At 35.8% G+C, this 144,179-nt stretch overlaps 6 protein-coding genes across 8 annotated transcripts; 3 read left to right on the top strand and 3 right to left on the bottom strand.

Moving 5' to 3' along the window:
* Nucleotides 1-15,200: 15,200 nt before the first annotated feature.
* LOC135684644 (alpha-1A adrenergic receptor) lies at nt 15,201-26,325 on the top strand. Of its 2 annotated transcripts, none has more exons than XM_065200279.2 (2): nt 15,201-15,729; nt 22,673-26,325. In XM_065200279.2, the coding sequence occupies exon 2, from the start codon at nt 22,701-22,703 to the stop codon at nt 23,886-23,888; it is 1,188 nt and encodes a 395-aa protein (XP_065056351.1). In that variant the 5' UTR covers nt 15,201-15,729; nt 22,673-22,700; the 3' UTR covers nt 23,889-26,325. The 2 variants fall into 2 exon arrangements, with proteins under 2 accessions (XP_065056351.1, XP_065056352.1); XM_065200280.2 differs by lacking the exon at nt 15,201-15,729 and adding an exon at nt 19,120-19,198.
* A 7,738-nt stretch (nt 26,326-34,063) lies between these two features.
* Nucleotides 34,064-39,316, bottom strand: LOC148957704 (D(1)-like dopamine receptor). The gene is made up of 2 exons (XM_089115037.1): nt 39,029-39,316; nt 34,064-36,349 (listed from the first exon to the last, which is right to left on the bottom strand). The coding sequence occupies exon 2, from the start codon at nt 36,263-36,265 to the stop codon at nt 35,300-35,302; it is 966 nt and encodes a 321-aa protein (XP_088971163.1). The 5' UTR covers nt 36,266-36,349; nt 39,029-39,316; the 3' UTR covers nt 34,064-35,299.
* Nucleotides 39,317-42,470: 3,154 nt separating this feature from the next.
* Nucleotides 42,471-72,043, bottom strand: LOC135684850 (uncharacterized). 2 transcript variants are annotated; one of them, XM_089114812.1, is made up of 12 exons: nt 71,888-72,043; nt 67,285-67,358; nt 66,281-66,337; nt 65,158-65,271; nt 63,549-63,642; nt 63,145-63,184; nt 62,519-62,610; nt 62,074-62,172; nt 60,988-61,037; nt 55,951-56,014; nt 55,372-55,549; nt 42,471-45,796 (listed from the first exon to the last, which is right to left on the bottom strand). In XM_089114812.1, the coding sequence occupies exons 2-12, from the start codon at nt 67,296-67,298 to the stop codon at nt 44,127-44,129; spliced, it is 2,472 nt and encodes an 823-aa protein (XP_088970938.1). In that variant the 5' UTR covers nt 67,299-67,358; nt 71,888-72,043; the 3' UTR covers nt 42,471-44,126. The 2 variants fall into 2 exon arrangements, with proteins under 2 accessions (XP_088970938.1, XP_088970939.1); XM_089114813.1 differs by lacking the exon at nt 66,281-66,337 and having other exon boundaries at nt 43,094-45,796.
* A 1,703-nt stretch (nt 72,044-73,746) lies between these two features.
* LOC135684852 (uncharacterized) lies at nt 73,747-83,168 on the bottom strand. The gene is made up of 5 exons (XM_065200537.1): nt 83,008-83,168; nt 78,968-79,120; nt 78,375-78,409; nt 76,316-76,373; nt 73,747-74,132 (listed from the first exon to the last, which is right to left on the bottom strand). The coding sequence occupies exons 1-5, from the start codon at nt 83,093-83,095 to the stop codon at nt 73,861-73,863; spliced, it is 606 nt and encodes a 201-aa protein (XP_065056609.1). The 5' UTR covers nt 83,096-83,168; the 3' UTR covers nt 73,747-73,860.
* Nucleotides 83,169-88,386: 5,218 nt separating this feature from the next.
* LOC148957703 (uncharacterized) lies at nt 88,387-96,508 on the top strand. The gene is made up of 10 exons (XM_089114814.1): nt 88,387-88,530; nt 89,768-89,829; nt 90,086-90,162; nt 91,376-91,470; nt 91,877-91,932; nt 92,434-92,604; nt 93,742-93,966; nt 94,561-94,713; nt 95,964-96,063; nt 96,319-96,508. Coding segments are annotated over exons 1-9 (906 nt in total). The 5' UTR covers nt 88,387-88,528; the 3' UTR covers nt 96,029-96,063; nt 96,319-96,508.
* Nucleotides 96,509-105,137: 8,629 nt separating this feature from the next.
* On the top strand, nt 105,138-130,917 carry LOC135684849 (propionyl-CoA carboxylase beta chain, mitochondrial). The gene is made up of 18 exons (XM_065200532.2): nt 105,138-105,382; nt 105,625-105,738; nt 106,323-106,391; nt 107,272-107,328; nt 108,531-108,644; nt 109,088-109,198; nt 109,403-109,444; nt 109,852-109,918; nt 111,322-111,367; nt 112,241-112,315; nt 116,336-116,417; nt 118,646-118,769; nt 119,534-119,641; nt 120,119-120,219; nt 120,667-120,765; nt 121,325-121,364; nt 122,333-122,392; nt 123,318-130,917. Exons 1-18 carry the CDS (start codon nt 105,170-105,172, stop codon nt 123,437-123,439), a joined length of 1,644 nt encoding a protein of 547 aa, XP_065056604.1. The 5' UTR covers nt 105,138-105,169; the 3' UTR covers nt 123,440-130,917.
* Nucleotides 130,918-144,179: the final 13,262 nt, after the last annotated feature.

Here is a 144,179-nt window from a genome sequence, read left to right as displayed (position 1 = left end):
ATATACATGTATCGATGTCACAAATTCAATGTATATCTATACACAGTCTGAATAACCCCAATACCTATTTGCACACCGCTCTTGTACTTACGTATGAGTACGCAAGTATTTTTATATACATATATTTATGTCACTATTACATTTTTATATGCCTAACCATTGTCCCTCCATTGGCACTACGAGCTCGTAGTATATTCTTATTGAATACATGATATATACCTCTATGGTGAGGCTACATGAATAAACTGGATACACATGAACGTGGATATCCCGTTCTTTTCTATACAACGCTACGATTCAATGATACACCTTTGCTGGCATCATCCCTGGGCGCAGGGGTGAGGGGGCACCCAGGTGTAAAGGAGCATACTGATCATAAGCCCCGAAATGCTCTACCTGGTGGATTGGCTGATGAACTAGCAAGGACTCAGAAATTATAAAAGACAACTTATATACATGTTTATATATGTTATATGTAGCAGTATAGTATATCTATACTGACACACGCCCCTATCTAGTTGGGTACACTAGGTACACTATTCTAACAATAAAATGGATCCCAGATCTCCTAACGACACAAGATTTTGTGAGAGGGCCCAGTGTGATCTGGTTGAGGTTGGTATTACACTGTTTTGTCTCAGTTTTTGACAAGCTGTGCTTGTCCTTTTTTATGGTTTCAACAAAAAATTGCATTAACACGTCATATCATCCCTGTTGTTTTCATAAATTTTTTGCTTAAAGATGTTATTCATACTAACGGTCATGCTAACGGTCATGGACCCTCGTTAGAAAATCCTTGGACTCTAAACTTCAATCATTCATTTAATTTCATTCCTTGAGTTTTTTTGCCCCTCTTTATCGCTGAGAGGGCTGATGTGGCTTAGTCTACAATAAATCCCATAATGTACTTAAAACAATACAGTGAATATTGCTCTTATCTTTCAGCATCTTGTGCCCCCTAAATCTTTCTACCCCCTCCCTCATCCCCAATATGCTCCAGGAGCCCTGCCTCTTGATGTTTCGCTTAGATATTAAAAGTTATAGAAATGAGTTTGACGTGAATATCAATAACGTTCATTCATAAACTTCATCCAGGATGAAGTTTATGACCAATTGGATTAGAAATCTCCTTACATCGATTTAGGGGGTAAGAAGTCACGTGACTATAAATTTCCATTTCTAAGTAAGAAAGTGATTAAAGACATGTCCTTATAGCATTTGGAAACAATTTGTTGAAGGTTCATTCGTTCAAAGTTCTTATCATCTATTACGATTAATAGTATTTGCTCCTCCGCAGAGGAACTGACACTGACCGCACGTGATTAACGCCCTCGTTAAACCCCTTCCGCTTTCCTAAAAAAATGGCACCTATGATTTTCGTAATCTAGATGGATATTCAAATACATTCATGCAAAAAAATCGATTTTGGCACGCGAATCGAGCGGGAGCAATAATTGTGACACAAGCGACCGGACTAATTGGTCCTTCGCGATTTCTTTCCCCCATTCTTCATCCTTTGACATTCTGAGACTCTGGCAGCAAGGGTAGCCTTGAGCCCTCATGAAAAAATTAGGTGGAGATTAAGGGGCTCAGCCCCCTTTCGGACTTGTTTAGTGGGCTGTCAATTAGTAAGGCTAATTTTTAATTCTCGGTTTGATTCGTTAAAACATAAAAACCATGGTATGAGATGTTCTTGTAGATTGATAGAGGATAATAATGTGCGTTTTGCGCTAATGACAACGAATAGGCATGGGATGAAATGTACCTACAAGGAAACAGAAAATGCAAATTATTAAGTTTTTTTCAGTATGAAATGAAAGTCAACAAGAGTCTGCGCCTATGAAAAATCGTGAATATTATCCCCCCTTTTAATTCTGAATGTTCTTTTATAACTTGCACTGCTTTGGTGCTGTCTAATTGGTTGTCAAAGTTTTTTAAGGAATCTAGGTCTACATAATCGACTTTGTTTTGGGGGAGAGGGGGTGTGGCGCCAGTCGTTTCTGCCGAAAACCGGATTATTCAACAGGGAAACTATTTCCTGTTTTCTCGTCGCTGCACTCTCTTTCTTAAATGGTATATCTTAGCCAGTCTTAACACAGTCTTAACATTGCTTTTAGGATTCGATTACATGGCTCTCATTTTATGGTTATAATAATTTATGCATCCGGCACATAACAGACATACCAATCAACCTAGTAGGCAAATGAATAAAAAATACATGAAAGATGTTTCTCATGTACTTTACCTTCAAACACAGCTTTCATTTCTAACTAAGCATCCATTTTGTTAATGCAAAATCTCCCTCCTAGAAATTTTGCAATATTATCACTAAATAGTACCCATAGTAATACTGCATATTTCCTTCAAATGGTACCCATAAAATGTACCCCTAAGTCCTAAACTATGACACATCCCAGCACCTTCAAACATGTCAAGGTATCCCCCCCCCCCTCTCCTCCCCAAGCCCGTTTTACATAAACATAAAGCATTCTACAAAGGCTCAATCAAAACAGATACCACAGCTCATACTCACTAAACCATTTTATGAAAAATAGGTTATCAAACTATTATGGGGTGCATCTAGAAGCGAACATCCTCAATGAGTATATCATTGGTTTGACAATTTTCAGCTATTTTTTTATTATTCTTTTACATAGCTTTGGAAATTATTCAATTTACTCTTTCTGTTTTACAGAGGATAGAAATGGTGGAGCAAAACCCAAGAAGAAAAGATATCGGCCCTTTGCCGCACAAAGGGAACGAGAAAGACTTATGGTGATGAATGCAGCGTTAAAAAAATTGAAGACGTGCTTGCCTTTCGAACAGCAAAAACAAAAACTGTCTAAGAAAGGGATACTCGAGATGGCTTCGCTTTACATAAAGTACCTCTCACACACTCTGGAGCGAACAGACTCTTTTTCAAGTGTACGAACGGTCAACCTAAACAGACATAATTACATAACTCAAGGTTCGAATTACTCCTAGCAACTATTGCTGGTGATACTAAACTGTTTTTCAAGGCAGGTCATTTTTAGGTCGTCTCAAAGTGCTGATTACACCGAGTACCTAGTGTACCCAGTGAGCCTACGCAGATGTAAGCAGATGAAGGAACAACAAAAATTTAAGTTTGTAGATGAAATCAACTTAAGTCATTGTTATTCCTTTGTCAGCTTTGAAATATTTTTTTAACTTTGGTAATTTTTGTTTACTCCTACTGTTCTTTTATTGTACATTTTAGAATGAATTTAAATGAATATTGTCACTATGGTTAGATAATGCAAAATATCCTTTACTTGAAAAGTTTTCATTTATTTCTGGGATATCTCACTAGAAATCTTTGGAAGAGCTTCCAACAAACATTTTGAAAATTGCAACCAGTCAAAATGCAACTTCGGATGGTATAACCTTTCTTGGATTGATATCCACTTTATCCAGTTTCATTAAGGGACTTTACCGCAACTAAATTCTAGGACGGCCAAACGACAGGCCAGAGGTCCTTTTCTCCCCAGCCCCCCCCCCCCCGGCCGCGACACCACATATCCAGTTTCCGTCAACATTTGCTCTATTAGAAAGCACCCCTATTACACCCAAACACCCCTGACATAACCCTATGCAAAAGTGCCTTCAGTATTTCTTGAATAGAGACATATCTACATAATAACACATACCTGGAACGAAAACAGTGCTTTGAAACAATCGCAAACCTCAAGAGAGTATTACCCCGACAAATCTCTTTTCCTTAGAGATTTTCAAACAAAAAGAAAAACAAGTAGTATCAATTTCTAGAAATAATGTCACACCTCTCGTGCGGGGTTTAATTATTACATAAAGTTGCACGATTTCGTTTATTAGACATAATTAGCTTATAAATGCATTTTGTTTTTCCTTCAAATTCCTGAATAAATTTCCGGTTACCTTGTTAAGACCAGCACGTTTGTAACAAGGCATTACTAACGCGAAAGCAACAAAAACATTATGACGGCCATATGTAGATAAGATCTTGCAATGTTAGGACCTGTTTATACAAATTTATGAAGAAGATGCCATTCAAGGAGTTATATCTGTAAGTACTTAAACTTTTCGTCTTTTTCATGCAAGCATTTTATGAACGATGTTTTATGATGGAGTTTGAGTAACTTGAAAAATCCCTTGTTCTGATGTATCCCCTTGCAATTTCTTTCGACGGCATAAACTACAACGACGCAGTTTGAGCGATACCGAGACCTCGTTCTTCGCTTTTTGCCATAAGAAATTTCAGCTCATGCCCAGCTCGTGTTTATCATTTGATTCTATTTAAGACTTTTTAGTTTTATTTGTTTATTCTTGTAAAGAATTTGGAGAGAGAGTTCTGACTTGAGGATCCAAAACAAAGCTCTTAAGTAGATGCTAGGCTGCAATCTCGAGGTAGACCGAAGAACGTTGTTGGGTAGTAGTCAATCTTCTCACGTATATCAACTTCACGATGTTTTTGTTATCAACATCGTTTTGAAAAGTTTTTGAGGTAACTTATGAAGGAAGTAAAAAAAACTATGAAAATAAGGTATTTCTACTGCAGATTTCAGATAAGTAAGCCCCTTTCTCGTATCCCAGGGGGTCACACAACTTTTATATACGGGGTTATGTGATAGTTAAGCCAGGAAGTATAAAAAATGTATATTGTTAAATTATATCAGATTACATGGAAAATTCTTAGTTATAATTATCCGATTGACCCCTGTATATAAAAGTTCAAGTAGCCCCCCTGGGTTTAGTACCCCCTAACTAATTGATGGGTGCTTGGACCCAAAATAACTTTTCGAAAGCTAGCTACATGATTGCGCCCAGAGTTCCCATTTGAGTGAAAACAGCCAGCAGTGGCCCACCTCCAGAACGTCTTTGTTAGGGTACAAAAGCTTTTGTTGCTCTTTTCTTTAAAATCAAATACAGCTTCGGGGGAACATCGCCCGCTTTTGAATAAAAACCATTCTTTGTGTAAAACGAGGTATTGCAGTTCTCTGATTCCATGTTAGGAACGTCATAAAACAGGCGACTGATAAATGCTCCAGAAATTTTCGAGCCAAGGCTAAGCAATTTTCTTATAATATTCTTAAAATTTGAATGATTCTGAGCCTAAAAATTATTCTAAATGATATTCTTATACAAGAAAAAGAGTGCACTAGACGCTTTATACCCCCAACTGACCAGCGTTCAGCTATTTTTAAAAGTTGAATTTGAGCTGCTTAATGATATATTGCCTCAAAGTTTTGAACAAATCATTAAAAAGTCATTTACTTGTGCCTACTGTTGAGTTCTCCATGAACCAATCTCTTTTTGCACGTCTCCATACAATATGTTTCACTCTTTACGATATTCATTACAGTTCATGTCTGTATAAATTGCTAGCTTATGATATTAACCCTAAAAATCATGCCTTTAGTTCACGAGAAGAGAGAATTATGTTTACCTCAACCAGTTGTATAGAAAGATACACCTAAAAATCCCACCAAATTTACTTAGAACTCCGAGTAATAGGCTTCGCATTTTGTATTTCTCATTTCTTTTCCCGAATACTTCTTTCTACACCCCTTTCTTCCTAGAATAATGTTGATAGGCAAATATCACACAAATCACATGAAAAACGTATTTTTTATCTCCAAGGTTGTTTAATAGAAAATCAACGTTCTTTCCATGTTTGAATTTGCTCTTGAAAGCTAACATTGTGTTACTTTTGAAAAAGATTTTGGAGTTGAGTCTAACAAGGAATAATAAAAAAACAGTGCACTGATGTATTTATAATTATTTCACTGAAAAAGATAAAAATAACATCAGCTCTTGTTCTTCTTGATATATTTTCAGCAATAATACAATTATGTAAAATAGTTCATAACTAGCCTTCATATTTAAGAAGATACCTCGCAAAAAAAGTCAATATCTTAGTATCGAGATAAGAATGCTGCAAATACTTTCTTGAAATTAAAAAGTTTTTGATAGAGTTCCGAATTCAATATTGAATGATTTTTCTTAATTTTATAAATGTTATGGCGACTTGAGCTTAAAATCTCACATCTTTTGCAACTCGCGAATAAGGCAAAAGCTTTGGTAAACACTTTAAAGAAAAGCAAATTGTGCAGGTGTTTATTGTATTGCGAAATACCCTTTTCTCAGGATTTCTCCGTATTAAGCGAACTAAAACAGTAAATACGACTTGAACATAACATTTTGCATTAATACTTTAATATGGTGCCATTTTTATAGTGTTTTCTTTTGTACGTATTAAACTCTTTTAGCTTCAAGAAAAATATTAAAAATATTAATGTTTGTCACCATCTTTTGATATGACATACCTCTAATGCTCTGTTTACATTGCATAAACTCACCCAGGTTTGCCTCTTGATTTGGGTAATTTTTAAAACTAGTCTTGGTTAGTTTGAAGCTAGCCCGGGTGAGTTTAAAACCAACCCGGGTTAGTTTGCAAAAATGTAATCTAAGCGTGAAACCGTTATTGTTTACCCAGTTTGGTCCTAGATCCGCGCTTACACTGCAAACCGGGCGGACCAAGATTAGTTTTTGTGAGTCTAAATATAGCTTTAGAAATTTCTCTACAACTTATCAAACTTGAGTGCAATAAATCAATGAGCTATTTTTGTTGAATGCAATCTACATAAAATGTCTATTATGAATAAGCAAGAAAATTGGCATCCTCATCCTCTGGCTAAATTTTAAATGCTTAATTAATTATCTTGGCTTTCAAAATTATCTTGGTGAGCGTTCTATAAAAGACAATTCAGTCTAATTTCTTTGTTCACCAAAAGTAATATTAGTACATTTTTTGGTGGCACAAAACGTAAAAATGGCTTTGAAAAAAGCGTCTGACACTCTTCAGAGTATATGTTCTGATGTTCTGAGTATATGTTTTTCAGAGTACACTCAAATGTTTGCTTTTTTCAAAGCCATGTTTCATTTTTTTCAAAATTAGTGTATTCAATTAAGAGATATTCAAGGGACATCAAGGACAGTAAGCATTTGGCCTTTGCCTAAACAGCTGCGAAATTAAGTGTTAAAAGCAACTTCTTGGTCAATTGTAGTTCATGGTCACAATCTGGCCCCCTTCGACTTGGAGCATGCTTGTCTATAAACACACGGAACAAGTGTAGGTTTGGAGTAGGCCTAGTTGAGCTTTTATGAATTTTCAAAGAAGCAATTTTTTATAAGCATATTAATCTGAAGAGGAGTTGAAAAAATAGGTTGCGATTGGAGGAAATACGATATATGCTCGTTTTAATAAACAATCATGTCGAAGGCCTGCAGGAGCTTTGACATCAGCACCAAAGCAGCTGAAAATAGAGAATCGGGATAGGATAATCCGTTTTACCTCGTGTCATACATGTCAAGGTTTTTTTTGTCTGTATTAACAAACCACATGTCGTCTTGTGTCAGGAAAGGCTCTTCTTTCTATATGAAATCTAGCAAAACGCTACACCTATCCGGATTTGCTGGCCTTGCCATAAGACTTTTAGCAGGGTAGCAGTAAACAGATCTCCTATTAATTTCAAGGTGAGTAATTTGTAGGTAAATAGAATTGAAACGAAGGAAAATTGATTTCCTTCCAATGCGAGCAATTTGCTTTTTAGAGCAATTTAGGAGAATAACCTGCAGCCCCCCTTCAGCATTTAAGGAGAGCCTGAAGGGGGAGCAAGAGCTCTGGCTCTCCTCATTTGGCTAGGCCTGTCACCAAAGGATGCATCGCGATAGATATGTAAGATGATAAAGTCATGAAAATCTATTGACAAAGCTTTTGATTTTGGTCCGAATGACCTGAAGAAGATATGCTTCTGAATTTGAAAAGAAGTTGCATACTGACCGAGATAGGGGTAGAAAAAATTGCAATGATTTGATAGCAGAGGGACCTTTTGTTTTTTTTGCTCAATAGCTGCCACCCTTCGATAAATTCAATTAATATATCATATATTATTGATTGTATTAATTGTAATTGTATTCCCCAATGATTCTCAATGATATACAATTTTCAATGTTATGTTGTCAAAACTAAAAAGCATATTTTCATCAAAATGTCACAAAACACTCTGTTTCTCAAATTAGAAAAATATTTTTTGCGCCAATTAACCCATTATGAACGCCATTACAATTAAAAATTTACTTTTTTGGTCACTTTTTAATTTCGCCAAAAACTCGAATTCGCAACTGATATATACTGTTCTGTAATGGCTTAGCTTTTCTTGATATTCAGAGTTTATAATCAGAAATTAAAGAGAACTTTTTAAAAACGATACAGACTAGCGTGGGTGTTTAGAACTATCTAAAAAGCAAAGGTTTCATCGACTACAATCAATGCTTCTCTAGCCACAAGCCTAGCTCTGTAATGCCGTGGTAAAATCACACGATAAACTCTGTAATCTGGATTTGTAGCTATCATCTTTAGACTTAACAGAAAGTCGCGTTAGCCTTGCTCAAGGTAGGTGTCTGAGAAGTTTTTGTTTTAGATGATCCTCCACAACTGCGAAACGTTAAGACATTTCTGCAAATTTTGCAGACATATGGTTGCAAGTTACTGCTGAGGGTTACTGACTTTGACAAAATTCATTCTATGTTATTATGCAAAGATTTTCGAGAATAAGTAAAAACGTTGCTTTTCAATCGGTAAATACAAAGCTGCGAGTGAGCCAAGCACTCTAAACTTGATCGAGATGATTTGTTTCAAATCGTTGATTCAATGCTTACCTTTTTAAAAGCAGCTGATATGAACACTATGGTAATATGAAAAAACATTAGCAAAATGGCTGCAGCAAGGAGTCTAGCAATATTTTTTGTTTTTGTTCAGGAAGCAACAGAGTTCCAATGTAATAACGTCAGAAACAGAATTATTCGAATGTGTTACAAATTGGCTGAGATATTGCCAAAGATTCTTTCCTATCAAACCTCTGAAATTTGGTCTTGGCTCATAACCTTTTTGGACCAAACCAGAATGTCCGTTGGCAAACATGAAATCTTCCATTGGCCATATCTCACCCAATTATGAAAATAGTCAACTATGTTGCGCTATAAGAAGTATCTGTTTTTTCAGATTTTGTAGTTGAAATTAAGAAAGTTTAAAAATAAATTGATGATGACGTCCTATTTTAGTATTCTATTTGTAGCTTCTTGATTGGGAGCCATTGCTTTCATTTTCTGATTTTCTCTTGCTGAAAAACGTTGTCATTAGGTATTCAAAATAATCCTGTCGATCACTATTAAGCTAAAGGAATTGGAAACAGGCATCCTCTGCATTGAATCTATCGCTTAAGTGAAACCGCTGCAGTTCCATGGGACATTGTTCCTCAATGAACCTTAATCAAACCTGGTTTCAAAATCAGTTAGAGTTGGCTTCATGTGATCAGTCTCAGGTCTACAACTACAATTGCAGCTGGAATATCATGCCTCAGCGTATTTTGGTACACCCTCTACTATCAACACACTCAATGCATTTAAGCTAGGGTATCTCTTATCTAAGACTGATTGAGCAATATTTTTTACAGCTTGCTATTAAATGTTGTAAGATTGAATAGCTTTGGTTTTATTGAAAAATGCTTTTTACTGTTGCCCAGTCTTGCTTTTAGCATGATGATCATGAGTTGGCGTACTCCAGGCTAGCTTTATAACCCGACTGCTTTAAGAAACTGGATGAGCTGTCATAAGACCGTTAGAAGACAGCTGAATGCGTATTAGAAGAAGTTTTCAATCTACGGATTGTAATATAAGAACAGATAACTGTATAATCGGCCATGAGATGAATAACCAGGTGTTAAACGATAGGAGACGAGTGTGAAACATCTTTCTCTTTAAGATTTCATCATGAAAGAATTGCATTTTGCATTACGCATCATTATACATTTCCAGTTGAATTCTAACCTTCTATAGTCTTTGCTCAAGGCAGATTTATAGGTATTAGAAATAAATCTGATGATTATATCATTTTTTTCATATCTCTAAAACAGCTGCATTGTAAAGCTGTGAATACTGTTGAGGTTTGTCTACTTAGACGAAGACACATATCAAGTATATACTGTGCGGAAAATAATTCTTACAGGGAGAAAAATAATTTTGTCAATATATCAGCAATATTGATCCTGATCAGAGACTTTTCAATGTTATAGTGAGAGATAAAAAAGAGTAAATAATATATCCACTAGATAAAGTTTCCAAAAATGCCATGGCTCACACCAATATTCTTATAATCCAGTTGTTGTAGCCGGTTGTAATATGAAATATATCTCGGTTTCTTCACTGTTTCGGTTTTTGCCAGAGATACGTGAATTGACAGTGGCAAAGTACCTCACACAAGATCTAGGTATTTAGACCCAGCTATGCAGCAGCAATATTTCTCAGTCCATTTGCTCTGCTTAGTTAAGCTTAAGAATTATCCGTTCGTAAATAAAACCTCCTTTTATACAAAGACAAACTAGTGCATAAGCAATGCCTTGAACAGAGACAACTATATACTTACTAAGTATTCTTGCTAGAATAACTCTCCCAATCATTTTGAACATCGTCATGCTTTTCAAATGGATTTCAATCAACAAGGAGTAAGCTTGAAAAAGGATAATATGTGTACATTTAAAAAGTCCTTTCGTAAAACCTATTCACGTCAAAAGTATGCATTGGAACTACCACAGCTCAACGAATAAACATGAAAACTTCAGCTAGAGTTATCAAACAGTCTTTTTTTACTAATTGAATTCGTTATGCCTCACGCAGAGTCCAGGAAAGTTCTCAATATTCCTCCGGCCAGGCATATCTTTCTATAAAGCCTTCCTCATTTTTAATGTGTTTTAAATTGGCGTGGTCTTGAAATTGGGGGTACTCAACTAGTATTAACTCCTTTTTCTGCAACTCTGTTTTTCCAAAACATTTCTAAAAATTGTAGTTTGTTTTCAATTGTAGATTTTTTTGGAACAGATATAAAGTAACATCTCTATGTCAATTAATAACAAATGCGCGACATAATTTGAATATATATCATAAAAAGTTTGCGCCTAAATTTTACAGCGCAAAGCAGTTCTGTAACAAATTTAATATTAACAAACAGGAGGTTTGTTAACATTAATTACTTTTTTCTTTTTACCTGACTGCATTTTGAAAGCACAAAGACAATAGAATTTTTAATTTTCCCAAAGTCTCAAAATATTAAGTCACCTTTCTCAATTTCCTTTTGTTTCTACAACCCTCCTCCTGCCAATGGCTGTGGAGCCGTGACGTTTTCCTGACACTGCTCTCAAGTCCAAAATTTAGAAGTACTTATAGGATTGTATTTTGTCAGGTTTTAAGCTGAAATATCAGAGTATTTTGAATATCTTTTACGAGAAACATGTTCTTAGATTACAGGCATTTGACAAATGATGTAGCCTTCATGCAAGATAAATGCGTTGGTTCAATGTAGCGTCGAGACTTTGTTGGTTCTCGTTATTTACGCTCGATTTGAAAAGCTCAAAAGCATGCCAATATGTTTGTTATTTTCACAACTCTCGTGACATCTCAATTAAACAATGATGAAATTGCAAAAGACATCAATACTTTCTGTAATGTCAAATTGAGTTAAGGATTGCTGATTCTTTAAAGTGACTTTGATGGAACTCTCTGACTTAAACAATTACATTTTGAATAAGTGGTTGAAAAGCGCAAAGCTCGTATAATGACGAATTTGGCTTTGTTAAATGATTTATCAGAAAAACACGTTGGACAGGAAAAATTGCATTGAATTTCCTACCAACAAGGCAGACGCAGCTGCTTTGAAATCAACCAAATGAAGATAAATTAGAAAAACACGATAACTGCAGCACAATTGAAGGCAGTAAGTTGGTTTGCAGAATTATTAAGTTTGCGTTGGGACAGAAGGAAAGAACTTAATCTGACGATTTGCATTATAACAGAAAATGCTTTAGTGAAACAGATTATGATATAAACATATATTGCAAAATGGAGAGCTCTTTAATCTTCTTACAGCGCTGAAAATCTTCCAGACTCGTGGCAAATAATCTGCGTTATCACTGTAATAATCGCTTTAGTGTGTGCTACCTGCCACGCCCACGAGTTGACAGTGGGCGAAATTCAACTTGTGACAGGCTTTCTTGGAAAATCAAGCCTTTTTATCAAAATCCTTGTTTTTGCAAGCAACTATTGCCATTTTTTAGCTGTCACGATAAGACTCTCTTGCCGTAGGTTGCTTGTAATGCATAAAAAATGTCGCTCTGATATGACGTTAAAAACTGGACACGCAAGAATACCTGTAGGCAGTTCATTTGACTTTTTGATCTAAAATACCTTGGCTTGAAGATGATGCCGAAAAATAATGAAATGTTTTGTCCTTCCAATGAATTGCAGTATCAATAATGTACATTTTTGATAAAATAAACTGTTTTTGGTGAGGAGACATCAAAAGACTGTCATTTTTTTCATGACCAGCAAGCATTAGTTTATTGAATTTAAATATGGATTGATAACTATTGTAATCAAGGTCAATCAGTATTTTTATATCAATATAAATATAGACTTATAAATATATTGTAATCAAAATCAATCAGTCTTAGTACATCATTACCAACATAAATTGATCACTTTTGTAATCAAGACCAAACAAAATTATGATCAAAATTCATCAAGTGTATCATTATGAACATGATCAACCGCTATTTTTATCAAGATCAGTCAATATCAGCTTGTGCTGGGCATGTTTTTGACATAGACAAGAAATGGTGCCTTTAAAGGAAATTTTTTCATTTGTTTATTTTGAGGATAATCTTAGCAAAATAGCAGAGGAAGCCGGCTCTTGAAAAATGGGGAGGACTGGGGACCGAAAGGAGCAAACAATAGCATTTTCTGTGATCAGGTCTTTTTAAAAATAAGATCACGCATTTCAACATAAGACAGTATAAGTGGCCACAAGTCAACACGGTTACAACAACTCTTCTAAACGCAATAAAATTTTGAATTGAGTTGGTCGAAGTGGATAGAAAGTTCATGGAAAGCTTTTGAAAAAACAGTGAAGAAAAGTTTTAAAAATATAGGAGCAATGATTTATTATCTCTCACCTTATCCTGCCCCTCCCCAATAATTTATCGTCGGGTTTGTACAAAGTAGAAAATCTTCCCCAATTCTCCCCGTAGCGCCACCTTTGAAAAAGAGGCCTGACCACTAATTTGCGTTGGCTTTTTGTTTCAAACAAGCTCCAGACTATTAGGTATATTAGAAATGCTCTTTTAACTCTCTTAAATTTACAAAGAAATTCTCTTTTCTAATATGATGATGAGAGCCATAGCAATTAAAAAGTGCTGTAGATTGAAATGGTGTGAATTGAAAGCTATATCATAGTAATTAAGCACGCTCTTTTTCCCATCAGGTTTTTTCATCGAAAAGGATATGATATTTCACGAAATTCTGTAACTTTGCAACAGATGTTCACTTAGAATCGGGCAGACGGGAAATAAGTCCGCCATGCAAAGCACAAACGAGATATGTACAAAAATGCGCAAGGTTGTCTAAGACATGCTTATTCACACAGAAGACACGGTTCTGAAGGAAGCGGATTAAGATCTTTGATGGAAAAATGGATGTTTGTGAAATCGCTAACATCTTCTTTTCTTATAAGAAAGTTTATTGTAATGATTCATAGTGAATCAGAAAGAGAAAAACTGGGTGAAATATGGGCTTATCTGTACACACAAATTGTGGCTCATCAAACTTTCTATTTATTAGTCTTTCTATCCATTAGCTTCCTATCCAGAATAGCTTTCCACATGAAAATGAAAAGCCACTACTGTGTAGACAGAAGAAGTTCATTTCCCCTAGGACCCCATTAATAACTTATCAGAAAGTAAGCAGCACTGACTGGGTAACCCATAAAGTCACGTGCTTGTGTTTCTGAATGGCTGATTTGTATCCACAACTGGCTAAATTTATATATATTTCCTAGGTTGGATTTCTTTACTCTGAAGAGTGTCAGACGATAAGCTTAAGCCCTTAGCATGTTTCAAAATGTTTGCTTTACTCAAAACCATTCTCAATTTTTGTCATGAATCGTGTAAAAATGTTTATGTGTCAGTACTGACTTCAAAATATCTGAAACCAAAAGGCCAGTTGTTTACTTAAAAGCTGATTGTAAAATGAATATGTTTTCTGATATATTAAAAACTGTTTCTCTGTACTGGACGAAAACAGATCTTTTCAAAACACATTGGAAAGTTATGCTAAAAGAATTATTAAATGATCATTATATTTTTGGCAATAGATTGCAGATAGATTTTTGTAAGCTTACTCTAGATCATGGGTAATATAATAATCCATTATTTGATTAACAATATACAGGCATAATTAAAAGAAACTATTTCTTATAAAAAGGCAGGAAATTTAAAGTACACAAATGATCAATGTAAGGAATGAATTGGTTTTCTGTAATGTTCAGTGCAAAGAATTTAAGAATATTATATAAACGTTATTTGTAATTTCCGGGTAATTAGCGATATAATTGAAAAATTCTATATCAATTCTTTGATAAAACCTTGAGAAAATAAAACAAACTTTCCACTGATTGCTTCAAACAAATTCTTGTATTTTCAATAAGATGACATCTTAAATGCCTTGTTTATTATTAAGGACTACATCGATTTTATTTTTGCTCTTCTTACAATTTAATGGCTTTTGCAAATCATTAATTAAAGATTTTTTTAAATTTTTTTTCGCGATTTAATAATTCATGGAGGCAGAAAATCTGTTTTTGGCTTTGTGAAATTATGCAAAAAACAGCGCTTCTGTTAGCAACAGAATAATGAATATATTTTCCAAATTAAATTTACCTTATTTAAGAAATCTGTTGAGCTGCATCTCATCTTTCTGTATGTGAAAGGACCATCCAGGTGTCTGCTGAAATTGTTGCAATAAAAAACAATAGAGCTTTTTACCTATGCAAGACTAATATTTATTTACCAGTGGAGTAAAAACCTTGTTCTTTCTCTAACTTTCTCAAAGATTTTTTTAACGTATTAAAATTGGAATTTTACCAGAGACTCAGAATTTCAATATTGCATCTTGATATTCTTACAGCCAGTAGAGATTGGCAAATTTTTATGGCAAGCTTTAGCCTTTAAACTACTGTTTAACTAAGGCACTGTAGTTCATTAATTAATGATTAAAGGGAATCTTAGAATAGAGCTGTTGATGCAGCAAACACATTTTGGGGACTACTTCATGGCATCTAATTGACCTATGTTTAAGATTTCTACAACCCTTTTCTTGCAGTAACTCATAAAATGATGCAAAATCAGATTTGAAGACAGGCTACAAGGACCACAGCTGATCTTTTCAAAGCATACAACTTCCTTCGTCTATGAATGGCAGAGTATTTTAAACAATTGGAGTTTATCAAGGCGTAATATTTTTGCTGAACCCATTGCAGAATAATTAACTTTAGCTGCAACGACCATTCGCAGTGCGAAATCTTGTGGCTCTCTATTAAGCAGGCATTGGTTTTCAGAGCTCTCTCATTAAAAATTAACAGGCTGGTAATACATTGAAGCTCAAGCTATGTTAAGCTCTAAAAGTTCAGTTTCTTGTGTGGGAGCGAAGACACATGACATGCACGAGACTTGACTTTCCTAAGGCATCAATATAGCTGATCATCAAGATATCTGCAATGCATTTGAACTAGCGTTGTACTGAAGCACCATTGACAGCAGAAAGTAGACCGTGAACTGAGCAATAAAGGTGAGACTTAATTGAATTTTCAGCCAGAGTTAATAAATTTATCATTGTGTGTTAAAGTGTGCCTAGTTTTTCTTCGGGTATGCTTTTAGACAGGATAAACATTTATCAAATTTATCAATTGAATAGCAAACAACTTTCTGCAAGACAAACGCAATTGACAAGCCTTATAGCAATACTGAAAGAAAAAAGGAGGCCTTATAGCAGCCAAACAAAGCGCATTTTAAAGGCATATTGCAACTTGAAAATACAGCGATGTTTACAAATTCCGATTTAACTTCATTATTGGTATCACATCTCAACGAAACTCAAATCGAATGCAAATTATAAATTATTATATGTAGAATTTTCAAGCAAAAGGGGTCGATTTGCGTGTAGGATTTTCATAAAAAAACGGCCGGCACAGCTTCAAAGAGTATATACATAGAAAAAAACTTGCATTGCATACGAAACGAATGTTATAAAAATTGCGTAGAAACTTCCTTACAGGGCAACTCGCAGATCGTACCACGAGTTTCCTATCGATGCTACTAAAATGTTTTATGCTTCATTTCGAAAACACTCAGCCCTCGTATCTTTTTACCACAGCACGAAAACCCCAGTCTTTTGAGTTCTGGTCGCCTCAGGTAGAGCGGAATTCGACGATCAATAGCAAAACCAGAACTGGCATTTAACAAGTATTCTCTGTTAAGTAAATCGATAAGACGCCTGTTTTTGATACTTGTTCAGGATTTACAAGAGCTTTTTTTGAAGTTGCATAGTGTAGAAGCTAATGAGTATATATCTTCAGCTTGGCAACAATTAACAAATCGAGGGGAGCCAATTTGAGGAGTTATGGAAGCAGGAGCTTATTCGAGGAGGGGGGGGGGGGTGCTTTTTGACAATTTGTAGTTCTAGGGTGTGGGCTAATTCGAAGTTGGGGGGGGGGGGGCTTTTACGAGGAGGGAGGGCCAATTCCAGGATTTACGTTACACGCTATTCGGTGTATAGAACAGGATGGTTCCAAGTTACTACTCCGAGTTTGGTGACGAATCGCATAATGGAACAAATCGTGATTGAGTTAGTATATGTATACCAGCATTGCTATTGATGTCAAAAACTTTTTAATTTGCCAGCCACAAAATCTTTTCGCTTTAGCCTTAAAACAGACTGCATTGAAGATTCCTTTGTTTCTTAGTGTCCACATAGTGTCAAACCAAATTGCAACGAGAGAATACAAATTTCAGATATTTCAGTCCTTCTTTAAAAATTCAGTACCATTGATGTGTCTGCAGCTGCATGTTTCGACAAGGATCCCTACTTTAAAGTAGCTAAGAATGAGACCAATCCTATCTTTGTAAAGAAAAGCAAGTCATTTTATTGTGTGTATATTCCAGCCAAGTTCATGATGGATTTTACCTCAGGATGCGCTGTTTCAAGCTCCCGTTATTAAAAGCATGAACGTAAAATTGTTCCCCAAGATACGATATATGTTCGGTTCTTTTATATGGTGATTTCAAAAAGCTTTTTATTGGTTTTACCCGTTTTTCATTTTCCAAATAATCACGACAAGGAAAATAGAAAAACGCGATCGAAATCTGAGTTCATGATTTCTCCTTTCTCATATGATCACCCTGAGTATTCAATAAGGACTGGCATTTGTAGAAAAGACCTATTTGTATCATTTTATAAATCAATTATCGAAAGCCAGAGGGGCTACTCTAAAACTTTGCTAAAAGCATGAATCCCCTTGCTCTGTTGCTTTTCAGCTATGGTTGTGAAAATATCGGCTATATTTCTTCCTTGTAAACCTTGTAGTGCCAATGGCGAATTATATTCTTGTTCTGAAATTGTGTGTGAAATTAAACGATGGTTGTTCCTTCAAGGAAATCTGGATCCAATGTGACAATTGTATTGAATTGATCAAGAAATTTAGATTTTCAAAAAAGAAATGACCGATATACATAATTATGTCTGTGATACTTGTTTTTCTTTCTTGTGACTTGACTGCATGAGTACAATGACTGAACAGATGTTGCTAACCTATACTTTGCGAAGATTCTCTGCATCTTTGATGAAAATGTTAATCCACAACAAACATGCAAAATGCGGTTGCTTTTTCCTAATCGCTCTTTTTTCTGCCTTCTCGAAATAAAAGCTGGAACTTAACATTTCTAAACAGATTGAGCTTCAGTAAATGCTCGCACATTGTGAAATACTATGCAAATTTGTATTACTGTACAACGTGAAAAATGCAGCAAACAGAGGAAGCATCTTTTAAAAACTCTTACACTTGCAACGTCCAGAAGCTTATTTTCTTAGTAAAAGGTTAGAAAGACTTTGCCAATATGGCATACTCCATTTCAATAACCTTAAGCTATTATCAACAACCGAATTGAAAAAGTATTCAAGGTTTAGATAATTACCTTAGTGTGTTTTTGGTAAAGAAAAGGAAGCTTCTCTATTTCAAATTGTTTTATTATGATTTAGTGAAAAGGTGAAAGACCTACTCCAGATTCCTCTAGGAACTGCTTAGAAATATATTGCTTTTTAATTGGGACACGTTGGACTAAAATAATAGTGAAATGCAGCTTGAAAATGGCAAAGAAAGGGCTATGATGGAAATATGCAGTCGGAAAAAAAAGCGACGGAATAGGGTTATATTCTCATAAAGGTTTACGGACATTGAACGATGTTGCGAAGAAGGCGAAGGAAAAGTAGAACCCGCACGAAAAGTCCACATAGAGAATATATAGAGTATGTTCCATTGAAAAGATATGAACAGCTTTATCAGCTGAATACCAAGGGAAGAAGTATGGTTGTCAGAAATTTCTTAATGAAAGTCGATCTAATGAAGGCGGTTTTTAAAGGATGAAATACTGTACTATGAAATATTGAATACACACGAAGGTTAAGAAACTACTCATAAGATCCCTTGATGGTTGATGTTGAGATGAAAGAATTTTCGAGAATGAAGTTTGACTGTAGTCTTGATTCAAATGTATTTTTATAGCTGTTGCCTTCAATTCCGAGAGTCTTTAGCAACGCAAAATTTCCCTAGGGGCTACACCCCCAGAACACTGACCCTCTCTTCCTTGAAAGGCCCTTCACTTACAACCAGGCTTCGTCATTGGCAAGACGACAATTCCCGATCACGAAGCTTCCAGTCCCTTTGCTATGAGACCGTTCTTCGTATCACTTTATATAAAGTTGTGACGTCACAACACGTTTTCTTTTGTTTAGGGCTCCACTTAGTGTTTTCTGACTGGCATTGCTCGTATAATTTTTGTTTGTTGCTTTGTATGAATTTTGCAAGGTAGATTGTCAATATTGACTTTGAGCTTCCCATTTGCACCATGGTAATAGTGATTTTGCCGAACTTTGCATGTATTTTCGAAATTTGCCCAGATGACTCAAATTTTCTGGTTTTAAAGCTGCATAGAGTTTGGAACGGAATAGGACACATAAGTGCGATCGAGAAATACAAGATTAGGTAAATTCATAGACACTTAAATTTGAGATTGAACATTTCGAAGTAATTTATCCATTTATATTGAATGGCAGTTAACAATTTTGTTTCCATTTTTAAGAAGAATTGATTTAAAATTCTGATTTTTTTAAATATATGCTTCTTAATATATGCTCAAAATTTGAGACGTTTGGTGTAGTGTGCTTCAAACACTTGTTTTTTATATTTCCTTTGAATTTATGATTTTATTATATACATTGATTTTAACGCTCGAGCTTCAAAACGACCAATGTATCGAAAAGCAGAAGTTTATAAGATTTCGGAACGATCCTGTTGGCTTCTAAAAATCAAATTATGCATCATAACCTTAATAATGGGTTTCTTGAGTATCAAGAGATATCTAAGCAAAATATATCAGAGTAATTAAAATCTAAAAGACCAGTATTTCCATTACCATATACTTTGCTGCTATTGCCTAAACTTCTCTAAGATTGCTTGTTACGATGCGGATAATTGAAATTAGAAAAAGTTGCGATTTAAATACCCAAATATTTAGCTTTCGCTATTTGCCCTTCATCTTCTAATATTTCAAAGATATTGAATTTATCACTTACGGACTGAACTGTTTTTTGACCAATAATTACAAGCTTTTTGATGCATAAAATTCGAAAATTTTTTCCATAAGGTATACATTGAATTTCTTGTTTCATAAGACAAGCAAAATTATCATATTATAGATATTCAATAATTCAATAATATTCAATAATTAAAATATTTTTTAAAATATTCATTTGGTTTCAAAAATTATAAAATATTTAGATATTGAAATTATGTCAAAATAATTAAAATAGTTATATATAAGTGTTTATAGCAATAATGATATTAAAGTCTCTCAAACTTCTGAATTAAACATGTTACCTAGAGCCATCTGTAATTTCAGGGAATTTCGCAATGAAGCTATATGAAAACTTTTTTGCCGTTCTTCTAATAAGCTAAAGCAGTTATCCATTCATGATTTCAAAAATTAATTGAATCTATTTTGGACCTGTGAAGTGAAACAGCTTCCAAGAATCAATATTTTGTGCAGCTGTCAGTGCTGGGACAGTAATTATCAAATGTGAGATATTTTTGCATTTTTGATAAAAAACAAAGCACTGTTGCAAAAGAGGTTGCTCACAATAAAAAACACCGTAACACATCGAGCAATGACGGAGAGAAAAAGTTAATTTAGCATGGACTATGCTGATTACTCAAAAATTTTTCATGCAAAAATTGACAACTAACATCTTTGCTTGATATCTATCTACATATTGCATCATTCTCTATGATACAAAGGCATCCATATCATTCCAAGACCAAGGTGAGGTTTTCGACGTAGCTGAGTTCTTAACTGCCAATTCAAAGTGCAGAAAACTCTTTCATTGGACAAAGGCTTTGATTTGGCACCTAAGTTTTGTTTGTTTTCATTGGCCTTCAATATGGTTATTGACTGCCGTTTTTCTTGGCTTTCTGTTCATTTTAATGGATGATACACCTGGAAAATTTACGTGAAAAGGAGCCGCCTAAAATTCCGTCCCCGTATTGTTTCTTTCAGCCATATATAGGATAGATGTTTCAGGCACTTCAGATAAAAATTTTCAGTTATTGTGCTTACTTTGGTTTATGGCAGTTGGTAAAAGTTATTCTTGAGCATCGCAGAGCTTGTCAAAACATGACTGTTTTCAACAATTACTGCTTTTAGCTATTTCTGAACTCTATAGAAGCCACATTTTCACATAAGACGGATTTAACAAGTCACATTCCCCTTTTTACTGTTACTTGTTTACTGGTGCAACTGCTGTAAATGGAACAAACCGTCAATTGCTGATTTTACTCTCATACTGAACAGTTATATGTAACACTCCATGGTGTGATATGAAAGTGTAGACTTTTTCGAAACACGAGAAACTTAGAACAGCAACCTATAACAGCCTTGATCTTTTTATCAAAGTTGGTATGACGTATCTGGACTGTTTGATCTATGTCATCTTGAGAATTGGCTTCCTTTTGACATATCACTTAATTTTTTCGGTTATGTTCTAAATCATTTTTTACATTGATATCGAGAACTGTTAGTGCATTAACAACCACAAAGAGGGTAGTTAACAACTCCAGGGATGTAACAAATAAATATAAAAACAATAATAATGTGTTTCGTTTCAAAAGATTAGAGCATTAAGCGTGATACTCAGAGTAGCAACTTAGAAACGTCCTCTTCTATACACCAAATAGCATGTACAGCTCTGCCTATACGACACTTTATGACAGACCGGTAAACAGTAAGTTTCAGTATTAGTGCATTAGTTTAACTAAGTTCATTAAAAGAACTTGCAAAACTATAGATATTATGCTCTTGACACCCTTCACGATGTAGCCGACCGTAACTTTGCGAAAAATCAAGAAACACATCTGTTAAATTTTTTTCCTTATTGCAAAGCTATGTTCTCGTGGCATGCAAAGCTATGAGAGAGGCACTGAACTGATTGCGTCCTTAATTGATAAAGATTAAAGGTAGATGCAAATAAACATTAGCGGTTGTAGGAAGGCAAGCAGGGTTTATGACTTGGTAAGATTTATGAAAGAATAACCGCGTTTGCTGATGTGATCTCCTCACCTTCAATTTGCAAGAAGGGAACAAAAAGGAAAGTTGCCGGTGTAAGAAAGCCGCCCTTCCTGGCAAAAATTTTGTCGGATAGTCGGAAAATCCAACGTTTGTCGGAAAATTTGAAATATTGGACAAAATGTAAGGTTTTCATCGATCCTGTCCAAAAGGTCGCATATGGCATGCTCAACCCTTCTTACTTATTTTCATTAGAGTATTCATCGGAATCTTCGCATTGCTGAAATTTGTAAAGGAAATTAACGCTCTGGTCTCAGTTATTTTATAAACTCCCATTTCCGACAGTTTAGGTTCAACTAAGTTCATTTTGAAATGAATTCGCTGGTGTTGAAGAAGACGCAAAAAGTTATTGTTTACGCCTTGACTTAGAAGAGCAAAATTTTGTCAAGCGAAGAATACGCAGAAAAAAAGATGCCAGGGGAAAATTGCATGGATGAATTAGAAGGAAATAGGGAATCCGTATATCATCGTGATAGTAGATACAGCTATCAGCTCAATGAATACAATATTTACGTCTCATAAGGCAATTTTGACCGATTTTGCCTTGCTCAACCCTGAATGTTTTCAAAAAACAATTGAAAGGCAGTTGTGTGCAGTGTCATTCAAAAAGGTTGCGAAGAATTACGGCCTGGATGACAAAAAATGAAGAGATGAGTACAGTATCAAGTGTTGCAGTATATGCAGCAAGGGTAGTCTTCAAGGTATTTTGAGAAAAAAATTGTCGGAAAAATCATAGTTTTATCGGAAAATTTTCAGTTTGCCCCCCAAAAAGTCCCACTGCGCCCCTTCGCAACAGACATTACTATATCCTTAATCATGAATGTTTTATTTCGTTTTAGACATGAAATGAAATTAAAACTGTAGGAAATGGCCATGTTTTTCAACCAAAGCTCAACCGTAACCAACATCACCACAGAGAAATTGAACACAACTCTGATGCCAGCTGTTTTGAAGACCTTGACGTCCTCATCAGCTCCATATGGCTACATTCTGTCACAATATTCGACGGGTATAAGATACACTTACATAACATTGCTTCTCATTACTGTAGTTATGATTATTGTAGGAAATATAACATTGATTGCTATTATCTGTTTTTACAAAAAGCTCCATACGGCCACGAATGTATTCATCGCAAACTTGGCGATAGGCGATGCAATAATCGCATTTACGGTTGTGCCGTTCGATGTCGATCAGCTAATTCGCGGGTATTTCGCGTTTGACAAGAGAATCTGCGAAGTATCAAACACTATATTTTTTCTCTCTTTACCGGCCTCAACTGTCAACCTCTCGATACTGACATTCGAGAGGTTTTGTGCGATACGGTTTCCGCTGCTGCACAGAACTGGTCGGTTGTTTACGACGAAGCGGAACATTGCGATAATCGTGTGCGCTTGGGTCTACACATCAGTGACGGCCTGCTTGCCGATAATGGGCTGGCGAAGCTTCCCAACAATTGTTTCAGGAGGGCAGTGCTTCTTCTTTTTCGAAATCGAATATGCAGTCTTCCAGTTAATAGCAAATTTCATCTTTCCATTGCTTTTTATTGTCATCATGAATATCTGGATCCTGCAAATCGCTCGGAGAGATTTTGGAAAGAAACTCACGTCGAGGAAACATTCAGCGTCTGGAGCCCGGGCGATGCTACGAAAAAATTCACATGGAAGTTCCAATTCAAAGCAAAAGTCAGTGGAATCGGCCATAAAAAGAAAAATTTCGCGAAGTGGCTCAACATCAACCCAAGATGCAAATACGAAAGCTGCCAAGATTATCGCTATGCTCGTTGGAGTCTTCGCTTTTTGCTGGATGCCTTACATAATCAACCTTGCAGCTAATATAGCTTGTAAAGGGTGTTCTCCCGAAGAGGTGACAACAGCCACAATGATTCTAGTATTCTTCAATTCAGCAATCAATCCAATTCTTTACGGTATCTATAAGCCGCAAATTCGTTCTGCCTTGAAAGAGGTGTACAACGCTTTATGCCAGTGCATGAACAGAAGACGAGGGTACGAAAACCACCATGTTGACAAAGAGGTCGAACTAACGTGTGTTTGAGGCAGACTGTTTGCCAAAGGGGGTTACTGATTCAGTAAGTTGATCAACGCCTTTTACTTTGAGAAGAACCAAGACATCTGAAAAGCTGCTCAAACATTGCCATCGTTACTATATTACCAATTCGGTAAAAGAAATATAATGCATAGATATAGCAGTAGAATAAGAGCTTAGAAATTCATCTCTTCTAGTTCGAGTAAATGTCTTTTTAGAATTAAGTATCATGGTTAGTTTCAGAGTTGATATAATGACCAAGGTGTGTCTCCATCAAGTTGTGGATAAATTGGTAGATTCTTTCAATATGATTTTCAAACACTTAACTTCAATTTGCTTCCTAAGTGTTGCTAACAATAGGACCAAAGCCATAGGGTCCATTTTAACCGTTTTCTAAGGATTATTAACAGCAACATTAGGGCTGTAGTGATAGGAAAATAATAGGGGGGGGGGGGGTGAAAATAGGTCTAGAGGTAAACACCCAGGAATATTTGTTTGCGGACTATTTGTTCAGGATGGTCTTAATATGCTTTTTTTGCATTGTATCACAAATGTTATTCAGTGTTATCTCACAAATGCAGAAGACGGTTATTCACAAACTTGACTATGAGGTTTCTCACAATGCTTACATGACGTGCCTGATTTCGGAAGCTTGAAATTCAGGTGATTCTATTTTATTTAAGCCTGAAATCTTATAAACGAAACGTCTGAATCTAAACCGGGATGACCTGATCTTATCTTAAAGCTGAACTCTGAAAACAAATTCATAACACTCAAAGATTTCTGAACCTTGAAATCAAATTTTGCATTTTGAGTTTAATTACATTAAACTTGACAAATAAGTTTGAAGTGAACTCCGAAGCCCTGACATTTATATTTCACATCTATATTTTTAATGTAAAATTTTATCAGGTGCATTTTTATTACTGTTTACTCTAGGTTAGGTTTTGTTTAGTTTACTTTCTTTATTTTCATTGGAAATACACCATTTGAAATCTTCACCAAATGATAATATTCGCTCTTTATGGAAAAATACCAGCAGTAGCACAAATATACAATATGATATATATAGGAACACCAAAGAAGCATTAAAGGCTGTCCAGCATGAGCATAAAGATCGTCTGCAAAACATCCTAACCTCCCAAGGATCTTTATTATCACATCTCTTTAACCAGAAACTTCCACAAATAAACAAACTTTGGTCCAAGGTGCAAATTAGCATGCCTCAGAATATTTTAAATTTCACCATAAGGTACCTGAACAATACTCTGACTGTTCTTTCTGTTTTCTGCCAGAAACCCTCCTTCACGTTGTTGCTGGCTGCAAAACATATCTGGATCAAGGCCGATACACCTGGTGACATAACTCTATCCTAAACTTTCTAGTTACGTCACTAAAAGCTGTCAATGAATCTACCATCTACGCTGATATACCTGGTTTTTTATTACCATCAATCATAACTGGAGAAAACCTTCGCCCTGATCTTCTCTTGAGGACTAACAACAATTACCTCTACATTTTAGAGCTAACTGTTGGCTTCGAATCCAATCTTAACACGAATGCCACAAGAAAACACAGTAAATGTGCTCTTCTTTTATCTGGTCTACAGCGGCAGTTCAAATGTGTCTCCTTTGTTAATCTTTCTATGAGCTTTCTTGGCATCTTCGGCAATTCCTGCAATTCATTCTTCAAAATGTGTGACTCTCTCTCCATCGATCAGCAACGAAAACGGTATCGCATTTTTAAACTTTCCAACATTGCCATCCTTACTACGTACTACATGTTTTGTTGCAAAGAAAAAGCCATGGACAAATCCGGAATTACATCCTATTTAACTTTGGTTGTTTTATTTTTTTTCTCAGTTTTTCCTTTTATCTTACGATTGTTATAGTTTTTTCTTGTAAAACCAGGCTAGCCAATTGCAAATTACCTTGTAATAGTGAGATTTGTAATTGTAGTTTAAGTTGAATTGAAAATGAAATATTTCCATTATTATTATTATTATTATTATTATTATATTTATTATTATTATTATTAATAATATTATTATTATATATCTGTACGTTTTAGAGCTAACCATAGGCTTTGAAAAAAATCTCAGCTGCAATGCTGTCAGAAAGTCAGAGAAATATGCCAACCTCATATCTGACTTAAAACATCGGTTTAAGTCTGTTTCATTTGTCAATCTTTCCATCAGTTCACTTGGCATTTTTGGCAACTCCTGCAGCTCATTCATCGACATGTGTGACTCTTTGTCCATTGATCATCAACAGAAACGCTACCTCATCTCCAAACTTACAAGCATCTCCATTCGCACCACATACTATATATTCTGATGTAGAAACAAATCTTGGACTAATCCAGAGCTACTCCCCTTTTAACATTTTTTTTCTTTTCTCATTACTACGATTGTAATAGTTTTATTTTGTAAAAACAGGCTAGCTAGTTACAAATTACCTTGTAATAGTGAGATTTGTAATTGTAGTTTTAACTGGAATTCAAAATGAAAAGTTTCCATTTATTATTATTCACAGAATTATGAATAGATATGGATGGGACTAATCATAAACATATAGAATAAATGCTTTATTGTCATCATTTTGATCTTTAATCATTGAAATTATCAACTGCCTCCTTACCAATCTCTAAGTCAAAGTGTAGAGAAAAGCTGTTGGATCAAACCAACGAGTTTCTTTTGATGTTTTGCTTGATAGCAGTATGTCCACAAAACGGACACACAGGGAGCCAATGTTACATTCTAAGACCAAGAGGTACCAATAGCAATGAAGTCGTTGAGGTTTCTTCTTCAAAGCTTTCACTCTTAAGATACATTTTTCCAAAAAACTTGCCTCTTCTTTGCTTGGAGGTGTCTACCTTATGAAGGTGTTCGCTATAAGGAATGTATCTGTTATGAGGATTTGTCTTTTCATTGAGCCTTAACTGTAGGCATCAAATCGTTTATGAATTACAATTTGTTCCATGCATTGTAACAAGGATGGTATCTCTAACGAGGAGTTGCCTGTCTATTTAGCCTTAACTTGCATTGTAACATGGATTTATCAGTTATGAGGAGTTGTCCGTTTATTGAGCCTCAACTGTAGACATCAAATCGTTTATCAATTACAATTTGTTCCATGAATTGTAACAAGCATTTTTCAATGTTATTTTATTCGACCAAAAATGTTTATCTGTCAAACTTGGATGTTGTTTGTTATCTTTATGCTTTCTAAATGCAGTTCATTGAACAATAGTTTCCGTATTGAAAGAATCCTTATAAGGAATTCTGTGACTTTGACATTCTACGTAGAAGATGCGATGTGCTTCTGCAATTTTTGAAATCAAGCTAGCCTAGAAAACAAAATCACGAAATTTCATGTTTTAGTTTTATATGATACCTGATACATGTCTGAGAGAAAAGCTGACTATTCTGGTCCTACTCTGTCGAGGATCCAGTGCCGTCTTGCCTATTTCGTTAATCGCAGCGAAAGCTTTTCAACTCTTTAAAAAAGAACCATGAAAATATATTTACTGTAAAAATTAAGTCTGCACCAATAATTTTCGAGGCTTGAAATGTCTGACTGGCCCGCCTTTTACGAGATCCAGCGCAAGCATAAAGGCAAATTACTTTTTACCATTTATCAATTTTTGAGCGAACGCCTATAGATAAATTGTTGCCAAATCCTAGTTGGCGAATGTGATTTACGCCGTGACAGAAAAGAAACTCCATTTCGCTTTTCGCTGAAGTGTGGAGGATTAGGGTGCACAATGCAAGCAACTGCTGTATGCTCCAAAGATTTAAAATCTTAAAATACACTGCAAAAGTTTCAGTAGCTGAACATTTATGTTGATTTCAATAATCACAGCGAATCATCTGTTTAAATATGGTATAAAAGCATTTTCAAAAACGAGAAATGGTAAGGCCAAATCAAATCGAGCCAGCTGAAATAAAACATCAGTTTGCTATCAATAGCCAACTCCAAGGTTAGGGACTACAGAAAAAATTGTAGTCTAAAAGATACTCTTTCACAATTCACTGGCTTTCCTAACAAAAGGCATTGGCTAGAGGCTGCTGGTATCTTTTGACACCGTGGGACGGGTTCTAGCCAAGTTTAGGGAAGGGGGCATGCCGCGAACACATGCAAAGTAGTACCATTGGCTAGACCAATTTCTACAAAAAGGTACCTTCGGCTAGACTAAAATTGAAAAAGGATGGCCTTGGCTAGATTCATTCCTAAGCCCTTTGTGTTAGCAGATAAAACAAATTTGCAAAAAAGTGTATCCTTGGCAAGTCTAGAAGTCTGAGAATGTATACAGTTGCTTGAGGCGCATCCCCTGGTATGCTTTTTACGTTCCGATACGAATCGGTGTGATTTGTTCGTAAATGGCCGAGGAGCGCGATTTGTGCTCTTAACATTCGTGAGCACTTGTCACATGTGATTGGCGGTGATGCGTAGCCCCTTCCTTTTTCGTTGTAGTTTGGCTTTCAGATCAGCTCTCCTTTTAGCTTCAAAAGATTCGGTCTCTCTTCTGATGGTGCTTCGCCATTCAGTGCGCTACCCTGGGTACCAGAGCCACAAAATTTCGAGCGTGTAAACATAATGCCAAGCAGACAAGCGGATTTTTGTGCGTCTAGCTGAGAAAATTAGACGGTTTCGGGGTCGATGTTTGTTGCCTAGGGTGTCTGCTTTAGCTGGTAAACAGGGGCGTCGCGACCGGGGGGATGTGGGGGGATGTCACACCCCCCCCCCTCCCTCAATAGTATCTCGATAGGAAATTTCAGGTAAAATCCGCCCAGTGGAAGAAACGCATTAGGTATTTCAGCGACGTTCATGTACTAGCATCGATAAAGGATCAAGCAAAGATAGTTGCTCCTTTGGCTAAATATGATACTTCTTGATATGAAGGAAGATAAAAAACTAATGATTTGAAGATTTGAAGATTTCTTGTTGGCACAAAAGCTAAAAATCCAGGCACTCTTCAGGTAAAATTGTGTCTTGTGTCCATTTCCCTTAAAAAGGCATGCTAAGATGGAAAGAGGGATCTAAATTGGCAACCAGTGCTGCTTGTTCTAGCTTTAGAAATAACTGACATCATGGAATTTTTCAAGACCACGGCGAAATTATAGCAGTTGTTTTTATCTGCTGTTCAATTTGTTTGCAAAAATAAAAGAATTCTCGGTAGGATTAGGAGGATTGCTTAAGTAAAATTTACTTAAAAGAGTGCATTTTCCAGGGAACTGGAAGCATCAAAATTCGAAAATTATTTTCTCCTTCCACGGCAACCATGGTGCCGCCTCAGGTAGTTGCCCCTCCAGGTATACAGATTTGGCAAAACCATTAGGAAAGTCGGTTATTATCATTTTAAAATGAATGTCGCCAATTATATGCCACACAGTTAGATTGGCAAAATGTAGTGCAGAGGTTTGTGACAGCAACTTCAGGTAATAATTTTTTAATCAGGTAAATTTGTAGTCCACAACACCCCCCCCCTAACAAGGCTTGCCTCGCGACGGCCCTGCTGGTGAACTTGCAATAACCGATCACAATTTACATTGATTCTTTGACTTTCTTTTTAAAGCAAATATGGTTTAATTTGTGTCTACACCTACACAAGTAAAACTTTTTGGCTGGTTTACTTTTTAGGTCAGCTGCAATTTGTTAAGCCTACTTGCAGCCTCTTTCGTCATGCAGGCTACAACTTGTTTGGCAGATTACATCCCATTCTCCTCTCAACTAAATTCATTTCTTTAAGGAACCATCAATGCCCTGATCAAACGATCCAACATTTCACCCAACATTTCGCCCAACATCATGTTGGGTGAAATGTTGGATCGTCTGACCACCATGTTGGGTCATCCAGCATCGTCACTTTTGATGTTGGGTGAAATTTGACTGAGGTAAAAAAAGTTGGCAGCCGACATCCAACAATTCTATTTTTTTGAAGTGTTAGGTGAAATGTTGGATCGTTTGAACACCTCAGCCAACATTGTTGGTTACGCGCACGCGCACGCGCAATGTTATATTGCACGTGGCAGCACTGGCCAAAATTCAATCATCGCATCGTTGTTGTTTTCTCGGGCTGGCTTCGTTCGTTTCAACAACCGCGTTTGCTTACAGTCAGTTGCACTTAAATTATGGACAATATAACGTAATATGACGAATTCTGTGCGAAAGAAGAGGCGTAAAGCGTCAACGAAGAGCCTATAGCACAGAGGAGCTACAATAAAGCGCAGGGGGGCGAACTTGATAAGGCCTGGATAAGGGATACGACGCTCATCCTAAGAGACCGCGACGACAGTGGAAATATCTGAAGAGAAAATAAATAGTGAAGGCAGCGATCGCCTTTCGTTTTTTCGGATCGAAATGTTGCGAAACTGTGCAGTTTTCAGCGCGACCCTTTACCCAGTCCCTATTCGATCTGCGCGTGACAATGTTGGACGAAATGTTAGACAAAATGTTGGATCGTTTGACCAGGGATTAACCATGGAATTAAAAAACCATAGAACTAATTACCGTCAACCTTAAGAAACTGCTCGAAAATCCTTGTTTTTAAGATGAGGTGGGAATTATTCTTTTGGACGATTGAGCATCTATTCCTTTAAATTTACATAGACAAATAGAAAGAAGAGCCCATTGAGACCCACTAGGTTGATTACTTCATGTTGGCTTATGTTTGTGTGTTTTTAAAGAGCTCTGTGGCATTTGGTATTTCTGAAAAATTGGCACTTAAGATACTTTTAGCACAAAGCTCAGCAAAAATGAAGAAGCTGAGTGCTAATCACGAGCTAAGTTTCTTACCAAAATATGAGTGCAGAACTCTTTCCTTAAAAGTCACAGTGAATTTATGAAGGAGTGACTGGATATTTGCTAATATCAGGGGATCTGCGGTGCACTATCAATGAACTAAGCCAGTAAGACATCTTCTAGCATACTTTCTAAAATCCTTTTCTTGCACTGATACTTTCATTTCCGTACTTACAGGACACCGCTGACTTTAAGGTCTTGTTCAATCCACCCACGCAATGCATTCTGCCTAAAGTACTCAATATAGCCATTTGATGCCTTTCCTGACGAAGTCAAAAAGGCAATATTCCTCTCGGCTTTAACAGAAACAAGCAATTTATCATTTTAACATGTGTTCTTGTTTACAAAGTATTTTTAAAAGTTTGCTGATCTTGAGCAATCAAGAAGTCAACAGATTGTTAAAAAGGGCCTCGTAAAATTGATAACGTCTTTTTCATTCGCCAACTGCATTGCCCTGCTCAACTCAGATTATCAAATAGTCGCTCAAAAGAAATGTTGCCATATATTGGACAACAAATATGAACTACAAGTATGAACTGTTCATAGAAACATACATGGAATTGAAAAGGGCTTTTGATGCCACTAATCATGAAATCTTGATACCTGGATTGACAAGCATGATGAAGTAGAAACTAAAGGTTTGATAATATAGTCCTGCTCAAGATAGAGGAAATCACCATAAATATAATGAAAAGTGAATTCCTCAAGGATCCTACCTGGGTCCAAAATTTACAAGGGGTTTCTCAATACTCCTCAGTTATTAACTGGAATAGCCTTAAACTCCGATTAGTATATTTCAGGGTAGCACTAACTCGTCTTAAATCCTTTGAGAAAGATCTCCTGGAAGATCAGTTTGTTTTTTCAACATTTGTGTGTTATTCATTAATTTTTTCATTTGGTTCCTTTTTATTCTGTAAGGAAAAGAATAAAATAATTATGTCGAAGATTTTATTGCGTTTTTTCTTTCCGCCAATAAGAAAGTATGGTAACCGGTGGGATTACAGTCATAAGTAAAAAACAGAAAACAGATTTTCCAATCGTAGACTTTATTTTCTTTACAAATGACAATCTTCTTGACCTCTTGATTATTGAAAATGTCAACTAGATCGGTACAAAAATGTTCTATACTAGAACATTAGCTTCACAATTCCTTTTTTCTATTAGTCCTATTGGGTCTTTTACTAAAATGGTTGCATTTTCTGGAAAAACGACAGTTGGGTTTTTCAGATAAAATTTTATTTTTCGAGTATTTTTCGAAGACTAAGGGCTTTTGAACAATACAAAGTTGTTGTTATATTTGTTAATGATATTTTAAGATGCTCCTGTCAGTTTAACCTATTTCATATTTGAAACATGTCAGATGGACAAAGCTGTTGACAAGAAAAAGCTACATAGTTAACGTTAAATTGTTCTACTTTTTTTAGTAATGACAGATGGGATAAATCTTTTCTACTTAGAAAGTTTCAATTAATATTGTGAGCAAAAATAGATTGTCGTTATCGATAGGGTACTTCATTTTGTCTATCCATCCCTGTAACAAAAAAGAAAATTTTTTATAGCGATCTAAAGTTTAAAGGCAATCTGTCTCGTTGTGGATTGGTTAACGAGAACAATAGCTGGAACAATAGTCTAAACACGATTCCAGCGCTCCGCCAAATTTTTTACAATGCGATAAATTGAAGGGGGACTGGAAACAATAAAAACCCCTTTGTTCTTATAATCAATCAACGTCGTGACAGATTGCCTTTAATTTGTTGGACAACGTTACAGTTCAAAGCATCAACCAATGCTACAGTAAGTTGATAAAATGTCCAGAATATGGAAATGTCATTTCCAGTTAATTTCTCGCTTTTAATTTTCTTTGGCGAATCCGACATGATTCTGAATTTGGTAACAGGGACAATCAAGATTCATTAGTGAAGTTCAATGTTTATTTTACCTCGTTATGAAGTTCACTGGGGTAGTATCGGCTAACAGTAGGCCACGTGGAAGTCTCTTAGCATCTTTTGCATCCAATTTTGGAAGAATACAACAAATTTGCACACTAAAGATACAACGAAAGCAAGTCAAGTAAAGGTGAGCTATCTTAATGTTCATTTAATTTGAAATTATAAAACGACACAATTTGTGAATCAAATAATATGCATGCAGTTTAGGAAGTTAAATTTCGGTTGGTTGTAAACAAAGCCAATTTCGCTTCCTAGCAGTGCCAAATCAAAATTGGCCGATGAATCACGAGCTTACGGATTATCATGAGCAATACTGTTATAACTTTCATTCATACTACTATATGTTGCTTGAATTTCTCGTATTAGAATATATCACAAATTTACATGGCGGGTTGCCGTGGTGCCTGCTTTTAGAAGATCGAAGCAGCATGTCATGCATTTCTCAAACAACTTTTTTTCTACACATTAATCTTTCCTGTCGCTACAATAAAACTTAAGCCAATCTTGTGTGACGGATATGTGATGTTTTGGGTAAATACTCTATTCTCCTAAAACTGCCATTTCAGACAACTTATTGGTTTATCAAAGACCTTAGAATAAAATTGTTGTTAGCTTCACCATAGTTTCACAGATTGAATTTAATACAAAAAATGGAAACATTGATATCGAAATTTGCATGGAAAAAAGGAATCAAAGAAAGACGCTATACATTAAAACTTTAATATATCAAATGTTCATCGTTTTCTTATATTTGTAACAAAAAGGCAAAGATATATTTTTCTTAAGTTTCCATTTTTTGCTGACGCCATTTCTATTGAATCCCGCCATTTCTAGAATCCCGTTTTTTCAAAGGCAATTTTTCATTCGCCGTCCTTATAATTTTGTCATGTCAAAGTTGGTTTCCAGTCGGGATAATTATAGCAATGATTGATTTGTGGTTACTGTTAAGTCATTTGAAGAAATTCATTTCAAAGGAAATATTTTAAAATTTTGTTTTGTCTGAAAATACTCTTGTTTTGCAATTCGACGATCTTTCTGCTAAATATTTACATCAAGTTAAAATCACTGAGAAGATTGAATTTTGATATTTTCAATGTTCTGTCTGAATAAATTTGCTCCGAAAATGATTTGTAGTCAACAAATCAGCAAAACGATGTCCTGTTGCTTTTCCGGAATCTTATTTTTTCTGCCAACACTTGACAGATTTAGACCCCGTTTACACTGTGCCGGATAAATTTTATCCGCATAAAAGTTATTCGGATTGATTTGCGTTTACACTGTGCCGCACAAATTTTGTCCAATTTGCCCTCCCGTTTACACTGTGCTGGATAACTGCCAGAATCTTAATTTTCTGCCACCAATTCTTCGCTAGTTGACCTGGATGTTGCCACTTTGACCGCCGATCTAGGATTGGGCTGAGAGAAGAGACAGAGTCGATAGGGAATGTTATCAACCATTTGATCAATTATATCAATCTTAACCGACTGACAGAGTAAATATTGCAAAACAATAACGTTCAAAGGTATATATTTCTTCTTTGTCTATAGACATTTTCAGTAAGTTAAAGAAGAAAATTTCCTCACTAGACATTCAAATTTTATCACCTTTTCTTTTGAAATTGGAGAGAAATCGACACTTTCGAAAGATAAACAGGGCATTGCATTTTTTTGAAATTTCACAGAAAAGAAAGCTTTTTTAATTCTCTCTGCTTATCGAAAGATTTATCAAGCAACCAATGTACAAGGAAACACCTCTTGATGTAAACAATAGCATTATGGCTACTTCCGTATACGTATGTACAAAAATTACTATATACTATATATGCTTTAACTAATCATTATTTGTATATGTACTAAGAGATTGGATATAAATGACATTATATATAGGGAAAGTAGACCCGTTAACATAAGTCGGAAGTTACCTAAAGGCTTTTGTACTGGAATCAGCCACTAATCATTAACACAAGGCACAACAAGTTTACAATTCTCCTAAGAGGAACTTTAAATATTTACACAAAAGGTCCATTGGTGCAACTAGGATATTTTTCTAAGCGGTGCAAAATTGAAGAGTTTGCTTTTTTTATGGGCAGTCCTTCACTGGAAAGAAAAGTGGAGCTATACCAAGTATCATCCTCCCTTTTAAACAAATTCTTCTTTGAGTAAATTACAGAGGGAAAGAGGGTGTTTACAGTGGTGAAGTGCTATAAAAAATGAGGAGCGCGCTTGCACAAAATGTTGCGAAACACAATATCAGAAGTAGAAATTTACTAATTTTTGGCATTAACAAAGAGGCTCACCCCCTGAACCCCCTAGCACTACTCCCCAGGGTGTTTGGGACTACTGCCTCATCCACGCACCAGCTCTGATTACCCGGTTGGGGAGATTAAATAACCATTTAATCACTCTCCAAACAAGAATTATTGTACAACGACCTGGTATAACAGACTTGCAAATTTTGCATTCTGCGGTCCTTTACTGCTACAGAATTAAAAGGCGGACTAGCTTATACTTTCGTTTGGGAAAAACACCTTTGAAAATCTAGCTCGTGAATCCAGGTCCTCCATTTTTGCAAGATAATCTTTGCTTGAAAATCAACTCGTCTGTTTTCTTGCAGAGAAGTGCATGCAATGTTCAGTTTTTTGCTAGGCTCTTTGAATATATGCACTTGATCACCGTTTTCGAAAAATTCTCACAAACAGACGCTCAAGTCGATCAGGTAGAGCACGAGAGATATGATCTCGGATATCGCTTGATCGCATGCAGTAAATGATCGGATTTATTGCGCTCGTTACTTGCAAAAAGAGATCTGCCCAAGGATCAGCTATCGTAACAAGTTCGACTGTATCGCCGATCGTCCCGCGTAATATGAACATGACCGCCAAGGGCATGTAGGAGCATAAGCCACACCCAATGACTATTGCGATCGTGTTTGCCTTTTTACTCTCTCTTATAGCAAGCACTCTTTCACTAGCAGTTGAGTCGTTACTTACATACGACGCGTGTCGAACCGAACATATTTTGCGGCGATGTGACCTCACGATTCTCGAAATTTTTGCATATGTAATTAGAAATACTACGATTGATACACCCATGAGCCCAAAGAGAACTTGAAAAAATGTTTTCGTATCAATAACAGCAATGAAGGGAAAAAGCGTAATCAACCCTAGTGATGTCCAAGATATAGCTATTATAATCAGATATCGGAAAATTGTTGCGTTTCTACGATATCGGAATGGCATAACAACGGCAAAATATCTGTCGATACTGATCCCACCAACTGTAACAATTGAAGTTGCAAGACATAGAAAGGCGAAAAACGCGCAAACTAGTCGTAAAACACAAGGTCGAATCCCGTATGCTTCTTGCAACCGTCGAGCTGCCGAAAAAGGGGTTACGATAAACCCAGTCAAAAGATCACTAACACACAAGCTGCCAATCAATGTGTTTGAAGGCGTGTGTAACCGGTCGAACTTGATCAAGACAAAAAGGACAAGTGTGTTGCCCAGAATTGCACCAAGTGATGAAAAGCAGCCGATGATGGTTGTTATAATGGCAGTCGATTTTACTGCCTTGCTGTCAGGCACATCAAGCCATTCCAGAAAAAGGCACGTTTCTTTCTCGTGGTTCCTTGCCATACCTCTATGTTGTCAATCGTCATCAACAGGTGTAAGGCTTCGCTGCTTCTATTTCAAGGCATGCAGTAGATTTAGGTATTGAATCTACGACATAAGGTACACATTTGATCAGTCAGTCAGTCGTTCACAGTATAAAAAATACACTCTTCGTTAACACACTGTCATTTGACTTAAAGGAAAACAGGTGCTTCCTCAAACAGTGCATTTTGATTGCACCCGAGCAAATAAAATCAAAATGGATGAAACGAATACATTTATTCTATGCTCCGAGGATTCATTTAGCACGGGGGATTCTTCTGTTGAATTCATCGTAAGAAATGCTAATTCTCTTAGAACGGCAAGGGGAGGAGATGACATGGAGATGGGTAAAACAATTTATCAGGCATTCAATCTATGCAACACCAACAATCAGCCTTTCTGTAAGAAGGTTAGGGGTTAGTAACACATCTAATCAATCATTGTCATGCAGTTTGTCCCAAGTGCTGGAGGGAAATAATGCCATCTAGCAAGCAGATCGGAAAGTAACATTTATCACTTTCGAGATCCAGTTGTTTTTTCTTCAACAGATTGAAATAAAACAATGAAAAACTGTCTTCTTCATTAGCTTTGACATTAAGCTTACAGTTCTATTGACTTGGTTCATATATCCTGACATTTCTTGATCGATGATGTTTTTTTCTTCATTGCATTGCTCATCGTCCCAGAAAAAAAGTCATCTACATATAGTTGCAAAACCTTTTGTAACAGGAATTAATAATAGGTTTATAATGAAATCTGAGGACAATGCTAACATGCATGATAAGAATGTGGTTATAATAGCTTAATCCCCGGAAAACAGATGTTAATAGTATGGGAATTATAAATGTTAAGAGCAAATGGTGACTTTCCATCAGAAACTGGCAATGAAGCAACTCCATTCGCCACATCAGAACACAGAAAACGCATTCTTTGATGGAAGAAGGGTTTAAAATCTTGAGTCATAAACCACACCGAGGGAAAAGCTTTTTGATTTTGAATCCAGCTTTAGTTACAGAACATTCGTTAATTGTCAGCAACAACTTTAGTCACATAACATTCAGTTGTCTCTTTCTCTTCTTTACTTCACCAGGTTTTTAAGAAAATAGAAATAAATACACCTTGCACATGTAGCGCAATTCAGACGGTTTTTTAACCTTTTCCAAAATCACCTAAGAAAAATGTGAACTCTTTTCCAATTTAAAAAGTGGTTTCCAGTCATCTTCTTTCCGGTATTGTGCCTTAAGCCTGAAATACAGGATCACTGACAGTTTTCAGTTTTCGAAAACTGATCGCAAATTTAAAAAAGACCAATAAAAACTTTAGAACCGACAGAACAACTAGGAAATGTTTTGTCGTTTTGTAGAACGGCAGGGAAGATTAAAGTTAATTGAATCATTTTTGCAGAAAAACTGGACCTGTTAAACATCACCCTGACAATCAACATCAATGTTTTATGGTTTGTTTATCAACAAGTTATTAGATTTAATCATTTTGAAAAGAAGTCTAAACAACGGTGAGGCAAATGCAAAGAAAAAAAGGCAATTGAGAAAACCTTTTGTTCAATCCTTTGACCAAAGCTAATCCCAAACTAATGTTGAATGAGGTGATACACAAACAGTAAGAAACTGCGCTCAAGCCATTGCAAAAAGAAGCTCCAAAATGTCTCTCCAAAATGTACACAAGAGAAAAAACATGAAAACTCGCAAATAATATTAATATTTCAACTAATATTTCATCTTCACCTGTTTAGTGTTCGCTTTAAACTGTTTAAACTAAAAACAATATTGAAAAAAATCAAGATAGATCAAACTTTAATTTTTGGTAGAAAGATTTTGAAAGTAACTTCGTTTTAAGTTGACATTATTCAGAAGGAGACTAGTAGGTCATACTTGTACAGTCTATTCTTATCAGAAACGCAGCTCTGGATTTGCACTTAGATTCATGAACTGTGAAAGAGCTACAATTTGCACTTAGAACTGTTTAAGAGCTACATTTTAGAAGCACAAGATGTAACATGGGGTAACATGAAACAGGAAACAAAAATGTCTCAAGGAGCTAACCAGTCTTTTTCTATTAATCTGATATATATGTCAATTAAACAGAAAAAGGAACCTAATTGTCGAAAGAGGCCTTTCAACCCCGTCTTCAAAAGAAGGAATTTTGATTAGATTCTTCAACGTTGAGTGTGATTAGTACAATGGTTTCCTATCTTTTTGATCATCTTTGTGCTCAGTCTTTAGAAACGGTTTCTGATAGAATATGAAAGTGGATAAAAGAAAGAAATTGAAACGAAGAAAAAAATATCTTGGAAAAAAGTTTTTGCCTCAAATTTGGAGAGGTTGTGAGCTACATCCATTTACATCGTAGCAGTGAAGCAAATTAAAAGACTCGGGGATTCTTCTTGAAATAATTTTAAATAGATTTGAAGAGGGGCAGTAGGAAAAGGGGAATTATTTTTTAAAAACAAAGTGTCTCAGGCAATTTGGTGGTATATGAATGGCAATGCTAAGTAAGATATACAAAGACAGAGTTTTGCATCCTGTTTTGCTGCACCAAAGAGATTCAGGATAAGAAAGAAAGCAACTCTACATCAATTCTCATCAATCGGTCTTTCAATTAGAAAATTACTGATATAAAATAGTCCTCTAAATTATAAAATTACACTTTAAACAAGCAGCCTGACTATAGGTAAATTAATCTAAATTCTCTAAGATATTGCTTAGAATACATTAAGGTCTATCTTACTTGATTAATCTTTGAGATATCAAGAAATTTCAGGCATCAGATATTTCTCTCCTGCACAAGACCCTTTTCATCAGGCAATATTGGAAACACTAATCAATCGAAGATTTGACCCGATTTCTATATCTGCGGAGGTTGGCGGCCATAATTAATATTGACGCTTGCAATAACGCATGTGCCAATGGCATAAACGAAGCCACGGAGAAAACTAAGTTTGTTTTAACATCAATTAAATGTGTAAAAAGAGGAAACAAATTTAATATTTATTTGAGGAGATAACGGCCACATTCATACATTACTGTGATGATTGAAGTTAAATATGTTTCCACAGAAAACAAAATAGTGTTCTCAACATATGAAATTTGAATGAAAACCTTGCCACTCATGAGGATGTTTTATCACCTGCCTCGGTGTATATAAACACACGTTTCTAAGCAACAAAGACATAAAATTTCCAGGTTGCAATTTTTACAAAATGTCTGGCCTACTCTTGTGAATTGACATTGTCAAAGACAATTAAATACATTTTAAGCACAAAAGTTTATTTCTATCTCTTTATCCCGATTTTCTTTATCCTCGATTATCCACATTAACTTTGAAGTTGATAGTCATATTAATCAAAAGCAATATGATGAGTAAGACTGAAGAGAGAGTTTTCATCTTCTTACTACCAATAAATAGCTTACCCTAGCTCCTTAGACACTTCTTTTGCGAAATAATTTTACTAAATAAAGCTAAAATTGAATACGACTTTACTTTAAAAGTCAACATCCTATTACATGCTCCTCTATTTCTTAGAATCTGCCTTGAACCGAGAAGACAAAGTAAGAACCTCTATCTTACCAAATTTAGGTGTTTTAATGCCAACGATGCCATTAAAAGCAAATACCCAAGGTAAAATCCATTCAGTGAAAAATGTTCGACACATAAAGGCGCAGTTGCAATACGGATTCCCAAGCCTAAAAAAGCAATAAAATCAATAGAGTTCTGACTTTCGTACGATTTCTGAAATTTTGTGTTAAATATTCACTCCTATCACAATATTATTTCATGTCTATCAATACCTAAATAATTAGAATTACATTCAACTCTGTGTAATTCGAACTGTCTGAGAATCGTCACAATGTTCGAATTAAGAACGGTTCGAGTTATAGAAGTTTGCAGTATAAAGGTTATCGTTAGTTATCGTTAGGAACTTTTCAAGTAACCTGAAAATGTTGTTCTAATTAGTAAAAGTTCGAATTAGACAGAGTCGATTGTAGTTTCCCTGCAATTCAATCACAAAATGATTAGCGAATTACATCGAAAGTCTTCTGTTTGGGGGTAAATATTCTATTAAGATGCCCTCGGCTTTGGTTTGTCTCAATACCTTTTAGAGTCCTTTTTTACCCTCTATATAGAAATCCCTACGGAAATTTCATAGAATCTTTGTAAAATAACAACATAGTGGAAAAAATTACCCGAAATCCTTGAAATCGTCGTTTTTGCAAAGCGTGGCGAAGTTTTATACATGTGTTGCTCAAAATTTTATACATGTGTTGATTCAATCTTCCCTGTCTTTTTAGCGTCTTTATTCTCTTTATATCGTGGAATATATGTTCAGCATATAAATATATCTCAAAGTCAAGAAAAAGGAGTAGTGAAATCTTCTACAATAATTGCAAAGGTTCATACCTTGCTGTAACCACCGATGTTGAATTTTTCGCTGAGCGTTCACTGTTCAGTAAACCATTACCGCAAAGTTTTCTGTTAGCCAGAATTTTGAGAGAAATAAGCTATCCATTTTATCCATTCCATGATTTCAAAATGCCCGCGATATACAAGTACTGGATTCACGTCGTTTTTGAAGATCAGATGTTGCAACGAAATTAAGCGCGGTGTCTTGAAGCTCCTCTGTCCAATCGCAAAATAAGTTTTGAGCTTAAGAGCAAGACAATTGTGATTTATACGATATATTTTTTGCACTGCATTTAGGATTTTTGGTGCTTTTTACAAAGCGTGTTTGTAGAATAATAAAGGAGGTAATGGAAGAAACTACTTGCTATTCTGGTTGGCTTCAAAACATGACGTTGGTTATTGGCATAAATTTTCAGTTTTATTGAATAAGCCAGCTGTAGTTGATGCATTTTTTCCAATCAAGGCTGATTGATTCACCTATCACATTCTCGATTGTTTTGGACATTAGGATTGGCGTCGAAATAGCGAAAATCAATTTTAAGGAACTGTTAAAGAAACACAGTGGACAAAAATTGCATTGAGGATATAGACAATTTAACCTTTTATTCTTCTCGATTTCTTCAGATAAAGGTTGTGCTTTATTAAAGCTTATTAGATGTCAGGTTTGATGGGTAACGTTAGCAGGCATATGGTAACCTTGTTGAGGAAGTAAGGAGAGGTCTAGCACTCGTAAAAGGAATTCTCTGGGCTCCTTTCAGAACTTTTTTAGCTCAAATCATGACAATCAAAGTTTATTCTGCTACTGGATCAAACTGGGCTAAACATTCAAAGTACTTTCCCCGTATTACATCTACTTTGTCTAAATTTTTCAACACTTTCCTCCAATTCATAGACTTTCCTTTAATTTCGTCACCAATCATACATCTTGAATACTTTCGCAATTTCAAATTACTTTAAAATCTCACATAGTAACATCCATTCCGCTTTACTTAAAGTAATATCTGAGCTTTTCATAAGACATTGATCTCGCAATTATCAATCAGTGCATATCAGTCACTATTGCGAATTAACTTCAAAATGCAGTTTTAGAGCCTATCAGTTTTAGATTTATATCTCAGTTTTGGTTTTATATCCACCTAGCAGTTTTAGAATCTATCTACATAAGCACGAAAAAACCGCTACTGTGTAGACAAAAGAAGTTCGTTTTCACCTTAGGACTCCACTGGTAACATTCTAATAGGCAAGCGGCACTGATTGGTCAACCTTTACAGTCATGTGCTCTTGTTTCTGATTGGCCTATTTCGATCCACAACTGGGTATATATATTTCTTAGCGTAGAGTTTTCGATCTATGTTCTGACGTTTTAAACTCTGAAGAGTGTCAGACGAAAAGCTTTAGCCATTTATAACTTCAAAATACACGACAGAAAGCTAGGGAATCAAAACTTGGATTTCAATTGCATTTATACACTGCAGTCCATGAAATCCAAGCATTGACGATTTTGCAGCTTCCGTTAGAACGCCATTCACTTCGTGTCTAGCAACATTCTGGCGCACATTTTGGCTCAATTTTCCTCTCGTGACTAATCAAATACTTTGTACAACGTACTTATTGTTTCTGGTATTGGTGAGAACGTTTCTCGAATCACTTTATTGAGCGTATCGAAAGTACAAAATCACTTAACTATGAAATTATTACTAAAGAATACACTAAAGAAGGTTCAAATAATCGAGAATTTGACACCAATGCCACAATCTAAAAACTATCTTAGAAGCATGTAACATTGTAAAATTTCGCATTAATATACAATTTTTCTCTTTTATTCGTTATCAATAAGACTTTGGGGAAAGGGGGTTTTCGTATCTTTTAGGGAGGGGGCCCCAGGCCTACGATTTTCCCACAAGACAAGATCTTGGAAGGGCTTTGGGCACGTTTTTCAAAGGTCTGACAAATGCCTGAATTTTTCGAGCCCCCATGCAAACCGACAAATGGTTATGAATGGGTTCAGTGCGGAGAATATTCAAGTAGGACACTGCAATGTTGTTTTTCTACTATAAACGTTACAAATGAGATCCAGAGGCTTGCTCTGCAATTTTTTCCAACATCACAGCCTTGAGTTTGAAGAAAACTGCCCTTTTTTCTAGATGCTTAAGAATTGTTGTCAGAAGTTTTCTTTACTCTCATTAAATATCAAACCAGAGATTTTAGCGACATTCTTATGAATCTCTGGGCTGAATTGAAGAAAACCTAACCCACTTTCCCAGTTCTTTTACCATTGAGTGTGGATTACGTTTATTTAGGTAACTTAATCGCCCAACTACAGTCCGATTCAATTCTATTTTTGCGCAGAAAACGAAATGATATGACTTCTCAGCAAATTGAAAACTCTACTTGTTTAATTTCTGATCCACCAGGTGAATTCCCATTCTGATTTTAGACATTGGTGGAAAGGTAATATAATCCCTCTTACTGCAGGCGAAAAGCGAAAGGGTCTATTGAGACAGATGTAATACTTCAGTTATAAGGTTACAAATACTTTGGTCAGTGTGTGTAAATAAGAGACAAAATGCTTTGCAAAAACGCATTTCATTTATGTTAGCTGTTGACTGTAAAATACAATTGTTAACATTTTCATACAGTTTCGCCGACTTAATCTAACAAATATTAATACAACAGGGCATACCATCTAAAAAATAAAACATCATAGCAGAAGAGATTTCTTACCAAGAAAACAGTGAAGCAGCAACGCACCGCAAACGTACATCTATAACAGGCCTACATTCTTGTTTCAATTTTGACAATGAACAACACAATAATAGCAACTCAACATGTAAAGAAATCAACCAGAGATTAAATCTCAGAGAGAAAAACAAAAAGTGATTCGCTGTATAGTATCTTAACAAGCCCATGAACTGGCAAAACGTTTGAAATACTAAGTGCAATAAAACAGACATTACGTCACAGGAATAATAGCAAAAGAGCTTAGCTTTTTAATTCTGGACCGGCGTTCGAATTGCAGATGCTTCGGAAATATCGAGATAAACCAGCCAAGAGGGCGAGTTGATAAAACGGAAATAAGCAGGGAAATGTTTTTGTGAGATTTTGTGTCTCACGGAAATATTATTGCGAGGGTAGGGTTGGATTGCGAGGCTAGGTTAGGATTGCAAGGGTAGGGTAGGTTGGAAGGGGTTTGGTAGCGTATTCTATCGTGTTTAAATCTATTGTAACCATTCATTTTACTCTATTTTATGTTAGTTTTTCTTTTAGTTTAGATACATGGCCCCTTGTAAACCAGAATTGCTGAATTGGCTACCATGCTTATATAATTGAAAATGAATGAAATGAATTAATGAAAGAGCAATTCCGTGGCTTAGCAATGATATATTTTACCGCACTAACTCTGCAATCAATTACGAATAACTATTTACTTCAAATTCAAAACTTGTTTCTTTTCCTGTAAATCTAGGTCTGAATCCTCACTTTCATAACACGTGTCACCATCAGCTGAGCTTGTCAGGCCTGATCCAGCATCATTGTCCTCAATACTCAAACTATCTTCCTCCCAGTTATTATCCACTACTTTTTGAAGTCCTTTGTTTTCCGACGCGCACTTGACTTGCAAAATATCCTTCGCCAGCTCCTTCAAAGCCAAATCATCCTCTGTTTCATTGCTAGTAGCTTTCTTCCCGTCTTTTTCATTGATATGCATCTCCATGTTCTCACATTTTTTATTTAGTGGAGAGTTTGGAATTTCTAGTTCACTGTCATCATTCCAAACGTCTGGTGGCTGCGGACTCAACGCAAACAGTGTTACGGTTGACGCGCGGTGCAGCTTATGTAAGTCGTCACCTTTTGGCATCGGAGGCATAGCGCTAAGAAAATCAAAGTCCGTCATGCTTACACGCGGTGTCCCGTTTTCATCAGCGGTCAGCTCTGACTTGGCGATCCTTGGACTTTTTGCAGCCATCGTTGACGACTGATCTGCTTCAACAAGGCTACTCGGAAGGTTTTCAACGGTAACTCTTATACCATGCGGAAGCGTTTTGCCATTGCGGGAAGAATTCCCTTTCAACTTAGAGTCACTTAATTTGTTTCCGTGTACAGAATTTTCTTCAACTTGTGACAAACTAGATTCCGGCCTCCAAGAGTCAGCTAGACCAATAGAAATCGTTGGAAAGTTTTTTGAGTCAGCAACGACCGAAGATTTGCTATTATCGTTATGATCTCCAGAAGTATTTTCAATGTTTTCTTTTTCAACACCAGCCATAAAGAATGAATCCAAACCTACATACTTGTCTCTAGGTTTCCATTTCCTGTCTTCTCGCCGTAGAACCTTTTTAACTATCGAGGAAGAAGATTCTGTTCCGTTCGCACCTCTTCTGTTTTTCTCCAAGAGTATCTTCTGCCGCGCGACATAAGTATTGGAAGGTGCACTTGGTGAGTATACGCCGTGGGGAGGTGTTGTGCGACTTCTTTCAGAAGGCTGGTTTCTCATGCCACTTGCCGCACGTTTTAAGGATAGAGAAGAATGACTTGCACGGGCCGGATAGCTTCCATCTTTAAATTTAGGATCATTTTCAGGATCTGAAAAACTCAACTCTACAATTGCAAGACGCCCCATCTGTGAAAGTGTAAATCGATCGCTTCGTGACGGTGGTTTCTCCTCAACCGTATAGTTTATAATCGGCGAGGATCCTTCTTGATCTGAGCTGCCATACTTGGATTCATCCTCGTCACTAGGCAACAGCTGAATCTGCAGCGCTTTGGGGAAACTAGCATCACTGTTGGGCGAAGATGCTTGAGGCTTCATTCGATTGAGCGAATCTTTGCCCTTATACTTCCCTAGACGCGGTGATCTACGCGAGGATTTAGGCGAAGCATTAATTGCTTTAGAACTTGTTTTCTTCGCCAGCAAGTTTGAATTGTACTTGGTGCCAGGCCTGCTGTAGGCAACTGTCGAGTCGGGGTCTTTTTTGTGTTTTTTCAACATCAGGCGATCGGCATAGGTAAGGGATGAATCAAAATTGAGTTTGATGTCCGCAGTCACGCCAGGAAGGACCGAGCTATCGATTTCCGTTTCACAGGATTTTGAATCTGTGTAAAAAACAGTGGCAGATGAGATTTTGTGCAAAGTGAATAAAACCCTTTAAACATAATCTCCTTGCAGCATATACCTAATATAGTAACCTTTGGCAATAAAATGTGAATTTGATACAACAAGCAAAAATATGCCATATTAATATATAGTAAGTTGGATGGGAAACTGGAAAACTAGATATACTATATCTTATGAGAAAATGGTAAAAGAATAGACGCAACGGAAGGTACTAGTTTACAAATGACTACTTTCTATTCCTACTTGATCAAATAATGCTTTCAAGCATACCATGGTGGCAATTTACACAAGAAAAATGAACCTGTCTGCGTTCTTAATATTAAATATTGTGCACTAGGCACTTAGATCATTAAGCAGGTATTCGGTACAAGCATCCATGTGAGCAAAACACTGAAAGCCGTTTGTTAGACTACAGGTTTACAACAATCTTTGGCAGGCGACCATTTCAGCCATAGTCTCCCGCTCGCCCCTTCCCGCCATATGCTGCACTGTCCCGCGTCATATCGCAACAAGCTACCATGCGCCGTCCTTAGTTTTACTTTGAGCAGACTTTCAGCTACCAGTGCATAATTAGGCTACATTTTTATACAAAGAACTTCCTCGGCTGAAATTGCAACTAACCCTAACAGAAAAATTACCACAAAGACTGATGTGCACCTTGATCGGATTTAACTACTCTTTGCTTAGAGTTTGGTCCCCACGCAGTTCTACACGATGGCAAAATCCTGGCTAGAAGTCAACGCTGTTAAAAGACATCCACTAACTGCATACTTCGCTGATCGCTTCCTTCAAAAATTTGACGATCTAAAGTCTACAGATTCTCCGTTATAATCTTAGACAGGTGGCAATTCAAACTTTTTTGATAAAACCTTGCGGGTCACTATTGAACGGTTTTCAGGTTTAGACTGCATATTGTCTGCTCAAACTTAATAAAGATCGTGCCGGTAGATCATGTTAAAATCAGCCGATTTTTATCAGCATGAATGTGCATACCCTGTTTAAGCTCGAAATAAGCACATCTTGAAGAAATATGAAAGATAATAAGTGGTTAATTTAGGGAGCTTAAAAGGAAGGAAGCATCAAAGGAAGAGAGCGCCAAAGGAAGGAAGCATCAAAGGAAGGGAGCATCGAAGGAAGGGAGCGTCAAACAAAGAGACCATCAAAGGAAGAGAGCGTCAAACGAAGGGAGCGTCAAACGAAGGGAGCATCAAAGGAAGGGGGCGTCAAAGGGAGGGAGCGTCAAACGAAGGGAGCGTCAAACATAAAGAGCATCAAAGGAAGAGAGCGCCAAACGAAGGGAGCATCAAAGGAAGGGAGCGTCAAACAAAGAGAGCTTCAAAGGAAGAGAGCGTCAAAGGAAGGGAGCGTCGAAGGAAGAGAGCGTCAAAAGAAGAGAGCGTCAAACGAAGGGAGCGTCAAACGAAAGGGGCGTCAAAGGGAGGGAGCGTCAAACGAAGGGAGCGTCAAACGAAAGGGGCGTCAAAGGGAGGGAGCGTCAAACGAAGGGAGCGTCAAAGGAAGGAAGCATCAAAGGAAGAGAGCATCAAAGGAAGGGAGCGTCAAACAAAGAGAGCTTCAAAGGAAGAGAGCGTTAAAGGAAGGGAGCGTCGAAGGAAGAGAGCGTCAAAGGAAGAGAGCGTCAAACGAAGGGAGCGTCAATCGAAGGGAGCATCAAAGGAAGGGGGCGTCAAAGGGAGGGAGCGTCAAACGAAGGGAGCGTCAAACGAAGGGAGCATCAAAGGAAGGGGGCGTCAAAGGGAGGGAGCCTCAAACGAAGGGGGCACCAAATGAAGGGAGCGTCAAACGAAAGGAGTGTCAAACGAAGGGGGTGTCAAAGGAAGGGAGCGTCAAAGGAAGGGAGCGTCAAAGGAAGGAAGCGTCAAAGGAAGGGAGCGTCAAAGGAAGAGAGCGTCAAAGGAAGGAAGCGTCAAAGGAAGAGAGCGTCAAAGGAAGGAAGCTTCAAAGGAAGGAAGCGTCAAAGGAAGAGAGCGTCAAAGGAAGGAAGCGTCAAAGGAAGGAAGCGTCAAAGGAAGAGAACGTCAAAGGAAGGGAGCGTCAAAGGAAGCAATCAACAGATATAAAATCTGTTTTTCCAAAAAGATATAGATAATTAACCCATGTCATGAATAAATAAATGGTTTCTTAACTTGAATATTCTTTTGAATAAAAGGGTGACTGCAAATGATATGGTTTCTTTGGGAATGGTTTCTTTCGTACTTTTGCTACTGGTTTGAATTCGATTTCATTTCGCATTTTTTGTGTAACAAAGGAAGACAAAGGAATGAAAAAACTAAAAAGAACAAAAAGGATGTTAGTTTCGATCAAAACCCCGTTTCTTAACTAAAATAGGCTGGAAATGATGGCAAGGCACGAAGACCGTTTAGCCTAAGTCCGGAAAGCTTTGGGATCGCCAAGTATCTTATGGTGATGGAAACTACGCGACAAAATATGTTGGTCTTTGTCTGTTGGAAAATATTAAATACTTAAACTCCATACTTAAAGCCCAGCAACAATTGAATGATGAAAAACATTTCCACAAACGGGAATATTCAAGGTATCAAAGCAAGTGAATCATTCAAAAGAATACAGTAATGGGTAAAAACATAATTTTTAGATCCTCTCGTAGTATTACCATCTTGGTATTTTCTCTACAACGCAGAATTTCTGAAATATTGCCATTAGAAAAATATGTTCAAGCATGCGATGATTCACTCTAAGGAGAATTCTAAAAGAATGAAGGAGAATTCAAATCTGGTGAAGAAACTTAACAAATGCGGCAGCGGATGGACCATGTAGCATGCTCGCAGCAAAAGAATAAATTGGAGGCTCGCCTAAATTGGCAAATGGAAACCTAAGCTTCAATTTGAACAGAAAAAGTTGCCCAGAATATTTTGCATAGTAGAAGGGCTTTAACCTGAACTTCTCTTTCTACCCTAATGCCGAATGCATATGACAGATCTCTGTATTATATACGATCACAGTGTCACAGCCATAATAAGAAAGGAAGTTAATGGCTATGAAGCAATGCGCTCTGGCTTATAATTCAGTTTATTGCTTACGGTAATAACGTGTGGAAATAGAAGTAGCATAAACTGAATCAACCGCAGATGCGCTCTTCTCAGATAACAAGACGCCGATTGATATCACTTTCAGTTTGATAAATTCTTAATGTTTCAACACAGGTCTGTGGCGTAAAGACCTGATGGCGGGAGTATTTATAACAAACTGGTGTTTCGTGTTTCAGACACAAGGCCAGGGGCTTTAAGAGGCAAACCGCATCTTAGAGGGGATTTCAGGCGACAACTAAATGGACTTTATGAGTACATTTTAAACAAAAGGCATATCGAGTTTAAATGGGTAATAAGATATTGGTTAAGGAAGTGTACAGGGGTTTTATTTGGCCCCAGTTTCTACATCCTATGGCATCACAACGTTACAGCGTAAGTTAAGCAAGAATATATCATGCAATATGTTGAGAAATCCGGCATCATCTTTGAACTTCTCTAGCATTACTACTTGTGTAACGAAAATTTTCAAGGAAAATGGCTCAAAAATGGCTACTTTTTCAAATCAAAGTAACACAAATAAGAACTCTTATTTACTTGAAAACAACGCTCAAAGTTGACTTAACGAGTACGAAACCATTGATAACAAATCAAATTCCTGCTAGATTGTGTTGATGCATTTCATTTGAGTTCCGGTTAGCATCGAGAAGGTCCGCAGTTCTTCTAAACAAGAATATAGGTTAAGCATAAGAAAGATTTAAACTCACCAATATTCAATTACGGGTTCGTGAAAACTACTATACTGCGTCACATAACTACGCGGCGCAAGATCACCTTCTTGCTAAACTGCTGAAATGGTATATGTGTTGAGCTACAGAACATATGGGAAGATGATAACAAGTTCTAGCACATCGTGACATCAGCTGTTTGCAATCGAAATGAGTTTTCATTCCAAGTAGTAGAATATTAACTCACCTCTTCGATCGAACTGATACTACTTTCAATGTCTCGAATCACCAAGCACAGAGAAGTGCTTTTGAAGAAGAACCATCTTAAGGTATCGAATCGCGTAGCGAAAAGAGCGCATTCGTAACGTCCAGTGAATAACCTGTCAAGGCTGTTAGATACAGATATAGCAGTCAGAAGTACCATGAAAAGAGGAACCCTTATGAACGCTTCACGAGCTGTGTGGTGCTCTGAGAACTCATCATACAACATAAAACTGTTGCTTGACACTAGCAATTCTGCATACAGTCCTTATTTGTTGTATAAAAGAAATAAAACCGGGGGGACACATTGAATAACACTGGTAGAAACAACGACTTTTACACAGCAGGTACATAAATAGTGAAATTCTACTTCTTATCTTATTCAAGAATTCTCAACTTTATCTATAATCTGCCACCAGTCGCTGGAGTAAATTTGAAAGACTATCTATGTTCCTGAATGACAAATTCTTTTTCAAAAATCCCTATCCTATTGAATAGAAAATGCATAAAATCAGAACACAGTTGATTATGTATTCTTAAAACAGGTGCAAGGCTTTTAATTTCGGGGTTCTTGGTATACGTGAGACTATTGAGTTAAATACAACTTAAGTCAAGTACTTTGAAATAATTATAAACACGCTTCTGCACCTCCTGTACTCCAAACGACCGGACATCGCCTAACTTCCGATATGAAACCACTAATGTTTGGTTGATAAATTTTCATGTCTAGCAGGTGCGAAGCAAACTCATTTCGTTTTGCAATTTAACTTTCCCCCTCAAGAATATTTTTTTACCAAAGGCACATTTTCGTTAAAACCGATTCAATTCTTCAATATCTTGAGGCCTTAATCCCAAAATCTTCTCACATCTCCAATATTGATAGTTTCATAGCCAAGGAACTACCATGTGCAGATACTTTATTGCTTAGTGAATTGGAATTTCGAAACTCGGACTCTTGAAATTATAAAATACTAGTATCAATTTCATTGACGAAGTTTGAGATAGAGTCCTTTTGTGTTTCAAATCGGGCTTATTCATCCAGCGGGGTAAAATAACAAACACAACGAGAAATCTAATTGAGAAAAGGATCGAGTCATAATGTAGCTCCAAAATGGTGTCGCAAAAAGCGTTATATTTCCATTCATTTTTACAAGACACAGCCTTTGCGTTATTTCAGGTTAGTTTTACTCAATATTTTATTCTGTAAAAGAAAGATAAAATTACTAACTGCTAATGTCAAGATTCAAGTAGACAAATAGTTGCTAAAATGACGTCATTTGCAAATAAGGTGTGGTTACCATGCGATTTACCATCGTGAAAATCCCAGATTATTTGGTTCATTTGAACTTGATTAAAAAACTGACAGCCTTTATCGAGCAGTCTATCAGGCCGAGTATGGTTTGATTTATCTTGCCCTAGCTTGTTTGCGTACAGCAAAGAAGCGGCATGAAGAACTGCTACGAAGGCAGATAATAATGCCAAATATATTTTTACATGCGATAAGACTCGTAATCTTGAGAAGATTAGATGGCTCATTCCCAGACTAGTGTGAATGCTCGCAGTTTATGTCGTGTTCTAATTGTCAGTTTCCATGCGATAAGATCATATCTGCAAATTTCTCGCATAATTTAATACCAAATCGAAAAAATATGGTTATTTTTAGGCTGTAAGTGTGAGATATTTTGTTCTTGCAGCTGTGAAACAATAACAGTGCAGATAGCTTTATCAAGTGATAGTGTGATAAGATGCACTGCGGTTGGTTGCATGCAAGCTGCTAAAGAATGAATATCTAGCTTGATCTCAAGAGGCCAATATTTTTTGGCCTTCTTCCTTTCAACAACGTGTTTATGGCCAAAACGCCTGATCCAATCCAAAATCTCAATCCTTGAACGTAAACATTACCGGACCCCGTGAACGAAATCGACAGGCCATGAGAATCTAGAATCAACTAACAAAGTGGTCAGTGGGCGTGTCCTTCCTTATATATTCATTCCTTTGAGTTCCTGTGAACGTTATGATCTTAACGAACCCTTCTTTGTTAACATACATATAGCACACCTGAAACTCGATATTGTTAAAAATACTTTGACCCAGGTTTCAGACTTGTCATAGAATCAAAATCAGAAACTATAAGCGCACCAGTCAGGCAATCATATCCCTGATATTTCCAGAAATGAAGAAGCGTCCAACGGCAACAGCCAACAGCTTATATGTCAGCGAACTTGGAAAGATTTCAATAAAATAAGAAAAGTAACCAACAGGGTGACAAAAATAAGGAATTGAATAAAACGTTTAATACAGGGCTAAGTGAAAAATTAAATAGCTACAGAATGAGTCAGAGAAGGTGATGAGAAAATTCATTAGCGAACTTAGAAAAAGTTTTGTGTACAAAAGTACGTGACTAAAATACGTGGGACTTAGATTATAGAAGGAAAGTGAAAAATGATCAAATAAGAGTATAAAATTAATATCCTGTAACAAATACAGCAATCCGATTGCTAACAGAAACATGGAGTAAAAATTAAATATTGAATTGAATTCTCTTGAAATGCGGATTATGTTGAATTTCTGAGAGATTATTTTTCTGGACTGATTGTAATCGGTATGACGACTGCGATTATGAGATTCTACAAACAGAAACGAAGCATAATCTCATGCATTGTAGGTGACAGCAAATGTTAGAACAGATGTTGTGTAAACCTAGGCCCAGTTCGACGGCCTAGATCCACACAGCTTTGCAGTTAGTAAAAACGTCTCGAGTCTTAAGTCAAGTCAACTTTTCAGAGACAGATAAAAAGATACGAGTGGAGTAAAAGGGTAGAGAGTGGTTAATAAGATATGACGTAAACGTGCATTAGGACCAAACTGTTTAAGAATGCCGAATTATCAGATACAACGAAAATCTGGGATCAGTAGGGGGGAAAACAGCTCGATTCCTGCAGGGATTTGAGTCCGATGACGACGCATGCGGCTTTGCTAAAAACATCAATTCCTAACCGAAAGCTTTAGACTAAATCATTACGATAGCAATTAAAAAGATTTCAAAAAGAAAGGTTTTGAAATAAACTCGGAAATTCAATTTCTGTCGATATTTGAGGTTACCACATTCTAGGGACTTCAGAATAGGTTGTAAAACTCACGTGTTAAAGGAAAAAAGGGTAGCCACTGGAAGACAGCAACTTTGAGAAAAGAGGAACGCACTATCTTAGTACGAAAAAATGCTTATGTGTTGCTCATAAAACTCAGAAAGGTTTAATCACCTATTTGTATTGTATTGAAGCAATATAAAAAAATTATTTCTTATTGCGTCCATCAAGCATCTTGCCCTTTTCTATCTAAACAATATTTTCTTGAAAAGGGTGTAGGAAGGGATAGAATCACTCTGACATAAGCATATGTACATACTGGCATTTAAAAGTTGTATATGTATAGGAAGGGATAAAACCATGTGTAAAATGCCATTCAAAAGAACAACCAGTTCTTGTATTATTAAAACCATAAAAAAATATTGATAAAAACCGAACTAACACCAGGTGCAATATATAATTGATAAAAAGATCTAGCGAATTTTCTTACCTTAATAAATCGTTCAAACTACTTTACTACTGTTTAATCTCAAACTTTAATTCGCCCATGTACCTCTTAGTCACTGAGAATGCATTAGCGCTATGGCATACAAGGAAACCTGCAATATCATCACATACGTCTATCGGCAGCCTCGTCAATACGTTTTGCGATTGGAAAATCCCAACGAGCAGACAGGTTATGTAGTTTACCTTGCTTCTCCGTTACCTACAACTCTAAGTTCATCTAGCATGTTTTTTCGAGGTTAAAACCGTGCTATAACTATTAATTACATTTTTAGAGAAAAAACCTTTGTTCAAAAAATTGACGTAAATCTTTGACGAAAAGAAATCTACGGGTGATATTCTGAAAGCCTGACCCCCGTGAAAATGTTTAACTTAAATGATATAAAAGATATTAAAACAGGTGGTAAAGGGAAACCTGCTGATATTTCGTGAAAATATATTTCCAGCAGTCCTGGAAAACAATTGTCTGCATAATATACAAAACCAGCATTAGAGTTTTCGCAGATAATTGCATGTTGATCAAGTCTATGCGAGAAACTGTTGTTTTGAGGACAATGGGGAAACGGGAGAGAAGATAGCACAACACTCTCTGCAAATATGATCAAAATGAATTCTATTGGACGATTATTTCAAAAAAATTCTAAATAATCTAGTTTTTGAAATAGTAGAATCCATGTAAGAATTTATTATTTCCGACATAAAATTTTAAGTTTTTTTTACCTTAAGTTTTACCCTTCTAAGTTTTATTTCGTTTTGTAACTCTGCGATGGGCTTCTAAGAAGATTCATTTGCCAAAACAGCGCTTGCACTACAGGGAATCACGGTACTTTACTACGAAAATCTTGGTTGTATAAAGTGGGGATTAACGGAAAAATTCACGAAAAGTAGAAGAAAGCATCGGAGAAAGAGCAACAGGCAGTTGAAAGTGGGACTTTGTGAAGAGAAACTCCCTATTTCAAAAATGATTTAGAGTTTCAGTTAAAAACCCACTTCGTCCTAGTTCTGGAAGAGGATTTATATGTATATGAATAAAGAAAAAATAATTTTGGAACTAAATCTTGAATGAGCAAACTTTAGAGCCAAACTTAAAACGATTGACCTTGCATCGAATCGATTGAACGGGCATCAAATTGTTCAATCTAGCTTTGGCATTCTTAAATGTCTTATACACCTTACGATAAATGCCAAAACGACAATTGTATACTGCTTCTATTAAAAAAGGAAATTAAATGAAAATGCCAGAACTAAGAACATTAGAAATTCAGAATACCCTGGCGAGAAATGATGCTGCAGCACGCAACAATAAAAAAATTAGGTCAACGACCAAACGAGGGCTTATTTGTTTAAAAGCAGTTTTTCATTTCTTACGGCGGCCTACATTTGAAGACAACATTGTTAAAAGAAGAATTCTTTTGTAAATAGCCTTATTAAAACAGGTGCTTTATTGAAAATCTTCCGCAAAGAAAAGGGATCTTGTGAAAAGATTTGAACAAGGTAAACGAGAAAACCGTTTCAAATAGGGATTACAGTCTCCAATTTTCATAGCGACAAATAATAACAGATGACAAAGGTTCTGAAAAAGTACGCGAAGACTTCCTGTGTGTTAGCTGGATAATGTTTTGAAGAACAAAGAGAATGGAAAGCTTTTGGTCATGCAAAGTGGCAGAAGTATTTGTGAAAAATCGAGAACCATTCAATGCAGCATTAAACTCCTTAATTATCCCTGTCTTTAATGCACCCAGAGCGACAGAACGTTTCAGGTAACAGAAACAGTTTAGGAAGCAAGCATTAATTATATATCTGAAAAGAAGAATTATAACGAAAAATCGGTTCATAAGGGTGCATGGAATTATAGTGTCTTAACACTATAGCTCATTTTCACAGCTCAAAAGAAACAGCCATGAGAAGGAATGAATGGCATTAATAACTACTTTTAACGTTATACATATGCAGAAAAAAGTTGTGTCACCTGGTTTAGCTTCTTCATCCACCGGATTCATCCACATCCCATTTTTCTGTGATGGCAAGTTAGATGAGCTGTTTCTCCATTCCTTAAGAGCCTCTTGAAACGAAGCAGCGCTCTCTTCCTCGTTGTATGTTCCTCCGAGTAGCATCCCACCCGAGTTTTGTAGTGAATCTTCGTCCTCCTTAAGAAACAAGAAGGAAGATTTTGTAGACGATTGAATAAGGTATGATGGGTATTGATGTTATGGGGAGCTCCTTCTGAATAGGTTCGTTGAGACGATCAAGTGTGATACAGTTTGGTTAACGCAATGGGAGTTTATCTTAATTCATCTACAGCTAGGCTAGACGTCATTGCAACCAATATATATTTGAAAATGAAAGAATAAGAGGTTCACTATACTTAAGTCGAATCCATCTATAAAAAGCGTCTCGTTATAACGAACTAAAGATACAGTCCCTCGGAATACTTTATGTATAACGAACCCACGAACTTTTCTATTTTACCCTACAGATTTCGTTGCAGTTGGATTCCATTGTCTTTACAAAGAGCTACAAAGCGTTATCTCAAGTAACACACAGTTACCATTTGGACTTCCCTGGGGGCTGCTTGTCCAATTGACGAATCACGTGACGTTGATACTGCCACTCTGAAAAAGCAAGCCTGTCATAAATCGGTATAGATACAAGAGATAAATGACACTATTGGGTCAAGAGTTTTTTATAGCGCCCTCGGCTGTTAACGCAAATTGAGATCTTCTTACACATCGTCAGCAAGAAAACACCTACAAGAACTTTGACTGAAGCATAAGACTGAAAGCCAAAGGGAAGGGTTTAGGGAAGCTAGAAGGACATGGCGTTTATAATAAAGTCAAAATCCAGTTTTGAGGCTTACACCAAATTTCCAGTTTTGTGCTAATGGTCTGTTGGAAAGTTAGTTTAACTCGTCCATAAGGGTTTTACCAGGTCTCTAGTTGGGAAGTTTCTAAATATTTTCAAACAATGTCACGAAGATAATGTTTATAAAGTTTATTCAAGTCTTAGAAATTCGATCTTTGACATCGATTTTCAACTTCGAACTGCAATTTTGACCTTCAACTTCGACCTTCAACCTTCAACTTTGACCTTCAACTTCGACCTTCAACTTCGATCTTCGAACATGGATCTTTGACTTCGATCTTCGACTTTAAGTATTACGCGATCAAATTTTGTATAATAGTAGGGACTCTAAAACTGGGACTAAAATCGTTCTTCAGTATTAGCTAATTTCGACTTCAACGAGAATCAACATATCACATATTTCGTGGGGAAATGCAGGGCCGGTTCCATGGGGGGTGTGGGGGGGGGGGGTGTGACACCCCCCCAAGAATTGAGTTTGGTGATTTACTCGGTAAAGTTCGATTTTTGGTCGGTAAAATTATGTTACGAAGTTTTATATTAAATGCTGTGTAGTGCATCACTGCGCAAAAAGCAATTAAATATGCATAACATTTTGAATATCTAGTTTTCTTCATTATTGCCCTGTGCCTACAAAGACCATGTGATATTTGCTGGTGTGGTCTCATTCGGTGAGAACCTGAGAAACCATTTGTGTTTCCTGCTTACTCTATTGTTCCCTATTGTTCGAATTCCACTGATCGATTTATTCAATAAAACTAAACATAGTGACTGACGCCACCTGTGAAGAAGGCGCGAAACCCGCGAAGCAACATTCTCTGGTAATCCTTTATCTGAATGAAGCTGAGCTGACGAACAAAAGTAGAATTGAAAAAAATAGTAACAGTAATAAGTATTACGCTACTTGAAAGGGAAACGGCAGCTTTTCAGGTAACTCAAAAACTTGCTTCAAATAATGATCTTTCTGTTTTTTGAATTTTATTTTCTGAAGACATATCCATATAATCATTTGTTTTGAATTTTGTAATTCTCGCGTAAGCCTGTGACAAAAAGTCTAGGCCTGTTTGAAAAGCAAGATTTTCCAAGATTTGACAAGGCCTGAGTTTGAGCTTTTGAGAATTTTTTCAAGTGGGTCTCTTCATCTGAAGTAAAACTGAGAACAATTATTTTTACCAGGCTATGTTTCACTGCTATGAAAAGAAGACAAGTAAAAATAAGATGCAAGGCAAAAGGGTGTAATTCCCAGTTCAACAGTGACTATCGCCTCCAACACAATAGAGAGAAACATGAAGGCAAAAATGTGCCATATGAAACCGCAGGTGCAGTTAAAAACCCTTTCGAAGCAGCTAAACGCAAGAAAGATAATCCAATTGAAGAAAAAGATTCATCTTCTTCATCTTCATCTGAGAAGATATTGGATGACAAAACCGAAGAGATTGGGTTAGCGAATTCTGCAAAAGAAGAATCAGTATCTAATATTAGTAATGTTGTCGGTGAGAATGTGGTTGATGAGGAGAGCGAGAGTGAGGCTGAAAACTCCGAAAACGATGACACCGATGATGAAAATGATGATTATTGGATTAGCTGTGCGGGAAAGCTCAAGCATCTGCTATCCACTTTGGAGCAAAGAGGTAATTTGACGTTAAACATTCTAACACAACCATGTACCCCAAATATCGAAGAGTTTGCGATATCTGCAAAAGAGTTTGCCAACGAGATTAAAACCCAGTGTAATGATTTAGAAAAATCTGCTGAACGACTTAAAGTCAAAATTGACAGGCAAAAAGGATCTGTACAACCTGGAGAAGCAGCAGCACTAATAGAACACGACCCTGGAAAAAGAAAAAAAGATTTGTCGGATAGCCAACGCCGTTTTGTGATAAACCTAGGTCCCTACCAGCCTCGCTTGACAGTTTATCCAAGTAATGCATTCATTGAATCTGGTAAACAAAATAAGTTTTCAAGCACCTGGTTCAAAGATTTTCCACATCTTGAATATAGCGTTCAAAATGACGCAGCATTTTGCTATGTTTGTTCCTTATTTCCAAACGGCGCTGGAAGACCCTCTTCAGATGCTTCATGGACTATTAATGGCGTTAGACAGTGGCACAAAATGAAGAGTGTTGGAAAAGGAAAGAAGGGCAAGCTGATACAGCATTTCACCAGCCAAAGTCACAGAGAAGCATTACGAGATTTTGCAAGATTCACTAACCCACATCAGAACGTTGATGCACTTTTGGATTTGTCTCGTCGTCATGAAATGATTAAAGAAACTGACGACGCAATGTTTAACACCAAAATTATGTTAATATTATGTGATGCTGCTCGCACCATGGCTATGCAGGACCTTGCATTTCGTGGAAATACTGACGAATCCAGCAACTTTCATGAGATTGTGAAGTTAATCAGTCGACATTGCGGCATTTTGAAATACTGGCAGAACCAAACAAGGATGCGACCATACCATGTTACCTATATGAGCAAAGACACCCAAAATGAGTTGATAAAGTTGCTAGGTGACGCAGTGAGGCATCGTATGGTGAAGGAGCTAGAGGAAGTCTCAGCGTTCTCAGTAATGGCTGATACTACCCCGGACACAAGCAATAAAGATCAGATGGCAATTGTTGTAAGATACGTCGTCAATGCCAAGCCGGTTGAGCGTTTACTGTGTCTGAGGATTCTCAAAGACAAGTCCGGAGAAGGCCATGCTGCAGAAATTTTGAAAGCTCTCAATGAGTGTAGTGTGGACCCACAAAAACTCGTCTTTCAATCGTACGATTTTGCGTCATGTATGTCTGGAAAGTATAAAGGATGCCAACGAGTGCTAAGTGATAAAATTCAAGAAGATTTTCCACACAAAAAGGAAATCCTTTACATCCCATGCCAGGCTCACAGGCTGAGTACATATGTAGAACGAAGCTCCAAAGCAAGCAGTCTTGTATCATCGATGTTTGACATATTACAGTCATTGTACACATTCTTTTCTAGTAGCACCAAGCGATCTGAAGCACTTGAAAAAGCACAAGTTGAAATAGAAGGGGCCTTGAAGATGCGAAATCTTTCGCAAACTCGTTGGATTGCTAGATCTGAATCTATTGACAGTGTCTGGATCTCTTTGACAGTAATCGTCTCGCTGCTCGAGCAGATAATGGATAGACAACTTGACTGTGACAAAAACACACAGGATCAAGCCAAAGCAATTTTGAAGAAAATGAAAACATTTGATTTTGTTTTCAGCTTGGCTACTATGAGATTCATAATGCGGCGCTGTAAGGTTCTGGTTGTGCAACTTCAGGAAGAGGGTTTGAATTTACTCGACGCACTTGAGCTAGTGTCATCGACAACTAGGGCGTTAGAAAAGATTCGAAATGAAGATGACGTGCAAAAGCAGATTGAAGCTGCCACACAAATTGCAATGCACATGGGAATAAATCCAGAAGAGGAGTTTCAGCACCGCCACAGAAGAAGATTGATTCCAAGAAGAATTGATGAAAACCGAGACAACGAGGAGGCATTCTCCTTCCAGACGTTTTATTCGAAAGAGATTTATTCTGTACTTGATCAGATAATTACAGATTGTAAAGAAAACTGGGGTAGCATTTTGAAGAAAATAAAGCCGTTCACTGTTTTGTTGCCTCCTTGGGATAACTTAAGGGAAGAACAAGCAGAGGATCTGGAGCATTTGTTGTCGGGGAAAGTTTCAAGTGGCAGTCTTATTGCAGAGCTTACTGTTTTGAGAGAGGACTTCCAAGAGAAAAAGTTGGTGAAGAGCATGACAGTCCGTGAAATTGCAAAGTTCGTATATAGTCGAAGGCACATTTATCCGGCAAGCAACACAGCGTATACATTCCTTCAAACAGCACCAATTACTGTGGCTTCAAATGAAAGATCTTTTAGCAAACTAAAGTTGGTGAAGACTAAGCTGCGGAGCATAATGCTCCAGGACCGCCTGGAATCTCTGATGCTGATATCATGCGAGAAGGATTTCTCTGAAAATGTCAACTTGGAAGATGTTGTCAAGAACTGGATACACTTAAAAAACAGAAGAGTTCGATTTGACACTACTTAAAGTTAATTTATTCATATATTGCGCTATAAGAACTGAAAAAGAGGCTGGGTCAAAAGCTCCTAATTAAATGACTCGCAAAAATCTGAGGGTTATTTTTTGACCCACCATTGACTCTGTATTTTTATTAGAACGTGCTGTATTTGGTTGAAACGCTTTTTTCAGATTGAAGTTAAAATTAAAGTTCTTTCGTTAAAGTTAAATTTCTTAAATTAAAGTTAGTGTAAGTCATTTAGTTGTTAGTTCTGATCACGATTAGTTGAGCTCAAAATTTTTGGCATTGTTTTTTCTAAAATTACTCGGTACATAAGAGCTTACACCCCCCCAAGAAAATTTCCTGGAACCGGCCCTGGGGAAATGAGTGATAAATCAATTAACCCTAATATCCCACTTTTAAGCCCGTGTACCTACAAGGGGAAAATAAAGGATTTTTTATCTTGAAAATCAAGAAGGTTGCCCGAATAAGGTTGCCTGCACATTTAAGTATTTAAAACTATCAGGCATGAAAAAGAAGAAAAGATATCCCCAAGCTGAAAGTACAGTGTAAAGGAAGAAGGCAAAGATTTTATCGAAAGAAACAGCATGATAGGTTTTAGTTCTCCATGCTTCAATTTCAATTTAAAACCGCATTTTACTAAAATATTTTTCAATTGACTTTACCTCGTTTGTTTGGTGTTTTCTGTTTTGTTTTTTGATGAGTACGGTCTCTCCTAGGCAGAAAAAAGAAACACATCAGTTGTGGTTGAAAACACAGATACCCTGAAATTGCTACATATGAGCAAGCTATGACGAGGTAAAATAAATTTCACTATTTACATTGGCTTTTAAGATACAACTGCTTTTGGCCTCTGGTGATGCACTGGCTCCGAATCATGTTCGTAACTATTGACACTCAAGAACAGGCTTCACTTCCTGGCCACCAGCAAAACATTACAGTGAAACTCCGATTAAAGGTAAGCCTATGCAACACAACCTACATTTTGTTGTAGGGAGGTTTCCGTTTTTTGGAGTTTACTTGAAAATGGCTTTGGCTATAGAGAGGAAATTCTGGGACGAAATTTTGGGTCTGTTGCTAGTTTTATCAATGGAGGTTGTGCTATAATTCACTTCAAAACCTTAAGGTATATAATTCCTGCAGATTCTTTAAAGTTATGCATAAGATTTTTCTAATTATTGATTTTGACATCACACCAAGCGTTCAGTGTTGGTGTATACGCTGTCATAATATTTGTTTATCGGTTTGAGCGCATGGTAACATTATATTAAGTCTTGTAGTAATTTGACACAAAAAGCACAGTCGGAAAGCGTTCTTTCACTCTCCTGCGGAAGAAAAGAAAAAGTGGAGAGGAGCTGTGAGGGAGAAGGAGGAAGAGAATAACGGCAGATGCCTCAGCCAAATCTTTTCTTTTCTCTTCTCCTCCGCCTTCCCCTCCTAATTTCCGCAGCTCTACCTTTTCTCGCCCCATCTCTCTTCATATTAGCCTCTATGAAGGAGAGTGGCGTTTTTTGCTGCGAAAAATATACCAAAGCTGTAAGATACTAGCACTTCTGAAAATGTCTCACACTCTCCTTTGCATCAGAAAAGCTTGGGCATGTCTACCTTAAACAATAAAACAAGTAGCACAAACCTAAAACAATTACAACAAAGTCAATTGTGAATGGCCAATATATAAAACATTTGCTTTCATTGGGAATTTGGCATATGATTACACTGCTATACTGAGCAAATTAGGCATACTAAAATACCTGATCAACTGGTTGCCAGGCGTGCTTTCTCATGGCTCCTTTTGAATGGAATTGCTTGAAGCAAGGTGGGCAGTAGAGCTCACCACACTCCACACATTCCTATTGTAAACAAGCATGAGATAAATGATATAGGATAGCAAAGGAAGATTTTATTCAGGAAATAAGAGTAATAAGAAGTGCAGAAATCGATATCCGTAAGAACCATCCATCTATACGGTTACTGAAACACTATTCTCCAATGGTGAAATTTGCATTAATTCAGGTAGAAATGTTTTTGTGTATATTCAAAGCTTTCACCTCTTTTGATGCATCTATCCAATTGCTGAACATTGAAAACACTTCAGGTGTAATATAAAGAAGACCAATGTTACATAATACAGGGTATAACTGGGCTACCCAGTTACAACATTAAGCGTTTAAATTGAAAGTTGAATTTAGTTTTTACCAGTTTTGCCTTGACTCGTTCACACTGTCCACACAAGGATGACTGCAGAGTTTCAGCATTGATGTTCATGCTGTCTTTAGATTTGTATTTCTCTGCAACAGAACAAAATCCATTCATTAAATAACAATATTCGAAGCAGAGCTTTTCACCTACTCATGTTAGTAGACCGTTGCGCACATCGCATTGCCCAAGCAACATACTATACTTGATAACACCCCTCCCCTTTCTCCGAACATGAATTATGGCAAAGGTTACTTATATAAAATAAAGAGTTCCAATCATTACATATTTTTAAAGAAAACATGAAATCTGAAAAAAAATTTCGAGTCCAGCAGAAGATTATGCAAAACTTTTATTGTACATTTTGGCTATAATTATTATTACTACTCTGATATGTCTACGATATGAATTAGATTTAGCGATTTCCTCCTTATCGAAATGGAACAATAGTTTTCTTTGTATTTTAGAGCCAGGTTGTAGACAATTGACCTTAATAAAAACTGTTTCTACAATAGGGTTGTTGCCCCTTAAAATGTAGAAGGAGATTTAGTTCTCACCACTGCATTGCTGAGAATATAATTGGCGTATTGATGTGTTTTAGTGGCTAGTCAAACTGAATGGCTTACCTATAGGTTTATCGGATAAAACTTTGAACTTCGGTTGGCCCTGTAGATAAAACCTTATATTCATTAACCAGAAGAGCAAACATAAAATGACATTCTCATTTCCATTATGACACGAGCTCGGGTTTTTGACAACAAGTGATTTCCTATGATTTTATCAGTGTCATACAGAAATCAGGCTATAAAATTCGGTACTTCTACGAATTGTTTAAACAACGCTGCAATACAAAATGCGAAATTACCTAGGATAATATATCTACAAAAATGCATAATTTTTACAAAACTAATCAGCAAAAGGTAAATGCAGGTTTAATCAAAGAATATTTACAAAAATTATTTGTAGGATTTTAAACGTGCAAGAAATTTCTTACTCCGAGCGCATTGCTTTAAAGTTGGTTTGACATTACCTTTGGTTTCGTAGGCTTTCTCTCTGTTTTTGCGTTCGGTGAATTCGTATCCTGGCCAATTCTACTTGATTTCCATCTGTTCCCACCTTGTCGCCTGTAATCAAACAACACTATGATCAACTTAAGGCGCTCCTAGTATAATATCTACTGAAAGTATTCTTGCATTGAAGAGGGCTAATCCTTGGAATATTTCTGAGTTTATCAAGGCATGGTGCCCACGCAAAGAGCTCTTTGTGTTATATGAATTATTATCAAGGCTCTCGGATAACTAGACTCGCTGGACTACCAGATAGATAAAGAAAGCCAACAGAAAAGTTCCAACGAGAGCTCAGTCTTTTTTCTTACAGGCCTCAGTAGTGGTCAAAGAAAATAAAAGTTGATCAAGAAAAGGGGAAAACCCTAGGTTAACACACAGTAACCAGCAAGTAACAAACTGTAAATAACAGTTTGTTTGTTCCCATTTACATAGCCAAAAATGGCTAAAGCCCCAAAGACATACAAGATGCACATCTACCGTACAATTTTTGCGCTTTGGATAGACCATACACACGATTCTATATTTAAAGGCTTGTAGAAAAGCATCATGGTAAAGTCAGCTGTATTGAAATATAAAATACAATGATTTTCTAAAAATGGAACAAAGAAGCAGGTTCAACAGTTAAACGTATTTACTATATAAACATAGGTTCAACTTTGTTTTGTTGTAGTAGATAAAGGGCCATTTCGGCCTATGCATCTACTACTATATATATAAAAAAAGATATAAACGTAAGAGAAGGCATCGTAAAGTTGCTTGTTTGAAATTTGTCTATCTTTGTGAGTATATGTCAGTCCAGCCTTGAATCACACTTATCTTCACTATAACGTTTTATTTCAGGCTTAATTTGCCCACTTCATTTATCCGTCCTCGTTACAAAAAGGCTATTTTGAAAACATGGATGTGGAATGTTGGAATGTGGGAATGCTGGAATATTGGAATGTGAAATTATATAACTATATAACTATATGCTAACAAGTATATTTGTGTTCAATTTGGGTTCGTTGATACGAGAACTTATCGTATAGGAAGGTATTACCTTGCAAAGGCTAGCTTACTTCTATTTATATTCCAACATTCCAATATTCCATGTTCCATGTTTTCAAGATAGCCATTACAATCTAACAAATGTAGCCTTGTTGGACGCATTGGGATTTGATTGACAACTTAGATCAATGCTTTCTCACAACAACCTACACAATTTAGAACCTCAGTAGCAACGAAAGAATTACATATTGTGAGGCCCAATCTAACAAAGATTTTCCAATATAAATCTTAAACCTTGGTCACTCATAAAATTGCAAGCTACAAAACTGAGCAAAACTTTCAAAAAAGTGCCAAATGCAACTTCTTTTGCCAAATGAGAAGCTGGAGATGCCTAACTCGGTGACTTTCAGTTGATTCCAAAAACAGCAATACAGAGACTATAACTTATAACATATAACTTTCACTAGGGTAAAGTCGATCCATTAGAATTTCTTAAAAAGATAAACCTAGCAGGAACCACCAGATTGTTTATGGGTGACGATTTGTATAGGTGTCTCAGATCAGCATAAATCATTTTCAACTTACTCTCGATCCTCTCTTTCCTTTTGCATCATTTGCCGCAAAGCAACGATCCGCTGTTCCATCTCATCGTTCTCTTTTTGAAGCTGCTCTGATTTCACTTGCAGTTGCTTTGATTTTCTACACACAAAAAAGCAAAAAAGAAATTTTGAAGCCATCGTCAGTATCACCGAAATAACTACGGCATAATTATTTAAATTTCACAATTCATTACTCCAAAAAAGTGAGTCTAGAATGATATCCAAAGACCATCCACTTGCTCATGCCGACCCCACAGTTAGCGAGAATGGAAAAGGTTCATTCCTTCAAATGCTTTCAAAATCTTTTGATTAGATATAACGTTGAATAAGAAGACTTTTATTAACTTTTTTTCAATTAGCAATTCAAACATCTCACTGTATTATTTAGATTCTATAGAGACCAGAGGCATCAACACTGATTTCTCGTTTCCGTTATCAATTTACAGGACATCAAGCATTCATAACTAGAGCTTGTGTTGATTTATAAAAATTAAGGATCCATTAAATGAACCAAATTTAGATTTTAACTAACGTCTTTGAAATCTAAAAAAAATCAAATATGAATCTTCAGAAGTTTTATTCAAAATAGCCCGAAGTGCACTATCGCTGTGCTTGTTGGTAGTTATGAGTTGGCTTTCCATGTGTAGCAAAATTGAGCAAACGAGAGGCTTTATTATTTGGTAGACCAATTAAGAGCCCGGCAGTGTGTCTTTAAATCCGGTTATCAATTATGCATTTAAAGATCTTTTTGTTATGACACAAATTTTTAGCTGTCAAGATTTCTAAATAAACGTGTTAGTATAATTCACTCTTTAATGAATGTATATGAAACCAATTTTATTAGAAAAAAGTTAAGTTTATGACAACCATTCTTATACAGCACATGCGGAAATTCCATTCAAACAAATTCTTTATGTGAATTATTTATGTGATAAAAAACTTTAAATGCTAATGCAAAAAGATGTCTTTCTAAAAATTCACTAAATTTTAGAACTAAATAGCAATTAAATTGATTAGATTTTATTGTTTTTCCAATTTCATTGGGAAAATATATGCAGAAAAATTAGGATTTGTTAGAATTTTATTTTATGTTTATGTATTGAAGTTACCTGTCAAAACGCTTTAATTTAGCCGTGATGGTTGATGCATTACTCTCAGATCTAAGTCTACAAACAGACAAAATGCAAAAAAATGTTTCTATAAAGTTGCATTACGGTTAAAGAATAACGGCAAAATAAATTTACAACCAGTAGAAACTTCAAGAAATTAAAAAAATGGGGCAAGGTCCCAGCCGAGGAACCGCGCGTATGGTAGCCAGCAGGGGCTCCAGCACCAAAGAAAAAAATGGAAGAGCTGAGCAAGGGCCCAGCAAATGTTTGCGGCAAGAGCCCAGCAGTCCCTAAAGCCACCGCTGCATTCAATGAACATTTAGTTCAGCATTCTTAATATAAATACCCATTGCCTATACCCATTGCTTAGATTGCTTATAACTTTGGCGGTCTTGTGCGATATATATAAAAATTTGAGGATGCGTTATATGGCACACAAAATTCGCAAATGGTTTATTGACATTTTGTCCATTCATGAAGTATCATTTCGTGGTAATGAATACCCTAATCAGCGAAATTCACTTTGTCACTTTCGTAAACAAATGTATTTGTTTTTTCGGTAGATTTACACAGATTTTACCCAAAAGGTAACAGGTAGTTTTGTTCATTGGCATGTCAAATGAATGACTTAAAAGAACACCAAAAACAAACAAAGTAGTAAGAAAGTTCAAACTTGGAAACTTAACAAAGAAACGCGTTAGACGGCAGACTACTCAATTGCTAATGCAAAGTAAATTAATGGGTAAAAATAAAAACAGAATAAAGATGATCAAGTGTAGATGAAATCATAAAACTGGACAGATAGGAAGTTAGTAGCGACACATGTCCACTCTATATCATGCGAAACAGTGGAACAGCAAAAGTTTAACGATTCCTTGTCACAATTTCTTCAGAAAGCATGGTCATTGATTCTAGAGTCAGAATTTTTAAGATCCAAGAAGATAAGGCACTACCCTATGTGTAGAAGAATGTATGGTATAAAATAATTATAAAAACACACTTACCCTCGTTGAAACATGTTTACTTTGCAATGATCGCAGGCAGTAATGAGGTATTATCATATATCAATACTGACCAGCTGCAACATAAAGTAAACAGATTAAATCAACCGTCAGATGAAAAGACAAACATGAATGCACACTTTCATCAGATAACTAAATTTCATTAGCAATGATGCTATATCTGGTCTAATCGACATAACAACAGCTATATATGAATGCAAGGTGTTGGTCGATGACCCAAGTGATGTATTGCCTGTGCGTGATAAATAAAACCAAATAGCTATAAGATATGATTATAAATAATTGATGTTTTGTTGTTCAAACTCAATACAGCTGTTATGAGATAAATAAACAAGGACAGGTACCTCTTGTATAACGACATGTTATCGAATTAAAATAAAAAGGTGCTTTCCTTTCAACAGGCAAATTATCACCAAGTAAAATAGATTATTTAGAGCAAACATGACAGAAATGAGGTTTGAAACTGTGATCATGCTTCCTTATCAAATATCTAGGGAAATGAGGCACAGCATTTTCCTCTGGGTTTTAGGAATACTTTGATGAAAATTTGAGATATCAACAATTAGAGGAAAGAAGAAGACCTACATAGTCCCGGACACATTGTGGATTCAAGATTGCCTCGAATCACTACTAATTATTTATGCATTTCAAAATCTTACCATATCTCCTGGCTGGCAATGCAGATGCAAGGTTTTGAGGGCAAATTTGCACATTACATAAGTCAAAAGCTTGCTAGCTCAGGCCCATTGAAAAGGGCAATTCAAATTCTTACTTTTATCATGAGACAACTGAACTACCCATTCAAAAACTTAGTGATCAAAAATAATTTTGTTATTTAAATAGAAATATTATTGAAAATCTTTGTCAAATATCTGCAGTAATGCAGACACCCTTAATCTGTACCTGGATATAATTTTCCACCTACCATATTTGGTCATCATCAAAAATTTATGCTAAGTGGAATTTCAGACAAAAACATTTGCTTCTACTTTTCACACTATTTTTAAATTGTTTAGGGTCTAAGGCTTATTAAGATTAGAAATGGCAGATTTGAAAACTGGGATATTCCTTAAAGGTAATGTGTGTAGCTAATGCAAGAAACTCTACAGGGTTTTTAGAAACATGTGATTTTTCATGTCATCCCCCATACCATTACGGTCATTCTGCTTATCTATCCTGCCGCGAGATCAGCTTTTCATGTGAGCAGTTTTGAATCGCAAGAATACTGACCAATCGCAAGCCGTTATTTTGATGTTACTTGACAAGTTGGGTATACGCAATTCTTTAATATGGACACATTACCTTTAAACACTGCATTGCCCATAAGAAGCTTGATGTATTTTTAATCTGAGTTGGGCAAGAAGATCATGATAAAAAGGAAAAACTTTCTTGCCTGCATTACTACTGATTAAACTTTGCTTTTACTTCAAGCAACTTATAAATTTATTCTTTTATACAAATAAAAATCAAAGAAACAACTGTGGGTCACAAAAGTAGTTTGATAGTAAGATCAAGTTAGGAATAAAAACACATAAAAATGTGCAATGACCTTTCAAAACATCTTGTTTAATTTTTTCCAGGATCAGAGAATAAGCGAGCTTTTTTTTGAAAAAATTGATAACCCAGGTAGCTTGAAAACACTTTATTTTTCAGAAATATATACATAAGTAAAACGTATGAAAATATATACAAAAGAATTTGTGTATATCCATATTGCACATGGTATAAACCAATTGTTTCATTGGTAATATTTCATTTACAATTGAAGTAAAACCGATTGCCCTTTATGTTACAGATCTCAACGAAAACTCTGAATTCTATCAAATGTTTTTTTTCAATTTTAGACACTCAAATTACCTTTTAGAACATTATACCAAAAGATTTGTGTGTTTTCAGCAAAAACATAAGAGAATTCTTTATGAAAGAAAGCAAGCATCTTTTAATTTGTCAAAATAGGCATATAAGGAAGATCTTTTTTCATAATTCCAATATTTTGTATTTCAGTCAAACCCAAGAAACAGTCTACTAAAATTAAGCATTTGTCAATTAAAATTATCTTCCAATCAATAACTGTGTCCAAAACTATGATTTCTCAATTATTTGTATAAAAATTTCTGCACAGTGGTGCATTAATACAAAAGGAACTCCATTCTTTCTAAAAATTTATGATATATCCATGGGTCGTGCTATAAAACAATAATCTTATTTTGTCATCTTAGAGGTGATATTTCCTTCTTTAAAAAAAGTTTTGCACTTTGGAGGACAAGCTAGAATTCTTCATTATGCAGAATCCATTTAAACAAACCAGACCTATAAAGTTTAACTTCAATATATATGAAAATTAATGGGAAATTTTATCTGAAAATGCAAGATTTAAATAAGTTAACCACAAGGAGAGGCCAAAAAATGATACACCTTAGGACATGCAAAAAAACACATGCATTATGAGCAAAGCATTCAACCTTAAATACTCCTAGGGCTGGTGCAGAATAACCTGACAGTATTCCACAGAAAAAGCTTCATATCATTCACAAAATTTTAATGAAATGATACAATCCCAATATATATTTTTATGAAACTATATATTCTATACAAACATACCAAAAACATCATTTGAGGAGAGGACCATCTCAATGACAAAAGCACTTTTTATATTTGCTATCATTTCATCGGAGAAAATATGCTGGCTTGTTGTATCCATGGAAATATTTTCTAAATTAAAACACTGTTGTCAGTTGGCATGCTCCTGTGCACACTTGCTTTAATACATTCAAATGGTGTGCAAAACAAACTTTTCCTAGTAGGGCTATAGTGAAATCGTCATCCAGGTTCAAATTTTTGCATGCAGCACTACACTTACCTGGAATGCCTGGAATTACAGAGAGCTGGCAACTCTCCTCACTCTGGGTGGAAGTTTGGTCATACCAGGGACTCGAACCACAGACCCTTAGGTGTGTAGTCAGCGACTCTAACCACTGAACCATCCTCGCACCTAGTTTCAAAGTTACTGCCATCCAAAATTATGCTGAATAAAATGATGGCCACAGGCCCTGGATGATTTGACATGGAATGACCCCTCATGCATGTATTTGCAATACTCTTCAAACTGGCCTATAGGAAAGATTCCACTTAGGGTGGTATGTCATAAGTAATACTGGGACCTTGTTTATATGTCACTGAAGAATATGTGTGCAAGGCATTAATTTTTTGTAGATTTTACTTTTTACCATATTTTACCAGCCTGACATGAAACCAATGTTACTTCATTACATATAAGGTCCTTTAAAGTTTAAGCCATGGTAATTACTCTTTTACCTTTTGTTCTTTCCGTGACTTCTTTTACTGTACAAATGGTACCTGATATAGCTAATATGAGAGACCCGGAAAAATAACTTGTCTTTGTTCCTTCACTATGCAAGCAAAAAAAGAGAACTTAACTCGATATTTGGAAAAAATGAAGTTTAGTGTATGTTTAATCATCTCCAAAAGAAAAAATCCAAATATCTACACTGCCACAGTTATTTGTGATATGGTGTAAAACTTAAGGATTTGCGAATAACTCAAAAAAGGTTGACCATTGGGTATTTTTGATGCTTTTTTGGATTCCTCACCCAATAAAACGTCTCTGGGTGAATTTGTAGAGTTAGAGCATTTCTTAAACTGAAAATATTTAAAAGAAAGTAAATTCAAAATGGCTGATTTTTGTCGCGAAACACGATTTACATTAAATCTAAAAAAATGCACAACTCAAGAACCGTTTGGAGTTAGATGCTCAAATTTTCAGGATTTTCTACTGTTTATGATATCTATTTCTGGTGAAAATTTGTGAGGTAAGAGTGTCAACCTTCCGAAATTCTGGATGATTTGATATGGATTTACCCTTTTATTAATTGTAACAAGTGCCAGCTGAATATTTTCAATCATGAATTGGCTATTTTTAATTGTCCAAGGTGAGATATCATAATGAAATTCAAAGATAAATTAACTTATCAAATAAATTTATTCATTTACCATATTGCTTTAACAATCAATATTTACCACTCAAAGTCTTTCTTGATTTTGCCTTAATGACAATTTTTAAAAACTTTTTGCCAAATAAATAACTCCTTGAACACTGATATGTATTATACATTTGTTTGTTGGAAGTTCAGTTCAGTTCAGTTCAGTTCAGCTTCATAATCTAAAATTCATCTGCATTGAATAACAAGCAAAGAAAAACATTTGATACTGAATAGAATAGAGAATAGTCTTCAGTTACTTAGTTACTTACATGTTACTTACAAGAAACCAAGCAACTTATCATAAAGAACAAAACAATACTAATATTCAAAACAGGACAAAATTAGTTAATGTAAAGCTAGGCGACCATACCTGGTAGCAAAACGAATAGCTTCTGTTTTGAGTTCCAAATAAAAGTAATTTAAAACATACAGTGCTATCAATATCGATTATATCAGAGGCAACTTAGGGAGGTGGTTTGGTAACAGAACGGCCTAAACCAACACACCAAAAAAACGCAAAAAGCTTCATTTACCTACAACTTTGCAACCCAAAATAAAAGAATCTTCAAAATTGAAAATTTTACCGTCTCTTTTCGAAGCAATTTGAATTGACGCGCGATGTACCATGTAAATCTCTGTAAACAGGATGTGTACCAGAATACATCAAATATCAGCCTTCCTTGGTTACAGACGTAAATAATTAACGGTTCCAGAATAGACAACATGGAACCTCGTTATGACTTAAAAAAGATGATTGCCCTTGCGCGCTGTCTGGTGGCTCCACTGCAAGGGGGTCTGAACATCAGTGGGTCTGAAATTGAGGCATAAATTATGGGCTAATAGGGGGGGGGGGGATTAAGAAAATTTGAGCTATAGCTGGGAAATTGACAAACGTTTAACGTGCCGACCCCCAGCCAAGATTTTATTTTGTCGGAAAAACGTAGAATAACAAGTACTGTTCATTAGAATTGTATAACAGCATACTGACGATAACAAAAAATACTGTTTACCGGATTGTCAAAATGAGATCGATGCAGAACAGACTGTGCATGCTTCGTGCAACTCCGAGTTTCAGGCTTGTTTTTCAAGGTTTCATGCAAAGAGCTTTAGGGATAAATTGTTAAGCAAAAAATCTATGAAAGTTACCCATTCTTAGCATGGCATCACCTTACAGCAATTTCAACAAAAGGGCATGTCCAATTTGGGCGCGGCTAATTAAGGTTGGAAAAAGACAATATTTGTTTGTTGAAAATCAGCAAAATATTTGTTTTTATGCCAAAATTATGCAGAACGTAAAAATGTTAAAGTCCTTCCCTCACTCTTTATGATAAGAAAATTATCAAAAATAGTAGGAGCATGATTTGTGCTTTGGCTGACAAAAGACAAAGAGTCAGATGTCCGATGGAAAGATGTTACAGGCACTTGGTTTCTTGCCCACATATACAACGTCTCTGATCACAGGTCTGAATGTTTAGTTCTTACCAGACCAGGGCCGCCGGAGCCAGGGGGGGCCACGGGGGCAAAGGCCCCCCTGTTTGCAAAAAGTATAAACAAGTGCCCCTTTTCGAAAAATATGTTGCGTGTATTTTTCAATGCAAGATATTCTGCCTTTAGAAACTAAGTAAATTATCATAACTCTGGACGTTGTTAGAGGACCATTCACTGAAAATTCATTAAATTTTTACTTGGTCTTGATGCAAGAAGCGCAAGCTCCTGTGATGAATAACATGAACAGCGAAGGAGACTGCCAGTTTCGCGAGAAAATTTCCTTAGTATATCTTCAGCAACAAATTCATTAGTGAAGGTCCGATCAAGTCCCCGGTGAGCACAGTCAGTTGGTCCAATGTATATCGTGTCTTTTCTTGAAAGTAAAAACCTGGACCCCTTTCTCTGATTCTGGGTTGAGTAAAATGTACCCTATTCTGTGCCTTTGCCAAAATTGTGTAACTCTTTTCACTGAGAATATTCAAACATAGGCAGGATTTTTTGTTGAAATCAAATTTAGTGAACTTTGCTTTTCACCGAGCATGTTAGAACCATTCTTTTTCTTAAACTTATATATAGGCAAGTTAAAAAGCAGAGTTCACTAAATTTGACTTTAACAACAATCCCTTATGGTTCTTGACATATATATATATATATAAAAAAACAGACTTCTGTAAAACTTTAACTGCAACATATCGCTTGCTTCATAACATTGTGTTCAATGTTTTTTATGAAGAAATGAAAAAGTTATGTCCCTGCAATGAGTACATTGCTTGTGTGCATTGGGTAGGTTTTGGCTTCTGTTTACCGAACACACCCAGTGTATACTACAAACAGTTCTTTGAATTGAAAAAATACAGAGAGTTTCTAATATGAGAAAAAGAAAAATAGGCCCTCTTTTTATTGGAAATACATTTTTTCTGGTGCAGACAGAGAAAATACAAGAAAACAAAGAATATTTATGAAATATTGTATCTAGATATCAAGATAGAAAAAGCTACAGAGGATCTAAAACTAACGAGTTCTCACAAGGAACGACTCGATATATGCTATGCAAATCTTCTGATTCAATCTAAATCTGGGTTGCCAGATTTTCTCGATTTTGCTGCAATCTGTGAAGATCGCGCAAGATAGCTGACACGCCAGCCTTGGATTCGGCATCAAGATTGTTGAAATGAAAACAACCGATGTAATAGGTCTGTTCGATTATATACAGAAGTTTGATCTCGAGTTTCAAACATCCACCAACGTGACCATGCCATGTGATATTGTAAAAATCGATGCAAAACGACGCAAGCCTTCTGAGAACAGGGACTTCTACGCAAATGGGCGGAGGATTCTTCACTAAAAGACAAAGTTACACAATCGGATTTACATCAGCTATAGTCTTTTTAATAAGTATATTGTTTATAAGGATTTTCAGGCTAAGAATCATCCAATGTTTAAGAACATTATAAGAACATTACATTGCTCAGCTTCAGCTCGCACATTTGTGTTGCATACGTACTAGTATATAGCCTCGTTTATATATTATGTTCTGTTATGTTTTATTAACCTCGCACTGACATGAATTAGATCAGAAGACCTCATGGCTGATTATAGAGAGTTTTTATTAATTCAATAAACTTTTTTAATTTGTCTCTCATTTTCCGCAGTTGCCTGTTTGCTATGTTCATAACAGGGAATTTCAGACCTGACATATCTCTCTTTTTCAAAAAGCGTGGTTTTATTTTAAGAGCGGGCGATGTTACGCTGGAAAAATATCAGATATAAAAAAAGAGTACTTCATGAATGTATTCAGGCTCACTATGTAAATCTGTTAAGACCATTGAGGCTGGAAAATTTATAGTATCTTGATAAAAAAAGTATCGATATGTCTTTTCTGAAAACTCACGGCCGTGGAGCAGTATAAAGTTTATGGTTTAAACAATTCAAAAGGCAATGCCCGCTGCAAAGGATTAATAGACAATAAATTTTGTAGAAAAACTAGCAAACAACCTACTCTTAAACTCAAATTTCGTTCCACGTTCCAACTAAATCAACTACGGAGATTTCAAATCCAAGATGAGCCAAAAAACGCAATAAGCGTGCAACCATCAAGACAAGTTTTTTATCAAAAACTACAACGTTTTTTATCGATGATGCAAACATGGAGTATCAGGCGCGTGTCAGCCTATTCATGGTTGCAATTAAACAAGTATGTCCTGGCATATTTGTCTATCTCCCAGGTTATCTTCCAGCCTTCAAGAGAATAGTCATGGGAAATAACGATGATAAGTTTGAGGCAGACGCAGATGAGTTAATATTTTCTTTAGGAGCTTCAGCCAGAAGACAGTGATGACGATGAATGGAATCCAAATCATTTCTTATCCAACAAAAATTACTTTTGACTTGTTATCTTTCACTAGTTAAACACTTGTATGTATGATGACGGTATAAAATGGTGATGACCTCATGAAAAGCGTTTAGAAGTAAGTAAAATAGTAATTCTATACGTTCTTCAAAAGCACCGAACATGTACTATTCAAATATTTAACTTGTTTAACAATTATAGCTGCGAGAAAACGATTCAGGCGGTTCGAAGTGAAATTCCCTAGGTTGATGACGTCATCAAAAAATTTGACTTCCGTTTAAAGTATTTTTTCCATTTAATCTTGGATTTGAAATTTGCATAATAAATTGAACAGAAAAATGCAACAAAAGTTTATATCAAGTTCTTGGCCGGTCAATAAAGAACCTTTATGAACTTTTGATGACGACATCAAAATCATGTAACTCCCGGTGATAATTATTTGGCCCATCTTGGATTTGAAATCTCTGTAGTTGATTTAGTTGAATTGTGAACTTAAATTTGAGATTAGGCAGTTTGCTAATATTTTCTACAAAGTTCCCCGTCTAAAGTTGCCGTTAGAACCCTTCGGCTGCAATAAGAGTTTGATTTTTTGGATGGAGAGACAAACGGAAATATTTACTTAAACATTCCAAAAAAAATACGAAGTACCAAGATGCAGTATAGGGCCAGCCCCCAGTTCTCTCAGCAACTGCATGTCTGATAAAAAACCTTGCCACATCTCACAAGCATATATCAACAAATAAATCGTTGTCATAATACTTTCTGTGAGCAGGGCATTTAGCATAATCTTTTCAAAGGGAATTCAGCTAGGAAGCCTTCATTTAAAACAAGGACTAACACCCGGGATCGGAGTATTTGCACGTTGTTTTTCATGTTAGAAAAGACCCTAAAACTTAGTCATCACCTCTTTATAGCACTTTAATGATCGTGCTTACGTTTAGGAAAGCACCAGAAAGTAATTGTCCAACTACCACATACCTTACATGTGTATATTTTGCTTAGGCCTTCAGAACATTGGCTTTTGTTCTTCTTATATATAGCACATCAGTAGCATTTGATATTATCAATTCAGATGTTTTACAGGAACATCTCAGGATAAAGAAAATAGATAATTTCTCTCTTATCTCTTGAAACAACTAAGCTTAAAAATATGAAAGTATCATTATAAACAAACCTGAAACTTCCTGCGAGAGGATAATTTTCCCATCAATGATGATGAGGAGTTTCAGGCCCTGTAGAAAAAAAACTACATAATAATAAATTTGTTGGTAAAGGAAAAAAGCTAAGGAACTGATTTTCCAAAGTTGTGATCATATATCTAAAAATAATAAAAAGTATTCAAATTTTTCAAACTAAGTTTGTTCTCCTTGGTCCAAAATACACGGCAAGCATTTCAGAATCAAGTTTTTTTAACGATTTAAGCACTTTAGCATTTTAGTTTCTATTTTATCGGGAATGTTTAAAGAACGTGAAAAACGAGGGGAAATTGTTGAACATTTTGTAGGGGTTCAAAGGAGAGTTCCCTGCGAGCGAAGCGAGCAGAAATGTTACGCAATGAAGGCGCCGTTACGCTGGAAGTGACCTTTGACTTGATCACGTATTAATCATTTCATTTTCATGTGTTCGCTTGATGCTTGCTTTGCTCCTTTTTTGGTAATTTTTAACAGTTCTGTGGATCTTCGATCCTTTTCTTAATGTCCATTGGTTAATTTCATGTTTATCGTCACTTTAGGACACTAATTGAGCATTAGCTTAATCCGATTATACAGTCATATCTAGCGTGCCAGCTTTAGAGTGGAGTCAGTCTTGAGGGGCCAGCCGCTACGAGAGCAACTTTTATGGTGAAAGAGATTTGACGTTTTTGTCGAAGTAGAAGTCCAGAAACACTTGCCGCGCCCAAGGTTCAGACTCAAGTCCAAGATCGTTCAAGCATCCGCTTTAAAGCTCGCAAAGATAATCTCAAGGTCGTGAGTTACCTTACTTATTATATTTAGTGATTTAGTGGTTTAATCTCTTGATGTTACTGGTTTTTTACCGAAGAACTCATAATTATTTAGCCTTTTTCTGCTAGATTAAGCAAAAAGGTTAACAGAAAGCTTCTCCAAGCACACCCATTAAATAAGCCTAAAATACGTTTCAGAATAGTTGATACAGTCATTTGCTTGCAGTCTTTAAAAATATTGTCTGAAATATAAACACCCCCCCCCCCCCTCCCCGCTACGCTACTGATAAAAAAGATAAACATCGATAAGAAGATAAGCAAAATGAAATCTTGGCGTTACTTTGTTACCACTGACTACCAGAATATGATTTTTACCGAATGGAACAAAATTTACCGAAGGACACAAAATTATTGGGGGGTGTCGCACCCCTACACCCCCCGCTAATTCCGCCCCTGGGTGTAACTTCCGCAAATACTTCGCTCCTGCGAGCTCCCAATCTCCACTACGCGGAAAATTTCGAAGTGGAACAACTTTCTGCAATTGCACAGTTTTGACACTGGACATCCTTCGTTTAGATTGAAAAATCTTTAATTGAGCTAAAAACAATTGAAACTATTGTATTTTCTTTCAAAGTTGAAATTCAGAGCTTTGTATCAATCTATTTTACAGAGCCTTCACTCTTTTCTGTTAAAATATCAATTTGGGTTTTTTGATTGGCATCTATAGCTTTTAACCCAACAACGTGAACTCGCATTTGCCTCAGCTACCTATAATTTTCACCGACAGCACACATTCATTTTTGTTATAACGAAAAAGGTCTTAAATATGTCGCGAATATTAATGTACTTCTCTTTTTCTGCCAGGTACTACTTTGATTGTCAGGCTAGGTACCGCTATTTGATTTTCTAACTGGACACATGCTTTGTTGAATTTTACCGAGTGAACTAGCCTCCCTCCCTCAGGGTTCCCGCACCATTTGCTCTCTCCCTAGTTAAGATCCGGACCATCACACAGTTTTTTTTGAAAAATAACGCTTTGCCCATGAATGGTAGACAATTTTCCTCCACAAAAGTCCGATGGTAATTGGTTAAAGTAACAATTTTGTTCCAAATATTTAATGAGGGTTTCCCTCCATACTTAAGGGCCCCTCCATTGAGTACATAATTGAAAAATTAGTAACAGGATAAACATGTACCAACTACAAAAGAAAGTTGAAAGCTTGAATAACTGATTACTAAGTCCTATAAATATTTTGTGAGACAAAAAAAAGATTAAGCAAAACGTTTTTACCAAATCTGCTAAGCTGTAACTGACGTTGACACACACTAGAATCAATAGAGAGAAAAGTCAATAAAAGAATATGCGAATGATAGTAAAATTTCAGTCATTGATGATCCGAAATTAACAACTGGAGCTCAAGACAAGCCTCGTTTCCCTGGATTGTGTTTTTTCACAACTTATTCCCTAAGTGATATGCAATACAGTAAAAACCCGCGTGTAAGAACCTAGGGTTTTAAGAACATTCTGGCAGAAATTTGCTATTTTGATACTCCAAAATATAAGAATCTGTTTAGCCAAACAATTTCCAACAGGTTCTTATATGTGGGGCTTCACCATTTAATACTTTTTTACCAAAAACAAAGAAGGTGACGGAATATTGAATTATTAAAATAAAAACTCAAAGAGCACAATGTATGTTATATTGAACTGTCATTATTTGCCAAACTCTGAAAAAAGTAGGTTCTTATACGCGGGTTTTTACTATATGATATCACAAACTCTCAATATTAAACAGCGACGAAAAACTCAAAACATTTTGAAAAAGTATTTAACTGTGTCATATCAAGAGAATATACAATGGAATTAAAATTAAATGTGTTTACCTGTAGTGTGCAAGATGAAAGGGATAAAGATGTGCTGACAGCAGCTGCAGGCGTTGTTTTTGCAAAAGCAACCGCTTGCTGGCCTTCTATCTTCCGGGAAGTGGGTGTCCTCGATATTACTAAGAGAATGATCAGCATCGTCGATGATAACCTCTGAAAATGGAAACAATGCTATCATAATACAATTCTAAAAACTAAACGGTTTTGTCACTAAACGGATCTAGCCTCATTTCTTTAATCGCTTTAGTTAAGCACAATAACTGAAATCCTGGACAAAATTGTTGAAACACAATGCAATTTTTGCAATTTGCTACTTTACGTTGACCCTGTAAATTTGAATCTCCCGTTATCCTCGAATCAATGTTGGATTTCTTGTTCTATCATTTCTCCTTCAAAATCAAATAAGAAAATATCAACTTTAGACGGTGCCATTTGCACCACACTTGCTCTTTGGAGCTAAAAGTGAGAAATGGTACTGTACTGAGCATGTTGGGCAATTTTCTGTTGTAAATTCTATAGATTATCTAGTACCTAAATCGATAAGGGGTTTAGGCAACAGTTTTATATTTGAGGAGGGAGGGTGATTAGGACAATCCTTCTTGGTGGCACAGAGAATCATGGGATTCCTATGCCACCAAGAAAAGGCGTACCGGCTGCGCAGTATCAGGAACCCAGTTCTGGTTCCGGGTAACAAATGCTCTTTATTCCAGCATACCTCTGTGTAAGAAACCGGACGACAACCTTCTCCGTTGAGAAAATCCCCAATTTGCCACGGCCCCTACAAGCTAACAGTTGTGTCTCCATTCAGTTTGTCGCTCTCCTTTTGGCAGGACATCCCATCTCCCCTTCCAGCCCTCGAAAAATTGTCCTGCCTCTGCAATTTTATCTGATACTTCCCTTGAAAAGCTCACCGTCAAGGCCAATTGGATGCCGTCTGTTTTAAGAAAGATGGGCGTTTCTTTAAACCATTCAAAAAGATGTTGAATGATCTTAGAAATAGAAAAGGGAGCGAGACATCCTGAAATCGTATCCGACATATTTTGCAGTGTATGATTACTTCTTTCTCATGTTACATCAAGAGAAGAGCCTAAAATATTCACCAGACTGTAATTTTTGGTAATGCGCGAGGAACACATTGATGTTAGGCGAAGGTTTCCAGACAACATTGACAAGTTATTTCACAAATCAAACATGGATGCTTCTACTTGAATGCAAATCCTCGTCTTTCCAGCGCTGAAAAGTGGATGGATTCAACGTCCAAAAGGTTTCTGTCACTGTCAGGAGGCATTTGTTATTTTCTGGTCATCTCAGGAATTTCCAAGAAGCTGACAAATAATTGATGACTTGAGCTTGATCCCAGTAGAAGTAGAACCCCAAGCTTACGAAATTGGAAAGAAGATAGCAAATTGTTCATTCAAAAGATGGAATCTTTCCTGTTAGTGTTTTACCATTTTGAATATTTGGAGACACTAAAGGGTGTAGAGGTTTGCAGGGGGTTAGGGAGGTGTGATTCGAATCCCCTATTCTTAAATGCATACAGTTTGCTGGGCTTTTGAGAATTTTTTTCCCTCTAAACAAAAGATTTCTAACAGCAAGGCTCGTGAACTGCCCACCCAATGGTCAGAGGTGTGGTACTATGAAAAGTACAAAAAGTAGAAATTTGTAAATCAACAAAAGGGCCTGAGCCCCCTAGCACTAAACCACTGCCAATGACCTGTGCACTAGACCCTTGCCCAAGGTCCAGAGGTGTAAACTTTTTCAGGGGTGGTCTCCTGAACACTTTGTCTTCATATTCTACTATGTTTCCCCTTCAGTGTTGGAGTTCTGGCTATTTCATTGTATTATTGTTTTAATCTATCTTAATTGCACAATTTCAAAATTTAGCCAAATCAATATCCAATTTCACTGGGCAAAAGTCTTCTACAACCCAAAAGTTAAAACGTGGGATTTACACATTCCTTTGCTTTTGAAACAGATGTGTCATAATAACAGAATTGTTTATATTTGTAAATACACCTTTTGTTATTCTAGCATTGATTCATAGAAGCATGGTCTATATCATTTGAATTTAGCTTTGTGTCACTTCAAATGAATATTAACCTAAGATGATATTTGCTATAGTAACAGAGGTTGCCTTTCTCAATTTCTTTCTGACCCTTTTAAATATCCATACTCTGAATGTCCCTGAGTGTGCAAAGTAATGATTTCTTTATAATTGCATGTTATGATATATGACTCTACAGTAAATTTCACTGGTATGTTAGTATTTATCCCTGTCAAAATTATTATTTTAGGCAAACAAAAGATAACAAACTCTTTTATGGATCAGCAGAAAGAACCGGGCAATTCTTGATAAAGGTTGGAGAAGGTTGTAATCTGGCCTTGGAGAAGTAATAACTTGCCCCAATTTCCCCCTGCAAGTGCTACCACAAAGACCTCAACAAATTGTTAAAAAAGACAACTGTTTTTGTATTAAAATGTTTACAAAGAAGATTATTTTTAAAATTACCATAATTTAATAGATAATTTGGTTGCTATCTATGTATTTGTAGTTTGCAAATCCACTAATTCTTTCAAACTAGTAACAACATATTGAATTTTTCAGTAATAAGTATTTTCTAGCAATTTTGCAATAGATTATTGCTTCATGATACTTTTGTAAGAACATTTTTCAAGTGGACCTGAATGAATTTGCTAGCAAGTTCATTGGCCTGATTGTGTTCGTTTATACAATTCAATAATACAAACATGCATTCATTATCCATTAATATAGCAGGTTAAAATCACGACAGCTTCAAGCAGGGAGCTGGCAAGGCCCCTGCCTAAGCTTAAAGATTAAATACTAAAAATATCTTTACAAAAGTATATTGGAAAAGTTCGAATATTAATATCACCTCAAATACGTTTCTTTCTTTGTTTATGAACAAGTTTATAATTTTTGAAATAAGTTTTTAACTATGACTAATGTTGGTTGTTTAGTCTCATCTTGAAAGTTTGTATACTCCAATGTCCTCGATTCTCCTTGTTTATTTCCAATAAGTCCAGCTAGGGATATAAGTATTTGTCTCCCGATCGGGAGAAGTCTCAATAAAATGTCTCCCGATTGGGAGAAGAAATCATCCTCTTAATTTTTCTCCTGATTGGGAGAAAATATCACTTTTTTGCACAAAAATGCACTAAAGAACGTCTGACAGGAATTTTAAACATCATTTTTGAAATCTACACCCTCAAATACATATATATCCATGAAAAAAGTGGTAGGTCACCGTTGAAAATCATTCAGGATTTGCATTTGAAGTTTTAATGACGTCATACTCTATTGTCATAGGTATTATTCTAGGAAAGAAAAGTATCAGGTGAAGTCTATATTCTGGCAATTTAATGTTTTACTTTACCTTGGACATATTTTTGGGGTCACGCAAACCATGACAGCTCCGAAAATTAGAATGACTAACAAGACAGAGCTTTGGCTAAACCATTTTCATTTTACAAACAACTACGCGTATATTATATTTTTTTTACTAAAACTAATGCATAAACTCACAGACAGTTTATTGTCTGAAACTTTATTAAACTGAAAAATGAAAGCAAGTTTTTGTAACTTTGTTTGTGATTCACACTATTTAAGAATATTCTACATGCATACATTACACAGTAAAAATTCTCCCGATTGGGAGAAAAAATGTGAGCTGCCAACGATTTGAATTCTCCCGAACAGGAGAACATTTCTCCTGAACGGGAGACATCTCCTGTTCGGGATAGCTGACGATAACACGGTTGAAAAACAATTCAACCCAATGACCAATTTACAAACGCTTATAACTACAAAACGGTAAGAGATATGAAAAAACAATAGCAGATTCGTTTTTAGGAGGTCTGAATACATTGTGTTATGAAATAAAAATTTTAGGCCGGAGTGGCCCTTCAACGATCAATGTCATCAAACTACAAAGAAACGTGCTTAGTTAGGATTCCTGTTATGTTCGTTGCTGCAAGCAAGAAAGGACAAGAATCTGTGAACTGTATGTAGTAAAACCCACCTTGACTGCGATAAATGGTAGTAGCTGCAGTAAATCCAGTTAACAAAATTGCAAAGAAGAAAGTTTTTGCACAGTTGTTCGTAATCATGTTGGCTCGGTGCGTGTCATACGGTCATACGGTCATACGTCTGTAGCGTGGCAGAGCTAGCAAGGATGGCAGAGCTTGCACTGACGTCAGAGGTCGCATGGTGCAGAACTTTCTCTAGAAAACCGGGGGCGTTTTCTAACCTAGTTGAGTTTCATCGTGAACTTTCCTCTTGTGGCGGTTGCACATGCTTCTTTGACCTGAGAAAAGGAAGTTTTGCTTTGTAAAGCAGAAAGCGATCATTGCATGGTAAGAAGTTGGTCTTTTGATCCTTACAACTTTTTGTGTTTTGTTCACTTAGACGACTTGAAACACGAAATACATCGAGGTTGAAAAGCACCAAATAAGTTTTTAATATTGGCCTAGATTGGGGCACGGATGATATGAATTATATAGATGCCAACTAAGGGTATCTGGTATCGACTTGACGGAAAAATGCCTCCCTGGAAATTGTTTTACATAGGCTTCTCATATTGCCTTGATTTGAGAGATTTTAGGCTTTGAAAATAAGTATTTAAATCTTATTGTAAGCGAGCTTCCCTCACTCAAAGGAAGGCCCAATTTAAAAAAAATTGTGTTTCAAAATGGAGAAAATTTAGAAAATCTTAATGATTGTTTGAAAATTGGCTGAATGTTGCTAGATCCGTGAGATTTCTAACAACATCCGTGGCGCGAGAGCATGAGACGAATTTGAAATCCGTGAATCTCACAGCAGATCTCTGTGATTTGACAACTATGGTTAACAAATAGATTACAAGATGTTTGAACATTTGATAACCTGCTTAAAAAGTTAATTTTTGAATTTTGTAGCAATTTTATCAATTTACAGCGACGTTGGTGGGGGATCGTTTGGTGCACATGGCACCATCTTCGACTCAAGCTCATCCGTTTATTTTGGCAAATTTGTCAGATTTCCTTTCAACGTCGTGGAATTTAAAGAAATTTTCCACCAAAATTGCTATATGCCCTAATCATCAGAGTTTTCTGTGCTTATCCTTTAATTGCGCTAATGCGTGTGTATGACCCCTCACCTCATAGCGCAAAGAAAGGGTGACCATGTACACCTTTGGTGGAATTTAGTGCCTACGCCACATCCTGAAGCATCTTGTTCTATACCAAAGCGTTCACGGCTCAGTCATTTATGACATCGAACACTTTATGACAGACCAGTTAACAGTAGTTTTCATTGGTATGTATGTCCTGTATTGAGCAAACAATAGGGCATTTAATCCGTGCGTCACGATTTCCCGCCAAAACTTTGGAAGGCCAATCACGATGCAGCTCAATGATCAGTAATCACATCAATTTGGAGACAAGTTTTCTTCTATTGTAAAAGTGGCAAGGCATATGTGAAACGCAATTAAAGCCCCGAAATGTCCCTCATGGGTTTCTGGCTGATGAGTTGCTTTTTTATTATTTTCTGCCCACTTACAAGTAATTGCAAAAACATACAAGGGGCACAAACAACCACCCCCCCCCCATCTGGGTTTGAGGCTGTAACCAGGTGGTAGTGACTACTCCTTATCTCCCTTTTTCTCATTTTTCCATTTTGGATTTCACACTTTTATTTGCACATTGGTTTTTTAGTTTTTACCTTCTATGCCTATAAACCATTGTTTATTACATTACTTTTTATAACTGTGTCAACTTACGAGCATGCTGTGAATCTTCTTTGAGCGAGTTGTGTTACCGTTATAGAAATAGTTTCCATTATCGGGGACCCTGTGCTATAGAACGGAACGGGAAGTACTTTCTTTTGTGATTTGTCTATCATATTTGTCTAAACTATCAAACTATTTTTCCTTGTCACTAAATCAATTACCCTTCTACAGCCATTTTTTCAAAGATATTGAAGGGCAGTTAAAGTTAAACGCACTATATCTTGAAAGATGAAGCCCTGTTAATGTAAACCGAAAGTATCCCTGGTTCTCCAGATTTCTTTGTCACTAAATCAATTACCCTTATACAACCATTTTTACAAAAATATCGAAGGGCAGTTTGGCTCCGTAATAATAGGTTTTTTGTATAGTCTAACCAATGGGAATTTAACTCCTAATTCCCTTTACTAAACACGAGGTTTTTCAAATTTCAATTAAGCGATTTATTTTAGACAAACATCAGCTGTCAGTATTCACATTTTGACTTGAGGTATGTCGCTGTTTGGTGCTAAGAAAACATAACTACAGATCTATGAGGCATATTGACAATATTTCCAGTAAAACCCTTTCAGCTGAAAAATAAACAAAATCAATAGGTCAACAAGATGCGCGAGAGTTGAACGAAACTTCACGTGATAAATGAAATTTTTTTGTTATTGCGCGAGATTGTGAATCTGACAGTGATTTGTTTATATAGACTTTCAAAAATATTTGATCACCGAAACCATTTCATTAGTTTTGAATATTTAATGATGAGAAAATGTTGAATCTTTTATCAGTAGAGCTCTTTCAAGAAAAAGCAAATTTCATGGGAATGAATTTTGCCAATGAATGAAATTGTATAGCATTTATCCAATGAGGATGCTGTATGGAAAGCATAATCTAGAATAAGCAAAAAAGTTCATTAGTCAGGGCCTCGTTAATATTTCTAGTCTGCAAGGGGTTTGCCAGTTAAGATACCAGGAATAATTAGGCAATTTAGAATGTTTCTGCCTATGAAATGTGCTCTTCAAGATATGGCAATATGCCTTTAAATTGTGCAGATCTGCCAGAAACCCAAATCATACTTATTCGATCTGAAGATCAAGCCCGCAGTAAAAAATGGCAAGGAAAAACAGATTCCCCTAGCTGAAAAAGAACCAAAATAGTTTTAACAAAGCTCCCAACAATACAACAAGAATAAAAATCACAGTTTTGGTGACGTAACCACGAGTCGCATCTCTCTTTTTGCTCCAGGCCCCAGAAAAGCTATATCAGTAGCATGATGCGCCTTACCCTCATTCATTAGTGTGCATGCATGCGAAAGAGTCAAATATTTAAGTTTCATATAATCCGTTGTAGAATATCGAAGAAGCCCTACTCCTACTGAATGCAATGAATGAGTATAAAGTGCATTATAAAAATTGTTGCATGTTGTGGTTGGAGGTCAAAAAGGAAAAAGTGTCACAACTCATGTACTAAGAAATTTTTCCCAAAAGTCGGTTAACCAGTGTTTTCCTTGTTTAAAGACTGGTGTTCTGTGAATGACATATGACAACCTCTTGCTGTTAAAAACTTACAAATCGACCCCCTTTAAGACGTTTGCAGAGATGAGATGATAAGAAAATTCTCTTTCAGAAAATATCAGAAAATCTTCCATAATGCTACCCTTTACACTATTGCAACAAAATAAAAAGGGAAATTTGTCAGGCTCGTTCCTTTTAGTGAGTTATTAAAAGATGGCTAGCATTCTAAGTAGCAAAAATATAGTCCGGGCAAGATAGTATCGTTCATTGACGGATTACTTGCAAAAATTTTTACTTGATACTATTAAATTGCCAAAGTTGTTCCCGGTTGTCAAAATGGGCATTCTAAAGGACCTTTGCACACGAGGGTTTTCCAAACAAATAGGCTTCGACTTTGAGCAGACACTGAACTTAACACACCTTGCTTTGATCTTAACGAACTTAGACAACTTTTTTGAAGAAGTCTTAAGTATTTTGCTGTTAGAAAAGAGTTGATTTGCGTTTTGGTGAAGCTTTAATGGTTGAAGCTTCAGCACCTTTTTTTGTCTTTCTTAGGTGTTGCTTTGTGCGTGACGTCAAAATGGCAAGGTTGTTTTGGTTGCTAACTATTATGAATTTTGTTATTGGAGGTGGATTTTGTGTCCAAAGACTAACACAAAGGCATAATCAATTCAATGACCTTCGAAAAATTCAATGAATCTTTTCAAGTGACCTTTTTCACATTTCAATATTTCATCCCTTGCTACTGTATCCTTACCCCGAATCGGTTACTGCCGTTTTTGTCCAACTTAAAAAACATGGAATGATGCACTGGTAAATATAGCATTTGCCAAAAAGTCAAATAAAAAGAATCAACCTTCATTAATGAATTGCTAGTTAAACTACATTGCAATTGTATGTCGAAAAAGGAAGCCTTTAGATTTCTATTCTAAGTATCAAGTTTCTTCTAATAAACGGTTATAGTTGAAAATAGCATTGAAAAACGGCCATCGTCCGAAAATTTATGACTAAATGCAGATATCCGAAAGAAACGTTAAAGGAAAAATAGTGCGTTTTGTAGCCATTTGGTAGCCATTGAAGACCCTCAAATCGACTGGACCTCCCTGCCAGGCCCTAATGGAATTACCCCCCTGGGGCTTTGAACAAATTGTTGAGACGCAACTTTTTGCAATTTTCTACTTTATGTTGCCCCTGTAAATTTGAATCCCCCGCTTTCCCCAAAAATCAATGTTGGATTTGTAGTTTTATTATAATTTCTCCTTCGAAATCATGCAATCAACATATAGTCGGGGGAGGGGGAGTTATTTTTTTAAGTAAAGAGGAAATAAGTCAGCTTTCCGTGATAAGTCTCAACTATTTTTGTCCGGAATTGTAGTTGAAGAGTCCAAGGTAGAACACACCTATATAATCTTGCTTGATTTACTAATCAGATTGAATCGAGCCGTTTTGCATTTCTCTTAGGGGTTTTCAATGTTTCGCCCGTGCAATTATTTAAATATTAATTTCTGCAATGAGCAGACTCTGCAAAGCTTCCCATTAACACCAAGAACATTCAAAGCTCTTATATTTATGCGATACTACCTTCGCCTTCTCTATGCATGCCAAAGATCAAAACATTTCTGTTAAATGGAGTTTAACAGTTCTATAATCAATTTATTGATAGTTAGAGATTCAATGCCCAGCGCAAAATCCATTTCAACAGAGCAGAAAATTAGGAAATATGGATGTTAAAAGTGTGCAATCAGGATGCCATCTTCGGCGAAATTTTACGATAATATTTATGCAAAACAGGTGAATCAGTTGTTTTCAAGGTTTAAGGGTATCTGTTTGACATGAATAGGGATAAACCTATTTATAACATTTGCATGCTTTATCGTAGACATCTGACTGTATAGATAGCTCCTCTGAGCAAACCGAGACATTTCCTTATCAACAACCTCAGAAAAAAGACAATTCTTTGAGCCACATTTGAAAAAAACTGTTAAAGTTATCTTTTTAGCTTTCGAATCATGAAAATTGTCGTTGATTTTACTGTGCTGAATCAAGAAGTATTTGTTTTTGATTTCTATTGCATTGCTTATGATCGATACGCTAATGCCTAACTTGCTAAAGCAGCTGCTGTAGAGGGAAGTCCCTACCGGATGGCAGTTCAATCAATATAGAGTTGTCAATTGTCAGCCGAGATGTATAAAAGAGAGACAATCATTGCTTATGATACACATTGGGAAGGACCTTCAAGATCTGCTGGTGCTTAAGAAAAGATTTTCAGCAACATGTAAGTACATTTTAAGACATTTGTATAAAGACTTTCTTGTTCAATTCAGGTACACGCTTTTTATCAGAACACTTGGTTCCAGTTTTAGCCTTGTGCTTCTAATTCTTTCGCATAAACTAAGCCTGTTTCTTATTTTTTTTTTTATTTTACAAAGGAACTTTCCTGTGCTTATTAGTGTCGGAACATAACATGTTCTTGATAAAGAAATAAATACTACTTTGCTTATCGTTTTTTTCCTTTCTTTTGCTTTTCTTTCATTTTTGATTTTTTCTGGTTCTTTCTAGAGTTTTGTTAAATTTCAGCTTGCTTTGTTTCTTATGTTGTTCTTATTTTTTGGACAAATTGAATGTGTCTGCTGCCGGGTATTAATCTATATAACATACTGTGGAATCCCGATACAGCGAACTCTGAGGGGAACCAGAAAATAGTTCGTTATATCGGAAGTTTGTTAAACCGAGAGATAACGTTTTTGTTGGGTCCTTTGGCAGTTCACGCCTAAAAAATCTGCTGTAGGCTTGTTTAGGCTATCTACAACATCTGTGCACATTTGAAGTCCAAAAAAACCAATGTGAATTCAAATAATACAACTGGCTGGTCATTGAAAATGAAAATCTTAATTTTCCTTTTATAATTTAGGACCAAGAGATTGGCAAAACTGATATCACTTCACTTCTAGTTGGTGCCTGAATGATGTCTTCGATTGCTTCACATTCTTTTCTTTCTGTTTCTCAATCTGGGTCTCTCAATAAGTTTTTGTCGTCGCTCATTGCCAATGTCACATATGTAAGAAGGTATTCGTTAGTGTCAAGGTACTCATTTGCTGTATTTTCTGACGCAATCAAACTTTCATCTCGTGCACTGAGTCTATCAGCCATTGCTCAAAATGTATCATCGGCATGTTTTGTTGATTACAAAAATGATTTTCCCCCAAGAGAAAGTGATAAATGAACAACAAAAATGAATAAAAAAAACAGATGAAACATTTATGAAAAAATCGTTATATCGAGGGTAACTATGATGAAGGGACCTAAAGATTGGTTCGTAATAACGAGAGTTCGCTATTTCCGGGGTTCGTTATACCAAGAGAATTTATAAGGATTTTGTTAGGCCAAATCCAAGGGACCAGACATATAGTTCGTTATACCAGGAAGTTCGTTATTTCCGGGGTTCATTATATCGGGATTCCACTGTATTGCATTACAAAATATTATACTTTATAAGTTTGAATTCCTTTCAGGGCATTGGTTCTCTTTCTCTTGCTTTTGCTCAAAGTGTACATCGGAGAATGTTCACACCCACGTAAGTTTTGTTTTAGTTAGGTTGAAATTTGTAATGTATCGATCAAATGACAGTATTTTGTAGCCTTTCTTGTGCTATTTGTGCGTTATGGTGAGCACACATAATAATGTGTAAAACAGATTTAAAGATTTTTAAAGAAACAATATTTTCTGACTTTTTGTTTGCCTTTAGTGGGATTAGATTGCTATAAATTAATCCTGGATTTGCTTGGATTCGTTTCATCGTCCAAAAGAAGTTACGTTTTTCTCTCCTGCAGTTGATTCCTGCCCAATCAAGGTGGAGCCAGTTGGATGTTACGAGGACCTTTATCACGACAGAGCTTTAACAACCGAGGTATTCACTATCCAGACGCCTTTTTCAAGGGAAACCATGAAATAGGTCCTTTATCTTTAAAGACATTTGACACAGGTAAAAATGGCTTAAAGCCACTCGACCACGAGCGGTTGACCAATCAAATTGCGAACAGATAAAAACACGTGAACGTTTTCCGCATTTCTGCAAATTGGTGAAATCCTAGAGCAGCGCGCAGTGGTTTCACGTGAGCAGTTTTTCAATTCCTTTCTTGTGCACGTGGTCTGATCAATTTGGCCTAATTCATTTTTGGATTTGCTGAACTTATGCATGTCAAATGCCTTTAAGATAGATGATTCAAAATAGTCATAACTACTGTATATTGTTGGTACCTCAGAAGAGGCGTGATTAAGGCAAACTCATGGATCTCCTGTGTAACAAGAACGGCAAGGAATTTTTTCCACAGGGGATAGCAGGTAAATATGGTAGGGGACAGACACATTTATCTTTGAGGGGATGGGTCAATTTGCATTCATGTAGGTAGCGCCCGTCGTTATTAGCCGTCATATACCCAGGGCCACCGAGTCGTTTTAGAGGGTACTTGCGAACCGCAAAGCTCGTTTTTGCGTGATGATACTTGTTGCGCACATGAACACTGCGATGTATGCACAATGATAGTCTGAGTACCAGAGCCACAGAAGTTCAAATGCTTAGATAGGGAGCCAAGTTGAGAAGCGGAGGAGCGTCTAGCTGAGAAGAGGAGGAGCGTCCACTCATATCCTCTAATTTCTGCGCTCGAATTGATGTGGCTCTGGTACGGAGGGTAACAAAACGAACGCTTGGGAAAGAAGTGATTGTGAAAGTTGTAGTGAACAGAAATTAAATATGGAAAACGAGAGGAAGACCTGTTTGTTAGAGAGATTTGAGACTTTGGGGGTTTTTTAATTGGATAAAATTGTCAAATATTTCACCCACACTCATTGCAATTTAATCTGTGCCGACCATCATTTTTGCTGAGTTAGCAGTAAATGATGCGATATCTGTCCAATGAAAAGCCAGTTTTTGATTCCTGAGGGGGAGCTGGGTATTACTTACCCCCTTTGAGGAACATCAATAAGCGAACACGGGTAGCGATAAAGCAGTGCATGCTCGCAAACAGAGTAATTTTCTGTTTCTTTTACTTTTTTCTCTCTTACATTTCTTATTCTTCAAGATATTTTAGTCTGGATTTTGAAATGTCTTGAAAATGTTCTAGATCTTGAATGCCAGAGACAGCTCTCGTGACATTTATGCGGGATACTCGATTTCTTGGGGAAATTGGAAAGACTACCTACCAAAATTTATCTGCGAGTAAGTTTTTTCTCATAACTTCTTCAAGTTGTTCAAATATTTCAGTGAATAGCTACTTCCAATGACGGGCCAATCGGATATGAGGGAGTATTTTACTTTCATTGAAATCTGTTCCGCAAAGCAATCGCTATAAAAATGAATAGAAATTGATGGGTATTTTGTAATTTTTATGAAAGGAAAGTTGCACAAAGTTTAAAGTTGTACTTAAAGGTAACAAAGTTTCTGCTATATAAAAGGTATTAGCTTTTAAATACCCAGAGTATTTTGAAATTGTTGTTAACACCACAACGACGTTATATTCATGCTAATCGTCATTACCACCATAATCAGTATAGCCGTTAAAATTATATCTTTTTTGATACAGTTTGCTTTATGAACTATAAATTACCTCATACTTCCTTTTTAGCTGTGCTAAAGTTGCATTTAAGAAAGGATTTAGAGTCATGGGAATTCAGTTTTATGGTAAATAGCGAGCGTACCAGTTAGATAAAGCCTCGTCTTTCGAACAGGTCGAATAGAAACAGTACTGGTTTTAACTTATTTTGCTTTAATCCTAAATGCTTTGCGTTGCAAAGATTATTGACAGGACAGTTTAAGACCCTAATGATGTAAAGGAAAATTTAATTGGGATTGTTGTGTAATAATTTAAAAAGAAGCTTCCATAAGTGCACTTCTCGGATGATTTTGAAGATAAATGGCATTTGCGTCACTATCTGCCTATTTGTTTCAAACTCTTTCATACTGGAATCCTTAGTTTCGCCTGAAGGTGCATCTGCTAACGTTTTTCAATTCAAATTAGGTAAATTTTTTTCAGTTTTATAAAAAATTGATGTGAACAGTTCTTTGGTGGTACAGAACTTGAAAATGGCTTTGAAAAAGCAAACATTTTAAAACATATTGGCTATAAACTAGCCAATAAATGAATTAATGCTTTTTTACGGGTCAATTTTATGTTTTCTCCAGGGGAATGCTGGGGCAGCATGAGAGGCCACTTGGATTATGCTAAGCATGGAAAGTCCAAAAACTGCGTACATGATGCACGTCGCGAGATATGGGGTAAATGCGAAAATGGAGCAGACATTGCTTGTTCGGGTGAAACACTAACAAACTTCGTATATAAAGTGGCACCTACAGGTACGGGTGCCTTGAAATTCATTTCTGTTGGATGGAAAACGTGAGCCTTGAAACAACTGTAGAAAATTTTATCTACCGTCTCAATGATAAACAAATTAGTCTTTTAAGGGAATTTAGTGCATCAGTTTATTTATTGCAACTATTGTTTAAAATCTAAATAATCAAAAAATTTGAACGAGGGGTAGTTTATGACCAAAATTTTTTTCAAAAAAAGGATATTGTTTTAATTGAAAACATTGTGTCAACTAAAAAAGTGTCCCCTGTGTCAGCTCTACTGCTTGCAAAACGTACTTGGAACACCTGAGCAGTTTCAGTCAATTCTCGAGATATTTTCATTTGATGACTATAGAAATAGCCGAGTTGCCCCCTTTCCCCAAACAATATTAGAAATCCACCCATTTTCAAGCTAATCAATTTTTTCGGTTGCGTTTGAATATTTTATTTCTGTAGAGAATAAGCTAACATTGTTTCAAGGGGAGTGAGAAACAGCTTATGCGAATGACAAAATACTATTGAAGTTCCAAGACTTGCTGACTTTACTAGTAAACATTACCATGTTACCTAGTAATATTTTCTTAACGTTTGTTATTCTCACGCTATCTCTTAAATGAAAAGCCAATTATCAACGCTACTAACTGACCTCCATAACCTGCTAGGATTCTAAATCGAAAGGTTTTTGGGATTTGGGAAAGATGTACACTTTCATCTTTGAAACTAGATGATTTCTCAAAAGGCTCAATGTTCTAATTTTTTTGAGTTCTCTTTATGTTGTTTTTGTTTCACAAATTATTTTTCTTCAACTACACATTATAATGTTTTTTCAAAACAAAAAAAACAGTTTTGCGTGATATTTTTTGTGGAATTTTTCATTCTGCTCTGTTTTGTTAACGTTAGAAAAAATTTGTAAAAGAACATCACTTTATTTCTTCTACTTTTTCATCAGAGGCTAGTCATGCCCTTACATTGTTATAATTGTTGGCGAATCCAACCTTGGTGAACTTAAAAGATGTGTTGTTATAAAAAGTATTCTCTGATTCAAGATGTGTAAGGAATTCTAGCCCGTACAACTAGTTCATACTTGTATGGATATTTTTTGCTGCCATTACCTTGAGATAAAAAAATCTTAATTTCGCTCAGGCTGCGACACTTACTACGAACCTGTTGGGTGTTTTAAAGACAAGCAAGCTGTGCCAAGACCACTTCCAGACTACGTCATGAACGAACGTGACTACACTATCTCAAACTGGAACGAGCATTTGATTGATTGGAAAAACTGGAACACCTACTCACCCCAGATGATTTGCCGATGTGCCGAGAAGGCCAAAGAGCTTGGACGCAAAACATTTTCACTGCAATTTTACGGTGTGTTTTGCCATTTATTTGGACAGGCACAAATGAATACTATTCTATTTTATTCCATTCCTTGACGTAACGTAGTAGACTCAAGCGTCATTGGGAGGCAGAATGTAAATAAAACCCCTTGTTTATGTTAATGCAGCCCCTGGTTTTATTTCATCAATTCTTTATAACGTTGAGGAATGGGTTAGATATTCGTTTTTGGCTTTATTCTTCTTCAGTCGTATGAAACTTGTGAATAAAACTTTCTTAATCTTACAGATAGTCAAACAAGCGTATGATAGGAATGGCACTGTCCTTTAAATAACATCTAATGAAAATGCATGCTGATTTTAAGGCCCCTCCCTACAAGTGCATACGACAATACAGTAGAAAATAGCCAGTCGTCCAGTTTCATCGTGCCCTTAAATTGCTTTTTCGAGTAAATTTTCTGCTTTTTGTTCAACGTTAATAAAGTAGGCTGTACAAAATCACCATGCATTTGATCTTCTCACTACAGTGACAAACGTGTGCCAAAATGGTCACCCTATGTTATGCCGAAATACTTTTGAATTTCTTTATTCTTGAATGTAATCTTCCTATCCAAACAATTTCTTTAAGGTGAATGCTGGACTGGAGATGAATCTAGCATAAATTACGCTAAAGACGGAAATTCGGAAAGATGCCTTGCAAAAGATTTCTTCAAATGTCCTTACAATTCGTACGATTGCGTTGGAATGGACCATGCAAATAGCGTTTACACGTTAACAACTGGTAAGGCTCAAGAAAAATAGATGCCATCAAAATGCCCCCATTCTCACATGCAACATTTATTCGGGAGGCTAACCTTCAGTATTTTATTTCGAAACAGTACCGTCTTAATTTCGCAGGGTCATGACACATGCGCATTATTAACAGTAATCGCACAGCTGTTCGATCTCAAAGAAAGACTGGATCGAACAACCTATATCATTGCCTATTGTTCTCCTACATCGGCACGAGGAATTGTTCGAATCTCTTCATGTTGGGACTTCTAGCGCATAAAGCTTAGGGCTGCAGTTGGTAAAAACGGTACGCACACAGTGCTGCGCTTTTGACTGTGCATGATTCATCGAATTCTTGAATAATCTAGGAACAGACCTAGGAAAATTAGTGTTAGTGAACAGTGGATTCCCTCTTACATAAACTAATTACCACGGCAAGCAATTCGAAAATCACAAAATCTTGTTTCAATGCTAATTTTTGATTTTGTAATGAAAAAGCAAGTTGAACTAAAACCAACATGCATTCTTTTTAATCCCAAGCAATACAGCAAGGTCCTAACATGGACTCTGCAATGTGGGCTTGAGTAGCTCGATCCAGTCTTTTTTGAGATCAGTGGCGACTACACGAATCTTGAACTTCCCGCCCAGGGTTTCAGGCGATAATACGGGCGTGCCATGACCCCGAAACGGGGGCTAGTGCATGGTCTGGATGATTAATCTCCCGAAAAAGCATGAATAATGGTCTTGAAAATATCCGTGGTTTCTGAACCAAGAGACTTGTACAGAGCTTCTCATCTAGACAGGGTTTTGTATTTTGATCGTTTTGTCTCAATGATAGAAATCTTTGCATGCTCGATTTCTTGGGTAAATGAAATGAAATTGTTCATAAATGAAATTGTTGACTTCTGACAAAATACTTGCCTTGTGGATTGCCAGATTGAAAGCTGGATCAGTTATAAGGTGAAACCCAGGAAAAGCTTCGTAGGAAACCTTTTAATGTAGCAAGAAGCAGAGTGGAGTGGATCAAAAAGGAAAGAACGAAACGCAAACAATGTTAAAAAAGGAGACGAGAGTATGTTGGGAAGAAAATGCTATGTATGTAGACTGAATGGGGCCAAGAGCAAAATACAGCAGTATGCTTTGTGTCTTTCTATTTTCTTGCTTTTACTATTTTATGTTATTATTGTTTCTTTATTATTACATGTATTTTTGCACGAATCGCTGTGAATTTTATCAATACTGATTCTTTCTTATATGCAGAACCTAGCACAGCAAAACCGTGGTCAAACCCCGTCAAACGTGAAAAGTTTGTTCTCCCAGCCTAATGGTTCAAAAATACTAGAGTGCATTTTCACCATAGGTAAGCTTGCTTTAAAATCTAGTTATTGTAACATTTTTTAGTCAATTAGACTATGAAACGTTATTTTCTTTCAAGAAAGCTTACTAGAGAGATTGTCACTATTTCTAAATAAGGTCTATTTATACTCTTTTGCTTTGCGTTTTTTATTCATATCATGTAAATCTTACTGCCATAACGGTCCCATTATTGCCATAATGATAATTGCAAAAAATAGATTGAGCATTAATTAAAATTGCTACGAATTCTCTCTTCTAGGTTAGATGAAAGCAATGTGAAGAGTAGACTTCGTTTATTATAAACAGAGCTTCCTTAGAAGAGATATTGCAAAAGGGGACAATATTTGGTTCAAATTAGCATCTTAAGCAAAGTAGCAAATTACATGCACAGAGTTCATGATTTATTTATTTCAGAAATTGAAGTTTAGATTATCAAATGATTGCAAGAATTTGCACGCTTTCTTGCCTCTTACCTGCACAAGTAAAAAGAATCGAACCTTCCCTCTGAATCCTTTGATGTTCAATGTCACGAATTCACTTTCAATTTGAAATGTCTCAAGGCCACCTTTTAACTGCAACGTGGTTGTAAACGGGTGTGATACTAAGGAAAGCTACAGGGGTGGGGGAGTAACTTTCTTCTTCAGTTTTATCAACACATGGCCTACCCTGTTCTTCTAAAATTGACTGAAATGAACTTTGCACGGGGATGTCATGTTTCTAGCATTGTGCTAGGAAATAACACTACACAAGAAGAGTAATAAATAATGCAAGAAGGGTTTAGCACTAAACATTGTTGATTGAGCGAGACGGCTGTGATAATATCTGCAATGTAATGTATTTTCCGACCATTACTTCTTCACTCTCCAGAAGCTGTTGTTGCTACTTGGAATAAGGGGCCACTGATAATTTCCTGTGGCACAGCTATAAAGCAATGATTTCGCAAATCTATTAAAGTAGCATCTATGTTGATGTAATATTAATTATCTTAAAACCAATGATCACACCTCACTGTGAAAAACCAGTTTATCAATCCCCACTGTAATTTTCCTCACGCTTTCCTCTTTTTGGTTGTTTTCACCACAGAGTATATATATATTGATAATTATGGCAAGATTCTGAAGATGTTTTTTTAAGAAGTTAGGGAGATTTGTGCAAAATTTGGCTGCTAAGAACCGGTTCTAGAAACAAACTGCTTGAATTTTGAAATCAGTTTCTACAATACTGTAATGTTAATAATTTTTAGTCATGAATTTACTTAAGTTTTTAAGTTTAGTGCGACACCCCCTAATAGTTCTGTATCCTTTGGTAAATTTTCTTTCATTCGGTAAAAATCATTCATTGGTAGTCAATAGTAACAAAGTAACGCCAAGATTTTACTTAATTTATTTTTTTATCAGTATCAATCTTCTTATCAGTAGCGTAGCGGGGGAAAGGGGGATATTCTCGAATATATTTTAAGCTGATCTCAAGGGCTTCGTCGCAAAAATTTTCAGTAAGCCTCAATGTTCAGTAATTTCTCCTCGTTTTTGGGTTTGTGGACTTTGCTCCAAGAAGAACAGACTTGGTTTAAAACTTTTGAATACTGTTAATTTTTTTAGATATTTGATCACAACTTTGGAAAATCACTTTTTGTACGTAGAGATTCCTCGCCTTACACAATTCAGGATTTAAATGTTAGTGGAGTTGTGAAGAAAATAGACAGTTGCAGAATATGGTCAGCCACCTATGATGTCGAATAAAGGGAAATTGCCACGAAAAAACGCCATGGTTTTTACAAAATGGGTGTTTTTCCAAATTCTTTGGGGTGTGATCAGCAAAAATATCTTCCTCTTTGGCCTACCATTCTTCCAAATCTGGCTACGCCACAGTGAAAAACCACATTTCAAAAATGGGCGTTTCCATCATTTACCAGTGACATGAAAGGTGTGGCACCAAAAGGGGTGTCTAACACCTCCCCAATCATTGTTGCTTAAATCCGCCCCTGCCCTGAACGCAGCGATTTCTGATATAAAACTCATTATCTTTGTCAGAGCAGAAAATCGAGAAAATTTTTTCAAGTTTGACGAAGAGAGTCTGATTTCCGCTAGAAAATTCAAGCGCTCCGTAGTTGGTCTGTAAAATGGTTGTTTGCTGTTTTGTTAATGTGAAGAGGTTTAAAACAAAGATCCATTTGACTTTGGGTATTGTGTGGCGCCAGAAAAATGCGTTAATTGCTAATTCCGTTTTCCAGAGCTCGTCCTGCTCTGGGGCAGGACGACGGAACCATTGAGGGATTAGTGAATTTGGTTCAGTGGCAATTTAGGTGTCCGCACTGGAAAATTAGCGAATCCAAAACTAACTTAGGCCAAATTGAGCAGAGCACGCGCACAAGGAAGGTATTGAAACCGCTCACGTGGAACGACTGCGCGCTGTTCTAGGATTTCACCGATTTTTCACGTGTTTTTCTCTGTGCGCAATTTGATTAGTCAACCGCTCGTGGTCAAGTGGCTGTAAGCCACTTTTACCTGTGTCGAATGCCTTTAAGTGTGTCAGAAGTTCTTCCTGAAATCTTGTTCGTTGCGTCGAGGGCCTAGGGCCTAGTGATGTTTCATTTTGTATGGCGTTTCAAATTTCATGTGGCGTGTCAAGTTTAACATGCGTTTCAAATTTCATATGACGCTTTACATTTAATATAAAATGATGCATTGTGACAAGATGTGATGCATTGCGTTATGGCGGGAGAATCAAGGAACACAAGTCACGTACAAATTCTGTTTTTCCATTCAAAGCAGCAATGTTTTCAATAACTTTGAATGCCGGTGCAAGGAATACCTGCCAGCACAAGAAGAGCTCAAGACAAAATAACTGCGGTACAAACAAAGAGCTTCGTCATTCCTAGCAGGGTGCTGCATATTTTCCACCAGTTTGGAAACAGATCTTTATCAACTCCGAGTAAATTTTTCTTATTCAACTTTTTTGCCACCATTGACTCAGTAGAGATATTGAGTTAGTCGTGCAACAAAAAATAATCAAATGTATTGAATAATTATCATGTTATGCATTATGTTAAGCTATTTTTTCAACAATATTGCTTATAATCAATTGTTATCATCACAAATTAAAAGAGTCTGGGAAAATGTACTTAGAATTGGGAGCATTCTGGTTGTCCATTAGAAATATATTTGGAGAAATATCAATGTGGTGTATGAACCACAACGAATGCTTCTTTATCTATAATTCCTATATCCCAATGGGTGTCTTTTTAATTTGAGCGCCATCTTTATTATCCTTTTTGCGTTTTATGGTTTAACATTTTGTTTGTTTTTCTCTGCAAAAGCTTTCCTGAATTTTTTGTTGTCTGAAGTAATATTTTAGAACTGCACAAATATTTCTTTAGAACTGCACAAAAAACTTTTAGAACTGCACATTTTGTGTAGAACTGTACAGTAAAAAAGCCCTGCCGGGAGAAGTAAAATATTTTGATTTCTTCCGATGAATTACGGTGAATTAATTAATCAAGTTCTATTAGGATTATTTTTGATAGATGGTTTTAATAAGATTTGGTAGATTTCAAATAACGGAAATTATCTTATTTGATCGTAGACTCTGAATTGCGATGAAATACGTCGAAATACGTTGTATGAAAACCAGCCTTTAAATGGGCAAAAATACCAAGTAACTAGGAATTCAAGTAGATCAGCAATTAAAATGATCGAGGTGGTTTTCAAATCCCTGAATGGCCATTGATTTGAAAACCACCTCGACCATTTGCCGTCCTATATGAGTAACATGTTCACTAGGGTAAGCAAAACCTCTCGCGTACTGCATTCTTATATTATGAAATTGACCATATTATGAAAATGCCAAAAGCTCAACAAAGCCTAAAGAAATTGAAGGAAGGTCTAATAAAATCCTGCATTGTACGAGTCGCAGTATTTATTTCGAATGTTTCAAATTCCTTTTATTTATTTTAATCTATTTTAAATTAAATGGTATTTGAATGCAAGACCCCCTGTAAATCAGTTTTTCCCTAGCTGAAGGGCTACCATGCCTAAAAATTGGAAAGGAAAGGAAATGAAAAAGAGCAAGATAGAAGATTAATTTAGGTTAAAGAAAAACTTTTGTTTAGAAGACGACTCAGGGCATTTTTTAAGAATTTTCCACTGGTGGGGCATTTGACAAAAGGGCATATAGATAAAGGTAGAATTTACAGAGAAACAGGCTTTCAAAAATATTCTAGGGGAATCGCCTATAAAAGCAGCAGTTCCTGGGAAAAATGAATTGAGATTTGAAACCTGTTTAATGAAGATTTCATCCACCAATATCTCAAATAAAGTAAAAGTAAAAAAGTCACCGAATCATTAGGGCACTTTAGTGGTGGGGCAAACATGTTCCACTGGTGGGGCAATGAAAGGGGCTGGTGGGGAATTTCCCCATCACTTTATATGTTAAAAAATTCCCTGAGACGAATACACTTTTTCCTATAAGAATCCTATAAATTCTGTCCAACCAAGGGCACCTGCTTCAGGGGGCAGTGGGGTAGTAGCCCCCTTGCCTTTTTCTTTGTCCTTTGCCCCCGTTGCCCTCTTCGAGTGCAAGCTTCCGTGTGTCCAGCCTCTATATTCTTAAGCAATTTTCGTTTTGAGCCTGAATATGTTCTAAAATCAGGCCCGTCGGAACCGGGGGGCTGAGGGGGCTGGAGCCCCCCCCCAATAATTGTCAAACTGTAATATCTTTCCTTTATAACAGTGTACTGAATGAGAAGGAAAACAATGGTCAGCCCCCCCCCCCCCGCAATATAAATTTCGTTCCGACGGCACTGAAAATTATTCTTATAATTTTAAACCTGGTATAGTTTCAGGAGTTTTGAAAATTGTGAAACACATAAAAATATGAAGAAAATATGCAATTTGTAGCTGAGCAATATTTTCAATGAAACAACTGATGGATGGATAGCACAAATTATGCGAGTTTTGAATGCACAATTTAATGGAAATGGTGTTCTATATCTCGATTATTTGCAGTTATAAAAATCTTGTTATAAAAGTTATGAAATATTTTGTTTCTAGTCAAATAAGCTCCTCAACTTTTTTGGTCCTCTAAATATAAATCCCTTGCAAAGTTGCTCCTTATTAGTGAAAAAATGTTATCCATCCAATTATAAAGTCATTCTGAGGATTATCTTTAGATAACTTCTAAAGAGCTGAAAATGACCTAGCAAGTAAGAAATATCGATTATTGTTTTTTGCCCCCTTTAACTATGTCCATAACTCCTAACATGAATTGCTTGTTGGTGCCATTCCCCCCATTTTTGGGTCTTTTATATAGAATGGCCAAAGATATACTGTTTATTGATTGTTGAAAAATTTGAAAAAAGATAATCAAAACTTCTCTGCAGAAAAATATAAGCTTTATATCCAATTAATATTTGTATACCGTAGCTACATTAACCGTTTCTGCGTTTCTGTCACCAAACAACTTTTTAAGATTTGTTTCAATTTAATTGTTTGATTTGAACCGAGTAATTTGAAATCAAGTGGCATAGGGAAAAATGGCAGTGAAAACAATGCATATTTAATGATTTTTTACCTTTCCAGATATACTTTTCTGTTCCTCGTCCATAGAATTATATTCATCGCTTAGAAAGAATACCTGCGGAACCCAGGGGTTGGTCGCTGAGAAGGCGTTGAAAATTGATGGTCACGTGGAGAATTCCCACGCCGAGGCCTTCCATCCTCCGCTTCGGCTTCGATATCGATTGGTGTTATGACGCCATATTTTTGTCGCGAATTGTACAAATGCTTGGGATATACAAAAGGATAATGTTTGATTTACTGTGAGAAAATTTAGTCATTAAAAGCAGTTTTGATATGTCTGCACTTTCGCTCTATATAACGGTCTGCAGACAGTTATTTGATTCATGCTCGTCGGCTGACCAAAACAAAGACGAAGTTTGGGAAGAAACAGCGCGGAAGCTAAAAAGACTGAGGCATGCCCTGCAATGCCGAAGCTGTAAGAGAATATCCAGGGATTTATATGGTTCTACTGGTTGTCTTCACTTGACTTGTGGCTCTTGCAAAGAAAGAAAGCGAGGAAAATTCACGGCTTGTCGGTTTTGTAAGAATTGTGAAGAACTGGAGCTGAACAAACAGCACAACTGTGTCCTAAAATGTTACGCCAAAATTTGTGAGTTATTGCGGAGTTATCTTCTTCATGGGAGTGACTGTGAAAGAAATGGCAGAATTGAACAACTTTTAGAGTTGATTTATGAAGGTTCTACGCTGTTTGACACTACACACGAGGGAGCATCAAATCAGGGAAGTCTAGGACATCCGAGCTCTTCCGCGGATACCGGACAAATAAGAATGATTGACGTCGGCCATGTTACTTGTGAAAACAAAGTAAGCCAAGATGGCGGCGGACTTCGTAAAGATGGCGGCTTCTTCAAGCAAACCTACTCGGCTAAAGAAGATCGGATTTTTCATCAAGATCAGTTAGCTGAAAAAGTTACGGTATCATCGGAAAATAGAAACGGGAAGAACGAAGTCGATTCCGCTACTGTGACAGAGTCGGAAAGTCCTTTAGCAATCAAAGATGCCAAAAATACACAAGCTGAAACGAAGACCAAGAAAATGTCAGTAACCGAGAATGAAAATGCGACATCTATTATGCCGAAGTTTCCTACAAATGATCATGAGACACCTATTAATGGAGAGAGTAATTTGGAATCAAAGAAGAATGGTTATCTTGATCAACAGCTTTTGCAAGAGATGGAAATGAACAGTAATTTTCAAAGTATACCGCGTAAAAGAAGAAGTATTCAAGCAGATACTCATGAAAGCTTAGCTCCGCGAAATGAACTGAAAAATTTAGCAAAGAAAGGAAGACTTTATCAAAATGATAATGCAAAGCAAGGGCATTTTTCTGAAAATACAGGAAATCAGAGCCCGTGTGATGACGAGGAAGTTCTGTTTGATGAAAGATTGCCCAGAGTAGATGAAGCTAAAAGACAGAATCTACATGGAAATAGGAAAAGTTCAGTTAGAAGTGTCAAGAAGCAGTTGGTTACTGAGGGTAGAGATACTTTGATTGAGAAGGACAGAGCTGATAATGGCAATCGCCATAGCTTGATGCGTAAGAACAAATATAAATGCTCTTGTGGAACATCAAACAATAGATATTTTTCTGACATTTGCAATCATAGCCGTTGTGTTTGCTATGCTGCTGGTGTTCCATGTGTAGCCTGTAAATGCAAATACTGCTCTAACCCTCACCAGTCACACTACAATGTTAAATGGTCAGCATTAGGGTTTGAAAGTGACAAACAATCAGTTAAAATAGAAACTTCAGTAGGAAACAGTTAATTCATTACTAGCAACCCTTCTGTTTCGTTTTAACCTAGGTGTGTATATTTATATGAATATATTGTATGTATGTACATCTGTCCAGCTGATGGTGTATCAGATTTTTCATTAAGCATTTCTTATATATAGCATTTATTTTGTGTTGCTTTTTGTAATCCGTACTCTCCAAAAGTCTGTGCTTTTTAAACAAAAATCAATTTTTTCTAAAAAAATTATGCATGTTGTCAACCCAACTCATACCAATTTGTTATTAAATGAGAAGTGACTCTAAAATTGTGAAGGCAGAGGAAAATGCCCTAAACAGGTAGAGATGTCTCCTTTGTAAAGGGATCATTGCTAACAAGATTTTCAAAGTCTTGAATCCTGAGAATTGCAAAACAAGTAATTTGTTTGCATATTTTCCTCCAGCATTGGCAATGTGTTTGAATTTTTGTATTTTACTCAAATCCTTTTTTTTGGCTTTCTTCAGTTCAGCCTTCTGCAATGAAATTGGTCACTAAATACCACGAGACTTAATTCTGACAATTACTCCTTGCACATTGGTCATGAAAAGCCATTCTTCAGTGCCCAACATTGTTGTTTGCTTCCAAAGAATGATGACCATTTCCATCCATTGACTGTACTTGCGATTTAATTTTACAACATTGAGAGGACAGTACAAAGGAGTGGATAATATCTTGAACATTCCATTGCCATTACACAAAGAACACAATCACTGGACCAATAGTGGAGCCAATTTCATGTTCATTTTAAGGTTAGCATAAATTAGGTTTCAATGATTTTTATTCGCTAAATAAAATCTGGAGAGATGCAAGCCTATAAACTGAAACTAAAAATCCTGGATGGATAGAGTTGTATTTATTCTGTTGTCATGTAAATATCTTGCTGCTCAGTATTCTTTGTCAGACCGTTAACTTTTCTTATTGCATAAACTTCATATTTCATTCTTCTAAGATGGGCTACCCCTAAGCAGAACCTGTTTCAAGTAGCCATGCATTAAAATCTTTATTACAAAGTCTCATAGTTTGCATCCTAAATTTATTGGATAACTTGAACATTTCTGAATCATTAAACTTCCCAAAAAATTTTAGGGATTATTTGTTTCATATCGAAATGACAACCACATCAGAAAAATACAATGTCCCTCAAGGCAGCAAGAATATTGTGATTTTAAACTGAACCCTTTCCCTTTATTTTTCACCCACGCCTCCCAATTTCCTGATTCCTAAACAGCCCCAGGCCACCCTACGCTAACACTAGAATATTCTTAGGTCCCGAATAAGCACCCCACCCTCACTTATATTTTTCAAAGAAATCTCCGCCCCCTGCTCTTATTAGGACCCCCTGCTTATTAAGTTTTCAATTTTTCTTGGAGAGCCCTTTAAAAAGTGTGAACAACTGAGGTTGAGTTTACCCAAATAAGGAATGAGCATCTTTCATTCTCAACAGTTTTAAGATTAGTAGCCTATTCTAGCAGATCTTTGATAGTAAGCTTTAGTGAGAAGTGTGCTTCACTGCGCTGAATTAGCAACCACTTGTCTAATTTTCATATGTGTCAAAATTTCCTTCAACTTGTCTGAGTAGTGCAGCCCGTGCTCTATTGCTGTCGGATATATTACACCTCCCCCCACTTATTTCTACGCCCTCCCTGTTTATTGAATTTTGAGAAATTTTCCAACCTAATCCCCCCCGCTTATTCGGGACCCTAAGAGCGGCCCAAAACATTGTATCGAGGCTGCATCAGCCACACCACCATTAACATTCAAAATGGCTGCAATGCTACGGAGCCTTGGCAAGTTCTCTGTTACCTGTCCTTCAAAGAATATCAGTCTTAAAATACTCGGCAGTACTGCTGGAAAATTATGTACTGCGAGGATTAGTTCAGATGTTGCTCTGACCATAGCAGACTATGTAGAGCAGAAGAGAGAGCAGGCGAAGCTAGGAGGCGGCCAACGGAGGATTGACACACAGCACCAAAAAGTAAAATATTGTTATAGCTGTTGGCATTCTCTTGTCCATGAAAGGCTTGTTTTGATGACTAGCTACTGCGAAATCCATTTTAAAAACTAAAGCCTGATTAAAGCAGTAAAAATCACAATAGAAAGTTTTCATTGTCTCTGCTAAAGCATTCTATTGAGAAATCTATATTCTGAAACATGTCGCCTCTCACAACACAACAATTAGTTTTATTATAACGAGTTTATGTTTGATTTGCATATCAGGGAAAGCTTACAGCAAGGGAAAGAATTAGCTTGCTGTTGGATCCTGGATCATTTGTTGAATATGACATGTTTATGGAGCACAACTGCACTGACTTTGGAATGGAAAACCAGAAGGTTTGTAATTAAAGGCTGATTGGTTGTTGTTCAGTTCTTGAAACAAATCAAGTTTTTGAATATTGAAAAATCATCATCGAAACTTATATGTCTTTATATGTCTTACCTACTAATTTGTGTTTTCATTGTATGTTTTGGTGAGGAATTTGCTGCCTTTACTTCATGTTTATGACTTAGACCACATTCAGAATGACGTAATAAAGAACCCTTTGGTTGGATGTCCACTCTAATAATCAAAACATTAGCAGCAAAATTATTTGATTATTCTAAAACAGATACCATAATATTAAAACGGAAAAAAACCACTGCAAATACGATATAACAAAATTACAGTGAAGCACGTTCCCAGAAAGGGAACTCAAACAGAACAGTGCAACCAACAAACACATCACATGTATGTGACATAAACAGGCAACAGAATCAATTAAGTATCTAACAAAGCATAATTATAATAACTGAAGAATGCAAAACCTGTAATTACGGAACCTTGCAAAATTTTCATTAATTTCCTATTACTTTTAAATCTTTATTGAGGTATGGAATACCAGTGAATTAATATGTAAATTTTATTTTTTTTCTTTTAGTATATTGGAGACAGTGTTGTTACAGGTTATGGAAAAATAAATGGCAGGACAACATTTGTGTTTAGTCAGGTATACAACCTGTCTGTTTCCTACATGTTATGTCTTTTTAGTGTAGAGTTTCATAATTTAAAATATGAGAATTATATTGTCAATGAAAGATGGCAATCAAGAAACTTTTCATGGAAGAAAAAATTGGTTTTTTTAACATTTCAATGAGGTTTTCAGATCTATTAGATGCTGCGATCTATCTCAGGAAAATAGTAGAGCAGTGGAAATTATTGAAACAAACTGGACCACTTAGTAATGGCACTGGTTTTGTATTTCATCTAATTTTCTGGGAAGAGATTTCCATGAAATTAAGTGCTATCAAGGAATGTCTCACAAATCATATTTGTTTATAAACTTTAATTACAATGTATATATTAGCAAGAAGCTCGGTCATTGGAAAGGAAGGAAAAGCGAAAGAAACAGGAAGAAAACAAACAGATAGGAGAGAAGAGGAGAAAATAGAATGAGAGGGGGAAGAGGAGGATACAAAAAAAGGTGAGATAGAAAAGAATGACAAAGAAAGAGAGGAGAGAAAAAAGAAGAAGGGAATGCGAAGAAAGATCAACATGGGACCTGTCATAAAATACAAAAAGTATTAAAAGTGGTTGATTATATGGCTGAAAATCATCTTGCTTGCCTAAACAGAATGACAAATTTTGAGTTATCATAGTCATTTGAAGTAGCAATATACTGCAATACAGAGAAATACTACAATATTTCCTTGTTTTTTTGTCTGTCAAAACAAAGAAATGCTGCAATATTCAAATTTGGTAGGTTATCAACAGTTTTTTAAATGGGCTCATAAACTTCTTAGTATCCCTCAAGTATATTTAATGGCAATCATGTCTATAAGAAAACAATACACAGTAAGTTCATTAGAGAAATAACCTTTTGTTTGTAGGATTTCACAGTATTTGGTGGCAGCTTGTCAATGGTACATGCACAGAAGATCTGCAAGGTATAAAGCAGCCATTTTTAACCTCCGGCCGGCCAAATACTTTTATGTCAAAAAAATTAAAAATTTGAAATTTGATTCAGTTCTTTTTCTCTTTAGTAAATGATAATATGTGTCCCATTGACCACTTATTTGTTGGGGGTATCAAAATATGTAATAATTTATTCAATTAATTAAACTACTTATTGCAAAATATTTTGCTGCTTTGACAGAGTTACACAGAGTAAACAAATATTAAATCATGATTTTTAAAACACTATTACCATTTAAATGGTGTTTACATCCTGCACTCAGTTAATCCTTGCCTTCTATGTTCCCCTGCAATCAACAATATGGAACTTTGCTTAAGCATTGCAATGTTTCTGTGGCTGGTTGCTCACCTTGCCACTAGGCTTTTAAAATGCACTAGGTTTTACTGAAATTCACTGAAACTCCCCGCATTTCAATCTCAAAAGTTGTGACTCATATGAAATAAGTGCAGTATTTCCATATTTTGATTTCTTTGAATATGATAAAAGGTTGCTACAATTTCTGCAAAATACTGAAGTTGAAAATGTTCTTCTATTTCCATTAAAACTTTTACAATCTAATTTTAGAAAATGATACCCCAACTTTATAGAATTGCTATATCTTTTATCTTTAGTAGACCAAGTTCTTCTGTTGAAGTTCATACATTATTGCTAAACTATGTTGCATTTATTTCTCTCCTCTATCTTATTTTTTTCCATTCAAATGTGAAAAATGATTATGCACTGCTCCAAAAAGATTATTCTAAAACTTCCCTTTCATAAAACTTTTTAAAAGCAAGACCCTTCCTTTTTAATTTCAACATTAAAATAGATAAATCTATAAAACCTAGTGATATAGGAAACACATTTCCCTGGCCTCACACTTGGAATACTGATTAACCCTTGGTTAAATTCAATTAAATTCAAAACCTGTTTCCATTGACCCATGCATCTTTGAAACTGTAACAACTTACGTTGTAGTCAACCTTGTAGACCCAAAGTAACATTGTCTTCATACAGTTCAAAGGAACAGCTAAGAAATATGAATTTGTAAGTGACAGTGTAAATAATTGTGAACTGAATTTTCCAGAACAGTATATGTTTATGTTATAAAAAAATCACCTCAATTTTAGAATCACCTTCATTTATCGAAAAGTTATCATTAATTATATATCAATTTACTTCATTTCTTTAAAGATAATGGACAAGGCAATTACAGTTGGAGCTCCTGTCATTGGTCTGAATGACTCAGGTGGTGCAAGAATTCAAGAAGGCATCGAGTCCTTAGCTGGTTACGCCCACATTTTCCAGGTATAATATTGAAAATTTTCAGACCTGATAAATGACCAGGCTAAATGACCAGATAAGGTGATTATATGTCAAGGCCACTTGCTGTGTTAACAGGTCTATTTAAAGCCAGATTGGGCTTTTGATTAGTCTTCCAATTTCCAAGTCACCAAGGGCCTGCTCAAAGGTTATTCCATGAAAAGGAAGCTTTTCATACTGCAGTGGGCAAGGCCAACAGAATGTTATATGAGGCTATTTGGCCGAAGAAACAAAGAAATCTGAATAGGTAAACAGATGTTCACAAAAAGTGGAAGTTGCTGAAAGCCAATGGTAGATTTAAGAGCAGTAGAATTTTTTAATTCTTCACATTGTCAAAGACATTGACATATTTTGTGGAATATTGATAAATCTCTTACAAAGTTCTGCTTCAGGTTATTTTAGAATCATTTGAAATCTTGAAATTTTAGAGAAATACATTGGCTTCTGGAGTTGTTCCTCAGATATCACTCATCATGGGGCCATGTGCTGGCGGTGCAGTATATTCTCCAGCCATCACTGACTTTACATTCATGGTTAAGGTGAGTCACTATTTTTTGGTCTACTTTGTTAAAAATCGGTTTCATGATTTTTAAGGGAGTTGTTTTCACCATTAGAAATATCCCAGCAGATATACTTGGCTTTATTTGCTTTTGAGCAAATATGCCATTCTATCCGTTTGTATTCCTTTAGCTCTAAACTCTCAGTCTCTTGTAATCTATTTAAGACTTGTTTTATATTTCCAGGATACATCATATCTTTTTATTACTGGTCCAGAGGTTGTCAAGGTAGGTTTAGCTCTTTCACATGTATACTTGACTTAAATTTTATCGTTACATTGTTAAGTGTTGCCTTGGCATTTCAATGATGACAGTCGCTTCTCCATTGCTATTTCCGTTGAGAGATCTTAGATATATGTTTGTTGCATTGAAATTAACTTGATTGAAATATGGAGGATCTCCAGATAGCATTTTAAAAAGATAGCATTTTGTAATATAATGAATATTGATGTTAGAACTATTGTGCAATATCCACGCAAGAAAACGCCCTGAAGAATACCTCAAGATAACGGTAAAGAATACCTCAGTTGTCATTATTTCTCAAGAATATGCATCCTCCGGCTTATTATATAGGCTATGTGCTCTCATACAATTTTATTCGATTTCTTTTAATGCCTAAATTGTGAATTCTGTAGACCGTCACAGGAGAAGATGTTACTCAGGAGGAGCTTGGTGGATCCAAAGTGCAGACCTCCAAATCTGGTATGTTGATTTTGAATGCAAATCCTTTTTGTCATTTCAGTCCTTTTAACCATTATTGAAAGAGGAGCAGGAACGTTTTATAAATAGTTGAATAATACAGAATACTGTAATTCTTCGAATGTTGCCAGTTTCTGTTTTTGTCTCGTTTCTTGTTGTTATCGACTTCCATACCATGCTTCTGTCATATTGAGCAAAAATTAATACAATTTTGAAGAGTTATGCTCAAAACGTCGTACGTATCTCTCATTCGTGCCCAAAGTTGTTATTTAATTATTCCATTTTTTGCTCATTATTCATCGACGTACAAAACGCTGACGACATTGATTATCATGTTTCTGTCGATTGAAGACAAAGTGTTTCTGGTTTAAACTTTCATCAAAAATCGAATTTTAGTGTCTTCCATGGAAGTACTTTCTTGTTGGGGTCTTGTGCACAGGGTTTAGTCGTTCATGAGCAAGTGGATTTTGAAGGCAGTATTGAGAAATAAGTCTGAGAAATTTAAGGCAAAGTGCCATATGAGATGAATTTTTCAATTAAAATTGGATACGTTTTGCCCTTTTCCAAAGGTCTCTGAAATGTAGTAGCCCTATTATAATTACCATTGCGAATAGGATATTATCAAGTATTTAAGTATGCAATTATTGTCAGATGACTCCATCGTACATTCCCATAACGGGCTATCAAAGCAAAGATGTATGGACGATCTGTGCATTATTCGTACCATTATGACGTCACAAAATTTAGTGCTTCACAACAAGTCTTGAAAACCATCCCAGTTTTGTTCTGCCATATATAATGCTGCAGTGATTTGTACATTCCTGATTTATACAAAGTCTAAACAAATATTTTTTTCTGTTTAATCTTAGAATAATGTTTCCACCTCGTTCATTCTTAGTGTTCCCCATGCCTTTTTACGCCCAAATCGTTATTCAAGAGATTTTTTTTCTACAGTATAAGAAGACAACGATAAAGAATATGTAGACAATGTTTTTTTCGTCTTTACCCATCATATCATTGAAACTATCTGTAAAGGCAATTTATCGTTATTTAAATATTGCAATGTTCAGTTCTTTATTTTCCCCCTAATGTTCGGCGGGAATGGCTTTTTTACACGACATTTTAGATTAATCGTCCCAGTGAGGTTAACTTCAAACAGACGGTTTTTCCAAACTATCAAGTTGTAAATTAACTCTTTTGATTATTTTATAAGGCTTAATATACTGTCAATCGACTTATCAAACCTTGTCAGCGCCTTCGAAATATTGTCTTGCCAATGATAATTTACTTTTACATGGTATTTCTAACTGGTAAGAAAAGATCTAATATTTGCATCCTCAAGAAATTTTCAAAGCTCTATCGCCACGAATTTATCAAATATTATACCTTGCGAATATTTCCAACAGGTGTTGCTTCAGGTGCTTTCGATAATGATGTCGAAGCAATTTCCTCGTAAGTATTCTTACCACATCTTTACAAAATTGCAATATTGTAATACAGTAAATACATTAAGTATTTGATATAATACTGTAGACCTTTGCAAAATATTGTTTCGATTGTTTGTAATATTCTGAAGATCTCTTGATTACCTTGTCATATAATTTTCCTTCTCAAAAAATCACGTTTCCTAGCCGTAGATAATATTTAGAATTTTGTGGTGGTTGTAGTTTCAGCAAGAATTTATTTCACCATGAACAGCACTCTAAGAGTTTTGCCTATTTTCTTTTGCCCCCTGTTATTTTTCTTCAAAAGATTGGTGGCAAAAATCTGTTTATGGTCACAGATTGGCTAAACCAAAGAGCCAATAATACTCACTATTCAATCTTTCAAGATATTTTTCAATCCGTCTCTGGATTTAAGCTTCCCATCAGTTTTTGGTAGTTACGCGAGGTTTTTGCTTTAAGGAGTGTCTTCAAACGACAAGGAAACAATAACATAGTTACCATCTTTCGTGTAATCTTGCAATTTATTAGTACAAAAGGTGTGTTTAAATACTTTGAAAAATACTGTATTCAGATCTTGAGGAATAGGTAAAACAGTATTATTGGGTGGTAATTATGGGGAAGGGGTGTGTTTTTTTTCATATGAATATTTAACAGTCGCATTACTTTTATAATCGAGTTTGATGTGCAATCCGAATTATCTACCAATCTAGAAATGTATAGCATGCCTCCATTTACCACAATGGTTCAACATGACTCGTATATGAAAAACATGTAGAAAAAGCTTTCTTATGCCTTTTCTTCAATTATTTGCAGTGCATCATTGAGTGATTTTCATCCCTAATACGCTCGTGTTCATTATGGTATCTTTTCTTTTTTGTAGCATTCGTGACTTTTTCGACTATCTTCCCCTTTCAAACAAGGACCCTCCCCCGATTCGGAAGTGTGATGACCCAAGGTATGAAGTTTATTCGTTTTCTATTTTCTTCCCATAATGCAATATTTTCTTAGATGAACGTTTGGACTCAGCTAGAATTGGTTTTGTATGATTTTCGTCAGTCGGTTTTAAATTTCAACTCATTTTGAACATGCTACTGAAATAATTTTTGAAAGCCAGAGAAGGATCATGAAAGGGGCATTCTTATCAGCAGAGAAGGATCAGAATTGCAAAATTTTGTTTTGTCTCGCTGAAACATGTTCAGGCGAGTATCCTTATAAGGTCAGGTCACGTCTCGTATGGTCGTTTTTCTTAGCTTGTGATGTAATTTTTTAACAGTGTGCATGGACAGCAACACACTTTTCAACAGAAATGCCTCTCTTGTTGCGAGTATTCGCTCTCTGGCATCAAACCATCACACTTTGTTAATGTTTCATCCATCTCACTATCTTAAACTAAAGTCTTTGAAGAGTTTTCAGAAATCCTGCTTTTTTGCCTCTGTTATTCCTACATGGGCTATGAGTAGCCATTATCCAAATAATCGCAACTCGCACAGCAACTTTTTGTCAAGAAGAATACTTTCTCAACTTATTTAATCTTTAAATAGGAATGCAAAAAATAGGCAATCCCGATCTTGGCACGTGACAGGCAAAAATATGCCGAACTTGGTTTTTAACTTCTTTTGCAAATATTGAAAAAGATGAATTCGATAACAATCAACTATCACAATAACATAAATTTTAAAGGCATTGAGTCATAATAAAATGGATTGGGTATACCCAAAGTGCCAAAATCCGCTGAGTCACAATTTTCATGACTGCGATGCTATTGGTTGACCTTGAACTGGTCACATGAACTCACCTCGTACTGATTAGCAAAATAATTCCCATCAATAGCAAGTTGTCAACATTGGATGACAATATCACATGAAACAGCAACGATCACGCCGAAACCAAATTATCCCCTATAGAGAAGGCCTATTTACCATGACTCAATGCCTTAAAAGAAAATGAATTTGATGAAATTGAATACTTATGACTTATGAAATGGTTTTTTCTTAAATTTAGCAGAAAGTTCGAACTAGAACAGTTACTTCCTTATGAGAACGACAAAATTTGACCAGTACCAGTTGCAAGTAATTAAAGACCACACCAATTTCCTCGGCTATTTTTTCCCTTAATTTCCCTTATCTACGCTCTCTCCTCCTCCCTCTTTCAATTGAATTTACTCTTTCAGCCTGTTCGAACCGCCATAACTGGCTTTGTTTGCAAAGCCATTCCAAACTGCGACTGGACTCTCACACTTAAGCCCGGCAGAAACCGGACCTGTCTGTGATTCAGGCTTTTATTTTTTATCGCCACTTTCTGTTTCACAGATGAACTCGATTATAGCTATTATGCAAACACAAGTGGTCATTGGAACGATACAAATTCCACCTAATTAGAGCTTTCGTTTTCACATTAGCAAATACAGGTCATTAGAAAACAGGAAAACGGCCGGGTTGGCCGCAGTATCCGGTTCTCGGTTAGCCAACCATGGGCGTTTCAGTACAAATGCCCTTGTGTACTTAATAACTTGAGCGTCAGTTGTTCCCGGTCTTTTCCTATCTACTATAAAAAATCGACAACTAGCTGCGGCATTTTTTCTGAAATCATTCATGGATAAGTGTATTATTTGGTATTTGGCATACCCATTAAACATGTAGATTGTGATGTTGGACACATTTGTGAGTCGCATAAAACAAGCTGTTTCTGGCCTGGACTACATCAAGTGTACTGATATTTTATCGAATAGGAGCCATGTTGGAGAGAATAACTTTCCAATTTTTGTGTACATTTGTCAGCAAAAAGCAATTTGGAAAAAAGCCTGCGAGCATGTAAACATTGATATGGATTCAAAATGGAGCAAAGAGAGAATTCTTGTGGATGGGATTTTTGAAAAGTTTATTTTGCTGTTCATCGAGTTTGGGTATGATGTTAATGCCACGGATATCAGTGGGCTAGCTGCAATACATTATGCAATAAAACACGGGCTGCGGATAACAACAGAAATCTTGATCGATTCTGGAGCAAGTCTTTCGAAGGAGGCAAAAATTTCTAGCTGGATTCATACAAAGCTTCCAGCGTTGTACCATTGCCTTTACACTTTGGATGTAAAAATGACAAAGCTTGTGTTCGAGAAGTCTGGTAATGAGATTTTGAAATACCAACAGTTAGATAAAAAGATTGACAATTGTCTGTACCTGCCAAAAAATATTCCTGTATTGGTGCAAGCATGCCTAAAGGAAATTGATAAATTTAACCCACTCTCCTTTGTTCTGATTATAATTGCCATGAAGTCATATAGTAACTCAAGCTTGAATACTGAGGTTATAGAAACAATGATCAGTACATGTCGGTTGATGGGAGGTGTTCTTTTACCATCGATTGATGAGGACGGTGAATGCCTGTGTCCAGATTCGCTTTTTGAGTTTTATAGAACGTCCTTAGAAGAAATCAAAAGATCGGGTATTGGTGCTTGTCAAGGAATGTTTTTGTTTAGGCTGATAGAAGCATTGTTTCACTTGGATGATGTCCCTATGAAGTAAAAGAATTTGTAGAATATCCAATGCCAGGTTGAATACGACAGTACCCTTTGAGCTCCGCGGGATTTTCCAGGAGGGTGTTGTGGCATTCAATACGTCAGCTCTTGTTCCTATGGATTGTTTTGGCCGATCAGGTTTCTAAAAGATACAGCTGAGAGATATTGTGTCTACTTTACCATTGACAATCTTAGAATATTTCAATTTACATTGGACTAAAGCCATTAAAAAGAAAAACGTTTGTTGATTAATTTGTTACATTGCAGAAGAATACAATTTTATAAAGCAATCAGCTATCATTTGGCCTAGAGACATGGAAGTACCAGCACCTTGTGTCAAGTTTGAATTTTCAGTCCATGCATCGATCTTCTGTTGATCTTTGATGAAAGTTTCATGCTTAATTGTTTTGGTCTTGTCTCTAACTTTGTTAAAATCGACGTTGTTAACCACATCTAGACTTTGATTGAGTATCTGTTTAGAATTAGCCTAAACAGATAAGATATTCGCCTAAACATGTGGACATACATGAAGTGAAGTTTCATGTCACAGATTTGGTTATAATTTTGGAAATTTCTAGTGATTGCGTAATAGTAGCCAATAACATATCTATTTCTCCCTAAGATCCTAAGAAACGGTTAAATGAGATATAGCAATCAATGTACCGAAAGGTCTTGTATTGAGGCTCGGTTACATCAGATCAATCCATATTTCTATTGAGCCTTCTTGGTATATAGACTTTTTCCAGGAGCGTAGTTCTTTTATCCTATTATCAACTTATAGCCTATATAGCCTATTATCAACTTAATCCCGATGTTTAACTACTATTTATCTAAAAGCTGTTTGTAAACCTCTTCGTATTTCTTCCGGTTTCATGTATTTATTCTGTCTTTATGCTGTTGGCGTTTGTTCTTTTTGTCTTTATGCTGTTAAATCAATTTAGCTGCTTTGTTGATTGCTCTCAAAAGCCTCCGCAGTTCATTCTCCAGCCTGTGTCTGCTTTCTGTGCTAGTTAAAGCGCGCTTAAAAGCGGGTGTTTCCTTTTTGGGTTCGATTTTATTGTGTACGAACACGTTGATCCAAATGGAATCGTACACTAGCTAGTTTTAATGTACTGAATTTAGTTGGAACCGCATTGTTTAACAGTCTTATTGTCCATGATTCGAAAAATAAGAAACAGTTCTAAAATTTCAGTGTTCAAAAATAAACTAAAGGAGTTTATCCCCATCTAGCTTACTCTATTACAATGTATGCAATAATTACTCTTAATTTTCAACTCTTTTGTAAAGTCTACAGCCGTTAATTTATATCATATTTCTTTTAAAGCTGATAGGAATTTGTGGATAAGAAGTAAAATCATATCATATGATCAAGTGTTGCCCATTTTCCCTAGATATCAGCTTTCTATAAAAGAAGAAACTCCTGTTTGTGTTCTTATTATAGAATATTGATGTGTCTTCTAGGGATCGACTGTGCACACATTTAGACCATATTGTACCATTGGATTCAAAAAAAGCATACGACATGAGAGATGTTATTTATGCAGTAGGTGATTTAGTGTTTTTTGGCTCTCAATTTTTATCTATTTTACAACTACATCAATGTTAAACTGTTCCCCTTCCTTTATTGATTCGCAAAAAGTCTATAGCACAGATCATACTTTATTACCCCTTATTGAATACCTGAAAATGTCTGGATGAGAAGGATGTTGCTGGTGTAGTGATTTTGGACTAATCAAAAGGATTTGATTATCTAACTAATAAACTTCTTCTAGCCAAATCGAAAACTTATGGCTCCAGCGACAATGTAATGGAATTTATATATAGTTTTATAGTTTTCTAGATAGAAGAGTACAACGAGTAATAATATTTCCAGATTTTAGTGATCGGATGGAAACAAAGCAGGGAGTCCCTCAAGGATCAATCTTAGGCGCATTGCTTTTCAGTATTTACATAAGCGACACTTTTCTTCATTTGAAAAAAGCGATCAGTGCAACTATGCATATTTGTTTATCACGTACTGATATCAATGAAATAACTGACGACTTTAAGAATCAGAAGTAGCTATACTTGCTAAATGGTTTTGTGAACATTTTATGGCGCTCAACGGTGATAAAAGCACACTTTTAATTTTTGAAGCCAATCGATTCAAGTAGAAGAATCTAAAATTTAAAGAAATGGTTTCACTGTAAAAAAGTGAGAATTTTAAATTATTAGGAGTAACCTTGGACCATCAGCTTTGGTTTTAAGAACATGGTAAAAATTTTTGTAAAGGAGCCGAGGAAAAGGTAAACGCTCTAGCCAGGATTGCTTTATATATAAGAAAAATATTTTAAATAAAAAGGTTATTTTCCTCTTATTGTTATTATTTTTGTTATTTTCCTCTTATTTGGATGTTTTGCCATAGGAAAAATAGTAAACGAATAAAATCAAAGTCATGACGGGGCAATGAGAATAGTTCATGATTATTATCAATCAACTTTTGAACAACTTTTAATAAAGAATAAAACAATAACTTCTCACTAGAACGGTTTAAATTCACCTTTATATGAACAAAATATTTTCTATAATTGAAAACCCATATAAATTGATAAACTCCCAATTTAAAACAGCGGAGCTACATATAATGGATTTGAGTTACAAAATATATGGATATAATACCGTTTTATATAGATGTTGCCAAATATAGAACTCAATTCCAAACGAAATAAAATACTCCTCAATTTAACAAACTTTCTAGCAAAAGTTCTCAGAATTTTATCGTCCAATTTTGCTTGTGACCTTTGCAGAGAATACATATACAACATCGGTTATATTTGATTTATTATATTTTTGGCAATGGTAATTTAAAGATAATGGCTGGCTTTAATCGGCTTAAGTATAGCTAGAGATTGTGCCAACTTCAGATAAAGAAAACAATTTGAATACGATAAGAATTGCCTTGAGCGTATGAAGTGACATTTTTGGACAAATCGCTTTAGAAAAAATTTTGGCAAAGTTCTTATGCTTCCTTTTGCAACCATGTTGATTGTGATATCCAGATTAAAAAGTCTGTCAAACAGGGGAAGGAGCATTCATAAGAACATTTCTGTTGAAGCACCAAAAGAAGGGATATTCAAAATTGAACTGAACCGTAAAAGAGATTGCTTAATGAAAAATGTTTATTTGATACTGATATTAAAAATTCCATATGAATAATGCATGTTAAATTGGAAGAATTGACGATTCAGCTCTTTTAAAGAAGATTAAATTTATATTGAGTAACCGTTCAACCGTGCGGACATCGAATCCAATTATTTTTTGCTCTTTTAATCTGTTTTTTTTCAAGCCAAAGTGATATTAGTTTTATCATTTTGAATTTGTTTAATCAAAGATGGTTAACACTGCCAGCTTGAAAAGATATTTTGACGTGATGAATTTATTGGGAGTTTATTTTAATTCATCTGACATCTTGATGTTTCAAGTGATCCAACCACTGGTGTTTATTTGCTGGAGAACAGATAATTTTATGGTTCATTTTGCGGAGTGGCATTTTCATCTTTGGTCTATTTTTGTCTGACCAGAAAATCGTTATATTTTATGACGCCAAAATATATTTTAGCAACGCTAAAACCTCTGACAGTTTTTGTAATGAATTGAATAATCAATGAACAGTTGCATGATTTTTGCTTATCATCAAGAAAACCTTAATTTTTGTCTTTCTGCCTTGAACTTTGATTATTGTTAAACAGCTTCTGGTAATTTCTGCATTTTACAAAATTCGTCTTTTTTCAGATTGCAGATGAGCGAGAATTTTTCGAGGTGATGCCAAACTTTGCAAAGAATATCATGATTGGTTTTTGTAGACTGAATGGGCGTACTGTGGGAGTCGTTGGCAATCAACCACTTGAAGCTGCAGGTTTCAATCTTGACATTTTTTGTTGATCATCAATCTTGCATGTTCTATACACCTATAGATAAGACTCTTTGCTGCAAAATTTTCGGATAAACATGTTCTTTTTTTGTTTTCGTGGAACGCCTCCTGCCTATGTCTTAATCAAAAGGCTATTTCATAAAGGATTTATAGAAGAATGTCCGTTAAATCTGTGTCCTGCTTATTTTTTAATTACGTCGTTTGAAGAAGAGGGTTAAAGACAGAAAATCCGAGAGTTCGATTTAAGAAGAAATTTCGTGTAAATTAAAAAATGCTTCTTTGTCTGATGAATTATGGAAGCCCAAACAATATATCATAGTCAGAAAAATATAGCTGTTAAAAACTTACTAACAGCATTTAAAATTTTATAATGCAAAATTTTGATATTAAAGATAAAGATAAAAATATTTAGTCAACAGAAATCAGGCACTAAGATGAACCTCAATGGAATCACTTGATAGCTTAAAGAGCTCTTGTACCCTGCACAAGTTGTAACAGTTATATACAGCGTTTCTGTATCAAGAATCTGATTGTGTTGATCAGATCCTTCCATTATGTACAATGTTATCCTTCATTTAACACAAGATTTTTTGGTAAAGCAACGCAGCCCTATGTGTGAAGTTAAAGTAACATTTGAGTACTTGATTTGTCTTGATTAAGAGGTTTTAGCAGTAATGTCCAGTGAATCTCATTGTGATATGATGCCTGCATTTCAATTTGATTCAGTGTCGCCATTTTCTCTTTCCCAGGTTGCCTTGATATTGATGCTTCTGTTAAAGCCGCAAGATTCGTTCGATTCCTTGATGCATTCAATATTCCAATCGTCACTTTTGTCGATGTCCCAGGATTTCTGCCAGGTAAATACGGTTCCACGTTTAATCGAATTTTGCACATACAGTTGAACAATCAGTCAAAAATAAGATTGTTTAAAAATTTTGAGAGGTGAAACTGGCCGGACCTGATCTTAAATTCTTTATTCCAGGATGCAGGCTAGACTCTTTGCTTATCAATTTCTACCCGCATGTACTCTTTTGGATTTCAGTGCTAAATTTAGTGCAGTGTAAATAGCTTTATTGGCATTGTTGATAATGTATAGATACCAATATGACAGGTTCTCTAAAATACAGACATATACGCATGGAACGTCACTCTAATTCAAATTTACAAAAGTGACACTTGAGAACAACTTCATTAAATGTATGTTTCATAGTGTTCTTTTTCCTTGCAATTTCAAGAGCATAGTTTCCTATTTTTGGTTTATTTTTGCTGCTAGCAGTATTCACAAAATCATAGCTTACTTCCGCTTAACATTCATTTTTCAATTCATTTTCTAGGAATAAACCAAGAGCATTATGGGATCATTCGTCATGGTGCTAAGCTTTTATACGCATATGCCGAAGCAACTGTCCCAAAAATAACTTTCATAACAAGAAAGGTGAATATTTCTTTTCATGAGCACCAGATTTGAGACATGGTAATCAAAGTCTTTAAGTATAGATGAAGTTTCTTTTCAAATGATGCAAATGAGCAGAAACAAAGATTGAAGTAGACTTTTCACCCGAATCTCCGCAGACTATAAAACATCGGATATTTAACAAAAACTGAATCGAAATATTTATGAACGTGTGGACCAAAATTAAGGTTAATTGCGACTGTTAATTGATAATGTCATTAACAGATGTAACACTGAAAGTTCATTTTTGATTAAATCAATTAATAGCAGTTTTGTTTTTACAGATAAATTAATATGGTACATAATAAATCGTTCACATTTGCTGAAAGCTATTTGCTCACGAAGACACAATGTTTACTTTTACTATTATACAATTCGCTTTAAATTTAGTCCTGATATATATTCAAATTCTGGCATTATTCCATATAGGCCTACGGAGGAGCTTATGACGTCATGAGTTCAAAGCATCTCAGAGGTGATACAAATTACGCTTGGCCAACGGCCGAGGTGGCTGTCATGGGTGCTAAGGTATGTTAAAAAAGGGTATTCAATCTTGTGCTTACTTATAACCCAGGATAATTATTATAACAAAAAGTGGTAAAACCGGACAATAACAAAGTCGTTAGTGAAAACACAGTAAAGTTAGATTTTAGCATCTTTTTCAAGATGGCTCAATTAAGAGGACTCCCCTGATGGATAGAGACGGCAAAGGCTTTCTGAGGCCTTAAGCCTGATAAGAATGATACTCCTGCTGATAGAGCGAGACACGACCTGCGATCCTTTCCGAAATCTCTAATTTTCTACAAAGCCCTGAAAATGCAATAAAAACTCAGCATAATTTATGCGATTAGCAATAACCCTATGATTGAATTTTTCCCTGCCTGCCGCTGGGCTTCAAGAGTGAAAACAGCTTATAATTGCAATGAAGCATTCTCAATACCCCCCCCCCCCCCATAATATTCAAAGCGCCGCCTCTTAAACTTTATAATTTTACATTCTTTTTGTAATCTTTTTATTTGAAACAAGAAACCTGAAACATTGATTTGTGAATCTTCATGCTCTAATGTATTTTCGTTTCTTTTCGAAGGGTGCTGTTTCAATTTTGTATCGAGGAAAAGACAATATAGGTAGGAAATGCCAAAAAGGCAACTTTTTCCTAATTTGACCAGTTTCTACTTCTTCCATCTGTTATTATTTTTGCACAATATATCACCATATTCCTTAGATATTCCAAGAAAAATTCTTTCATCGCCAATCACGCCTGGTTTGTAATCATGGCAATTGATTTTCAACCGGTTTCATACCTCAAAACGATGCGTCGATTGTCACATTGCTATCATTCATTTAAAAGAAGGGGCTGCGAAACAGAATCAAGTTCCACAATTCGATATTTATATCTCTAATAATTGATAATTAATATATCTCTAATAAATGATATCTCTGATAATTAGATGCTATTTTAGGACGTCTTACATTAAACGTTTAAGAGCTAGTCTATGACATCTTGATTCCACTTGTTTGAAGTTAGAAACCCTTGAAAATATTCAAAGTGTATTTTTTCTCTAGCCACGTGGCACCACAGATTTGAAATTGTCCACACTGTCAGGCTATCGAAAACGCATCTTCGTCTGTGTTAATTAATGGAGATAATTTCTGGGTGGGCGTACCTAGCAGACAAAGTTATCGTTTTAAGCTTTGGCAATTCAGAAATCCAACAATTCCCATTAAAGAACACTTAGATTCATATTCATCTTTATAAGCGTCAGACAAATTAAGCAAATACGTTTTCTATCCTCATTGTTGTCATTTCTTATTCAATTTGATGTAAAAGTAACTTCGCGCATATAAATATTAAGATATCTAACAAAAATGTTTATCAGTACAAGAAGGTATCTATATGATTCAGGTATCTATATGTTCGTTTTTTTAAAAAAGATTCATCAGTTTGGAAATAGAAGCAACGTTTTTCAGATTGTTGCTAATGCATAGCGCTGTACAGAGAATTTTGCTTAAATGCTTTGTGGTTATACGAAAGCATTTTGTTTATCGTGCGGAAGAGCGCACTTTCGTTATTGTTTCATTTTATTTTCAACAGAATCTTATGAGAAGGATTATACAGAAAGATTTGCCAACCCATTCCCGGCGGCAGCACGTGGTGAGTTTTCTGTTTCTGTCATTCTGTCTGTTCGACACACACACTTGGTACATGATTACGTCACACAGTATGCAAGTTCGTTTTTATGGCCATAGTGTTTACAGGATGCCCAAAGAAAATGTAGCCCTTAGGTTTTTGCCTAGGAGGGTTTTGATCTCATTCAGTACGTTATTTTAGTCTTTTCATAAACAAAAGAGGCACTTTAATGAATTTCTGAGAAGAGAATTCCCAAATTTAATGTAATTTGGCTATTGGTCAACATTAACTGAAGAATCCAGGGTGCGCCAAAATGTAAAGTGAAAACAAATTTAAAGTCATTTGGCAAGCAGAATCGTCTTTTCATTTAATTATTTGGAATCTGTCTGCACCAAAATAAAGGAGCCCGACTTGTGTAGATATAAAGAGTGAAAAGTCTTCTCTCTTAGACTCTCCATTTGAGGAGGAGCTAAGCCGTCGCAGAATTTTAAAAAAACGAGGAACAAATCAAACGTGCCATTTTTCCTCTCACGCTATTTTCGACCCGGATTTTGATATAAATTTCAGCAAGTTTACACTGTAGAAAATCGGACGATATGTACATCCCTGTGAAATATTACCGCTTTCCTGGGCTATCTTCAAATTTTAGGGTACCAATGGACTTGCTACATGTCTCTCCCTCTATTTAGTAAATAGTGATTTGTAGCAAGTCCAGTGTACCAAAGACTCTTTTGGTATATATGACTGTCTCCTTTTCTGGCTTCCTGGGTTAACAAGATACGAAAAGTTTAACCTTTAAAGATTAGATGAAAAATGGGACTGTTTCATCATATCTAGGTTTTTTTAAAAGATTGTAATTAGCTCCAAGTACTACAAGAATAAAGGGACTTTCATCATAAAATGGTTTCGTGAATATTTCTTGATTTTAATTCGGGGAATCTTTTTTTAGGCTACGTCGATGAAATTATTGCTCCACGAGACACGCGCAAAATTATTATTGACGATTTAGAATTACTGGAGACGAAGAAGCTTTCAAACCCGTGGAAAAAGCATGGAAACATTCCACTTTAATACATTTCGCTTTTCAATGTGCCCCAATTTGCTGTCTGTCAAACTCGCCTGTTAGTTGCGTGATGTCCTTACGCAAAATTTCAAGTCTTTCAAAATGATAATATCTCGCTGGAAATGCAAGTATTCAACTAATGTGCAAAATTTTATATTTATTTGAATAAAAATGCTTTTTAAAAAGTTTATTGAGAAATTTTTTTGCGTTGGCACTTGTTTAAACACGTCCTTGTGTTTTCATATGCAATAATAATTGCATTTTGCCACTAGAGTTGCTTACGGTTTTTCTTTTTATCTCTCTTTTCATTGTTTCTATGGTTTTATCACCAAAACAGCAGTATTGCAGTATTTTCACCAATGGGTTTTTCCAATACTACGCAAGAGGTAAGTGATTTTAGAATCTCGAAAAAATTTTCTATCTGAAGTAAAGAAAAGGTAAAAATGGTAATGCAACTTGAGAAAATATGTCAAAGAATTGGGAAATGATTTATAATGATATGATACAAAGATTTTAATGTGAATTCTGTACTTTTGTAACGTTATGACTCTTTAACGAGACCTCGGAGGCGCATTTGGTGGTTTTGTACTTGCGCCATATTTTAATGACTAGAAATGCTAGGAAACTATTGAGAGATTAAACAAGGTAACATGTTTAGAAAACTTGACCATCAACCATCCACTCAAAATTAAAAATGATGTACGTCAAGTTTAAGAATTCTTTCCGATCCAAAAACGCACAGCTCGACTGATGCCTTACTGTGACCCGAAGACGGAGGCTTCTTGTCTGATATTATGCTGCTGTTAATGGCTGAAATAGCGTTCTTTTTTTCGGGAGACGAAACCTTTGTTTCGAAACAATGCCCTCTTAAACCAATCAGTGTTGCAGAGTCATAACACATGCGCAAAAGTAACCGTATTCGCACAACTGTTCTGTCTGGGACCACACAGCTCTTGAACTTCCCGTCAGGGCTTCAAACGATAGTGCGCATGTGCAATGACCCTGAAACGGGGGCTAGTGCACGTCTGGAAGACGGGCATGATTTCATCTCCCGAACAGAAAGATGCCGGAATCTCCTTATAGTGGTCACCGCATTCGTAGCTACCTACGTTAACCACTGAGATATGAGTTTAGGATGTTACACTTTGTCCATTTAGAGGCATTTGACACAGGTAAAACTTCAGCCACTCGATCACCAATGGTTGACAAATCAAATTGCGCACAGAGAAAATCGTGTGAACAGTTTTCGCCTTGCTGCAACTCGGCGAAATCCTGAAGCAGCGCAAATTGGTTCAAGATGGCGGACGAAGCTCGAGCTTTGCCTCCATTAAAGGCTATGAAACGGTCGATCATTTCAAAATCATCGATATCGGTTATCGGGAAGGTTATTGGGAATCTTCGTGCAATTTTCTCGGCTATGACCCGAGTTTTTATTGTACATAGTTTCACGTGCTCTCTTTAGTTTGGAATAAGTTATTTTCAGAATCGCTGTTGTTATATATGTTGCTGCCTTTGAGCCTCTCTGTCAGTGCAAATCTAGCGAATGCAAACCAGCGCATTGGTTAATTTCAATACATTTTTGCCTGAGTAAGAATAAATCACTTTTGTATATATCACAAACGAAACTCTTTTATAATGAGTATAATATTTTCATGAAACACACCTCATTCCACTATAAAACATCAAAAGCAAAATGGGAGGAGGTACACTGCTGCTTTGCTAAAGAGGGGGGGGGGGGGTTCTACTAATTGGTTCTACTACTAATACTAATAATTTTAGATATGTTCTTGAGTGAATCTTGTATTTAGAAAACGAACTATTTGATGATGAAATAATGACAAAATTTACCGTCTTTGAAATTAGTATTTCTGCAAAACGGAACGTGAAGCTCAACGAATTGTAGTTTCAAGTTGCAGATAAACGATTCAATGGTTGAGAGAATACATGGAATCTTCTTGCAATGAAAATAGAAATTAGAACATTTAGACAGTCATCGCCTATTTTATAATCATCGCCTATTTTATAATCTTCAATTATGCTTGGATAGAGGTATTCTTGTGGGATCTCAGGGGGCTTTTAAACACCCCCTTTTAAAAAAGCTGTAAAATCAAGGAGTTTTTTGCCATCTAGGAGTTTAAACATTTTTTCGTCGGCAAATTGTCAGCTTTGTGAAATAAAGGCAAATAAATGATGGCTCACCCACATTGCAAGCAAATGGGATCTGAGTGACGCCACCCCCTCCCCCCCCCTCCCGCACAATACCTAGTGACGGCCCTTGCGCAAAGCTTTCGATGACTTAGAGAACCTGCAAGGTCTACGTGCCTGTGGAATTATAGGTAAAAAAAGGGGAATAAACAGGGTCTGTAAAATTATTTAGCTGGGGGTAACGGCTCCCTGGAACGAACAGTACAAAAATCTAAACTTAAAATTAAAGATGGATTGTCTTCGAATTGCGAAGTAGAAATTATTTACCCAAACAAATCAAAACTTAGTCTACACAGAGCACTGATTGAAAGAAATCTACGATACTGTAATCCATGTATCAAAGGTAGCCATTACTATTAGATTAAATTGCTGTAAAGCAAACACGTTGTTACTCTGTGTTGTTATCATGCATGTATTGTCTTGTCGAGCTCGTATTTCTTCGAGCAACATAGGATTCCGGTTTCTTGATTCCGGTTTCTTGATTCCGTATTCCGGACTCCGTGTTTAAAAGGTATACAATCTATCAATAATAACTAGACATCTTATCTTCCATGTAAGTCGTGCACGCAAAGCTCTTCCTTTTTTCTCACGAAATGCTTCATCTCTCCCCCGCCCCCACTTCTTCGTTCGCAGCGTAGTCTTTTCCACTTTTAATGGATCAACCCCCGGGCTAATTGCTCTTATAGCTGCTTACAGGTTGCTGCTTACAATTTGTTCCGTTGCCGTCTAGAGCCGAAGGTCAAGAATCACGAAGGACGAAGTCAGCCACACCATTTAGGCAAATTTATTTTTCAATTGCATCATATCGACTATGATCGCATGTCACAGCCAATAGCGGCGCCCCCCCCCCGGGGGGGGGGGCTGGGGAGACTGGGACGAGTTGTCCCCCTCCCAGTTCTCAGCAGGATCAATTCGGTATCTCGTCTAAATTCGATGAGTATATGTTGAGGGAAGGGTGATATTTTGGCAACGAATTTTTTTTGATGTAATCCTATGATTTAAAGCTGCCTTTACGTAAACCAAAATTTGTCGTGGGTGTTTCCTATTCATGAAATTGGAATTTCTTGTTTTTTAAAGGGGCGTTTTCTAAAATTAAAAAGGGCGTGGTCTAAATAGTTTTGTTTTGTACCCAGAGCCTAGTGGCTGGCGCCGCTATACCCTGGGTACTACTGGTCACTGGTCGCAGCTTACAGCCTCATTTTGCTCATGGCTGCTATCCATCGGTAGGAGATAAGAACAATTTAAGGTGGTTGTCAAATTCAAAGTGCGCATTATTTTGTGAGGAAGTGAGACAAATTTTTCAACAAATTTTCCTCATTCATTTATGTCATAAAGACACTTGTTTACGAAAAGTCGTGTAGCAAGTAAACACCTTTGACAATGTAGCATATCGTGACGTCATTCAAAACCCACGGCCAAGTACATTCCCGCTTGTGGGGGTTTCGGGCTTCTTTCTGCCCTTAATTCATTTCTCATTACCTCTCTGCTCTCTGCACATTAGTTACTTTCTCTTATACTTAGATTTATTCTTTCTTCGGTGTATCAGTAGGTAAGAGAATTTTATCTTTTATCTACAGTACACTCTGTTGTTTAAGTTAAGAATAACTTGTCAAAAGTTAAGAATAATTTTAAGAACAGGCTGAGGCTGAGGTTCTATAAATTTTGAATTTAAAATCCCCGTTGAAAAATTCCATCTCAACAACGAGCGGCTTTTCCATATAGATGTATGTTGTTTTTAGAATCTTTGAAGACTCATTGCTAACAATGGGCCTTTGCGAGCGTAGCGACGATCCAAACAATGGCAGTAAACCAATACGGATTAACCAAAATTGATTTTAGACTGTATAAAAATGCATTATGGGATGCTTGCGTTCCGCAATGGCTCATTGTTAGCAATGAGTCTTTAAAGTAGTAGTTATACATATTTAGTATATTAGCATAGTTAGTTGTTAGTAAACGTTTAAAATTGTAAAAGCCCGGAAAACACATGAATTGATCCCACGCAATGTTGCCACGACGTTATCATGATGTTCTAAGGTCTGACGGCCAAACGCTGGCGGTCAATGCGATCAACGCATCCCACACATTCAGGATAGCAAGACAAAAGAAAGAACCAAGTGTTTCGTTGAAAAGGAAAACAAGGAACTTCATGTTAACCGTAAACAAGGATTGTTGCCAATTCTATTTGCGTCATAGCTTGATATGGTTTTATTGGAGACAGCAAAATTTCCGCAAACAGTTTTTTGGAAGAGTGACAAGCCAGTTAGCACGGGAGAAAGAATTTTGTGTTTATTTTGAAACCAGTAAACTCTTATCTATGCGAACACATTTAAAATATCCAGCTTCAGATAAAAATTTAGAAGAAAAAGCAATAGGTTTTTGAATTTTTTTTCCATGCTAACAGAACAGAGGAGGGACTTTATCAAGTAATCAACGGTGCCACTAAAATGGCATGCAAAACAGTTATTTAGTGGTCTTGGGAACAATTTATAGTTTCAAAAAAAGTCAATGCCATAACAGCATTAAATGCAGGGCCATAATTATCATTGCTCTTTGGAAAAGATCTAACCCCCCCCCCCCCCCAAAAAAATTTTAGAGTTCTTTTGTTTCCAATAAACATTCCCTTTTTTTCCCTATTGTTTTCAAACAGGGGTGCCCCCCTCCCAAAAATAAATCTTTCATTCTACGGCATTGGTCAACAGCGTCCGAGACTCTAATGATCTAGAAAACAGGAAAATCGTGCATGGACAAAATCTCCGATGCGTAAATAAAGAGTTCTAAAGTGTGACGTCATCAAAAACTTTTTTTAGAATTTTTGAATTTTAACCACATAGCGTAAAAGATCACCATGAAATACTTTCAAATACGCAAAATTTGCCAAATATGTCTAAAATCGGTTGAGATCTGGCTAATGAAAGATTTGAAGTTTGCTAACGAAGTTTGCTAAAATTATGAACAGAGACCAAAATACAGAGGTTTGATGGAGAGAGAACCAAAAAACATGTGGCCATATCTCTGCCATTTCGTAATACACTTGCCTGATTTTGCAAATTTAGAGGTATTTCATGATGCTCTTTCAGATTTTGGGATCCAAATTAAAAAATTCTAAAAAAATATGTTTGTGACGTCATTACTTTAGAACTCTATAGAAAGAGTGACAGCATCGTCACCGTGTTTGATTCTGCGGACGCTTGCATAAGTGAAAGTACGTCAAACGATACAAAGGGTCACGATACAAAAGGTCACGCAGAAGTGGATGACATGCAGATTCACTTGTAAGGTTGCAGTCAATGAATGTCACTGAAGGAATCGAAGTCTACTGTTCTACGAGAGTGCATTTGAGGAAAATGGGTTTCGGGAAACATGGTCCAGTTGAAAGGTCTTTGCGAGCTGCCATAGCAGATCTCGACTTTGCGAAATGCAAGAACATTTTGGTAAATGAGAATCAGTTTGCAGACAACAACTTTCCCATTTTTGCGTACATTTGTCAGCAAAAAGTGATTTGGAAAAGTGCCTGCAAGTATGTTAACATTGACATGGATTCAAAATGGAGCAAAGAGAGTCTCCGAGATCATTTGTCTGAACAGCAAAATGAAAAACAGTTTCTTGGCAATAGTATTAAAGAATCCTGCTTGCAGAAAATTCTTGTGGACGGGATTTTCGAGCAGTTAATTGTGCTTTTTGTCGAGTTTGGGTATGACATTAATGCCACGGATATCAGTGGGCTGGCTGCAATACATCATGCAATAAAACACGGGCTGCGGTTAACAACCGAAATATTGATCGATTCTGGAGCAAGTCTTTCGAAGGAGGCAAAAATTGCAAGCTGGATTCATACAAAGCTCCCCGCATTGTACCATTGCCTTTACACACTGGATATCGAAATGCTGAAGCTCATTCTTAAAAATTCCGCCAACTGTGTTTGTGATATTCCTAAATTAAACAACATTGGGCAGTCCGTTTTCCTTCCTGCACGATTGCCGCTACCCATTCAGGATTGCATCCGGATGTTAGATCACATCAATCCTCTTACATTTCTCTTAATTGTTTATGCAGTTAAGTTGTATAGCGACCAATCGTCAGAGGCAAGAATGATCAAAGAAGTCGATGAAATTCTGAATACACTGCAGGAGTTCCTTGTAACAAACAAATGCTGGCAGAATCTGATGCAAGAATCTTCCTTTGAACTTTGTGGAGCGAAGTTGCAGAAAATGTTGAAGTCTTAACTGGATATTTTTCACGGGACTTTCTCCTTCATATGGTGACCAGCTTGTTAAGGAAATGTTAATTTTTACGATTTGATGAGCCATCGTGGACGCCGGAACGACCAAATTCAAGTGGGGACAGACTCAGCGATGCTGGAACAAGGGGGCAAAGATGGCAGCTGCCTCCTGTGCCCTTGACTATTGGGGCAGAAAAGGGGGCAGAAGAAGGGGCAGGAGAGGAGGCAGAAACTCACAATATAATAGAACTTAAGGGTTCTGCGAGTAGATAATGCTTTGTGCCCAACGTTCACATAGATTTCCGTATTTCACACATCAGAGCTTTAGATACTCATGCCTTCTGTAAAAGCTTGCCCCCCTTCGTCCTGCCATACTCCCGGCGTCCCTGAACAGCATTTTCTTTTTGATTCGCTGTTGGCATCTTGTAAATGGTCAAATGAGAATGGCATACGTATTCAAGTACATCATCATTAAGGCAAAAGATCGATTAAAAGAAACTGTAGTTAGAATTACATAAAAATGTTCTTGTTGATTACGAAGTCCAATGTTGAAGGTATTGTCATGAAAAGTGTGATAGCTCTCGATGTGATCTCACGCATGCGCAGTTATTACAGCAACCTGGGTCGGGTGCAGACTTTCTTTTATACAGAAGGACCTTTTCCATGATGCAACAATCAGCTTTTATCTGTCACGATATCGATACATTTTTAACTCATCATTATTGCCATAACAATTTTTCCTATGTTTCCGACACAGTTTTGTGACTAACCTTCATTGCATCGTTTCAGTAATTAGCTATTAGCTACGTTTTACCCTCAATTTCGTTCCTTATCGTTTCTTATCGTTTTTACTTTACTTACATCTGCACAATGTCAGTGCACGGCTGTCCAACCGCGCTCACTTTCTTGTTGTTTTTAATTCTTATTGGTATGTTAATAACCTTGATTCCGCTAAACCGTTAATTCATGCAATAGATTTTTATTTATACTTTTCCTCGTGCGTTCCATGTACAACTGGAATCATGTTTGTCTAATTTGATGAAAACACTTTGGAAATAAGTCATTGTCCTTTTTTATTAAATGAGCAGTCTTTTGAGAAGATGGTCAAGAACTGCACCAAAAAGCGTGCTATGACGGTATTTTAGCAGACTTGCCCTATAACACAGATTTGCGGTGTAGTGGGTAGTGTAAAACCTAAAAGCCACTGACCCTTCGGGGTGATTTCGTGATTTTACGGTTTAATTGCAGAAGCTTAGCTGTATTCACGCTACGTTTATGTGAGTAGTCAAAAACCAAAAAATAGAAATGCAAAGAATTGAAATTCACTAAATGAAAACATTTTTCGAAATCAAATGTTCACTCTTTATTCTTCGTTTATCCATGACATCAGCAGGTAAGAGAGAGGGGACTTTTTTAACGTTGAAGGGGGGGGGGTGAAATAGTAACGACTCTCTCATCATCTTCACTGAAATTGCATCTTAGAGAATCGAAAAAAAGCTTAGTACCCAAAAGAGCTCTACAAAGCAAGGAATTTCAGGAATATGGTCTTGCTTCAGGAGCATCAGACAAATTGTGTAGGCGTCTTAAAGGTTATGGGCAAAAGAATGCTTTTTAGATGCAATGCTGAGTGCCATTTTTATTAACGCTTGCTGCAACTCCAATTTGAATACCAGCGGTAATTTTGGGGCTTAAATTAACAAAGTCCAGACTGACAGGAATACCGAGCCATGAAAATCTTCCGTTTTTAATCCAAAATGAACATGGTGACTGAAATTCAAAACTGGGCATCGGCATCCCACAATGTCATTGTGAAAAGACGATTCCAAAATTAGAAGACATTGAGCTTTGAACGCTTCATGATTTGTAAGTAAAAATTTTGTTCTTGATTTAATTTAGACAAATTGTAGACGAAAATTTAGAGGTTAAGTAACATTGACATAGTACTTTGATTCTCTTTTATGCATTTTTCAGGAAAGTTTGTTCCCATGTTGGTACCGTTTTACAATAGTCACTATGGTTTTACAATTTACATATATATATATATATATATATATCTGAACTTTGTCATCTTTCCCATTTATCACAGTGACTCCTACTTAAACGTATATAAAAAACATTTTTAAAGGGGTCAATTTTGCTTGAAAAAGTGAGGCTTAAAAAATTCTCCAATTTATTTCGAAAATTTTTTCTTCTGTAAGCATGTTAATTTGTTTATTTACGGCCTAAAAGAACAAGAATTTAATTTAGTTTTGGACTGAAAGTCATTTTTTCGACAGAATAACGAATTTTAAGACGGGTCAAATTTGAGTGAAAAAGTAAGGCTATAGGCTTAGAAAATTCGCCAATTTTTTTCGAAAAATTTGTCCTCTGTAAGCATGTTAATTTGTCTATTTACGGCCTGAAAGAACAAGAATTGAGTTTGGTTTTTAACTGAAAGTCGTTTTTTTCGACAAAATAACGGATTTTTAGACGGGTCAATTTTGCGTGAAAAAGTAAGGCTATAGGCTTAGAAAATTCGCAAATTTTTCGAAAAATTTGTCCTCTGTAAGCATGTTTATTTGTCTATTTACGGCCTGAAAGAAGAAGAATTGAATTTGGTTTTCAACTGAAAGTCGTTTTCTTCGACAAAATAACGAATTTTTAGACGGGTCAATTTTGCGTGAAAAAGTAAGGCTATAGGCTTAGAAAATTCGCCAATTTTTTTCGAAGAATTTGTCCTCTGTAAGCATGTTAATTTGTCTATTTACGGCCTGAAAGAACAAGAATTGAGTTTGGTTTTTAACTGAAAGTCGTTTTTTTCGACAAAATAACGAATTTTTAGACGGGTCAACTATTTGTCTATTTACGGCCTGAAAGAACAAGAATTGAGTTTGGTTTTTAACTGAAAGTCGTTTTTTTCGACAAAATAACGGATTTTTAGACGGGTCAATTTTGCGTGAAAAAGTAAAGCTATAGGCTTAGAAAATTCGCCAATTTTTTTCAAAAATTTGTCGTCTGTAAGCATGTTAATTTGTCTATTTACGGCCTGAAAGAAGAAGAATTGAGTTTGGTTTTTAACTGAAAGTCGTTTTTTTCGACAAAATAACGGATTTTTAGACGGGTCAATTTCGCGTGAAAAAGTAAGTCTATAGGCTTAGAAAATTCGCCAATTTTTTTCGAAAAATTTGTCCTCTGTAAGCATGTTAATTTGTCTATTTACGGTCTGAAAGAACAAGAATTGAGTTTGGTTTTTAACTGAAAGTCGTTTTTTTCGACAAAATAACGGATTTTTAGACGGGTCAATTTCGCGTGAAAAAGTAAGTCTATAGGCTTAGAAAATTCGCCAATTTTTTTCGAAAAATTTGTCCTCTGTAAGCATGTTAATTTGTCTATTTACGGCCTGAAAGAACAAGAATTGAGTTTGGTTTTTAACTGAAAGTCGTTTTTTTCGACAAAATAACGGATTTTTAGACGGGTCAATTTTGCGTGAAAAAGTAAGGCTATAGGCTTAGAAAATTCGCCAATTTTTTTCGAAAAATTTGTCCTCTGTAAGCATGTTAATTTGTCTATTTACGGCCTGAAAGAACAAGAATTGAGTTTGGTTTTTAACTGAAAGTCGTTTTTTTCGACAAAATAACGAATTTTTAGATGGGTCAAATTTGCGTGAAAAAGTAAGGCTATGGGCTTAGAAAATTCGCCAATTTTTTTCGAAAAATTTGTCCTCTGTAAGCATGTTAATTTGTCTATTTACGGCCTGAAAGAAGAAGAATTGAGTTTGGTTTTTAACTGAAAGTAGTTTTTTCGACAAAATAACGGATTTTTAGATGGGTCAAATTTGCGTGAAAAAGTAAGGCTATGGGCTTAGAAAATTCGCCAATTTTTTTCGAAAAATTTGTCCTCTGTAAGCATGTAAATTTGTCTATTTACGGCCTGAAAGAACAACAATTGAGTTTGGTTTTTAACTGAAAGTCGTTTTTCTCGACAAAATAACGGATTTTTAGACGGGTCAATTTTGCGTGAAAAAGTAAGGCTATAGGCTTAGAAAATTCGCCAATTTTTTTCGAAAAATTTGTCCTCTGTAAGCATGTTAATTTGTCTATTTACGGCCTGAAAGAAGAAGAATTGAGTTTGGTTTTTAACTGAAAGTCGTTTTTTTCGACAAAATAACGGATTTTTAGACGGGTCAATTTCGCGTGAAAAAGTAAGTCTATAGGCTTAGAAAATTCGCCAATTTTTTTCGAAAAATTTGTCCTCTGTAAGCATGTAAATTTGTCTATTTACGGCCTGAAAGAACAACAATTGAGTTTGGTTTTTAACTGAAAGTCGTTTTTCTCGACAAAATAACGGATTTTTAGACGGGTCAATTTTGCGTGAAAAAGTAAGGCTATAGGCTTAGAAAATTCGCCAATTTTTTTCGAAAAATTTGTCCTCTGTAAGCATGTTAATTTGTCTATTTACGGCCTGAAAGAACAAGAATTGAGTTTGGTTTTTAACTGAAAGTCGTTTTTTTCGACAAAATAACGAATTTTTAGATGGGTCAAATTTGCGTGAAAAAGTAAGGCTATGGGCTTAGAAAATTCGCCAATTTTTTTCGAAAAATTTGTCCTCTGTAAGCATGTTAATTTGTCTATTTACGGCCTGAAAGAAGAAGAATTGAGTTTGGTTTTTAACTGAAAGTCGTTTTTTCGACAAAATAACGGATTTTTAGATGGGTCAAATTTGCGTGAAAAAGTAAGGCTATGGGCTTAGAAAATTCGCCAATTTTTTTCGAAAAATTTGTCCTCTGTAAGCATGTTAATTTGTCTATTTACGGCCTGAAAGAAGAAGAATTGAGTTTGGTTTTTAACTGAAAGTCGTTTTTTTCGACAAAATAACGGATTTTTAGACGGGTCAATTTCGCGTGAAAAAGTAAGTCTATAGGCTTAGAAAATTCGCCAATTTTTTTCGAAAAATTTGTCCTCTGTAAGCATGTAAATTTGTCTATTTACGGCCTGAAAGAACAACACTTGAGTTTGGTTTTTAACTGAAAGTCGTTTTTCTCGACAAAATAACGGATTTTTAGACGGGTCAATTTTGCGTGAAAAAGTAAGGCTATGGGCTTAGAAAATTCGCCAATTTTTTTCGAAAAATTTGTCCTCTGTAAGCATGTTAATTTGTCTATTTACGGCCTGAAAGAAGAAGAATTGAGTTTGGTTTTTAACTGAAAGTCGTTTTTTTCGACAAAATAACGGATTTTTAGACGGGTCAATTTCGCGTGAAAAAGTAAGTCTATAGGCTTAGAAAATTCGCCAATTTTTTTCGAAAAATTTGTCCTCTGTAAGCATGTTAATTTGTCTATTTACGGCCTGAAAGAACAAGAATTGAGTTTGGTTTTTAACTGAAAGTCGTTTTTTTCGACAAAATAACGAATTTTTAGATGGGTCAAATTTGCGTGAAAAAGTAAGGCTATGGGCTTAGAAAATTCGCCAATTTTTTTCGAAAAATTTGTCCTCTGTAAGCATGTTAATTTGTCTATTTACGGCCTGAAAGAAGAAGAATTGAGTTTGGTTTTTAACTGAAAGTCGTTTTTTCGACAAAATAACGGATTTTTAGATGGGTCAAATTTGCGTGAAAAAGTAAGGCTATGGGCTTAGAAAATTCGCCAATTTTTTTCGAAAAATTTGTCCTCTGTAAGCATGTTAATTTGTCTATTTACGGCCTGAAAGAAGAAGAATTGAGTTTGGTTTTTAACTGAAAGTCGTTTTTTTCGACAAAATAACGGATTTTTAGACGGGTCAATTTCGCGTGAAAAAGTAAGTCTATAGGCTTAGAAAATTCGCCAATTTTTTTCGAAAAATTTGTCCTCTGTAAGCATGTAAATTTGTCTATTTACGGCCTGAAAGAACAACACTTGAGTTTGGTTTTTAACTGAAAGTCGTTTTTCTCGACAAAATAACGGATTTTTAGACGGGTCAATTTTGCGTGAAAAAGTAAGGCTATAGGCTTAGAAAATTCGCCAATTTTTTTCGAAAAATTTGTCCTCTGTAAGCATGTTAATTTGTCTATTTACGGCCTGAAAGAACAAGAATTGAGTTTGGTTTTTAACTGAAAGTCGTTTTTTTCGACAAAATAACGGATTTTTAGACGGGTCAATTTCGCGTGAAAAAGTAAGTCTATAGGCTTAGAAAATTCGCCAATTTTTTTCGAAAAATTTGTCCTCTGTAAGCATGTAAATTTGTCTATTTACGGCCTGAAAGAACAACACTTGAGTTTGGTTTTTAACTGAAAGTCGTTTTTCTCGACAAAATAACGGATTTTTAGACGGGTCAATTTTGCGTGAAAAAGTAAGGCTATAGGCTTAGAAAATTCGCCAATTTTTTTCGAAAAATTTGTCCTCTGTAAGCATGTTAATTTGTCTATTTACGGCCTGAAAGAAGAAGAATTGAGTTTGGTTTTTAACTGAAAGTCGTTTTTTCGACAAAATAACGGATTTTTAGATGGGTCAAATTTGCGTGAAAAAGTAAGGCTATGGGCTTAGAAAATTCGCCAATTTTTTTCGAAAAATTTGTCCTCTGTAAGCATGTTAATTTGTCTATTTACGGCCTGAAAGAAGAAGAATTGAGTTTGGTTTTTAACTGAAAGTCGTTTTTTTCGACAAAATAACGGATTTTTAGACGGGTCAATTTCGCGTGAAAAAGTAAGTCTATAGGCTTAGAAAATTCGCCAATTTTTTTCGAAAAATTTGTCCTCTGTAAGCATGTAAATTTGTCTATTTACGGCCTGAAAGAACAACACTTGAGTTTGGTTTTTAACTGAAAGTCGTTTTTCTCGACAAAATAACGGATTTTTAGACGGGTCAATTTTGCGTGAAAAAGTAAGGCTATGGGCTTAGAAAATTCGCCAATTTTTTTCGAAAAATTTGTCCTCTGTAAGCATGTTAATTTGTCTATTTACGGCCTGAAAGAAGAAGAATTGAGTTTGGTTTTTAACTGAAAGTCGTTTTTTTCGACAAAATAACGGATTTTTAGACGGGTCAATTTCGCGTGAAAAAGTAAGTCTATAGGCTTAGAAAATTCGCCAATTTTTTTCGAAAAATTTGTCCTCTGTAAGCATGTTAATTTGTCTATTTACGGCCTGAAAGAACAAGAATTGAGTTTGGTTTTTAACTGAAAGTCGTTTTTTTCGACAAAATAACGAATTTTTAGATGGGTCAAATTTGCGTGAAAAAGTAAGGCTATGGGCTTAGAAAATTCGCCAATTTTTTTCGAAAAATTTGTCCTCTGTAAGCATGTTAATTTGTCTATTTACGGCCTGAAAGAAGAAGAATTGAGTTTGGTTTTTAACTGAAAGTCGTTTTTTCGACAAAATAACGGATTTTTAGATGGGTCAAATTTGCGTGAAAAAGTAAGGCTATGGGCTTAGAAAATTCGCCAATTTTTTTCGAAAAATTTGTCCTCTGTAAGCATGTTAATTTGTCTATTTACGGCCTGAAAGAAGAAGAATTGAGTTTGGTTTTTAACTGAAAGTCGTTTTTTTCGACAAAATAACGGATTTTTAGACGGGTCAATTTCGCGTGAAAAAGTAAGTCTATAGGCTTAGAAAATTCGCCAATTTTTTTCGAAAAATTTGTCCTCTGTAAGCATGTAAATTTGTCTATTTACGGCCTGAAAGAACAACACTTGAGTTTGGTTTTTAACTGAAAGTCGTTTTTCTCGACAAAATAACGGATTTTTAGACGGGTCAATTTTGCGTGAAAAAGTAAGGCTATAGGCTTAGAAAATTCGCCAATTTTTTTCGAAAAATTTGTCCTCTGTAAGCATGTTAATTTGTCTATTTACGGCCTGAAAGAACAAGAATTGAGTTTGGTTTTTAACTGAAAGTCGTTTTTTTCGACAAAATAACGGATTTTTAGACGGGTCAATTTTGCGTGAAAAAGTAAGGCTATAGGCTTAGAAAATTCGCCAATTTTTTTCGAAAAATTTGTCCTCTGTAAGCATGTTAATTTGTCTATTTACGGCCTGAAAGAACAAAAATTGAGTTTGGTTTTTAACTGAAAGTCGTTTTTTTCGACAAAATAACGTATTTTTAGACGGGTCAATTTCGCATAAAAAAGTAAGTCTATAGGCTTAGAAAATTCGCCAATTTTTTTCGAAAAATTTGTCCTCTGTAAGCATGTTAATTTGTCTATTTACGGCCTGAAAGAACAAGAATTGAGTTTGGTTTTTAACTGAAAGTCGTTTTTTTCGACAAAATAACGGATTTTTAGACGGGTAAATTTTGTGTGAAAAAGTAAGGCTACAGGCTTAGAAAATTCGCCAATTTTTTTCAAAAATTTGTCCTCTGTAAGCATGTTAATTTGTCTATTTACGGCCTGAAAGAACAAGAATTGAGTTTGGTTTTTAACTGAAAGTCGTTTTTTTCGACAAAATAACGGATTTTTAGACGGGTCAATTTTGCGTGAAAAAGTAAGGCTATAGGCTTAGAAAATTCGCCAATTTTTTTCGAAAAATTTGTCCTCTGTAAGCATGTTCATTTGTCTATTTACGGCCTGAAAGAACAAGAATTGAGTTTGGTTTTTAACTGAAAGTCCTTTTTTTTTGACAGAATAACGAATTTTTAGATGGGTCAAATTTGCGTGAAAAAGTAAGGCTATGGGCTTAGAAAATTCGCCAATTTTTTTCGAAAAATTTGTCCTCTGTAAGCATGTTAATTTGTCTATTTACGGCCTGAAAGAAGAAGAATTGAGTTTGGTTTTTAACTGAAAGTCGTTTTTTTCGACAAAACAACGGATTTTTAGACGGGTCAATTTTGCGTGAAAAAGTAAGGCTATAGGCTTAGAAAATTCGCCAATTTTTTTCGAAAAATTTGTCCTCTGTAAGCATGTTAATTTGTCTATTTACGGCCTGAAAGAACAAGAATTGAGTTTGGTTTTTAACTGAAAGTCGTTTTTTTCGACAAAATAACGGATTTTTAGACGGGTCAATTTTGCGTGAAAAAGTAAGGCTATAGGCTTAGAAAATTCGCCAATTTTTTTCGAAAAATTTGTCCTCTGTAAGCATGTTAATTTGTCTATTTACGGCCTGAAAGAACAAGAATTGAGTTTGGTTTTTAACTGAAAGTCGTTTTTTTCGACAAAATAACGGATTTTTAGACGGGTCAATTTTGCGTGAAAAAGTAAGGCTATAGGCTTAGAAAATTCGCCAATTTTTTTCGAAAAATTTGTCCTCTGTAAGCATGTTAATTTGTCTATTTACGGCCTGAAAGAACAAGAATTGAGTTTGGTTTTTAACTGAAAGTCGTTTTTCTCGACAAAATAACGGATTTTTAGACGGGTCAATTTTGCGTGAAAAAGTAAGGCTATAGGCTTAGAAAATTCGCCAATTTTTTTCGAAAAATTTGTCCTCTGTAAGCATGTAAATTTGTCTATTTACGGCCTGAAAGAACAACAATTGAGTTTGGTTTTTAACTGAAAGTCGTTTTTTTCGACAAAATAACGGATTTTTAGACGGGTAAATTTTGTGTGAAAAAGTAAGGCTACAGGCTTAGAAAATTCGCCAATTTTTTTCAAAAATTTGTCCTCTGTAAGCATGTTAATTTGTCTATTTACGGCCTGAAAGAACAAGAATTGAGTTTGGTTTTTAACTGAAAGTCGTTTTTTTCGACAAAATAACGGATTTTTAGACGGGTCAATTTTGCGTGAAAAAGTAAGGCTATAGGCTTAGAAAATTCGCCAATTTTTTTCGAAAAATTTGTCCTCTGTAAGCATGTTAATTTGTCTATTTACGGCCTGAAAGAAGAAGAATTGAGTTTGGTTTTTAACTGAAAGTCCTTTTTTTTTGACAGAATAACGAATTTTTAGATGGGTCAAATTTGCATGAAAAAGTAAGGCTATGGGCTTAGAAAATTCGCCAATTTTTTTCGAAAAATTTGTCCTCTGTAAGCATGTTAATTTGTCTATTTACGGCCTGAAAGAAGAAGAATTGAGTTTGGTTTTTAACTGAAAGTCGTTTTTTTCGACAAAACAACGGATTTTTAGACGGGTCAATTTTGCGTGAAAAAGTAAGGCTATAGGCTTAGAAAATTCGCCAATTTTTTTCGAAAAATTTGTCCTCTGTAAGCATGTTAATTTGTCTATTTACGGCCTGAAAGAACAAGAATTGAGTTTGGTTTTTAACTGAAAGTCGTTTTTTTCGACAAAATAACGGATTTTTAGACGGGTCAAATTTGCGTGAAAAAGTAAGGCTATGGGCTTAGAAAATTCGCCAATTTTTTTCGAAAAATTTGTCCTCTGTAAGCATGTTAATTTGTCTATTTACGGCCTGAAAGAAGAAGAATTGAGTTTGGTTTTTAACTGAAAGTCGTTTTTTCGACAAAATAACGGATTTTTAGATGGGTCAAATTTGCGTGAAAAAGTAAGGCTATGGGCTTAGAAAATTCGCCAATTTTTTTCGAAAAATTTGTCCTCTGTAAGCATGTTAATTTGTCTATTTACGGCCTGAAAGAAGAAGAATTGAGTTTGGTTTTTAACTGAAAGTCGTTTTTTTCGACAAAATAACGGATTTTTAGACGGGTCAATTTCGCGTGAAAAAGTAAGTCTATAGGCTTAGAAAATTCGCCAATTTTTTTCGAAAAATTTGTCCTCTGTAAGCATGTTAATTTGTCTATTTACGGCCTGAAAGAACAAGAATTGAGTTTGGTTTTTAACTGAAAGTCGTTTTTCTCGACAAAATAACGGATTTTTAGACGGGTCAATTTTGCGTGAAAAAGTAAGGCTATAGGCTTAGAAAATTCGCCAATTTTTTTCGAAAAATTTGTCCTCTGTAAGCATGTTAATTTGTCTATTTACGGCCTGAAAGAACAAGAATTGAGTTTGGTTTTTAACTGAAAGTCTTTTTTTTCGACAAAATAACGGATTTTTAGACGGGTCAATTTTGCGTGAAAAAGTAAGGCTATAGGCTTAGAAAATTCGCCAATTTTTTTCGAAAAATTTGTCCTCTGTAAGCATGTTAATTTGTCTATTTACGGCCTGAAAGAACAACAATTGAGTTTGGTTTTTAACTGAAAGTCGTTTTTTTCGACAAAATAACGGATTTTTAGACGGGTCAATTTTGCGTGAAAAAGTAAGGCTATAGGCTTAGAAAATTCGCCAATTTTTTTCGAAAAATTTGTCCTCTGTAAGCATGTTAATTTGTCTATTTACGGCCTGAAAGAACAACAATTGAGTTTGGTTTTTAACTGAAAGTCGTTTTTTTCGACAAAATAACGGATTTTTAGACGGGTCAATTTTGCGTGAAAAAGTAAGGCTATAGGCTTAGAAAATTCGCCAATTTTTTTCGAAAAATTTGTCCTCTGTAAGCATGTTAATTTGTCTATTTACGGCCTGAAAGAACAACAATTGAGTTTGGTTTTTAACTGAAAGTCGTTTTTTTCGACAAAATAACGGATTTTTAGACGGGTCAATTTTGCGTGAAAAAGTAAGGCTATAGGCTTAGAAAATTCGCCAATTTTTTTCGAAAAATTTGTCCTCTGTAAGCATGTTAATTTGTCTATTTACGGCCTGAAAGAACAAGAATTGAGTTTGGTTTTTAACTGAAAGTCCTTTTTTTTGACAGAATAACGAATTTTTAGATGGGTCAAATTTGCGTGAAAAAGTAAGGCTATGGGCTTAGAAAATTCGCCAATTTTTTTCGAAAAATTTGTCCTCTGTAAGCATGTTAATTTGTCTATTTACGGCCTGAAAGAAGAAGAATTGAGTTTGGTTTTTAACTGAAAGTCGTTTTTTTCGACAAAACAACGGATTTTTAGACGGGTCAATTTTGCGTGAAAAAGTAAGGCTATAGGCTTAGAAAATTCGCCAATTTTTTTCGAAAAATTTGTCCTCTGTAAGCATGTTAATTTGTCTATTTACGGCCTGAAAGAACAAGAATTGAGTTTGGTTTTTAACTGAAAGTCGTTTTTTTCGACAAAATAACGAATTTTTAGATGGGTCAAATTTGCGTGAAAAAGTAAGGCTATGGGCTTAGAAAATTCGCCAATTTTTTTCGAAAAATTTGTCCTCTGTAAGCATGTTAATTTGTCTATTTTCGGCCTGAAAGAAGAAGAATTGAGTTTGGTTTTTAACTGAAAGTCGTTTTTTTCGACAAAACAACGGATTTTTAGACGGGTCAATTTTGCGTGAAAAAGTAAGGCTATAGGCTTAGAAAATTCGCCAATTTTTTTCGAAAAATTTGTCCTCTGTAAGCATGTTAATTTGTCTATTTACGGCCTGAAAGAACAAGAATTGAGTTTGGTTTTTAACTGAAAGTCGTTTTTTTCGACAAAATAACGAATTTTTAGATGGGTCAAATTTGCGTGAAAAAGTAAGGCTATGGGCTTAGAAAATTCGCCAATTTTTTTCGAAAAATTTGTCCTCTGTAAGCATGTTAATTTGTCTATTTACGGCCTGAAAGAACAAGAATTGAGTTTGGTTTTTAACTGAAAGTCGTTTTTTTCGACAAAATAACGGATTTTTAGACGGGTCAATTTTGCGTGAAAAAGTAAGGCTATAGGCTTAGAAAATTCGCCAATTTTTTTCGAAAAATTTGTCCTCTGTAAGCATGTTAATTTGTCTATTTACGGCCTGAAAGAACAAGAATTGAGTTTGGTTTTTAACTGAAAGTCGTTTTTCTCGACAAAATAACGGATTTTTAGACGGGTCAATTTTGCGTGAAAAAGTAAGGCTATAGGCTTAGAAAATTCGCCAATTTTTTTCGAAAAATTTGTCCTCTGTAAGCATGTTAATTTGTCTATTTACGGCCTGAAAGAACAAGAATTGAGTTTGGTTTTTAACTGAAAGTCGTTTTTTTCGACAAAATAACGAATTTTTAGATGGGTCAAATTTGCGTGAAAAAGTAAGGCTATGGGCTTAGAAAATTCGCCAATTTATTTCGAAAAATTTGTCCTCTGTAAGCATGTTAATTTGTCTATTTACGGCCTGAAAGAACAAGAATTGAGTTTGGTTTTTAACTGAAAGTCGTTTTTTTCGACAAAATAACGAATTTTTAGACGGGTCAATTTTGCGTGAAAAAGTAAGGCTATAGGCTTAGAAATTCGCCAATATTTTTCGAAAAAATTTTCCTCTGTAGGCATGTTAATTTGTCTATTTACGGCCTGAAAGAACAAGAATTGAATTTAGTTTTTAATTGAAAGTCGTTTTTTTCGACAAAATAACAAAGTTTTAACCCGTTAACTTTGCATGAAAAACTAAGGCTATTTGCATAGAAAATTTTTAGGACTAAAAATTGAGAGTTTCTAGGACTAGAAACTGAGATGTTTTGGGAAAAAGGCAAAGACTTTTAGGGCTAGAATGGAAAATTTTTAGGAATAGAAAATAAGAATTTTTGGAACTGAAAATTAAGATGTTTTAGGACAGAAGATTAATAGGAAAAGAAATAAAGAACTTCTAGGACTAAAAAAGAAATTTTGAAAAAAGAAGTTTTAAAAAAGTAGTTTTAGGACAAAAGATTAAGACTTTCAAATCCTAAAACTGAGACTTTTGAACAAGGAATTAAAAATTTTTAGGACTTGAAATTAGGAGGTTTTAGCAATAAAAAGTAAGAACTTGTGAAACTAGAAAAGTAGAATGTTTTCGACAAAAAATTAAGACGTTTCAGGACTCGAAATTGAATATTTTTAGGACTAAAAATCTATCGACTTTTTAATCATGTTTAAGACTGTAGAAAGGCACACTGTTTTGCTGTTAACTGGGCTACTAAAAAGGTATTGATCTACAAAACAATGCAATACGTTACAATTGCTCAATTTCGCCGAAGATCAAAATTCTGCTTACAAAAGATGGATGTGTAGATGTGTAGCGGCGGTGTTTGGATAGAAAAATACCAAAATTGTGTAGACTTTTCTTTGCCTGTAAAATGTCATTTAAGACTGTTATGAGATCGTTTATGATCATTTCAGTTCGTGTTTGCCTAATTTTATGCAGAAAACGGCCTTGAAAAGTCAACCCTTCTTGAGAATCTGTATTCACATAAAATCATCCTTGACATAACACCCTATATGATAATTTGAAAAATATAGGATAATTTGACATGAAACTATACTCGGGGGTTTGTAAGCTTTTCATACTTCTAAAATCAGTTTGTCCACACCAAAACATCCACGTAAACTGGAGTAGGAAAGTGCAACTTTGTGTACAAAATAAATTTTTGCAATGAGTTATTTGAAAAAAAGAAATATAAAAGTTATTTGGTGGTCGATTGAAGCCATGTGGTAAGGAACCTAATAATGAGTAAAAATAAAAGTTGTAGATCAGCCAATAAAATTAATAATTTTCATAAACATTATCAAATTAGCGTTCTCCAAGCAAG

The sequence above is a fragment of the Rhopilema esculentum genome, chromosome 21 (genome assembly GCF_057945365.1).
Source record: "Rhopilema esculentum isolate cy_ngs chromosome 21, ASM5794536v1, whole genome shotgun sequence".
In the NCBI taxonomy this organism is placed as follows: domain Eukaryota; kingdom Metazoa; phylum Cnidaria; class Scyphozoa; order Rhizostomeae; family Rhizostomatidae; genus Rhopilema; species Rhopilema esculentum.
This window is presented reverse-complemented; position numbering and strand designations above follow the sequence as displayed.

Coding starts and splice junctions, on each gene's coding strand:
- LOC135684850 (XM_089114812.1), bottom strand. Junction 63,185..63,548: donor GAAAGCCTACGAAACCAAAG/GTAATGTCAAAC, acceptor TTTTATCTACAG/GGCCAACCGAAGTTCAAAGT. Junction 45,797..55,371: donor GGATGAAGAAGCTAAACCAG/GTGACACAACTT, acceptor TTTTTTACACAG/ATTCAAAATCCTGTGAAACG.
- LOC135684852 (XM_065200537.1), bottom strand. CDS start 83,095: ATGATTACGAACAACTGTGCAAAAACTTTCTTCTTTGCAATTTTGTTA. Junction 76,374..78,374: donor GTTACAGCTTAGCAGATTTG/GTAAAAACGTTT, acceptor TTTTTTCTACAG/GGCCTGAAACTCCTCATCAT. Junction 74,133..76,315: donor CCTCTCGCAGGAAGTTTCAG/GTTTGTTTATAA, acceptor TTTGTCTTTTAG/TGAAGAATCCTCCGCCCATT.
- LOC135684849 (XM_065200532.2), top strand. CDS start 105,170: ATGGCTGCAATGCTACGGAGCCTTGGCAAGTTCTCTGTTACCTGTCCT. Junction 105,739..106,322: donor TTGGAATGGAAAACCAGAAG/GTTTGTAATTAA, acceptor TTTTTCTTTTAG/TATATTGGAGACAGTGTTGT. Junction 116,418..118,645: donor TGAGAGATGTTATTTATGCA/GTAGGTGATTTA, acceptor GTCTTTTTTCAG/ATTGCAGATGAGCGAGAATT.
- LOC148957703 (XM_089114814.1), top strand. Junction 91,471..91,876: donor CTACCAAAATTTATCTGCGA/GTAAGTTTTTTC, acceptor CTTCCTTTTTAG/CTGTGCTAAAGTTGCATTTA. Junction 93,967..94,560: donor ATTTTCACTGCAATTTTACG/GTGTGTTTTGCC, acceptor AATTTCTTTAAG/GTGAATGCTGGACTGGAGAT.
- LOC135684644 (XM_065200279.2), top strand. CDS start 22,701: ATGGCCATGTTTTTCAACCAAAGCTCAACCGTAACCAACATCACCACA.
- LOC148957704 (XM_089115037.1), bottom strand. CDS start 36,265: ATGGCAAGGAACCACGAGAAAGAAACGTGCCTTTTTCTGGAATGGCTT.